This window comes from Phascolarctos cinereus, unplaced genomic scaffold (genome assembly GCF_003287225.1).
Source record: "Phascolarctos cinereus isolate Bilbo 61053 unplaced genomic scaffold, phaCin_HiC Scaffold_4;HRSCAF=312, whole genome shotgun sequence".
NCBI classification, from domain to species: Eukaryota; Metazoa; Chordata; class Mammalia; order Diprotodontia; family Phascolarctidae; genus Phascolarctos; species Phascolarctos cinereus.
In genome coordinates this window covers 612,285,528-612,429,706 of record NW_027555847.1, presented here as the reverse complement: position 1 = coordinate 612,429,706, position 144,179 = coordinate 612,285,528, and the positions used below count along the sequence as shown (strand labels likewise).

General features: G+C 34.9%; 1 pseudogene; it reads left to right on the top strand.

Annotated features, from left to right (window-relative positions):
• Nucleotides 1-80,818: 80,818 nt before the first annotated feature.
• On the top strand, nucleotides 80,819-81,812 carry LOC110193554 (galactoside alpha-(1,2)-fucosyltransferase 2-like; annotated as a pseudogene).
• The last annotated feature ends 62,367 nt before the right edge of the window (nucleotides 81,813-144,179 follow it).

Sequence of the window (144,179 nt, the reverse complement as noted above, 5' to 3'; positions counted from 1 at the left end):
TTCCTTTATAATACTATGACCTTGACACAGTTTTATTGGGCTGATCAGGTTTCATGAATGGAAATTGGTTACAATCCCTCAAATGATTTTATTTCTTTGTTTTTGATCAGCACTCTGGAATAAAGTGTGCTATTGGTCATATGATAAAACACTTCAAAGTTTCCCTAAAGGCAAAATTAATAGCATGTCACATCTGCCCTCAATAATGGGAAACGGTTGTGGGAATGTGTGTGGTACCCCACATGCCACAACTGGAGGCTGTCTTTTTGAGAATCAGTGCCTGACAGAAACAAGGACATCAAAAGAATTACACAAAGCAAGCTGTGGGTTTTTGGTTGGGTTCTGACGTTACATCTGTCTGTTACTCTTTAGCTTTAATAATATATTAAGCAACATAGAAAAAGAAAAGCAATCTATGAGACCACTCACATTTATCATATCATCTAGTCATTCTTTTAGTCAATCATTTTCTAACTAAAAAGCATTGTATGTTGTATTGTTTTTGTATATATTTGTGAAATATGTACTGTGAAACATTGTATATGTTTTGTGGAATATATATGTATATATACATATTACATATATACACACACACATATAGTACATATATAGGCATATTTATGTTTGTATATATTTATATATATTCATATAGTATAAGTATGTGTACTGTATGCTATGCATTTACATTAAAGACTGAGCTTCTCTAGCTTGCCCAGGATGCAATACAAGGGGGCTACTAATGGTCATGGACCTACTCTGACTGGCACATGAGCTTTGATCTGCTCCATTTCTGATGTGGGCTAATTTGACCCTCCTTAGGAAACTTTGTGGCTTCCTGCTCCCAATCTCATCATATTAAGGGCAAATTCAATTGGAACAACTGATCAATTTAGTTCACTGTAATTCTGAACTCTGGAGCTCAGGAGATCCATCTGAGTCAGTCTCCCTGATAGCTGGGATTAGAAGCACACTATAATGCCAGAATTTTTCTTAAAGTATCTCTCTTTTCTTTCTTTCTTTCTTTCTTTCTTTCTTTCTTTCTTTCTTTCTTTCTTTCTTTCTTTCTTTCTTTCTTTCTTTCTTTCTTTCTTTCTTTCTTTCTCTCTCTCTCTCTCTCTCTCTTTCTTTCTTTCTCTCTTTCTCTCTCTCTTTCTTCCTTTCTTTCTTTCTTTTTTTCTTTTTCTCTTTCTTTTTCTTTCTTTCTTTTTCTTTCTACCATGTTATTTCTCTATGTCTATGTCTAAGTCTGTACCTATATTTATCTAGATATGTACATGTCTCTGTATACCTATATATCAACATGTATATAGAGATAAATATATACACTCAATATTTCATAATTGACATGGCTTTTTAAGTAGATGAATAATTAGCTATTCCTGAATGAAACTGGATTATGGAGCTGTTTTCTATTAAGGTTTTCTCATATATTAGGAATTTCTTTCATCTTTACATCCTATCCAGTCAATCACTGAAGCCATCTTATGTCTCTGTACTATGGTCTTCCTACTTGGATGAGGATCAAACACATTAAATATGATACTTGTACCTCCATACCTAGCTCTTCCTGAATCCATGCTCTAGTCCTTTTGGAAGCTAAACCACTAATCTCTGAAGATCCTTTCTTAGTGCTCAACTCCATTGATTGGTTACTGAGCATTTGCAAACTAGATCACTTAGAATTCTCTACTTGCTGGCCCAATCTCCTGTGAGGGCAGATTGTCTTTTATCTCTTTTTGTATATCCCTTGCTTAACACATAGTAAGCATTTAATAAATGTTGGTTGATTGATTGACAGCAAGTGATTTCTCAGCTTCACATCCCTCTACACCATTCACTGAAGCCCTCATGTTGTGTGGCCTGTTGGAGTCACCACAATTTTTTGCCATTCAACACCCCCACTTTCTCCTTAAAATAAAACCCCATTCCCTCATCACTTTTCTCAGTTTTTAGCATAGCTCTCTATTATTTGCTTTCTTATACCTTAAGAATGTTAGCTCCTTGATAACAGACTGACTCTTAAAAAATTCTGTGCACTCCCAAGGCATAGAATACTTTATGCCACATAATAAATTCTTAATAATTATCTTTTTTCATTTAAACTAGAAAATAACTTCTCCGATTTTGAAATATATACTTTTGATACCTGAAAGTACTTAAAAGATTGAAAGGATTTGTGGTTTGTTCTACTTATTTGGGAGACGCTTACTTTGAAAAACTGATACTCCTACTATCTATCTATCTGTCTATGTATGTATGTATGTATGTATGTATGTATGTATGTATGTATAATCTTTTTCTCTGTGCTATCTCTCCTCCTTTGAATTGCACTTATGGTTCCACTGGTGTAGGGAACTTCCAAAGAGAACATTAATATGTATAATGTATAATCTTTAAGATTACTTAAAGCAGTAAGAGGTTGAGTGAGTTGCCCAGGGTCACAGTCAGTGTGTGTCAGAGGTAAGGTTTGAACCCAATATTCCTGCTCCAAATATGGTTATTTATGTAACATACCACTCTGATGCTCTCCTTTCTATTATACTAGACTTATAAAAAGTGTGATTAACATGTGGGAAGTGGGATGTGTAAGTGGACAAATAGCAGATTTCAAGAAGGCTTGGGCTTGAATCCTTTCTTTGCTATTCTGGAGAAGTATGAGCATTGGCAAGCATTTTAACTCTTTGTGCCTGAGCCTCCTTGTTTAAAAAAAATGAAGAGTCATTCTAAATCAATGGTATTAAACTCAAATAGATACAGGGGTCACTAAACCATATATAAGGATACCTGTGACCTTATATTGACTTAGAAAATAATGTATTAACATTTTCTATGTTGTATTTTATCTAATTTAATTCAAGTGTTTTCAAATAACATTTTGATCTGGGTCAGTCTTCACTCAGGAATGTTACAGGCAGTGTGTTTGATACCTCTGTCCTTGATGATCTCTAAGGTTCATTCTAACTCTACAGCTTCTCATGCTATGAGTAGCAGGGATTATAGTAGTGGATTATTCTTATTATAAGCTAAGCTATGATGTATGAACTAAATTTCTATCCCAGTAACTTTAAGAAAATAGTGCTATTGAATTTAGTCACACATTTCTAATAAGTTCAAGGTTACCACCAACATTTATTTTCAAGCTTTGCTTCTGTACAGGCTTGACATCTGAAAAAAAATAAAGTTTTATATAAATTGCAATTTGTAATTTAAATACCCCCTTCTTCATAAGTAAGAGGCAGCAGTTGGAGATTAAAATACATACTCTGATATGTGCAGACTTTTTCAAAGCAAGGGGAAAACAACTCATAAATTCATATAGGGTTAACTTATGAAGCAGAAAAATTGACTTACCAGTAGTCCTATCTCACGAGATGTTTAGAAGTCAAAGTCAAGTCTTTATTTTGCTGACCCTTAAGAGCCAAGATCAGTTTTGCTAATGAAAGAGAAACCTTTGCAAAATTTCTGGGATAGATCTGAAAATCTTTACCAACAAAAACAACAGATTCTATGTCCTTGTCATTCTCAAAGGAGTTTAGTTTATTAGTTGACATACAAATGCCGGCAGCAAAATTCACCTTACTCCAGTGGCAAGGACCTTTAGAAATGTTGTGAATATTATTCATGATATTTCTTGAGATCTCACAATTTTTAAAGAACTTAATATGACACCCAAACCCATTCTTTTTTATAGGAGCTTATGGTAACATGATATATGTTTATACATACAGAAAAATGCACAGAAGTTGTTCTTTTCTTGTAGTTAGTAAGGCCCATCTCTATTAGTGTAGTTCTGGAAATGAGTCTGCTATTAGCCCTACTAGGACAGTAAGAAAAAGCAAAGAGAAGCTTCTTCCCCTCTCCTTTAAGAATAATAGAACTCTCCTATAACCTTTTGAGATGGCTCACTCAAACATATACAACTCTACCTAAGTTTTCCTGGATGAAAGAAGTTCCTGGCACAGGATTAAATGCTTAATAAATTTTTGTTAACTGACTAAAGGCTGTATAAAATCTGTTCAAAAAGATGGAATAGATTATTTTTTATAAATTAAGCTGAATAAATTAATGTATTATTGAAGAAAAAAGTATTAAATAGTGTTTACCATGTGTGCAACACCACGGCAAGCATTGGGGATATAAACCCATGCAAGCAACACAGTGCTTGACTTGATGGAGCTTATATTCTAATACGGGGGAGACCACATCAAAAAAGTGAGTTAGAGGGACTTGATATGCACATGCAGTGGCATAGTTTGTAAATGGCCACAAAATAAAGTAAGGTTATATTTCAAGGAAGCATTAAAAAAATTCACCAGTCTGATGGGGAAGGTGACATAAGTGTAAGTGGTATGGTTTGAAAATAGCCAGGAAGCAACATGGATGTCTGGTTTGGGGCAAGACAAGGTTAAGCTTGCCCTATCAGAGTCCAGAAATTTTCTATTTTATGATATCTTTGTCTCATACAACTCTACACCTGAATGTTCAGAATTTCTATTGGAAGGTATGTCAGGGATCATGTAATCCTACTGGTGTCTGAAGAAGAATCTCCTTTACATTGAATTCCAAACCTCCACTAAAATAAATGTTTAATCAAAGACGCATTGCTTTTTTATGATTGGATTCATATAAAATCTAATTTTGACCCTCACCCCAATGATAAATAAGGCATCTGAGAAACTGACATGAATTGTCCAATTCCCATAGTTGGTCAGTAGCAGAGTTAGTGATTAAACCCAGATATTATAACTTCTAATCAAGTTCCCTTACTTTTACATTAATTTAGTCTTGTTTTCTTTTTTCTCATCTGTAATCTATCTAGTTACATTTTCTTTTTCTTTTGTTATTACATCAGAATTACAAGGAACTATGATTAATTCAATGTGGATACTTTTACTATGAAGAAAAAATTGGAAACCCTCTACATTTTAACAGAATATCTTATTGGATTTATATGGCATTAACAATCCATAACTCTCTGAACTTTTTGCTGCTTGAGAGAAACTTTAAGATCTTGACTTCTGTTAGTATATTTTTTAAGAACTCAGGGACATCTTCAAATCACAATGAGCACATAGTTTGAAGCAAAAAAAATAGTGAATGAATTATTTATTATTGATGTAATGAGTCTTACCATCATGAGGCACAATCCTGGTATAATTTGGGAATTTAAAGGTGACTTTCTATGTGAGAGAAATTTAAGGATGCTTCAATTATACTTAGCATTGAGAACATCTAAAGGAGAGTAATTAGAATAGTAAAAGGCTAAAATACACTCTTCATGAAGACTAGTTGAAATAACTTGGAATGTTCAGCCAAGAAAAGAGAGAATTTGAGAAAGGGATCTGATAGTTATCTCTAAGTATCTCAGGCACAGTCATATGGAAGAGGGGTTAGATGTGTTTTGATTGACCTCAGGTGTTGAACTAAGAATAGTGTGGATTAGCTGCAAAGAGTCAAATCTTGGAATGATGGAACAAGTTTTTTTTTTAATAATTAGATCTATTCTAAAGTGGAATTAGTTTGCTCAGAATGTAATGATTCCTCCACTTTATAGACTTCTTCAATCAAATTCTGGATCACCACTTATTATAAATGCTACAAAAATAAACTTTTTCAGGTATGAGTTGAACTATATAGCAATTAAATTCCCTTCTGGCTCTGAGTTTCTCTGATTTATTTTTAAAATTAACATCAATAGTAGCTCCTTGAAGTATTCTATGATGTTTTATTTTTTCACAAAACACTATGTTAAGCACTATGTTAGTAATTGCTATCTATTCTCAAACTGCAAGATCATGTCCCTCCTAGAAAGTATTAAAAATTGGTTTTTAACACTGCTCTACTCTTTAAGTAGCCAGATATAGTGAAAAGTTCTTTTAAAATATTGAAAATTGGTTTCAATGTGAAAACAAGGAAAAGTTTCAGAAGAGCAAGAGGGGAATCCCTACCCATATTAGGGAATTGGAGGGTGGAAAAATGTAACATAGAAGAGAAAGAAAAAACAATCAAGGTTCAGTGCTAAGATATAAAATTTCTCCCATAGAGCTCTAGATTGAAAGCACTGATGATGTAGATCCACCAATCTACAGGAAAACAATGAAAACATACAGGAAGAGAGAGAACAACAGTAACAAAAAAAAAAAGGAGTAGTGATGGTTGGCAACATCTCACTGAGGCAACTATCTTTTCAATGGACATTAGCCATTCAGAAGTCTATTGTCTTCCACAAGCACTTATTTAAGATGTAGTGCAGAACTTCTGGATATTTTCAAACATGATAAAGAATAGCTAGAGTAATTTATAGCCTTGGAGTTAGGAAGATAGGAGCTCATATCTTCCCTCAAATACTTCTTAGCTGTGAGACCCTGGATAAGTCATTTTTTAGATGCTTTCTGCCTCAGTTTTCTCATCTATAAAATGGGGGTGATAAATGCACTTACATTGCAGGGTTGTTGTGAGGAACAAATTAAAAAATATATGTAAAGTTCCCAACACAATTTAAAATACCATAAAAATGATACCTATTACTACCGATATCACCACCACCTTCTTTTGATTCATGTGGATTCAAACATTAATAGGATAGAGAAAACATTGGTAAGAGTTATGAAATCCTTTGCAAGCAACTGAAGACCTTAGGGGCACAAGTAATATTTCCATTGCTTATGTCAATCAAAGGCAAGGGCTTCAAGAAGAGAATTACTTGAAAAGTGAAAAATAAGCCAGAAAAATGATGGTGTATTGGAACAGAATTTGTATTTCTCAGCCATAGCCTAAATTACATCAATGATGACTTCTTGTTCAGGAATGGAATTAATCTAACCTTAATAGGAAAAAAAAAAGTACTTTCACAATATTTTTCAATTCTAGTATAAAATCTTTTAGACTGAAAAGAAAGAGGGATGGGAAAATATAGTCTGTGTGTGTGTGTGTGTGTTGTGTGTGTGTGTGTGTTATGTGTGTGTGTGTTGACTATATATCACATTAGATACCAATAAAGGAAGGAGCAATAAGAAAGAAATAATAGTGTATTCTTTATAATTTGTAGGATACAAATTCCAAAAAAAAATTATAAAACATATGACTGTTAATATTTATAAAAGAAGATGAAAAATATGGTAAAAAGATGATTTAGACATCCCATTACAGAGAGGGAGATTTGACCTCAAAGTCAACACTGAGTCTATGTGGCATGGGAGCATGACTGGAGAATTATCAGCCTAAAGATCTTAATTGAAAACATGGGAGGGTATGACATTACCAAGGGAAATAGTATAGAAGCAGAAAAGAAGAGGTCCCAATACAACACATTGGATGAAACCCATACTTAAAAGTGTCATAAAATCCAAGGAACAAAGTATAAAATCATAATGGAGAGCATTGAGCGAAGATCAATTGAAGAAGAACATAAATGATATTGCCTTTAGAATATATTACAGAGCACCATGCAAGAAAGAGGAAATTGATGAAGCATTCAGTAAATATATCACAAGATTAGCACAGAGGAGTGATAAAATAATCATAAAGAACTTCAATTTTTTTCATGTATGTTATAATTCTCTCTCTTTAGACTTAATCAGCTATTAATTTCTTGATTTGCTCAATTATATTTTCATTCTTTGTAAGGTGAAAAGAAAAAGAAGTTGAAATTATAGCATTTTTTAAAAAATTTTGTTTTTGGGAAGCTAACATGGTTAAATGACTTGTTCAGGGTCAACACAGCTAGTAAGTGTCTGAAATCAGACTTTGAACTCAGGTCCTCTTGACTGCAGGGGCAATACTCTATTCAGTTCCCCTAAAATTACAGTCTTATTAATATGATTCATACCAGCAAGGAAGACGTGGTCACTAGTATTGACACAATAGGAATATTGGGTAGAATTGACTACCTAAAATATTCTGGAAAAATCAAGAGAGAGAAAATTACAGTCTTAAATAAATCCTAGATTTTAGGAATATGAATTTCAAAAGGTTCAGAGAAAGTAGAGGTAGTATCTCATGGACTAAAATTCTATAAAGTCAACCCAGAAGTAAAGAGAATTAAAATCTAAAGCAAAACAGAAATTTTGATGAAGAAAAGAGGAAATTTTTTGAAAGAGATAGATGTTGAACAACCAATTCAGATCCTTAAAAAATACATTTGCCAAATAGGATGCATGAGCAAATATGGAAAATGAATACAAAAGTCTGACCCAGATCTATAAGATTAGTGTCAAGATCATTATCGTAAAGAATGAAAAAGAAAGAAAAGTACAGGTACCCCCCCAAAAAAAAAACAGAAAAAAACTCCTGATTGGAAAAAGGGGGTATATCAAAGAAGAAATGGCACTACTACTTGGGGGAGGATGAAATAATGATAATTGATTATTAAGACAATCAATGTTTTTGTTTTTATTGTGTTCTGACAGAAATACACAGGCTAATAGTTATTTAATATCCAAGTCAATTAAAATAAAACACCTAATTGCCCTTAATCACTTCATGTTACCAGATCCCGAAAAATTATGTGCTCAGGTACTGAAAGAACTGGATGAGCCATTAACAGTAATTACTGAGAGATCATTGAGAATTGCAGAAATACTACAAACCTAGAAAAGGGTAAATGCCATGATTTTTTTTAAAAGGAGACAAAATAATTTTCAAACCCTAGGGCAGGGGTGAAGAATCTGTGGCCTTGAGTCCACATGTGGCCCTCTAGGTCCTTAAGTGGCACCTTTTGAATGATTCCACACTTCATAGAGCAAAATCCCTTAATAAAAGGATTTGTTCTTTAAAACTTGAACTCAGTCAAAAGGCTGCACCCAAGGACCTAGAAGGCCTCAAGCTGTCGCCATATGTGGCCACAGTCTCCTCACCCCTGCCCTAGGGCATTAGCCTGATTTTACTTCCTCAAAAATTCTAGAATATATTATTAAGGGGATGATTACTGAATGTCTTCAAAAGGAAGTGGTGCTCACAAATGATTAGCAATGGCTTCATCAAGACTATATCAGGTCAAATTTTAGCTTTTTGTACATTTTTGTCAGTTTCTTATGATAGCCTAATGAACAAGAAGGAGTGATGTACTGGAAATCACACAGAGTTGGATTCAGAATGGTTTGTTTGGATGACTAGACTTACAATGTAATCATTAATGAATCAATATAGATGAAGATCTCTATTTATGTGTGTCAAGCATCTCTCCTTATAACTGTTGATCAACATTTTTTTCTCAAAGACTTTGATGAAAGCTTAGATTATATATTTATTAGATTTCCAGATACCATGAATTAGAGAGATTTAACATGAAGATCCTCACATGCTAATGATGCAAAAAATCAAATCAGGTGAAATTAAGTAGGGATAAATGCAAACATAGGTCCAGCAATACAATTCATAAATACAAAATTTTGGAAGCATGTCTAAAGAATAGCAGTTTATGCCAAAAAAGAAAATTCAAGATATTTTAGTCTGCCCCAAGGTCAATTTGAATTAATAGAATAGAAATTTGAGACTTACTGGGTGTGTGAGCCTGGTAAAGACATTTAACCTTTCTGTGTCTCAGGCAACTATGTATGATCTATTATGAAGCCATTACTGGGTAGCAATGTTTATTGTTTAAAGGGATTCCTACACTTAGGGCTCTCTACTAAGACCACAGATTCCTCACTTTTTCATGTTTGGGAAAAATACAATTATTCTTGCATTAAAAATAAAAGTGTCAAAAATGACATGGGTATTTCACATGTACCTTTCCCTGGTCAGACCACAGACAGGTCATTGTTTTCACTCTGGGCACCATAACTTAGGCAGGAGTGGAGATTGTCCCATGGAGAAGTTTAATTACTAGCACGTTCATCCCAATATTCCTTGGAGATTCTGAGGTTAGCCTAAAGAAGAAATGACACAGGGAGGACATGACAGTCTATTTCAAAGATTTGACAGTTTCCTGTGAACAAGAGAGTGGACTTTTTTTTTTTTAGAGCCAGAAGACAGAGGAAGGAGTAAGAGAAGAAGTTGGAGAGAAGCAGGCTTATAATTCACATATGGAAAAATTTCCTAAAATTTTAGGTGACCCAAAGTAAAGTGAATGGGTTGTCTTGAGAAGTAGTGGCTTCATCCAAAGGCTGGGTGCCCACTCATTGGGGATACTATAATTTTTTTTAAGGAACAGAATTCAATAGAAGACATCTGAGTTGGTTTCCAATTATATGATTTTGACATAAAAATAATTACTGGGGCACTGTCCCTTTTATTTGAATGAACACAACAGACTTCTTTTTTGTTATGATCTCTTGAGCTTCTAGTCAGTCAATATTCCCCTCAATGCAAATGATTCTCAGATGCTCACGTCAAGCCTTCATCTCTCTCCTGACACTTGATTGTTAAATGCTATGGAGATGCAGGTCTTTGTCTGATTTTCTAATAGTGATATGTTACTTTGAGTTATTCATACTCAAATACTCAAAAAGGTACAGAGTAAAAAAAATCATGCTAAATTTTGTTCCTGTAATGGAAATGGTGCACAACACAGATTTTTTTTTCATATCCACACATCCATTGGCATTGTATAGCTAATAGGCAATATGGTATTAGTAAAAAACTAAACTGTCTAAACAAGAATATTAGCCATTTAGAATTTTAATAATAATCAGAATAAGTAGCTAAAGATAAACATTCTGCAAGGAAAAGGAGATATAATCTTTATCAGAATGAATAGCTGAGCATGTGGAGTAGAAATGTAGAAGACAAGAAATGTAATAACCCAGGATCAACCAGGTGATCTAAGGAATGCTGTTTTGATTCTGGGCCCAATAGTTTCCTTATTAGTAAAATGAAAGGGCTAGATTGACTGATCTAAGGCTTAACAGGTACCTCCCACTTTATGTCGATTTGCTCCATAAATCTGTCATATTGTACTAAACCAGGAAAGGCTAGGGAGTGCACTTTGCAAAGGAGAATTAGGATTAATATCCTATGGAAGAATACTGTAAAAACAATGCACAAGAGGCTTGGTCATGGTTGCACAGCTGAGAGGAGCTCTAGAGCTTGTGGTTTTAGGGGACTTGGGGACCTTTCTAGTAAAGATCAGCTTGTAGACCAGAAGAGCAGTGAGTACACCTCTCGCTGGATCATAACATTTTGGGAATACAGAAAACTTGCAGAGACTAAGAACTAGCTCTGAAAACAGCATGACAACAAAGCCTGAAGCTTGGGACAGTGCCTCACCACTACCAGGTGAGCAGAGCCCATCTTTAACATAAAGTTCAAAGTAAAAAAAAATAAGCTGGAAAAATGGGCAAACAAAAAATAAAGAACTTGACCATAAAAAGCTACTATGGTGAAAGGGAAGTGCAAGTCACAAACTCAGAAGAAAATAACATTGAAAATAGCTACAAGCAAAGCCTAAAAGAAAAATGCTAATTCAAGCCAATTCCAATAAAAGTTCCTGGAATAGTGAAAGAAAGAGAGAAGAGTGGTAGAAGAAAAAATAGGAAATGAAATGATAGTGATGCAAAAAACATAAAAATAGAATCAATGAATTGATAAAAGAAACATGCAAGTATTAGAAAATAGCACTTTTTTTATAAAATAGAATTTTGTTTTCCCCAGTTACATCAATAAAATTTTTAGCATTTGTTTTTACAAGATTTTGAGTTCCAAATCTCTCTCTCTCTCTCTCTCTCTCTCTCTCTCTCTCTCTCTCTCCCTCCCTCTCTCTCTTCTCTCTCTCTCCTCTCTCTTCTCTCTCTTCTCTCTCTGCCTCTCTCTCTCTCTCTCTCTCTCTCTCTCTCTCTCTCTCTGTCTCTCTCTCTCTCTCTCTCTTTCCCTCTCCTCTCTCCCCTCCTCCCCTCTCTCTCTCTCCCTCTCTCCCTCTCTCTCTCTCTCTCTCTCTCCCTCCTCTCTTCTCTCCTCTCTTCTCTTCTCTCTCTCTCTCTCTCTCTCTCTCTCCCTCCCTCTCTCTCTCTCTCTCCTCCCTCCCTCTCTCTCTTCTCTCTCTCTCTCTCTTCTCTCTCTCTCTCTCTCTCCCTCCTCTCCTCTCTCTTCTCTCTCTCTCTCTCTCTCTCTCTTCTCTCTCTCCTCTCCTTCTCTCTCTCTCCTCTCTCTCTCTCTCTCTCTCTCTTCTCTCTCTCTCTCTCTCTCTCTCTCTCTCCCTCCCTCTCTCTCTCTCTCTTCTCTCTCTCCTCTCTCTCTCTCTCTCTCTTCTTCTTCTCTCTCTCTCCCTCCCTCTCTCTCTCTCCTCTCTCCCTCCCTCTCTCTCTCTCTCTCCTCTCTCTCTCTCTCTCCTCTCTCTCTCTCTTCTTCTCTCTCCCTCCCTCTCTCTCTCTCTCTCTCTCTCTCTCTTCTCTCCTCTCTCTCTCTTCTCTCTCTCTCTCTCTCCCTCCCTCTCTCTCTCTCTCTCTCTCTCTCTCTCTCTCTCCCTCTCTCTCTCCCCTCTTCCTAGAATGGTAGGCAATTTGATATAGTTTATACATGTTCTATTATGTAAAAAGATTTCCATTTTTGTCATGGTTGTGAAAGGAGAAACACACCAAAAGAAAAAAAAATGAGAAAAAAAGTAAGTGAAAAAAAACCATGCTTTGATCTGCTTTCAGAGGCCATTACTCCTTTATTTCAATAGCTTTGTACTCGTCATTGTGTTGCTGAGATGAGCTGAGTCATTCATGCTAGATCATCACACATTATTGCTGATATTGTGTACAATTTTTTCCTGGTTCTACTCATCCCGTTTTTCATCAGTTAGTACAAGTCTTTCCAGGATTTTTCTGAAATCAACCTGTTCATCATTTCTTATTGCATAATAATATCCCATTACATTTATATAACACAGCTTGTTCAGCCATTTCCCAATTGTTAGTCATGCCTTTAATTCCCAATATTTTGCCACCACAAAAAGGGCTGCTATAAATATTTTTGCACACGTTGGTCCTTTCTCCCTTTTTGTGATCTCTTTGGAATACAGACCTCGAAGTAGTATTGTTGGGTCAAATGTTACACACATTGTTATAGCCCTTTGGGCATAGTTCCAAATTGCTCTACAGAAGGGTTGGATCAGTTCACAACTTCATCAACAGTGCATTAGTCCCAATTTTCCCACATCTCCTCCAGCATTTATCATTTATTTTGTCTCTTATTAGCCAATCTGATAGGTGTGATGTGGTACCTCAGAGTTGTTTTAATTTACACTTCTCTAATCAAAAGTGATTTAGAGCATTTCTTCATATACCTATAGGTAGTTTTGATTTTTTTTTCATCTGAAAACTGCCTGTTCATATCCTTTAAGCATTTGCCAATTGGGGAATGGCTTGTAGAAAACACTTTAAAAAAAGACTTGGCCTAATGGTAAAAGGGGAACAAAAACTCACTGAAAAAAAGAATTCCTTAAAAAAGCAGAATAGCCCAAATGAAAAGAGGGACAAAACACACTGAAGAAAATACTTCCTTAAAAAATTAGGATTGGGAAAGTGGAAGTTAATGACACCCTTATACATCAAGAAACAATAAAACAAAGTAAATAGAATGGAAAAAGAAGAAAATGAGAAATTTTTTGTCAGAAGAAAAAAATCAATTAACCTGGAAAAATAAGATTATGGAGAGACAATTTAAGTATTAGACTATTTGAAAGCCACAATCAAAGAAAGACCCTAGACATCATATTTCCAGAAATTATAAAGGAAGAATGACCTGATACTTAGATGAAAGTAAAACAGAAATTTAAAGACTCTACCAATCACTTTCTCTTTTGAGACCCTAAAACAAAAACTCCTAAGAATAATATAGCCAAATTCCAGACCTCTCAAGTCAAGGACAAAATATTGCAAGCAGCCAGAAACAAACAGTTCCAATATCGTGGAGTCATAACCAGGATTATACAAGATTTAGCAACTACGACATTAAAGAAGCAGAACACTTGGGATATAATATTCCCCAAAGTAAAGGAGCTAGTTTTATAACCAAGAACAACTTATCCAGCAAAATTGATATAATCCTTCAGGGGAGAAAATAGAAATTTAATTTAAGTAGAAGACTTTTGAGAATTCATGATGAAAAGACCAGAGCTAAATAGTTTTCTGTGTGTTTGATAAATTAAGTCTTTGTCAGAGAAACTCACTGTAATTTTTTTTCACAGTAATGATTACCAATTATGTATTTCCCTTCATCCTGTTTTCCTCAGGATTATCCTACTCCCTCTCTCCTTTTACCCTATCCATTCTCAAAAGTATTTTGCTTCTGATTTTTACTTCCCCCAAACTGCCCTCCCTTCGATCAGCTTCCCGCTACCCTCTCTCATCCCCTTCCCTTCCAACTTTCCTGTATGTTAAGATAGGTTTCTACACTTAACTGTGTCTATTATTCCTTCTTTGAGACAATTCTGCTGAGACTAAGGTTCATGTGCTCCCCTCTCCACTTCTGCTATTTCCCCCTCCACTATAAAATCTCTTCAGCCCTCTTTTATATCAAATAATTTATTCCATCTGCCTCTCCTTTTCCTCTTCTTCCAGTGTATTCTTCTTTCTCATCCCTTAATTTAATTTATTTTTTTGATAATCATGCCATCACATTCAAATCATGCCTCTGCTTTCTATCTATGTATACTCTTTCGAACTGCCCTAATAATGAGAATGTTTTTAGGAGTTAAAAATACCATTTTCTCATGCAGGAGTATAAACAGTTTAACCTTATTGAATCCTTTATGATTTCTCTTTCCTGTTTATTTATTTTTGCATTTTCTATTTGAAAGTTAAATTTTCTATTCAGCTCTGGTTTTTTCATCAGGAAGACTTGAAAGTCCTCTGTTTCACTGAATATCCTTTTTTTTTTTTTAAATCCCCTAAGGATTATACCCCATTTTGCTGGGTAAGTAATTCTTGGTTGTAATCCTAGCTCGTTTACCCTCTGGAACAACATATTTCAAGTCCTCTGATCTTTTAATGTAGAAGCTGCTCAATCTTGTGTTATATTGACAGTAGCTTCACAATACTTGATTGGTGTCTTTTTGGCTGCTTGCAGTATTTTCTCCTTGATCTGGATGGTCTGAAATTTTGGCTATAATATTCTTGGGATTTTTCATTTTGGGATCTCTTTCAGGAGATGATTGGTGGATTCTTTCAATTTCAATTTTACCCTCTGGTTCTAGAATATTGGGATAGTTGTATTTAATAATTTCTTGAAAGATGAGGTCTAAGGTCTTTTTTTGATAATGGTTTTCAGGTAGTCCAATAATTCTTAAATTATGTCTCATAGATCTATTTTCCAGATCAGTTGTTTTTCCAACGAGATTATTTCACATTTTCTCTATTTTTTCATTCTTATGATTTTGTTCCATTGTTTCTTGATGTCTCATAAAGTCACTAGCTTCCACTTGCCCAATTCTAACTTTCTAGGAATTATTTTTTTCAATGAGCTTTTGTACCTCCTTTTCCACTCAGCCAATTTAGTTTTTAAGGAATTCTTCTCTTGTTTGGATTTTTGTGCCCCTGCTCCTTTGACCATTTTGCTTATTCTGTTTTTTAAGGTGTTGTTTTCTTCAGTATTTTTTGTGCCTTTTTTTTTTTACCAAGCTACTGACTTGTTTTTCATGATTTTCTTACATCACTCTCATTTCTCTTCCCAGGTTTTCTTCTACCTCTCTTATGTGATTTTTAAAATCCTTTTTGAGCTTTTCCTTGGCGTGAGACTAATTCATATTTTTCTTTGAGACTTTGGATATAGGACTTTGTTGTCTTCTTCTGAGTGTGTGTTTCTATCTTCCTTGTCATCATAATAACTTTCTATGATCAGAATTTTTTTCTGTTGTTTGCTCATTTTCCAACCTATTTCTTGACTTTTAAATCTATGCTACAGTGTGGCTCTGCTACCAGAGTGGAGGGGGCACTGCCCCAAGGCTCTATTCTTTTGTGCAGCTGTTTTCACAGGTGATTCTGGCTACCTGTATGTTTCTGGTCGTTGCAAGGTGGTATGATCTAGGCTGTACTGTGCACTGCTTTGTGAGTGACCACAAGTACTCTTTTCAAGCCTAGATCTGTGACCAGGGTTCCTGTTCCCCTGTCGCCAGAAACTCTGATGCTTCTCCTCAAACTAGGATTGAGACCCAACTAAGGACTAAGACTCTGGTGTGGTGCCTATACTTGGATCTAGGTCAGGAATGTGACCTAGATCCAAGTATAGGCAACACAACAGAGTCCTGCCCTTGGTGCTAGCAAAGAGACCCCTGTGAATCTCTTTCTGATCTATTGTTTGATCCCCTTACCATCTGTAGCTTGAGAAATCTGGAAACTATAAGTGCTGTCACTGATTCAGTCACCCTGAGGCCTGCTCTTCATTTGCTGGCTTGGTCTGTGCTGGAATGCATGCTTCTCCCACCCTGTTGCAATAGACCTTTCCTGCCAAACTTCCAACTTGTCTGGGGCTGGAAAATTGTTTCATTCCATCTTTTTGTGGGTTCTGCCACTCTAGAATTTGTTTAGAATTATTATTTAAAGGTATTTGGAGAGGTTTGGGGGAGAGCTCAGGTGAATTCCTGCCTTTACTCTACCATCTTGGTTCTGCCTCCCTTCCTTCCTTTCATTCTTTCTTTTTCTTTTTGCTATATTGCTAATATGGAAATGTTTGGCATGATTTCACACATATAATTTATATGATATTGCTTGACTTGTCAGTGTATGAGGGAGGTGTAGGAGAGAGAAAGATTTAGGAACTCATAAAAAGAAAAAAATGTTAAAATAAATAACAATTTTATTATAAAAAAATAAACTGTACTTCAGTTTGGGTAATGGCTGTACTACTATCTAGCCAAGTGACCTTGGGGAATTGACTAAACCTTTGTGAGTCTCGGATTCCTTATCTGTCAATGAGTGTGTATGTGTGTATAATACCTATTTATGTATACATGCACATGTGTATATATGTGTATACACTTTATATAAGTGACTGAAAGTATACAACAGAATATATAAACAATCATAGACAAATATAGATATAAGAAGATAGTCCATATATATGTGTATACACACATGTATGTCTACATATATACATATATATCATATATCATACATTTCTATAGGTATTGTATTACCTATATCCTTGACTATTGCAAAGAGTCCTTTACAAACTCAGATATTTGTGAGCACTGTTATATCATTGAATTTGAGTCTTTCCAGAAAAAAAAAACTATTCCTTATGTCAACCCATTCTAATGTCCCTTCTTATTCTGGAAGATCATTACAATGTCAACTTGAGAGGGAAGAAACTTCATTTTTGTGACTGTCACCTCATTTAAAAGCAAAGAAGGTGGCATCCTAATGAACTGTGCCTTTTCCCACAGTAACAGAGTATGTGCATTTTCAAAGTTTTTTTTTCCTTATGAAGAACAACAAAAAAAAAGAACGACTTTGATCAATTTCTCATGAGATGCTACAATATAGCATCATCTTGGAACTTCATTCATTAAAAGATTTGTTTTTTCAGAACAGTTAAATGCTTAGGGAGTCTGCTGAAACTTTTGCTTGAAAAATGTTGGAGTTATACAAGCTCTGACCTTAGAACCAGCACACACAGACACACACACACACACACACACACACAGGCACACACACACACACACACACATATGCTCCAGAGAGATTTGTGATTAGTGAATATATTTATATTAAAAAAAAGACCTGTTTTGCAAGTATATGGAAAATGTCTACCATTTGAGCTACCATCCAGTTTTTAATGAATGCCTCCTGTTTTTTTTTTTCTCCTATATACTGGCAATCCCAGATTCTGAGATGGTGGATGTGAGCTGGTGGAAGATGAGGGTGATGAAAGTCAGGGGTCATAGCACTTAGACTCCTCAACCTTACTTCTCTTGGAGCTGACTGCTTAAGTTACTTAAAACCATTTCCTTCTCCTCTCAGTGCTACCATCAAAATACTACAGAAAATTCCTTAAAACATAAGTGTAAATGAGATTATGATTGGCCAACTGAGCAGGTTGTTCCGTGGAGTATTATTATTTTCTTTAAGGCTTTTATTTTCTATTCATTTTTTAGCTCTGTATATTTGTCATTTCCCCACTAGCCACGGTTAATATGTGATGTTAGAAATATGACTGAATCAATGATATAAGTAAAGATATAGCAGGCTTTTACATTGATAAGTGAACTATAAGGTATTTATTAGAGAAAAGAGTCAGAATCATTGGGAATCCTAAAGATAGTACAAGAGAATCTTTGGACATTATTAGCATGCCATCAAGAGGCTACTAGAAGAGCTCAAAGAACTGCCTTCTGAGTGTCTATTCTTAGGTCTGAATGTTATTTAAATGCAATTGAGCAACTCCTCCTCCTTAGGTCTGTTTCTCTAATAATTCTTTCTTTTATAACCCAGTAGTAAAAGTGCCTTGGTTAAAACTCATTGTCTATGAAGGTGACTGTGCAGCTATCTCTCTTTTTACCAACCTCACACACCCCACTATACAAATAAAGCCTTCCAAAAAAATCTTAGTATATTTTAAGTTATTAAATGTATATACTGATATGTATCAATATCCAAATCTTATCTACATTTCTCTCTTTGTCACTTGTGTTTAATGCAGTCATTTAAACCCCCTCCTTGCTTCCAAATTGTATCTTCCCTTATCTCATATTTCTCTTCAGAGAACTCTGTCCTACTAGAAGAAGATAAACTGTTTCCATTCACAAGAAGTATTCCTGGGAATTGATTGGAGGTTGGTGAGATGATAACCATAGCCTGTGTAAAATATTCCCTGAATCATTTTATCTTTACTTAGAACTTGGTCATTGAGAAATATATGCAGAAGATGATGAATAAGTCTGTCTGACTTGAAATAGTCTATTTTTGTGTTTTGAAACATAAATATCATTTTCTCCTTGGCAGTTTTTCTATCTCTGGCTGTTGATACATGGAAAGTGAGGTGGAGAACTGGAGCCAAGAATCTGCATGATTCAGCCCCAAACCACCATACTTTTTGAATGATATGATAATGGAAACAAAAGGATGTTATTTTACTGAGTTGGTGCGTACTGGGGCTTTGAAAGAGAAGCAAAGGGAAAGACTGGGGTTGTCCACAGCAAAGCAAGTCAATTTTCCTTCCTGGCCATAGCACATGTCAATCTAAAAGAAAGTTAAAAAAAAATAGACAAGTATCTGCAAAATATAAACAAAAACAAATTAAAAAAAAGTCTTCTCCTGCTGAAATATCCTAAGAAGACTGAAGGCTTAGGTCTCTCTTTTGTCTTCTCTTGGAAAAGTAACAGCAGGAAGAACTAGTATTTTAAACATCATATTCATCACAGGGTGACTCAAGACAAGAAGACAGATTATTGATGTCTCATTTACCTTCAAATATCTTATGTTTAGAATCAAAGTTTTAATAGAAAGAAAATGCAAATGAATAAGACCTGGCTATCTGGGACTAGAAATTTTGTTCTTATCAAAATTGCTAGGAGTCTAACGACTGAATTTTTAAACTTGATTTTTTTTCTTCAATGCCTTCACTTTTTTCCTAACATTTGCCTATTCTATATCAGTTCCCTTTCTCAATGCTTCATCCTCTCTCTCCTCCTCTCACTATTTTGGTTCTTGTAATACTCCCTAGTTTTGTCTTTTATCCCTTTGCACTGGGGAGGGTATTAAATACATAGTTAGAAAATATGATAAGACATCTAGTTGCCTTCAATGCACTAATAAAATTTGAGGACAGATTATAAAAAGGAGAGAACATGAGCTTTTAAAAAGGAAGAGGATGATCATTACAGGTGAGCATGGGTTACTAAAGGCAAATAATATACTCCTACTGACAGGATCACAGTTCTATCAAGAGAATATATTTTGGGGGCAAAGTCAAGATGGAAGAAGAGAGGAAGCATTCAGATGACTTCTCCCAACATTTCTCCCTAAGCAACTTAAAAATAATGCCTTAAATTTAATTCTGGATTGGCAAAGCCAACAAAAAGTCAAAGTGAGATATTCTTCCAACCAAAGACAATTTAGGTGGTCCAAATGAGAGATCTATGATGCTAGGATAGAAGGTGGCCTACAGCCCATGTAGATGCAATAACAGAGATAGAACTAGGTGGTGGCAACAGAAGCTGTAGCAGCTTTGGGGATTCTCAAGCCAAAGATGGTAAGACATCTGATCAGAATGAGATTTCAGTGTATCCCTGTGCTGCACTGGACACAGAGCTAGGATCTATTTGTCAGCTCCATTGCTTTTACCACCCACTTCTGTGTTACAGTTCAAAAGGGAGCAAGGGTCCTGAGGAGCAGTATACCTTCTGGTAGCAAGGAAGCTAGTGAACTGAGAAGTAGTAGTGATTGCAACCCCAACAGATTAAGTGCTCTTCCCGAGTAAAGACTAGATCATAGACTAGGAGACCAATGATCACACATCTCTCCAGATTACACTCCTTGTAAATGCTCAGAACTAGCTTTGGAAATAGCAGCATGAAAATGTCTAAACATTGGGATAGGGTTCCTCCCCCATATTGTGAACAGAGCTCAACTTTAACAGAAATTCAAAGCAAAAAAAAATGGCTAGAAAAATGAGCAAAGTGATCATAAAAATCTATTATGGTGACAAGGAAGATAAAACCAAATTCAAAAGAAGACAAATCAAAACAGCAATAAGCAAAGCCTCAAAGAAAATTGTGAATTGACACAGGCCCTATAAAAATTCCTAGAAGAGATAAAAATTATTTTCAAATGAATGGAGAGGGAAAATTAGGTAAAGAAATGAACATAAGGGAAGGAAATTATGAAAAGACAATTAACAACTTGCTAAAAGAGGCACAAAAATAATAAAGAAAAAGTTAGCTTAAAAAACAGAATTGGCCAAATAGAAAATGAGTCACGGAACTTCACTGGAGAAAGTAACTCATTAAAAATCAGACTAGGCCAAGTGGAAAAGGAGGCACAAAAATTAACTAATGAAAATAACTCCTGAAAAAGGAGAATATGCCAAATTGGAAAGGTGGTTCAAAAGCTTACTGAAGAAAATAATTCCTTAAAAATTAGAATTGAAAAATTGGATGGTAATGATTTCATGAGACATCAAGAAACAAACAAAAAAAATCAATAGAATGAAAAATAGAAGAAATTGTGAAATACATCATTGGAAAAGCAACTGATCTAGAAAAGACATCCAGGAAAGATAATTTAAGAAGTAATTGGACTACCTGAAAGCTATGATCAAAGAAACAGCCTATAAATCATATTTCAAGAAATTATCAGGGGAAAATGGCCTGGTATCCCAGAACCAGAAGGTAACATAGAAATTGAAAGAATCTACACTCACCATCTTAAATTAAGTTAAAACTCCCAGGAATATTAGATCCCAATTCTAGGGTTCCCAGGTCAAAGAGAAAATATTTCAAGTATCCAGAGAAATAAATCAAATATCATGGACCCACAATTAAGACTGCATAGGATTTTTCAGCTACTGAGTTAAAGGACAAAAGAGCTCAAAATATGATATTCTGGAATCAGAAGAGCTAGGCTTATAATCAAGGCTAACCTACCCAGAAAAACTGAGCATAATTCTTCCAGTGAAGATATGGATAGTCAATAACATAGAAGGCTTTCAAGGATTCCTAATGAAAACACCTGCACTGGTCTTTTATACACATTTTATGTAGAACAGAAATTTTAAATAGAATAAATTTTGAATTTCAAATACAAACAAAAGAAACATAAAAAAAGAAATATGAAAAAGAAATCAAAAAGAACTCATTACAGTTATACTGTCTACATTTCTATATAGGAAAATGATACATATAATTTTTAAGAATTTTATCATTAATAGAGCAGTTAGAAACATTTTAAGTAGACAGATGTTATAAAAGTGAGTCAATAATGTTGGGATGATGTAAAAAAAAATGGGTGAAAAAGAAATATGACCTGGGAGAAGGGCAAAGGAAGATAAAGAAATGGGAAAATTTTCTCCCTTAAAAGAGGCATGCAAGGAAGGGCTTTTAAAGTGAGGGGGGAAATATAATGAAGAGCAAGAAACACTTGAGACTTATTCTCATCGAAATTGTTCAAGGAAGGGGGGGAATATGCATATATGTGTGTGTGTACATATATATGTGTGAATGTGTGTATATATATATATGTGTGTGTGTGTGTATACATATATATGTCTGTTTTTATATGTACATACACATATGTAATATATGCATACGCACACATGCACACTCAATTTGATATAGAAATTTAGCTTGCCCAACAGGGAATTAGACTGGTAACAGGATAAGATAAATGAAAAATTATAGGGAAACTGGATAAAGGAAAGCAGTGATGAGAAGTAAAACAGAATTTGTAGGGCCAGGAGAGAGAAGAGAGAGAGAGACAGAGAAAGAGAAGGATAAACAGAAGAAAATAGGATGGAGAGAAATTGACAATTGGTAATCATAACAGTGAAGATGAATGGGATGATCTCACCTATAAAACAGAAGCAAATAGCAGAATGGATTAGAAACCAGAATCCAACAATATGCTGTTTAAAAGAAACACACTTAAAATAGACAGACATACACAGAGTTAAAATAAAAGGCCAGAGTAGAATCTCTTAAGCTTTGGAAGAAATAAAAAAAGTCAGGGGTTGCAATTATAATCTCAAACAAAATAAAAGTAAAAAATAGACCTAACTAAAAGAGAAAAGCAGGGAAACCACATAGTCTAAAAGGCACTATAAACAATGAAGTTATATCAATGCTAAATATATACACACCAAATGACATACCATCAAAATTCTTAAAGGAAAAGTTAAATGAGTTATAAAAGAAAATAGACAGTAAAACTAACAGGGGCAACCTCAACTTTACCCTCTCAGTGCTAGAAAAATCTGAACATAAAACAAATAAAAGAAGTCAAGGAGATGGATAGAATTTTAGAAAAGTTAGATATGATAGACCTCAGAAGAAAACTGAATGGAAATAAAAAAGGAAAATTCCTTTTTCTCAGCTGTACATGGCACCTTCAGAAAAACCTGACCATGTATTGGGGCATAAGAAGTTTACAACCAAATGCAGAAAACCAAGAATATTAAATGCATCCTTTTCACACCATAATGCAATAAAAATTGCATTCAATAAAGGACCGTGGAAGTGTAAATTAAATTAATTAGAAACAAAATAATCTAATCCTAAAGAATGAGATCAGAAAACAAATCATGGAAATAATCAGTGATTTCATTGAAGTGAATGACAACAATACAAATAAAGTAAATAGACAACATACCAAAATCTGTGGGAGCAGCCAAAGCAGTACTTAGTGGAAAACTTATAGCTATAAGTGAGTATATCAATAAAAGAGAAAAAAAAAGTACATCAATTAATTGGCATTTAACCAAGTATCAAGTTAAAAAAAAAACTAGAAAAGAACAAATTAAAAATCTGAAACTAAACACCAAAATTGGAACCCTAAAAATCGATCTGCTAGAGTTCATTCACTTATTCAATATCCTATCAATCAAATTACCAAATAATTATTTTATTGAACTAGAATTTGTCAATTTGAGAAAATTATCATAGCTGTCTTTTTTTTTGCATTTAGTTGCTTTACTTATTTTTTGAAATATCAATATAAACTGAATTTAAGATTTATCTTAAAATTCCTAAAACATAAAACACAATGTGCTTAAATGTGATATGGTGATATGGCTAAAACAGTTACCGTAAAGAGAGGGATTCTAGTGGGCTGTGAGTTTCATATGAATTAATAGTATGATTTGGAAGCCAGAAGACCTAATTTGCTGTTCACATATAAATAAATCTGTACTCATCTAAGTGAAAGCCCCATTATGTTCTGTCCTTGTGATGTTGTATATGGGATATTTTGTCTGACTTTTAAGGCAACGTTTTATATGATGCAGTGAAATCTAGAATTATCCAAAGGCAAACCAATAATAATAATGGTAATAACAATAGCTAGCATTTATATCATGCTTTAAGGTTTGCATAACACTTTAAATTTTTTTTTCTTATTTTATCTTTTTAACAACTTAGGAGGTAGGTGCTACTATTATCCTTATTTTACAGATGAGGAACCTGAGGCAGACAACTTAGGTAATTGTCCAGGGTCACCCAGGTAGAAAGTGTCTGAGACTGGATTTGAATTCACTTTTTTCTGACTCCAGACTCAACTCACTGTCCACTGTATCACTTAGTTGCCTCAGGACGATATATCGTGCTATATTTGGATAAGTTCATGGCAATGGGTATAGTTAGTCTGGAGAAGAGAAGACAGTGGGGACATGGTACTTATCTTCAAGTATTTGAAGAGGTTGTCATATATATGAGGTATAAGACTTATGTGATTAGTCCAAGATGCGAGAATTAGGAATTTACTGGTAGATTTGGGCTCATCATAAAAGAGAAAAAAACTCTTCCCTTTCCAGTAGCCAAGATGACAGAGTGAAAAGGTAATCGCTCTCACTCTCCCCTATCAACCTCTGAAAACCTAGAAAATATCACCCCAGAAAAAAAACCCTGGAACACCTGAACTAGAAGAAAGACGAGGAGCAGCAGTGCAGCAGCCCAGCAAACAGGTCTCCCAGGGCCTCAGCAAAAATAAGGGAGGCAGAACTACAAGGGGCCCCAGGCAGACAAGTACTCTGAGACATTCATCTGAAAGGAGGTGAAGAAAACAATCTAAAGGCTTCCTAAAGTCCCGGTCTTGCTGATTCCAACCCAACACCAGGTGAGCTGTAGGAGCCCTGAAGCCTCCAATTGTGAAGAAATCCTGAAGCCCAGGTGGTAGAGCAGGCAAACACCAACACCTGGACCTCCGAGTGCCTCAGTGAGGGGGAACGGTGGAAACCAGCTCAGAAAACCACCAGGAGCCTCTGCACTCCACCACAAAGGAATCTCCCCAGTGCATTAGCAGAAATGAGGGAGACAACACAGCAAGGGGCCCCAGGCAGATAAACACCCTGCAGCACCCATCTAAAAGGAGCTGAAGAAAGCTAAAGGAAAGGAAAAGCAGGCAACCTAGAATTGCCTGAAAGTTCCAGCCTTGCTGATTCCAGCCCAACACAAGGTAAGCTGCCAGAAACCTACAGCCTCCAATTCCCAGCATAAGAGGCCCCAGCACACAAAGCCAGTGACCAAGACCTAGGCTCCCAACACAAGAAGCTTGGGTCAGTACCCTCTGTTCCCCAGCAGGAGAGCTCAATCTCTTTAAAGGCCAGGGAATAAAGAAACACCATGAGTAAAAAGAAACGTACCATAGATTCATATTATGAGAAGAGTGAAGATCAAGACAGAAATTCTGAAGAGGACAACATTGTCAACAAACCCACATCTGCAACAACAAAAGGGAATATGAACTGGTCTGAAGCCCAAAAAGCCTTCTTAGAAGAGCTCAAGAAGGATTTTAATAGTCAAATGAGAGAGGTAAAAGAGTCCTTCAAAAATACAATTGGCCAATTGGAAAAAAAATACACTGAAGAAAACAAGTCCCTAAAAAACACAATTGGCCAATTGAAGAAGGAAGGACAAAAACTAACAGAAGAGTATACTGAAGGAAACAAGTCCCTAAAAAACACAATTGGCCAGTTGAAGAAGGAAGTACAAAAACTAACAGAAGAAAACAATCTGTTAAAAACTAGAATTGGACAAATGGAAACTAATGTCTCTATGAGAGAGCAAGAATCAGTCAAACAGAAAAAAAAAATGAAAAAATAGATGAAAATGTAAAATACCTCATCAGTAAAACAACCGACCTGGAAAATCGACTCAGGAGAGACAATTTAAAAATTATTGGACTACCTGAAAATCATGATGAAAAAAAGAGCCTGGACAGTATCTTTCAGGAAATCATAAAGGAAAACTGCCCAGAAGTCCTAGAACCAGAAGGGAAAATAACCATAGAAAGAATCCACCATCACCACCTGAAAGAGATCCCAAATTGACAACGCCAAGAAATATAATAGCAAAATTCCAAAATTACCAGATGAAAGAGAAGGTGCTGCAAGCAGCCAGAAAGAAACAATTTAAATATCATGGAACCACAGTCAGGATTACACAGGACCTTGCAGCTTCTACATTAAAAGACCACAGGGCATGGAACATGATATTCCGTAAGGCAAAGGAGCTTGGAATGCAGCCAAGGATCAATTACCCAGCAAAAATGAGCATCATTTTTCAAGGGAGGAGGTGGATATTCAATGAAATAGGAGACTTCCAAACTTTCCTGATAAAAAGACCAGAGCTCAACAAAAAATTTGATCTTCAAGTACAGGACTCAAGAAGGACTTAAAAAGGTAAATGGGACAGAAGGATACAATATGTTGTTAATAAGGGGGGGGCTGTTTAAACCCCTACAAGGGAATATGAGACTTGCAACCCTTGAGAACTGTATTGTTATTACACCTTGTTAAAGGAGTATACATAAAGAGGGTGGATATTAGTTGACTTTGATGTAATGATAAAAAAAAATCTAATCAAGTGGGTTAAATGGATCCAAATAAGTGGATCAATCTGATCTTAGAAAATGTATGGAGAAAGGAGGAGGCAGACAAGGGTAAATTACATTAAAAAAGACACAAAATCCTATTACAGCAGAGGGAAGGGGGGAGCATTGTTTGAACCTTACTCTCATCAGATTTGGCTCAAGAAGGGCATAATATAATCAGTTAGGTATAGAAATCTAACTTGCCCTATAGGCAGTAGGAGGGAAAAGGGGAAAGAAAAGGGAGGGGGAAAGAAAAGGAGGGGGAAAGAAGGAGGGAAGCAGCAGTAAGACTAAAGGGGAAGAAAAGGGAAAGGGATAATAAAAGGGGAAGGGACTGAAGGAGGGGTGGTCAAAAGCAAAACACTAGTGAAGGCGGGAAAGGAAAAAGGAGAAAGAAAAGCATAAATAGGGGGAAAAGGATGGAGAAAAAGACACAGATAGTAATCATAACTGTGAATGTGAATGGGATGAACTCTCCCATAAAAGAAATGGATTGCAGAATGGATTAAAAACCATAATCCTACAATATGTTGTTTACAGGAAACACATTTGAAAAAGAGTGACACATACAGGGTAAAGGTAAAAGGCTGGAGCAGAATATATTATGCATCAGCTGAAGTGAAAAAAGCAGGGGTAGCAATCCTGATCTCAGACAAAGCAAAAGCAAAAATAGATCTAATCAAAAGAGATAAGGAAGGAAACTACATCCTGCTAAAAGGCACCATAGACAATGAAGTAATATCATTACTAAACATATATGCACCAAATGGTATAGCATCCAAATTCTTACAGGAGAAGTTCAGGGAGTTACAGGAAGAAATAGACAGCAAAACTATACTAGTGGGGGACCTGAACCTCCCCCTCTCAGCACTAGATAAGTCTAACCACAAAATAAACAAGAAAGAAGTTAAGGAGGTGAATAGAACATTAGAAAAGTTAGGTATGATAGACCTCTGGAGAAAACTGAATGGGGATAGAAAGGAATATACTTTTTTCTCAGTACATGGCACATACACAAAAATTGACCATGTACTAGGGCATAAAAACCTCACAATCCAATGCAGAAAGGCAGAAATATTAAATGCATCCTTTTCAGATCATGATGCAATAAAAATTATATGTAATAAAGGGCCATGAAAGATGACTAAAAAATAATTGGAAACTAAATAATCTAATCCTAAAAAATGATTGGGTCAAACAACAAATCATAGAAACAATCAATAATTTCATTCAAGAGAATGACAATAATGAGACAACATACCAAAACCTATGGGATGCAGCGAAAGCAGTTCTTAGGGGAAGTTTTATATCTCTAAATGCTTACATAAATAAAATAGAAAAAGAGGAGATTAATGAATTGGGCATACAACTAAAAAAACTAGAAAAAGAACAAATTAAAAATCCTCAACTAAACACCAAATTAGAAATATTGAAAACCAAAGGAAAAATTAATAAAATTGAAATTAAGAAAACTATTGAAAATAAATAAAACTAAGAGCTGGTTTTATGAAAAAACAATAAAATAGATAAGCCTTTGGTTAATTTAATTAAAAAAAGAAAGAAGAAAACCAAATTACTAGTATCAAGAATGAAAATGAAGCTACCACCAAGGAAGAGGAAATTAAAACAATAATTAGGAATTATTTTGCCCAACTATATGCCAACAAATTTGACAATCTTAGTGAAATGGATACATATTTACAAAAATATAAATTGCCCAGATTAAGAAGAGGAAGTAAAATACTTAAATAACCCCATCTCAGAAAAAGAAATTGAACAAGCCATTGATGAACTCCCTAGGAAAAAATCTCCAGGGCCAGATGGATTTACATGCGAATTCTATCAAACATTTAAAGAACAATTAATTCCAATACTATATAGACTATTTGGGAAAATAGGTGAAGAAGGAGTCTTACCAAATTCTTTTTATGATACAAATATGGTGTTGATACCTAAACCAGGAAGAGTCAAAATAGAGAAAGAAAATTATAGACCAATTTCTCTAATGAATATAGATGCAAAAATTTTAAACAAAATACTAGCAAGTAGATTGCAGCAACTTATCACAAGAATAATACACTATGACCAGGTAGGATTTATACCAGGAATGCAGGGTTGGTTCAATATTAGGAAAACTATCAGCATCATTGAGCATATCAACAACAAAACCAACAGAAACCACATGATCATCTCAATAGATGCAGAAAAAGCTTTTGATAAAATACAACACCCATTCCTATTAAAAACACTAGAAAGCATAGGTATAAATGGAGTCTTCCTTAAAATAATAAATAGCATATATCTAAAACCTTCAGCAAGCATTATATGTAATGGGGACAGGCTAGAAGCATTTCCAATAAGATGGGGTGAAACAAGGATGTCCATTATCACCACTGTTATTCAATATTGTACTGGAAACCTTAGCTTTAGCAATAAGAGAAGAAAAAGAAATTGAAGGCATTAGAATAGGCAAAGAAGAAACAAAGCTATCACTCTTTGCAGATGACATGATGATATACTTAGAGAATCCTAGAGAATCAAGTAAAAAACTACTTGAAATAATAAACAACTTTAGCAAAGTTGCAGGCTATAAAATAAACCCACATAAATCATCAGCATTTCTATATATTACCAACAAAGCCCAACAGCAAGAGATAGAAAGAGAAATCCCATTTAAACTTACTGTAGACATTATAAAATATTTAGGAGTCTACCTCCGAAACAAACCCAGGAACTCTATGAACACAATTACAAAACACTTTTCACACAAATAAAATCAGATCTAAATAATTGGAAAAACATCAGTTGCTCATGGGTAGGCCGAGCTAATATAATAAAAATGACAATCCTACCTAAGCTAATTTACTTATTCAGTGCCATACCAATCAAACTACCAAAAAATTATTTTATAGAGTTAGAAAAAATAATAACAAGATTCATTTGGAAAAACAAAAGGTCCAGAATATCAAAGGAACTAATGAAAAGAAATGCAGGGGAAGGTGGCCTAGCAATTCCAGATCTTAAATTGTATTATAAAGCAGCAATCATCAAAACTGCTTGGTACTGGCTAAGAAATAGGGAGGTGGATCAGTGGAATAGGTTAAATATGCAAGACACAGTAGTCAATGACTATAGTAATCTATTATTTGATAAACCCAAAGACCCCAGCTTCTGGGATAAGAACCCACTCTTTGAAAAAAACTGCTGGGAAAACTGGAAAAGAGTATGGCAGAAACTAGGCATAGACCCAAATCTCACACCATATACCAAAATAAAGTCAAAATGGGTTCATGACTTAGATATAAAGGCTGATACCATAAGTAAACTGGGAGAACAAGGAATAGTTTACCTATCAGATCTATGGAGAACAGAAGAATTCATGACCAAACAGGAGATAGAGAACATTATGAAAAGCAAAATGGATAATTTTGATTACATTAAATTGAAAAGTTTTTGCACAAACAAAGCCAATGCAACTAAGATTAGAAGGAAGGTAGAAAATTGGGAAAGAATTTTTACAACCAGTCTCTCTGATAAAGGCCTCATTTCTAAAATATATAGAGAATTAAGACAAATTTATAAGAACACAAGCCATTCCCCAATTGATAAATGGTCAAAGGATATGAACAGACAGTTCTCAGATGAAGAAATTAAAGCCATCTATAGTCATATGAAAAAATGCTCTAAATGTTATTGATTAGAGAAATGCAAATCAAAACAACTCTGAGGTACCACATCACACCTATCAGATTGGCCAACATGACAAAACAGGAAAATGATAAATGTTGGAGAAGATGTGGGAAAATTGGAACACTAATACATTGTTGGTGGAGTTGTGAAATGATCCAACCATTTTGGAGAACAATTTGGAACTATGCCCAAAGGGCTACAAAAATGTGCATACCCTTTGATCCAGCAATAGCACTTCTAGGGCTATATCCCAAAGAGATCAAACAAATGGGAAAAGGACCCACATGTACAAAAATATTCATAGCAACTCTTTTTGTGGTGGCAAAGAATTGGAAATTGAGAGGATGCCCATCAATTGGGGAATGGCTGAGGAAGTTGTGGTATACCAATGTAATGGAATATTATTGTGCTATAAGAAATGGTTAACAGGCTGACTTCAGAAAAACCTGGAAAGACTTATATGGTCTGATGCTGAGTGAAGTGAGCAGAACCAAGAGGACTTTGTACACAATAACAGCCGTTATGCAATGACTAAGATTGTTAAACTGAACCCTTCTCAGCTTTACGAGGATCTAGCACACCTCAAGATGGAAAATGCTGTCCACATCCAAAGGAAGAACTATGGAAGTCGAATTGCTACCACTTATTTTTACCTTCTGTTGAGTTTTGTTTCCTCTTTATGATTGTTCCTCCTATTGGTTTTAATTTTTACTTACAACTTCACTAATGTGAAAATATGTTTAATGGGTATGTAAATGTAAAGCCTATATCAGATTGTGTGCCATCTTGGGGAGGGTGGGGGGGAGGAAGGGGGAGAAAAATTTTCAACCCAAAATCATATGGAAGTGATTGTTGATAAATCAAAATAAACTAATAAAAAATAAAAAAGCAATTTCTAATCATTAAAACTGTAATAAAATGTTATGATTAAGCTCAGTGGACATGTATGATTAGTGGGTGAATGGTCACTAATCAGGAGTATTGCATTTAAGATTTGTGGTTTATGGACAGAGTTCTAATTTTATGCTCTTAAATATCCTCTGAAACTAGTTATATAGTAGAGGTGCACAACTTGTTAACAGTAAGGAAGTGCAAACAAATAAACTCATGAGTTCGGTGAGCAGAACGGTGAAGTTCAATAAATTATAATGGAACATTAAACTTTATAGCAATGAATCCCCATGAATCCAAGAGTGTTAGAATAGGCCTTGACCAAATCTAGCCCTACCTGAATTATTCAGTCTCTTCCCAGAGGCTATCTCCAGAATAGTCTTGCATCTGCTTATCCTTTTCTTGCTTCCTTGTGGAAAAAAAGCAAAAATCAGTACTCAGAATCATATTAAAATTCCGTACCTTTCGAACAAGTGACAGAGTTCCCCTTGTTCTATTCTCTAAACACCTCTCTGAACATAGGGGAGGAAGATAAAGATGTTTTGTTTGCTGTTTCATTCCCTAAGGCATAATAATAGATGCTAGGTTATAAAAGGCAGTAATGTAGAATCATTCATCATTTAATATAACATAGAAAATTCAAAGGCTGGGAGAAAACAGAAATGTAAAATAATATTCAATGTCAAAATATTCAACTTCAGAATATCAGGCAGTCTGGTTACAGGGTAGTCAACTGATACCAAAATCCCAAGCTTCTTTGGAACACCAAAGGTGCTGATTTTCTGCTTTCTCTGAAGCTGAATGTTTCCATAGAAATAGCTCATGTTTTCTTCCTATGCTTGAGTTTTAGGAGACCTAGTACAATACACTAGTCAACAGTCTAAGTAGGAAAAAAAATGACCTTTCAATATAATGAGCAGGGACATTTTTGCCTTTTTAGCAGATATATTAAAAATAGTGCACTTAAGCATATTGTGTTTTATATTTTAGGAACTTTAAGGTACATCTTAAACTCAGTTTAAATTGATACTTGAAAATATGTATAATCAACTACATGCAAAAAAGACAACAACACTAATTTTCTCTTCGACTAAATTGAGAAGCAAATTCTCTAGTATTACTGGTGTTGTCTCTCTAAAGACAATGGGAAAGTATTGGTGCCAGTCACACTATACCTTCTATTGATATATTAACCTTTTGCTTTATCAAAACCACTGGAGTAGTTGTAACACTCAAAGAGGGTAGTGGATGTGAAGAATTTTGCAAACTTCAAAAGACTATATAAATGTCAGTTAAGAACAGGATTATTTGGAAGCTTAGAATAGCAGAAGTTTAAAAAAGATAAAAATGTCATTCCAAAAAAGTTATGCAAAAATATTTTTATTTTATCTTAATAGGATTAAGCACATGGAGTTGATTACTCAGGATTTCTAAGACAAGAGAATAATTTTATCTTATAGATTACAGCTCATGAGAATCTCATGGTAAGGGAAGTAATACAGGTCTGTTCAAAAACAAAATCAAATCTAAAACAAAAGAGATTTATGAGTTTGGAACCAACATTTAGTAACACATTATAATGCTTACATTACCTACAAAAATATACTACTTTTAGTAAAACTGTAGATATCACAATTCAAATAAATAACACAAAAATAATTTTTTGTATTACTTGCAAGTAAAATACATTAGAAAAACTCTGCAAAATTATTGCCCAAAACAAGGGAAGATAGCAATTATCTGATGGATCTCCCAAATTGGGGAATCCAATTTTTAAAAAAAGTCCATGCAAAGAATTTTTTCAGTAAGTCTACACCAACATGATGTAATCAATGCTTATCTCAGACAAGGCACCATGGACCATATTCATAAGCTCTGGGCTCATATTCTCAACCCTCTACAGGAATATTTGGTCTTCACACAAAAGTTACATTATTCCTTCAGGGTTGCAGAAAAACCTGCTAATCAGCCACAGAGACGATTGCATGCTATTATTGCTCCTTCAGTGCCATCTTATATGTTCTCTCAATAACCATCTCCGTGCTCAGAACACCAATATCAGATAATCAGCTGATTACTACATCCACTAGCATTTTGAAAAGTTGGTATCATTTTAATATAATTAGTAATTATTTTGAGCAAAGCCTAAATCTGGCCAACTCCAGCAGGTTCAAGGTTTAGTTTTGTACTATTAAAACAAGTATTTGTGAACCATACAAACTAATTATAACTAAGCTAGTAATTAAAATTTTAAATCAGGTAAAAAGGACATAAAACATAACACAACTTTTTTTTTTTGTAGTATGCAACAGATGAAAGCACTCCATAGACATTCTGGATTCAGAAAAATATTTCTACCAACTTTCTTACTGGCAGGCCAAAGCTTTTACAACTCAAAGCACCAGTGGTGCAAAATAACTAGAGGCAGAAGTCAGTCCAGAGGATACACCTGAGGAGCCAGAGAAAGAGCTCATCACAATTCCATTTAACAGTAATCAGCTTCATAAAGAGATATTTACAGAGAAGAAATAACAAGAATCAAATTATCAACAAGTCCCAAATTGGTAGCCTATTCTCTTCTACCTCCTTGGTCTCTGGAAAGAGTGGATTCAAACGCTTCATAAATATTTGTTGCATTGGCTACCAGTACTACCTGAAATTTTCAAAATACTTTTAGCTTTAAAAAGTCTTATTCCGTGAAATAATCTCCTTTGGTCCTTGTGAGGTAGGTTTGGCAGATTTTGTAATCACAGTTTAAAGGAGAGGAAACTGAAACATACAAAAATTAGGTTTCTTTTTTTCCTTCCATGGACATATGCTTTGAAAGAGTTAGACGTAGGATATGAATTTAAATCTCCTGATTACTAGACAAATTCCCATTTCATTACACTGTCATAACTCATCTTTTTGTAATGTTTAATGTTAGCAAAGCACATTCATTCCAAAAATCCTTCCAGTTGGTATATGCAAGCATTGTGTTCTATTCTCACTGAGACTCAGAGATTTTAAACACATCCCATTATCATGTAGGTAGAAAGTGCCTTGGATTACATTAAAACTACAGTCTCCTGGTTCTTGGACTATGTTTCTACAACAAACAAGGTTTTTCTTTTTCTTTTTTTTTTTATTAGAGATGCCATCTACTTTAATTAATATAATTTTTTAGGTTATGAATGTATAATCATATTAAACATATTTTCACATTAGTCATATTGTAAAAGAAGAATCAGAACAAAAGGGAAAAACCATGTGAAGGATAAAACAAAAAAAAAAGATGAAAATAGTATGCATTCATCTGCATTCTGACTCCATAGTTCTTTCTCTGGATGTGAATAGCATTTTTCCATCAACAGTGTTGTGGAATTGTCTTGAATCATTGTATTGCTGAGAAGAGCTAAGTCTATCACAGTGGATCATCACAAAATGTTGCTGTTGCTGTGTACAGTGTTCTCCAGCTTCTGCTCACTTCACTCAGCATCAGTTCATATAAGTCTTTCCAGGTTTTGTAAAATGTGCCTGCTCATTATTTCTTATAGCACATTAGTATTCAATTACATTCATATTCCACAACTTGTTCAGTCATTCCCCAATTGATGGACATCCCTTCAATTTAGGATTCCTTGCTACGGGAAAAAGAAGGGCTATAAATCTTTTTGTATATGTACATCTTTTTCCTTTTTTATGATCTCTTTGGGATGCAGAGCAAGTAGTGGTATTGCTGGATCAAAGGGTATAGTTCCAAATTGTTCTCCAGAATGCTTGTATCAGTTCACAACTCCACCAAAATGCATTAGTTTTCCAATTTCCACATATCTTCTCCAACATTTATCATTTTACTTTTCTGCCATATTAGCCAATCTAATGGGTATGAGGTGGTACTTCAGAGTTGTTTTAATTTGCCTTTCTCTAATAAATAGTAATTTAGAGAATTTTTTCCCCATATGTCTGTGGATAGTTTTAATTTCTTCATCTGAAAAATGCTTGTTCATATCCTTTGGCCATTTACCAATTGGGGAATGACTTGTATTTTTTGTGAATTTTCCTCAGTTCTCTGTATATTTGAGAAATGAAGCTTTATCAGAAACACTGGCTGTATTTCTCAGCTTTCTGCTTTCCTTCTAATCTTGGTTGCATTGGCTTTGCTTGTGCAACCCTTTTTAATTTAATGTAATTAAAATTATTCATTTTGCATTCCATAATGTTCTATATCTCTTGTTTGGTCATAAATTCTTCCCTTCTGCATAGATATAATAGTTAAACTATCCCTTGCTCTCCTATTGTGCTTATGGTATCACCCTTTATGTCTAAATCTTGTACACATTTTGACTTTATCTTGGTATAGGGTGTGAGATGGTGGTCTATGCCTAGTTTCTGCCATACTATTTTCCAGTTCTTCCAGCACTTTTTGTCACTGGGAGTTCTTATCCCAGAAACTGGTGTCTTTGGGTTTATCAAACAATAGGTTAATATAGTTATTTACTTCAATGATTTGTGCACCTAATCTTGATGATAACTGCTTTATAATACATTTTTAGATCTGGTACAGCTAGGCCATCCACCTTTGCATTTTTTTTCACTAATTTCCTTGACATTATTGACCTTTAGTTCTTCCAGATGAATTTTTTAATTATTTTTTTATAGCTCAATAAAATAATTTTTTGGTAGTTTGATTAGTATGGTACTGAATAAGTTAATTAATTTAAGCAAAATTGTCACTTTTATTATATTAGCTCAGCCTTCCAATGAGCAATTGATGTTTTTCTAATTGTATGGATCTAACTTTATTTGTGTGAAAAGTATTTTGTAATTGTGTTCATACAGTTCCTGGGTTTGTCTTGGCAGGTAGACTCCCAAATATTTTATATTGTCTTTTAGTTTTCAATGGAATTTCTTTTTCATTGTCTTGCTGTTGAGCTTTGTTTTTTAACATATAGAAATGTCAGTAGTTTATGTGTTGATTTTGTATCCTGCAACTTTGCTAAAGTTGTTCATTGTTTCAAGTACTTTTTCAGTTGATTCTCTAGGGTTCTCTAAGTTTATCATCATATTATCTGCAAAGAGTGATAGTTTTGTTTCCTTATTGCCTAGTCTAATTCCTTCATTTTCTTATTCTTCTCTTATTGATAAAGCTAACATTTCTAGTATAATCTTGAATAAAAGTGGTGATAATGGGCATCCTTGTTTCATCCCTGATCTTACTGGAAATACTTCTAACAACCCTATTACATATAATGCTTGCTGTTGGTTTTAAATAGATACCGCTCTATATTTCAAAGAAAACTCCATTCACTCCTGTGCTTTCTGGTGTTTTTAATAGGAAATGGGTGCTATATTTTGTCAAAAGCTTTTTCTGCATCTCTTGTGATTTTTGTTAGTTTAGTTGCTGATATGGTCAATTATGCTAATAGTTTTCTTTAATATTGCTGCATTCTTTAATAATATTGCATTCCTGGTATAAATCTAACCCATTCATAGTGTATTATCTTGGTGATAAATTGCTGTAATTTCTTTGCTAATATTTCATTTAAAATTTTTGCAACAGCATTTATTAGGGAAATTCATCTATAATGCTATTTCTCTGTTTTGGCTCATCTTGCTTTAGGTAGCAGCACCATATCTGTGTTATAAAAGGAATTTCATAGGACTCTTGACTATTTTTGAAAATTGTTTGTGTAGTGTTGGAATTAATTGTTCTTTAAATGTTGGTAGAATTCACTTGCAAATCCATCTGGCCCTAGAGATTATTTCTTAGGGAATTTACTGATGATTTCTTCAATTTATTTTTCTAAAGTGGGTTAAGTATTTTATTTCTCCTGTTAATCTAAGCAATTTATAATTTTGTAAATATTCATCCATTTCATTTAGATTGTCAGATTTATTGGCATAATGTTAGGCAAAATAACTCCTAAATATTGATTTAATTTCCTTTCCATTGGTGGTGAATTCACCCCTTTTTGTTTTGGATACTGGTAAATTGGTTTTCTTTTTTTAAAAATAAAATTAACCATTTTTTTCCATAAAACCAACTCTTAGTTTTATTTATTAGTTCAATAGTTTTCTTATTTTTAGTTTTGTTAATATCTCCTTTGATTTGTAGTATTTATAATTTGGTACTTAATTGAGGATTTTTAATTTGTTACTTTTCCAGCTTTTTAGTTGGCAGGCCCAATTCATTGTTCTTTTCTTTCTGCATTTTATTCATGTAAGCCTTTAAAGATATAAAATTCTCCCTAATTACTGCCTTGGCTACATCCTATAAATTTTGTTATGTTGTCTCAATATTGTCATTCTGTTTGATGAAATTATTGTTTCTATTATTTGTTGTTTGGTCCACTCATTATTTAGAATTAGATTTTTTTTTTTAGTTTCCTATTCTTTTTCAGCCTTTTCTTTCCATGGCCCTTTATTAAACACAATTTGTATTACATCATGATCTCGAAAAGAAGCATTTAGTATTTCTGCCTTTCAGCATTTGAATGTGAGTTTTTTTGGCTTAATAGATGGCCAATTTTTGTGTAAGTGCCATGTGCCTCTGAGAAAAAAGCATATTCCTTTCTATCTCCATTCCATTTTATCCATTGGTTTATCATATCTAACTTTTCTAATATTCTATTCACCTCCTTAACTTCTTTCTTGTTTATTTTGTGGTTCTTGTTCTCTCTTGTTCTGAGAGGGAGAGTTTGAGTTCCTCCACTAGCATAGTTTTGCTATCTATTTATTACTATAACTCACTTAACATCTCCTGTAAGAATTTTGATGCTATACCACTTGGTGCATATATACTTAGTGCAGATATCACAACAAGGAGATTATGACATGACTTGAAGTTGATTTTGATTTGAGGGAGGGAGAGCTATGAAGCAGTCTGAGTAGTCTGAGCTGCCTGAATGGAGACACAGCCAGCCAATTCCAGTTGGACAACTCAGCTCCTCATCTCCTCTCCACTCTTCCCCTCTACTCTCCTTTCCTCTCCCCTCCTTCCCTGAGAGTATTTTGCTTAAAGGGAGGTAAATTTTGATGGCCAAAAGCCATGTAGTTAACTGGGTGTTTTCTGCCTAGATTTTTTTTCTCAAAGACCATACCTTAAACCCAATTCACTCTGGATCTCATGGATTGGACAACAATAGGTCCCTACCCAAGCACCACTTAATGGTTATATTTTTGGGTCCCTCTGGCTCAGAGTGAATGTAAATAGCAACTGTTTCTCTTTTGACCAGCAACTCTGAGGGTTTTCCCCTCCTAGTTCGAATTTTTTTAAAATTATTATTGTTCTTAAAGGGGCCATCAGATGATTGTGCACTCAGTGCAGCTTCTGAAGCTGAGATGCACAAAGTATGGATCGATTCTCTTTTGCTTGTGCTAACTTTAGCTTAATAATTAGAATCAAGAAAACACAGGTGCTCCATCAGCCACTACCACACAATCTACATGTGGAACCATCAATTACAGCAAATGGGAAGGTTTTGAATGTTGTGAAGGTACCAAGTACCAGGTACCAAGTACACTTGGTAGTGTACTTTCCAGGGATGTACACATTGATAATAAGACTGATGCATGCATTGCACAGCTATCTATGTTTGACAGGATCCAAAGGAAAGTTTAGGAGAGAACAGGTATTAGGCTGACTACCAAACTAAAGGTCTACAGAGTCATTGTGCTGACCTCATTGTTGCATGCTTGTGAAACCTGTTCAGTATGCTAGAGACAGGGCAGGAAACTGAATTGCTTCCATTTGAATTGTCTTAGGAAGATTCTGAAGATCATCTGGCAGGATAAGATACCAGACACTGAGGTCTTTTCTCAAACTAAACTGCCAAGTATTCAAACTCTGCTTCAAAGAGCAGGACTCCAATGGGCTGGCCACACTGTTTGAATGCAAACAGTTGAATGCTTGCCAAAAGACTACTTTATGGAGAACATACCCAAGGCAAGCATTCACATGATGGTCAGAAGAAGTAAAACGAGGACACTCTCAAGGTCTCTCTTAAGATCTATAGAATTGATTTTCTGCATGGGAGACACTGGCACAGGACTGCCCAAGTTAGAGTGAGTACTGTGCTCTGTGTGCAAAGCAGAATTGAAATATCTGACCTTCTACTGTAATAGGCATTTTGTATGTCTTCATGTGATGTAATTAACCCTATTCTGCCTCCCCCTTTCCTCTTCTCCCAATACAATCCTTTTTTTACCTCTTAATTTTCTTATATCATCAAGTCAAATAATTTTTTATATCATCACGTCAAAATCAATTTATGCCCTTGTCTATGTATATGTATACCTCTTCTAAATTGCCCTAATAGAGAAACAATTCTCAAATGTTACAAGTATCATCTTCCCATGTAGGGATGTAAATAGTTTAACCTTGTTGAATAACATGTGAAAGAGAGAGAGAGAGAGAGAGAGAGAGAGAGAGAGAGAGAGAGAGAGAGAGAGAGAGGATGTGTGTGTGTGTGTGTGTGTGTGTGTGTGTGTGTGTGTGTGTGTGTGTGTATGTGTGTGTGTTTCTTTTCCTGTTTACCTTTTCATGCTTCTCTTGAGTCTGGTATTTAAAGATCAAATTTTCCGTTCAGTCCTGGTCTTTTCATCAGTAAAGTTTGAAAGCCTCCTATTTCATTGAATATTCATCTTTCCCCTGAAAGATTATGCTCAATTTTGCTCCATCGTTGATTCTTGGCTGTCATCCAAGTTCCTCTGCCTTCCAGAATATCATATTTCAAGCCCTCTGATCCTTTAATGTGGAAGCAGCTAAATCCTGTGTAGGGAGGAGTTCTTGATATTTGAATTGTTTCTTTCTGACTGTTTGCAGTATTTTCTCCTTGACCTGACAATTTTGGAATTTGGCTACCATATTCCTTGTAATTTTTGTTTTGAAATCTCCTCCAGGAGGTGATGGGTAGATTCTTTCAATGACTATTTTATCTTCTGATTCTAGGATTTGAGGGCAGTTTTCCTTGATAATTTCTTAAAAGCACCATTCAGGCTTTTTTTTTAATCATGGTTTTCAGGTAGTGCAATAATTCTTAAATTATTTCTCCTGCATCTGTTTTCTAGATCAGTTGTTTTTCCAATGAGTTATTTTCTATTTTTTTTTCTATTTTTTTTTCATTCTTTTGAATTTGTTAGACTGATTCTTGATGTTGTATAGAGTCACTAGCTTCCACTTGACCAATTCTGATTTTTAAGGAATTATTCTTTTCAGTAAGCTTTTCTGCTTCATTTCCCATTTGGCCAATTCTACTTTTTAAGGAATTGTTTTATTCAGTGGATATTTTTTCCCTTATTTGGCCAATTGTCTATTTTAAGGAGTGGTTTTCTTTAGTCAATTTTTGTTCTGCCTCCTCCATGCTGTTGACTCTCTCTTGTATACCTCTCATTTCTTTTCCCACTTTTTTTCTTCTACCTCTCTTATTTGATTTTTAAAATCATTTTTGAGCTATTCCAACAAGATTCTTTTGGGCTTCAGACCAATTAATATTCCACTTTACGATTTTGTATTTTGATACTATCATCTTGCTGACTTGTCACTATAGCAGCTTCCCTGTCACTATAGCATCTTTCTATGGTTAGGACTCTTTTTTGTTTTTTGATTGTTTTTAAAAGCTGAGTTCTGCTCTTGGGATACAGGGGACATTGTCCCAAACTTCTTGCACTGGAGACAAGGGGCATGGTCCCTGGCTTTCTGTGCTGGGGCCTTTGGGTCTGGTGGTTTGCTTAGTACACTGGGGTGGCCTGGCCTAGTCATGCTTGTTGTGCTCTGGGTTCTAGGGCTGGTACTTTGCCTGCTGCACTGGGACTGTATGGCCTCAAAGTTGGCCTGCTGTGCAACTGGCCTTCTGATTCAGAAACATGGGGCCACCTTTTCTGCTCTGGGCTGCAGCTAAGAGCCTCCCACTTGCTTGCCTGGACACTGCCTGTGCTGGACTCTGCTCCTCTTTGACCCAAGTGAGACAGACATTTACTAAAGTCTTTCTAAGTTCTGTTGGCTGGAAAATTGATTTGCTTTGTGTTCTCATGGATTCCATCACTCTAGAATTCTTTTAGAGGTTTGATTTAATGTTGTTTCTAAGGGAAACTGGGGAGAGCTCAAGTAAATTACTGGCTTCTCTCTACTATCTTGGTTCTACCCAAGAAGGTTTTTCTATTCCTCCTAGCTGCTAGTGTGCACACACTCCTAACTACTTTGTATTTGTTTTGTATATGTTATCTATATACTTACATAATATATGACCATGTTGCCCCTCATTAGAATGTAAGCTCTTTGTAAGTAGGGACTGGTTCACTTTTGTATGAATCCTCTTTGATTAGCCAACTGCCTAGAACACAGTAGGCACTAAATAGATTCTTGTTGATTAATAGAATGAATGCCCTACAAGGCTGCTAAGGTAAATAGAAATGACTTTCTCATTTTTCAAAACAGCATAGTTACATGTAAGTCACTTTTTTTACTCTTGTAGAGCCTATATACTAGTTCTTTGTAAAGTGATGATCTTGACAATAACTTTAGGATACAACTCTTCAGGATTGTTTTAATTGTGGCACATTTAACTGAATAATTCTCTCTCAGGGTTATTTTGTAGACAATAGATTTTCATTTAAACTGACTATATTTAATAATTATAATCTCTTTCATGCCATGTGAGTACAAATGAATTTCCTTTATTACTATAGTCAGGTTGGCATTTATTTGTAAAATACTAGAAATATCTTCCAGTGATAGCAAAGACTTAAAATTTAGGTTTAGATGGCATGGAGAAAATGACAGCTTTCTCAGATATAGCTGAAATGATAGGTTTGGCCATCACTTTTTTTTCCCTTTGGTGAGCAGCTAGCTTTATCATGGGCACAGCACTGCATTGTGAGTTCAGCCTTGTGGCTGCCTGCTGTGACTGCTTCCCCTAGACATGCTTCAAGGCTCAGCCTCTGGAATAGGTACTCACTCAGCTCAGACTGTGGGTCCACCTGCACACAGTGCAGGGTGATCAGATGGTCACCCAGGTGCTTCCACAACTTCTCTTCCTAGCCCAGGTAATGGCTCTCCAGGAAGTCACAAATATGGATCCCCTTGGCTGAGCCCAGGATGTGCAGCTTCAGGTGCACCCTTTTCAGGTTCTTCTCCATGTTCAGGCAGCCTCCATGGCATCCAAGCTGTGGCTCCACGCAATGCATCACATCACAAATATGTCAAATTAGGGTCAGTTGAATTGTGCATGTAAAACATAAATTTGTATTTTCATACAAAATAATATATAATATCATATGAAAATGCATCTTATGAATATACATCTTAAGTGTATCACATCTGCACAGCCTGGAGGAAGTCACGGACTCTATTCTTTTTCTGGAGCAGCATCAGGCACTTGGTGCCCTCATGTTTGTCGTTTGCCAGCACACACAAGAAACTTGACACCCTAGGCAGGATGACTTCATCCAGGTCAAAACAGAAACCCTGGGACAGATAGGAATTAGGAGACCTGCAGCTTGAGTTTGGCCAAGCAGGGTTGACATCTGCCTTGGAGAAGTTTTGGTGGATCTAGGAGGTGGAGCTCAAGGTGCCAAAGACTAAGGGAGGGGGCAGCTGGTCCTGGAGGTGACAGCCAGATAGTCTTGGGCTGGCTGATGGTCTCAGAAGGGGGGAGAGTGACTGGCTGGTCCAGGAGGCCAGGGGCCAGTTCTCCCAAGGGCGGCAGACTACAGGAAGGTAAAGGTCAAAAGAGAGGGAAGCTGGGGAATGCCAGATCCATTCAGTCCAAATACTGTAGAAGCAAGAACCAGAGATAGGTGACTTGGTGTGGCCATCATTTCTGGTATGGGTTCCAGTGGAGATCCATAGATCAACCTTTGAGTAGTGGTTTTGAGATGTGTGGATCTGAGATCCTGAATTCTACTTCAAGAGAGGAATATGCTCTTGAATCTCTGGATTTCAACACTATGCCCCAATCTTGTCTCATGATAGAAGATTCTTCTGTCCTGTAACCATCTCTTCCCATTAAAGATGAGTTTCTCCAGGAAAGTGATTTTGAAGAAGTGCCAAGGCCAGTCATACTTCTGTCCTCTTCAGTCTCCACTCTTATCTCTCAGCACTTTACCACCATACCACATGGTATTTTTTGTCTCTTCCACCAATTTTATCTTTATCTTCTAAAATTATTACTGAGGTGCTGAAATTTTCATTAGTAACAATACTTTCTGGGAACAAAAAAAATCATGGGAAGATAATCCGAATATCTTTTGTGAAATGTTTAGCATACTTTACTAAGTTTGAACTCAGGGTTTCTCATTACTCTACCAATTAAGTCACATACTAAACACATCCTTAAACTAGTCATTTCACCCTGCACATTCTCCGTTGCCCCAGCACTAAAATTCAGTGTAGATTTATTTAATGTATAATGTGTATAAATTATCTGGCTAGGGTCAATGTCATTTGCTCATTCAAGAAACTTCATAGAAGAATTTGTGGAGGGGAATAAAATTTGAGAAGATTGGGTAAGTAGGAAGGAGGAAGGTTGTGTGTGGATCAAAAAGTCAAACAATGGCTTTTATTCCTAGTATTAATATAGAGCTACTAAATTTTTTTGAGTAAAGGATTTGGCATGGTCAGACTAATGCTTGAAGAAATTAATTTTGGCAGCTGGGTGGATGATATCTTGGAGTGAGGAGAGACTTGATATAGGAAAATCAAGCATAAGCCCAATAGCCCTAGCATAAAATTATCAGGAGGTAGCATTTTGTTTTTATATTCTCATTGCTTCAAACATATCAAGTGTTTAAATAAATATGTCAAATTAGGGTCAGTTGAATTGTGCATAGAAAACATAAATTTGTATTTTCATGCAAAATAATATATAATATCATAAGAAAATGCATCTTATGAATATACATCTTAAATGTATCACATCACAATTAAAATCAGAGGAAAATGAGAAGAGGGGCTTTACCCAGTTATGGGCAGGAGGAATTCTTAAGTAGACTAAGGATAAAGGTGATTATAAAAGATAAATGGACAATTTCAATTAAATAAAATTCAGAAGTTTTTACATAAACAAAATCACTACATTTGAATAAGAAGGAAAAATAATTGATACAGAAATACATTTTCATAGCCAAAATCTCTGGTAAGGTACTGATATCTAAAACATGTAGGAATTGATTCAAGTATCACAAAAGCAAGGTGGTCAGTAGATATAAATGGCATTTTTCTAAAGAACAAATATCTACCCTATCTAGTTTGAAAATCTATATTTCAAGTGTACTTCTATTCATGAAAGTGATATTTCCTCTCTGCCCAGGTTTCTACAATGAAATCCAGCTCAGGGAATTTTTTTTTAAGCCATATTAGTGTATGTTGTAAAACAAAGTTATTTACATTTTAATTCCCATCAATTTGTTTTTGACAAAGCTTATGTTAATTGTATTGGCTAATTTTCTTGACTGGCTTGAATTTTATCTAATGGTTTTGGTTACTGGAAAATAAAAAAAAAAGGTTGAATTGGTCATTTAATGGTAGGGATTGCTCTGTTTTCAGAATTAATTACTTACCTCAATCAGAATGTGGAAACCAATTTATTTTTTATTTGAATTCAATTTACTCAGGGCTTTGAATTTGGTCTTGGGCGTGGGTTGGTTAAGGAAGGTAGTCCAGGGTTTCTGAGTAGCAAATCCCAAACTTTGACTTCTCTGGCTGAATCTAAGATATTAGAAAACATTTTATACTTCTTTCATCTTCAGCATGGAGAATTGGCTGTATAAAGTTGTCATGTGAATCATGGTAAATTCATTTTAGAAGATAAGGAACAAGCCAGTTCTCCTCATCAAGTCTATTTTACTTCCTTCGCTGTTTATGCTAAGCATAGCATTGAAGCCCACACATAACCCGGAGAATCCTTATCCCACATTCAACAATTACAAATGAGTCAAAACAAGCTATATATATCTCCCTTACAGAGTTCTAGGAATACTCCTGAGTAGTCACTATTGATTCTCTAATGCCATTGGTTTGAACCCTCGCCCCCCCCATCAGTCTCCCTCATTCCAAACCTGAGAATTAATTTATAAATTGGTGTTTAGTAAGGTTGTACAGTAAAAACAAGTGGTATAAAATAATTCTCTCTTTATAGTCTAACACACTCTCTTACAAGTACATTCAGGGTTGAAAAGAGAGTGGACTCAAGGTAAAAGAATTCATGTGGCAAAGGAGAAATTCGTAGCCCTGGATGTGGAAAGTCCTTTTCTCCCATTCATGGAGAGAGTGGGGGAAGATTTCCAGAATTTCCTCTTAAGCTTAATGAATCCACATCTAGTGTGTTCCTGGTTCCCGGTTCAGACACTGCCAACACCTACTGCCACTATAGGTGTTTTTGTGTGTGTGTATGAGGTGAGGTGGAGAAGGGGAATCTAGAAAATTGATAAGAAAAATTAAAGTACAACATACTCTTGACCCACTGAAACTCATAAGGTCCAACTGCAGCCAAAATCAGGGCTAGCCTAATTTAGGAGCTAAGGCCTCTCCTTCATGCCGTTTTTCCTTAACAGTGTGACGGCACCCTTTCTCTATCCCAGATTGCCATTTTCCCCCCATGGACCTCCTGGATTCTAGCTAATAATGATTTCATAGAGGACGCAGTGGAAGCCATTTGGAACTGACTTCCTGCCTGTCATCATTTGACTTCCTCACTATGACTGAAATCACTTTAGTCATATTACTGAGTTATATTATTTATGACTGAGATCAAGTAATCTCATCATCTTAATAATTATTTTAAATGATCTTAGATGAATTGTTGAGGGAATATCAGTTAAGACCACCCTAACACTATCATGGCTCACCTCTTGATATTATAGCCTGGGAATATAAGGATTATTAACAATACCTGTGCAAGAGTTTTGTGTTAGTGAAGTGACTAGATTAGGGAAGCCTATGTCAATAGACTTCATGTCCTTAATGTTCTTCCGAACTAGAAAGGTTTTTTAAATGGTTGTTCATTACTGAACTGTTTCTGATGTTCTAGGACTGGCCTAGCTAAGAAAATAATAAGGTTTTCCCCCGAAGGGTGAGAGGCAAATGATTAAATTTTTTTGTCATGGCCATGCCTATATTATACAAAAAATTAGAAATGATTCACTAGTCCTATGTGATTCTCTTCTGTTTCTACAGTGATGGTTATGTATAACTGGGGAGGGAAGGAGGAAGAGTATGGGAATGATAGGAATCACATTTTAAAGCTATTCATATATGTTATTTTTGAAAACAAATCTATCAATAACTTTTTTACCTCTTCTAACTTTTCCCCTTTATCACTCCTTTTCCTCTTCTAGAAAGCCATCATACTAAACAAATACAACTTTAAAGGGAAAAAAAAAAGGGAGATAGAAGAGAAAAACTATCAGCAAAATCAGTCAATACATTGAAAAGTTTAAAAATATATTCATCATTCCACACCTTTGCATCTCCTGTCTCTGGAAAGGAGTAGGGAGAAATGTTTTCTCTTATTTCTTCCTTAATGCCATGCTTATTCTCTGTAATTTTTGAACATTCACTTTGGATTATTTTGGGGTTGGTGTTCTTTCCATTTATATTGTTTTAGTCATTGTGTATACTGTTTTCTTGGCTCTACTAACATCACTCTGCATCAGTTAATGTAAAATTTTTATATGCTTCTCTGAATTCATCTTTTGTTTATTCAAGAAATATTTATTAAGCATCTACTGTGCGCTAAGCACTGTGCTACACTCTGGAGATTTACAAAGAAACAAAAATAATCCCTGCCATCAAGGAACTCATATTCTAATGGGGACGACAGCATGCAAACAAATATATAGAAAGCAAGTACATACATGATAAAAAGGAAGTAATTTAAAGGAGGAAAGCACAGAAATTAGGGAAAGCTTTCTGTAAAAGGTGAGATTTTAGTTGGGACTTAAAGGAAGTCATGGAAGTCAGTAGTCTGAGTGCAGGAGGGAGGACATTCCAGGCATGGGGGAAATCCATAGAAAATGCCCATAGCAGAAGTATAGTATCTTGTTCAGGGAACAGCTAGCAGGCCAGTGTCACTGGACAAAAGACTATGGGCCAGAAAGTAAGATGTAAGAATACTGGAAAGATAGAAGGGGTTAGGTTATGAAAGGCTTTGAATACTAAAGGGAGCATTTTGTATTTGTTCCTTGAGATGATAGGAAGCCCCTGGAATTTACTGAGGGTGACATGACCAGCACTGCATTTAGGAAAATCACTTTAGTGGTTGAGTGAAGAATGGATTGGAGTAGGAAGAAACTCGAGGTACAAAGGATGGAAAAGAACTACAATGATAGCAGGGGTGGGGGGAGGAAGTAATTTTTATCTTTTTCTTTCAAAATAGGGGATACATGGGCATGTTTATATGCAATATTCTTTGTTTCTAACTGAAAATTAATATTTCCTTATATTCAAGTATGACAATTGTTTTTGTCATTCTTCAGTTGAAGTATATCTACTTTGTTTTTGGTTCTCACATACAATGTGCTGCTATCAATATTTTGATATAAATATACATGTGGCTTTTTTTTTATCAAGTGTCCTCATTGGCGTATGTGTGCCTAGTAACATAATTGCTTCATCAAAGGATATAGATATTTTAGTAACTTTCTTCGAATAATTCCAAATTGCTTTCTAAATTGGTTGCACTGAATCACAGTTCCACTAGCAATGCACTAGTGTGCTTATCCTACACACAGTAATTTTAATAATTTCTAATATTAGATATTCCTCCAGTGGTCAGTTTGTTGATGAACTAATGGAGGAATGTTCACCACACTCATATTTACATTTAAAATATAATTGAAATCAGAACACAGAAAGAAATTGTACTTAAGTGGAAGGGTCAATCCACACAAGTTCTCCCCTGAAAATCTCCCCTGGGCAAAAATACTTGCATTATTCTACCAAAATCACTAAAATATTAATTTTATGGAACATTTTGGTTACTTTGTTTTGCAATAGTCAGGATAAACATAAGCAAAGAGATCATCATAAAAATAATTAGAGCATATGCAGGAAAATTAGTTGCTGAATATGAAATTCAGAAGTAAAATGATCTTTAAGATCATGTCAATATATGCCTTAAAACTTGGTGAAGTAGATAGAAATATGGAAACAAAGAAAATGGCAAATATTATTTTGAAAATTAGACACTAGAAATTAGTATAACCTAACTGGGCTGTAACAGCCCAGTGATAATTACATACAGAGGCTATATCATAAGTCTACTTTTCCTTCTAGGTCAATCCTACAACATATTACATTTGTTCAATCACCAAACTGTAGTGATTCATTCTCTTATCTCATAAAAATGCATACTCACCAAAATGGTTGGATCATTTCACAACTCCAACAATGTGTTAGTATTCTAATTTACCCACATCTTCTTCAACATTTATCATTTTCCTGTTTTGCCCTTATCAGAGAGACTGGTTGTAAAAATTCTTTCCCAATTTTCTACTTTCCTCATAATCTTGGTTGAATTGGCTTTACTTGTGCAAAATCTTTTCAGTTTAATGTAAGCAAAATTATCCATTTTGCATTTCATAATGTTCTCTATCTGCTGTTTGGTCATGAATTCTTCTGTTCTCCATAAATCTGATAGGTGAACTATTCCTTGCTCTCCCAGTTTACTTATAGTATCAGCCTTTGTATCTAAATCATGAACCCATTTTGACATTATTGTGGTATATGGTGTGGGATTTTGGAGAGCAATTTGGGGCTATGCCCAAAGGGCTATAAAAATGCTTACCCTTTGACCCAGCAATAGCACTTCTAGGGCAGTATCCCAAAGAAATCATAAAAATGGGAAAATGACCCACATGTACAAAAATATTTATAGCAGGGGCAGCTAGGTGGCATAGTTGATAGAGCACTTACCCTGAAGTCAGGAGGACTTGAGTTCAAATCTGGCCTCAGACCAAACATTTGACACTTACTAGCTTCATGACCCTGGGTAAGTCACTTAACCCCAATCACCTAATATACATACATACATGCATACATACATACATATACACACATATATATATATATACATGTATGTATGTGTGTGTGTGTGTGTATATATATATATATATATATATATATATATATATATATATGCTCTTTTTGTGGTAGTAAAGAATTGGAAATTGAGGAAATGTCCATCAATTGCGGAATGGCTGAACAAATTGTGGTATATGAGTGTAATGGAATACTATTGTGCTATAAGATATGATGAGCAGGCAGACTTCAGAAAAACCTGGAAAGAATTGTATGGACTGATGCTGAGTGAAGTGAGCAGAACCAGGAGAAAGCTGTACCCAGTAAGAGCCATGTTGTGTGATGACTAACATTAATAGACTTAGCCCTTCTCAGCAATGCAAGGATCTAAGACATCTCCAAAGTTTTCATGATGGAAAATGCTATCCACATCCAAAGAAAAGAACTATGGAGTTTGAATGCAGATCGATGCATACTATTTGCTATTTTTTCTTCTGTTTTGTTTTGTTTCCTCTTTCTTATGGTTCTTCCTATTGGTTCTAATTCTTCCTTAAAACATCACTAATGTGAAAATATGTTTAATAGGGATGTATATGTGTAGCCTATATCAGATTGTCCACCATCTTGGAGAGGGAGATGAGGATGGAGGGAGAGAAAAATTAAAAACTCAAAAGATCATGGAAGTGATTGTTGATAAGTTAAAATAAATTAATAAAAAAAGAATGCATACTCACAATACACTCTTTTAGCCAGATTGCCATATCACTTTGTGAACATATAGAAAGAGAATTATTGTTCACCTAGAGTCACCATGACTTTATCAACAGGTCATGACTTAAAGAAAGAAGGTATTAATATGTAATTCAGGCTATCTCCTTACATATAGCACAGAAGTGATATTATGTGTCTTGAAGAGGGGTAGAATAGACATCTCTAGTCTTTTTCTCCCCTCCCTTCTCCAAGAAAGACTTTACTTCCTACCAAGAGGGGAAGCAGGAAATTGGGGCCAGAAGCTGGCCCACTCTGCTCTCCTCAGAAAGAGAGGGGTACCAGTCTAAATTTATATCCATCTGCTCTTTTAAATAAGTCTAGAGATTGTGGTCTTCAGTTTCAAACTAAACTTTTAATCACTGTTTGTTAATAAGACAAAAACAGCTTTCTATCCTAAGCCTCATTCCCTTCCCCCCAAATACAAATTCCTCAATGAACACACATAGAGAGTAGCAAAGAAATTCATTTGTCCCGGTCAATCACAATGTATTTAGTTACTACTATGTGCCAGGCATGATGCTAGGTTATTTAGTCCAAAAATAAAATAGTCTCTTCTCTCAAAGTTCATTCACTTTGTAGGGGGTAATAATATATACATCCATCAATATGTGGAGAATAAAAGAAAAATAAATAAAAAATCATTCGAGATGGAGATCAGTTTGTACAGAAGGTAGTACTTGAGAGGAGTCTTGCCTCAATTGTATTTAAATTTTAGAATGGATATTCTTTAATAATATGTGATTAAAGTTCTCTTTGAACTCAATAAATGCTAATTGGTTAAAATCAACTGAAAAAAAATCTAGGATTACTTAGCTCAGATAAACCATAAATTATGTTTGATAAGCAGCTTCAAGTATTTAAATGACTTTCATATGTAAAAGTGATTATAATTTTTCTACTTGTCTTCAGAAGGTGGAGTTTTCTTATATGTGCAAGTTGCAGAGAGGCAGTTTTCAAATTTGGCATAGTTAAATTCATCCTATATTTTTTCAGGGAATTCAGAAAATTATATTTTTAAAATCAGAATTTATAAGTAGCTTATTTAGAGATATCACAATTTTGATATGATTTTATCTTCATCCCTAGTATTTAAAACAGTAGCTAGAACACAACAAATGTTTGATAAATGCTTATTAATTGATTCTTCTCATTGCTTCCCTCCAAATAAAAATGGTATTCATATGACAGGTTTTGCCACATGTGCCACTCCTGTCCATTAGATTATAGAAATAAAATGCTTTGTGATTTTTGAGACTTCTGCTTAGGGAATATGTGTGAATAACAGTTCTATGTCACTCACAGGGAAGATGGAAAGCCATTCATATCAGAGATTTTGCAAATTAGTTTCTTTTGATATGGAGATATACTAATTAATTTTCTTGAGTCCAACATCTGCAATAAGAATTGATCTATGAAATGAGACGTGACAGACTACTTAATGCTGAATTAGGATGGAATGAGATGTTTGGTAGAAAATCAAATTTCTAAATTGACAAGACCTTGAGAAAACCTAATTTTATTCCTCTGCTCATCTTTTAATTTTATTTTTAGCTGGGTCAACATCTTTCCCCAGCATGGACAAAATGCCTAATAGGGATTAAACATCAATATAATTATTCTTTTTTCTTAATCTCTCTCATCTCTTCCTCCCCTCTCCTCCTGCCTGGCCCACCTTTTCAACACTAAGGGAAGTGCCACTGCACCAAATATATTGTGATTTCAGTGGACTTGCTAGTTCCTCCACTGATGGAAATCATAAGCCCTCTGTCTTAGTAGACAGAACAGAAGCCTGGAGCTGGAAGGCAGCTTCAGAAGTCATCTAATCCAACACATGACCGACGGAGAATCCCATCTACATCCCTGATTGAAATTCTCCAGGGAAGAGGAACACACAACCTCCTGAGGCAGCCCAATTAATTTTGGATGGCTCTAATTCATGATGAAGTTTTGCTTTCCTTCAACCTTTCAAGGAACTGAAATTTCATCCTTAAGGCTATTTCCTCCACTAAATGTCTCTCGTTGATTTAGTAAATGGTTTGACACAGTTGCTGGGGGAAAACCATTCATCATCCTGGAACCACTCAAGTGATAAACCTCTCCAAATTTAGCTAGGCCTATTCTCAGATAATAAATAGTTGGTCTCTCACCAAGCTTTTAATTGAAGCCATTTAATTTTGATGCAGGACCAGCCAATACGTACTTTACTGGCACACCTCTGAGAACACACAGTAGGGCTTGAACCCAGAAAAATCTAAAACTGTTATTGATTTTGTATCCACTATGCCACAATGCTTCTGATAGCTTAAAATTCATCAAAAAAACTCAATTCAATGGAAAATTATGTCATTGCTTCCTAATGTAAGGCATAGTGCTAGGTTTGGTGAATGCAAGGGGAAAAAATGAACTATTTGCTGCCTTCAAAAAGGCTATATTCTCCTTGGGGAATATCCTATGTACACAAATGAAAACTTAACATGTCATAGTGGAGAGATCACTGGGTATTGTGTAAGGAGGCCTGTGTTGTGATAATGACGCTGATGGCTTTTATGACCTTGGAAAACTCACTAGATTTCTCTGGGCCTTGGCTTCCTCAATTATAAAATGAGGAGGCTGTATTAAAGAACCTTTGAGGTTCCTTTCATTTTTAGATCCACAGTTGCCTGCATACCATGAAAAGATGATACAATGGGGCTTTTTATTGAATTTAATTTGTCTTTCTGCAATTTTCTCCTATAGTTCCTAATTGTGCCAATTTGTTAGGAAACCACTTGACAGGTATGTTACAGTTGAAATAACTTTTGTATATGAGTTGGTTAAATGACCACTGAGATCTCTTACAAATTTAAAATTCTAGAATGTTTTTTAGAATGTTTTATAATATATACAATGTTTTTTTGATTCTTTGCCCCTTTTTTGGGACAAAGGATAAGTCTAGTCCCACAACCCCACTACAAATGATTCACTGTTTGAAAACTGCTATTGTATTCCTTTTCTATGTCTTCTTCTCCAGGCTAAATAGACACAATTCTTTCAAGCAACCCTTATATAGAATTATGCATAGAACTCTTATATCTTAGTCTCCCTTTCTAGGTAAGATATGTCTTTCCTAAAGTCTGGTGTATAGAACTGAACAGAATCCTCCACATGTGGTCAGATCAAAGCAATATACAATCAAACTTTTACATCCATTGTTCTTGAAACTATGGCTTTATATGTAGCTTATGCTTCTTTGATGTCATGTTATATTATTGAATAATATCTAAATACAGTTCATTAAAATACATAGTTCCTTTAGGCTGTTGAATCGTTGTCACCCAGAATCACAAACTTGTAGTCACTTTCAACTCCACCAAAAGTCAGTCAGTTGCCAAATTTTGCTGATTCCTGTTCCGTATCTTTTCTATCACTTCCCTTCTCTCCACTCACACTGCCATAGTTTTCAAAATGATGACAGCACTATACACCATAGTAACAATTATACATGAAAACATAAATGTTTCTCCCAACTTATTTTTGTGCAAAATCATGGCAGCACCAATATAATGAATCATGAAAGAAGCATGGAAAACATATCATAGCCATAAAAAAACCTCCACATAGGGACAATTTTCATGAAATGAGCTGTCATTTTCTGTTCCCCTAAAATTGAGCTTTCCATGGCTCCATAAAAGGATTCACAACTTTGAGCCATTTTTGTGAGCTTCTTTTCTGCCTTGCATCTAGCTTCTTTGCTTTTATTGCCACATGAACCTTGCTTTGATCTGACTTTGTATTGTTGCTTTCTGACTAAAATTGTCTTATTTCTCCAGAATCATTCTTTCTTTTGGCCCCTTTTAATTGCCCCTAATGATTTGCACAAATCCAGGCAACTACGTGGCAGTAGACAAAGCTCTGGACCTGGAGTAAGGAAAAATAAAAGTTCAGATCCAGCCTTATACAATTGGTAACTGTGTGGCCCTGGGCAAGTTATTTAAACTCTGTATGCCTCAGTTTCCTCAATTGTAATGGGAATAATAATGCCTTTCTTCCTGGTTTGTTGTGAGGATCAAATGATATAATATTTGAAAAGTGCTTAGTATAATGAATGATACATAGTAGGCATTTAATTGATTGTTAAAGTCCCCAGACCCCTTTCCTTCATCCCTAGATCATGATCTGGGATTACAAAAGTCTTTTGGAAAACAGCTTGGAATCTGAAAGGTAAGTTAAAAATGTTCTGAGCCCTGAAATAGCAGAAACATAACTCAGATGATAAATCAAGGAACTAATCCTCAGGTCCTCCATAAAATTCTTATTGCTTATTTAATGCACAATTCTTCATGAATTTAGCAAATTAAAAATAACTGTTTAACCTATATATGAACTTAAGCCTACTTAGAAACTGACCATAGTGATGGTTTGATTTGACTAAATCAAATCAATTTTGTTTAAAAAAATATATTAGTGGGTAGTGTTATTACCTTATCCTTATTAGAAGAGAAAGTGATCTGAAAAAGAAAAAAAGTAAATTTTAAATACAACTGGATTCTTGTGATGCTATAGTGATAGAAGGGCTACATTAAAATTTAAAGGAAAATTATTTCTTCTGCCTGACAGATATTAGCACCCATTCTTGTGGCCTAGTCTGCAAAGACAAACTCACAACAGATCAGTAATATGTATTTACTCTACTCTCAATTCTGTGAAGGTGAAGAAGTAAAGACAAAAGATAACACCAACACAGCATCATGGATTTAATGATAGAAGGGATCTTTGAGGTCACTGAATTCAACCTGCTCATTTTATTGATGAGGAAAGAGGCTCAGAGAAATAAATGTCTTATTTAAGGTTGCCTAGATTGTAAGTGTCAGATCTGGGATTACGTTTTAAACCGAGAGGCTCAGCACTGATGGTACCCTAAAACAACTCAGGTATCTATAAAAAATCACCAGGTCTTACAAAATTCTAGACCCATTTTCCCAACTCCCCTTCAGATTCCTCAGCTAATAGAACATAAGTAGAAATCTCACAACTGCCTCAAACTCTGAAAAACACAAATGGCTTATTGGAGATTTTGGACAGATGGCTCGACCACATACAATGAATCCACAGTTGGGGCAGCTAGGTGGTGCAGTGGATAGAGCACTGGCCCTGGATTCAGGAGGACCCGAGTTCAAATCCGGCCTCAGACATATAACACTTACTAGCTGTGTGACCCTGGGCAAGTCACTTAACCCCACTGTCTAACCAAAAAAAAAAAGTCAATGAATCCACAATCCTACCACACAGAAATACATTACAGTTCCAGTTGAATCCTTTCATCAATGGACAACATAAAATAATTTAAGATACCACTTTGAAGGTATAGACACACGTAGCCACACCCAACAAGGACAAGACCATTCTTAGCAGGCATTTGAGGACACTCTAGTAATGATGGTTGTTCTTCCATTAGTAATTAATGTTAAGAAGTACAGAGTGGAAAAGCTTAGGATGATAACAAGTGCTTGCATCCTATCGTACTAACATTTCACCTTGGTAAGAATATAGAACATTTCCAATAGTTTTCTCATCTTGAATGATTTAAGCTCTCCCCTTTTCCCCTGAGATGTGTCTGCGTGTACCCACACACACACACATGAGCATGCACACACATCTGGGTCCTTAAATCAAGACTAAGCCTTGATACAGTCAATTGAACTTGGCATTTGCTGTCCCCCAGGGCAATCTAACACTAATTAAAGCATTAGGCTGCAGCATCACATTTCCTTATTGTCCTTATGGATTTTGTGCTAGTTTGTTATAATCTCCAAACTCAAATCTTAGGCCTCAGGTGAGACCTGGATGTATATTATTTTAGGACTCCACTTTTTGAGGACACTCACACTAAATACAATGTCAAAAAGTCAATAGGACTTTTTATCTTCATAAAATATTAATATGGAGAACAGTCTCTTTTTAGACTCGAGCCTTTCAAAAGTCTACTAGAATCCATATTAAACAGATATCATAACAGATTTCATAATTAATAATACATTACACATTACTGTAGTACTATAGTGTAGTCCCAGAATGTAGTCTTCTTAATCATTTCATTCCTTTGGAAATCTAGACAAGCAGACTCACTTGAATATGGCCCAGACAATTTTGAGCATGAAGATAGGAGTGAAATCTAAATCACAAGAACCAGTATGACAAAATAATGGAGAGAAAATGGATATTTGAATGTGAATGTTAAATTTATAATCTTGTGAAATCAAAATCAGGTAATATCATTGATCCAACACTCTGACTGTATTCATAGTAAGTCATTTACAACAAGATGCAAAAACTGAGTTTTTCATTTGGATGCTTCACATTATCTGTGCATCAGGTAATGCATATAAAACACCTGAAGGGTTGTCTTGTTACTTTATTTCATCAGCATTTGGTATTCCAGTGTTATGAACTGATAATATAAAATCTTGAAAATGAGACAATGGAAAGTTGTATGAATACAGGTTAACTGTCTTGTAAAGATGATACAGAAATTCTAACTTGATCATTTAGTCTATGTTTTAAATTAATCTCATTTCTACTTCCTAATTATATTTGTTTAGTTTTGAAGATTAAAAATGAACAGATTTGTATGATTATAGGAAATTACATATATACAAAAATAAGTAATTACCCATTCTTTATTATGTTGACTCCAACCTTAAAGAAGCCCATTATTTTTATATTTTAAGCCATATAGGACACAGAATTTCAAATGTCTATTTAGGAATAACATCTTAGCCATGCATTCCTTTTACATCTAAATCTCTTACTTTTACTGATTAGAAATGATAAAAATGCCATCTGTGACCATAAAGTATCCAGTGTTTTGTCTTGCTATTCACAGTAATTAGCATTCATTACTGTATTACTCTGGCAATATTATTTGTTCTCAAAAAAATCATCAGTATCGGGTAGTGGTTATCAAATTTTATACATATTAGGGGATCTCTTTATTATATCTAGGTACATGCCCTAGGAAAATTGTAAACTCTATGGTTCATGTAGAATTTATGTGTAATGTATGTATATAGTATTCTATTTAAGAGGTATTAAAAAGAATTTCTTGTCAAGGTGACTGACAGAATGGAGGCAGACCACATAGTTCCTAGCAAAATCTGAAATGTGCACAATACTGAATAATTATCAAGAAATCCAATGATTAACTAGAGAAACTCTCTTCCATCCCAGTACTGTAGAATAAATCAGCCAGAAGTTCATAGGTTATAGGAAAGTGTGTAGTTTTTTTACTCCCTAATAATAGAGTAGGTGAGCAAGTTCAGTTCATCAGAATGAGAAATGATGAGTCAGGAACATGTTAAACTTTCAAGGATCTCTATCCAGAAACAAGAACAGTGGAATACTCTCCCAAAACTTTATGTGGTGATCAGAAAACCCCAGAAAAGGATTTTTCCAGACATGGTCACCCCAGGAACATGAGTTGCTAGGTAACAAATTGAGATGCCGAAGATCTAGCACTTTGGAATAGAAAGTTCCTAGGGGAAATCAGTAGAGCAAGCTAGGGTACCCAATACAAGACAGAGCTGAGTTGGCCACTCCACCAAAAATGCAGCAAGGGAAGGAGCCTGTCATTGGCACAAAGTGACTATGAAAGAACTAAGGAAATTATTATAACAGTTGGTAGTTGGATGTGAGTGAACCACATTGATTCCATTTTGTAATTCAGATCTCAAGCTAGCTCAGTTCCCTTTCTATTTAATTATAGGTCTAGTCCAATTTCTATCCTGTGAGATAACTTTATTCAATTGTAGGAATTGTCAGAAAACTTTATTTAATTATTTTACCCTAACCCTGTGTGGCTGGGAAGCTGGATCACCTCTACCTGCCACTTAGAGGCCCTTATATTAAGGATGTATATTGTGCTTACCAGAAATCCAATTAGATCTGAAGATTGGTGCAGGGTATTTTCTCACAATTATATGTCTCAAACAACCCAAATACAAAAACCAGTAGAGAGAATAATGCCTTAAAAAGCAGAATTTCCCAAATGGAAAAAGAGGCACAAGAATTCACTGAAGAAAAAAAAAACTCCTTAAAAAGTAGAATTTTAATTTAAAAATTAAACCTTAGCAAATGGAAGCTGATGAATTTATGAGAAATCAAGAAACAATAAAACAAAATGAAAAGAATGGAAAAAAGTAGAGCACAATGTGAAATGCCTCACTAGAAAAACAGCTGACCTGGTAAATAGATTCAGAAGAGATAATTTAAGAATTATTGGACTACCTGAAAGCCATGATCAAAAAAAGAGCCTGGATAGCATCTTTCAAGAAATTGTCAAGGAAAATTACCCTGACATCCTAGAACCAGAAAGTGAAATAGAAATTGAAAGAATCCACCTATCACCTCCTGAAAGAGATCCCAAAATGAAAACACCAAGGGATATTGTAGCCCAATTCTGGAATTATCAGGTCAAGAAGAAAATACTTCAAACAACTAGAAAGAAACAATTCAAATATCAAACAGCCACAGCCAGGATTACACAGGATTTAGCAGCTTCTACACTAAATGATGGAGGGTTTGGAATATGATATGCCAGAAGGCAAAGGAGATTGGATTACAACCAAGAATTAACTACCCAGAAAAATTGAGCATAATCTTTCAGGGGAAAAGATGGATATTCAATGAAATGGGGGCTTTCAAACTTTCCTGATGAAAAGACCAGAGCTGAATAAAAATTTTGATCTTTAAATACAAGACTTAACAGAAGCATAAAGAAGTAAACAGAAAGGAGGTAAAGGGAAAGATGATATTTTTAACTCTTGAGAATTATATCTTTATTAGAGCAGTTAGAAGGGGTATACACAAGAAGGTGAGGGTATAAGTTGACTGTATGTCATGATATAAAAAAAATTAAGAGGTGGAAAAAGAATTGCACTAGGAGAAGAGAAAAGGGGAAGGCAGAAGTGGCACAAAAGACCTATCACAGTATAGGTAAGTATACTAAGTATAGGGTAAGAAAGGAAGGGTGAGCACTGTTTGAACCTTACTCTTATCAGATTTGACTCAAAGAGCAAATAATATATGCACTCAATTGAAATATATCTTACCCTATATGGAAGTAGGAGGGAAAGATGAAAGAAAAGGTAAGGACTGATAGAAGGGAGGACAGAAGGGAGTGAAGAAGTAAGAGGAGGAAGAGAATAGAAAAGGGGAGGGGCTCACTGAAGGGAGGGACAATTGATAGAGCAATGGTTAGAAGCAAAACACTAGTGAGGAGGGGCAGGGTGAAAGGGCAGAGAAAAGTATAAATGGAGGAAAATAGGATGGAGGGAAATACACAGTAATCATAAATGTGAATGTGCATTGCATGAACTCTCCAATAAAACAGAAGAGGATATCAGAGGGGATTAAAATCCAGAATTCTACAATATGTGATTTACAAGAAACACATTTAAAGCAGAGAGATACAAAAAGAGAAAAGGTAAAAGACTGGAACAGAATATATTATGCTTTATCCAAAATTAAAAAAAAAAGCAGGGATAGCAATCCTGATCTCAGACAAAGCAAAAACAAAAATAGATATTAGAAGAGATAAGGAAACTAGATCTTGCTAAAAGGTACCATAGACAACGAAATTCTATCAATATAAAACATATATGCACCAAGTGGTATAGCATCCAAATTCTCAGAGAAGAGGTTAAGGGAGTTACAGAAGAAATAGACAGCAAAACAATACTAGTGGGAGATCTCATCCTCCCCCTCTCAGGACTAGATAAATCTAACCACAAAGTAAATAAGAAAGAAGTTAAGGAGGTGAATAGAATTTTAGAAAAGTTAGATATGATAAACATCTGGAGAAAACTCAATGGGGGTGGAAAGGAATATGGCACCTACACAAAAATTGACCATGTATTAGAGCATAAAAGCCTCACAATCAAGTGACTGCCCAAAAATAATTTATAGAAGACTTTTAAAAGACTTACAAACCAAATGAGAGAGATTGAGGGAAAAAATTAAAAAAAAGAACATTCCAAGAAAAACAAGATTATGAAAAGAAAGTCATCCAATTAGAAAAGGAAATTCAGAATCTTAATGAAGAAAACAGTTCTTTGAAAATTAGAATAGGATAAGGGGAAGCCAATGAAGTTATAAGAGACCAAGAAATAATAAAACAAAATATAAAGAATGAAACAATAGAAGAGAATGTGAAACATCTTTTAAGAAAAACAACTGATCTGGAGAATATATCAAGAAGAGTAGAACATAAGAATAGTCAGACTGCCTGAAAGCTGTAATAACAAAAAAGATCTTGAAACAATAATACAATAAATAATTAAAGAAAATTGGGAAAGCAGAAAAAAAGACCCCAAAACCAAAAAACAAACCACTGATCACCATCTGAAAGAGATCCTATAAAGAAAACCTACAGGAATGCCATAGTGAAATTCTGAAACCCTCAGCTCAAGGAGAAAGTTTTTTAATCAAAAAGAAAAAAAAATTTACATACGGTTTTGCCACAATTAGAATCACACAAGACCTAACAGCAACAACACTAAAATACAGCAAGTCTTAGAACACTATATATCAAAGAGCAAAAGAACTGGGGTTGTGGCCAAAAATATCATACCTAGCAAAGTTAAGGATAATACTGAATTAAAAAAAGACATTTAATGAATTGCCACACTTTCAGGATTTTGTTAAAAAAAAAAACAAACCCGAACTTAACAGAAGATCTGACATATATAATTCAAGAGAAATATAAAGTCCATATCAAATACTAATTACAAAGGACTCATTAAAGACAGACTGGTAACTTTTTTATATAAGGAAATGTGAAACGTATGTCTAAGATTGTCATTAGTAACTGTGTAGTTCAAAAGAAGATTTGGATAGACCTGAGGATGACACGATTCTAAAAAGTAAAACCATTTAGCAAAAAGTAAAATAATAATTATCTCATATAAATGAGGTGCAAGAAGAAGAACTGACACAGAGGAATTAGATGGGGAAGGCTGGCTGGTAGTTCTGGAACACTACTTTCATAAGGAATGGGTTTAAGAGGGAATAATACATATATAGAAGGGAATAAAAGTCTTTTAAATCAAGAAAAAAATAAAAGGTTAAGGAGATAAGGAGGTGGAGAGAATAAGGGAGGAATTTTTAGAGGGGAGGGTGAGGGAAGAAGATGAGAGGGGTACAGATGGGTGTTTAGAGTAATGGGAATGGGAGGATAAGGGAGGGATCCTTGCAGGGTGGTGTACATTAAGTAATAGGAAGGTAAGGTTGCAGGTATAAATAAAGTACAGGAGTCAGAAGGTATGGGAAATAAGACATATGCACAAACATACAATAGAGATCCGGAGTAGAATTCATTAGGGAAAAAAAGCAAGGGTAGTAATCATGATCTCAAACAAAGTTAAAGCTAAAATAGTTAATTAAAAGAGAAAATTAGGGAAACTACACTATATGTCAGCCATATTAATCAATATTGTTTCATAATATTTAAAATAACTATACAATATAAGTCTGGAACATTGCTATGGTTTAGGAAGTAATGATTTGAAGGACTTAGAAAATATAGAAAAACTCAGACTTATGAAAGAGGTAGTTATCCATGGTCAGAGAAATATTAGACAAATGAGTATAATATGGTCTTACATAGATACATATGAATGTCTTTGTCTATATATGAGTATGATTATAGATAAGATATCTAAGTATATGTATATGTAGGTAAATATATGTGTATGTTTATATGCATGTATATATTTGTGTGTATATGCATATGTGTATGTGTGTATGAGTAAATGCACGTGTATATATTCATACATGCATGTGTGTAAATATACACAAATACATGCTTATACATGCATGTACACACATCTATATACAGTCATATACATATGCATGTGTGCATACATACATACATATATGGCATGTGTATGTATATATACATATATAGCATTCCAAAAGACTCATGACATAAAATACTATCCATACCCAGAGACAGAACTATGGAGTTAGAATGCAGATCAAAGCATTCTCATGGTTTTTCCATTTTGTTCCTATTCTTCTTTCAGAACATTACTAATGTGGAAAAAATGTTTAACATGATTTTATATGTATAAGCTGTATCAGATTGCTTGCTATCTTGGGGAGAGGAAGAGGAGGGAGAAAAATTTGGAAATCAAAATCTTACCAAAATGAATGTTGAAAACTATCTTTACATGCAATTGGAAAAAATAAATACACTTAAATGCAAAAAAAAAAAAAAGGAATTTAGACCTTCAGCCAAGGATACCTTTGGCCGCAAAACTGAGCTTAAACCTGCTAAGGGATAAAAATGAATAAATTTTAGTAATATATTATTTTCAAAGACATCTGATGAAAAAAGTGAGTAGGACCTTAAAAATTTAAACCAAGGGTCAAACAAAACCTTGAAATTTAAGGGTTATTTTAAGCTCTGAAAAAATTTGTATGGTTTCAATAAGAAAAGAATGAATAAATGTCCTTTCAAAACCATTTAGATGAAGTACTTGGGGGTTTAATTTAAAAAAATATTCTTTTTACATGGGGATGAATTGTTTCTCTTCTGAGGTTTTTAAGTAAGAAATAAGGTATTACTTGCTATTTCATGTAATTGAGTTAAGTGAAAAGAAGAGCATACAAACATGGTGAAAGGATTAAGGGAAGTGGGGATCAGAAGAACTTCCCTCTGATCTGAAACATGTAAAGAAAACAGGAAAGGGAGAGGAAGAGATCAAGGAAGGAAGGAAAGACTTGTGTTAACTACCATATATGTGTCAGGGGCAGAACTAAGTGATTTAGAAATATCATCTCATCTGATCCTTACAGCAGTCCTGGGAGATAGGTGCTATTATCCTCAACTGATGCTGAAGTAATTTCCCCTGGTTAAACAGGTAGTAATTATGAGGCTGTATTTGAGCCAAGTCTTCTTGACTCCAGTTCCAGAAATCTACCCACTGCTATACCAAGCTGCTGTGTTGACATGGCCTACAAAAACCATGTGTCTCAACATAAAAACAAGCAGGGTTGGGGACAGGATCAAAATGCAGGATAATGTTGAGTATGGAATACTCACAACCAAAGAAAAGTTCCTGATCCAGAAGACAGGAATAAAGAAAAGGAGGTGGGTAAGAAAAGGAATAGAATTAGCAGAGGATTTTCATTGATTGGGGGAGTGGCTAAAGAAATTGTGGTACATGGATAAGAGAGTATCACTGGTGCGTAATAAAAGATAAAAGACACAATTTCAGAGAATTATGGGTACTAGAAACAACAACTTTGAAAGCATTAAAAACTCTGATCAATATTATAACCAATGGTGTTTTCATATGGCCTATGATAAAACAAATTATCCATCTCCTGACAGAATGATAATGAAGTAAAGGTGAAGAAAGAGACATGTTTTGTACATCTATAGTATGTGGATTCATTTTGCATAACAACATGACTGCTTATTTGTTACAAGGTTTTTTTTTTCTTTCAGTTTTTAATGGGAAGAGAGGGCTAAGGAAAGACAGGGAGTTACCAATAATAATGCTCCTCCTAAAAAAAAAAAGCCATAAAAGACTGGCGTAGGACATGTGGGATTAGGGGCAGAATTAAGAGAGATACTCAAATAATGTTGATTCTTCAAATAATTGAACAAATAATAAAGAAAATTTTGTTATCAGTAGTGACTCCTGTCTGAATAGACAAAAACAAAGATTCATCAATATAAAAAGAGTCATACTTGAGGCAACTGCTGTACTTAAGTCCAGAAGAGGGAAGTGATAAAGAAAAACACCTGGTGTCATTTACTGGGATAATGTCCAATAGCAGGAAAAGCCATGAAAGAGAACAGTGCCTGGAACTTTCTGATGAGAGGGAAAGAGGGAGATCCAGCATTTCAAGGCCTGAGAATACTTGCTGAGAGAATCAGAAAACTTACAGAGAGAGAGAATTTTGAATGTCAGAAAAGTGACTTGGAAATTTTGCCTATATATTTGAAAATAACTGATTACTAATTAATAGATTAGAATTTTATTTTCACTTTTCTTGTAATAACACATTATCTTTTTAAATCGTTAAATTCAGGGCTGCAAAATCACAGATTTTTGAGAGTTAGAAAAGACTTCAGCATCTATCAAGGACAACTCACATACACCTGAGTCTCCATGATGACATAACAGGTAAGTATTAGTCTGTGCTTCAAGACTTTATGGAAGGGGGAAATGTCAGTATTTTTTAAAAGCCTGTTTTACTTTCAGATAGCTCTAGCTGTTAATAAACATCAAGGTTAAATTGGTTTCTTTGCAACTTCAACCCATTGACCCTGGTTCTGCCTTCTGGGGTCAGGTAGAACAACTCTAATGCCTGCTTCACAAGATAGCCCTTCAAATACTTAAAGATAGCCATCTTTCTCCAAGTTAAACATTCATAGAATCTCAAACTGCTTTTCATATTCCATGCCTTCTAGGTCCTTTACTGTCTATGTCATTCTTTTTGGATGCGCTGCAGGACACTGTAGCTCACTTGGACACTCAGAACAGATCATTCCAAGACATTCTGTGAATAGAATACAGTAGATGTATCACCTTTCTGTGTCTTGATGCTTTGTTTATGTTAATGCAGCATAAGACGACATTATTTTTGTCATCTTTTGTTGAAGTTTCTAAATTGGACTCAGATAGACATCTACCATGCTGTAGGTAAGCATTACCTCTTAGAAAATGGATATAATGAAAGTAATAGACAATTGTCACAACCTCTCAACCAATTTAGGCAACTGGGCTGGGGAGTAAATTACATGGTTTCATATATGACATCATAAGTATTGTGGCCATTTGTGAGGCATATTGAGGTATAAATGTCCTAAAAAACAAGGTAACTATTTGATAAGTTGGAATGATTGTATGACTACCTCTAGGTTCATCCAGTGACCCCAAAGTATTATTAGAGAAAGCAGATGGTGAGACTAACATAGAATTTGAATATTAGTGCCTCATAAACCATAGAAGTAAAAAAGCAGAAAGAATTAAATAAAAGGGAATAATGAATAAGTGAACTGGTCAGTTAAGGATCAAGACTGTAGTGAAATAAAAATGAAGGTTAAGTAGGGGCAATAAAATGGGAAACCAAGGAGGGACAGAAAAACTGAAGGATGAGATTAAAATGAAAGAAAGGTTATGGGGAATAAAGCAGCTGGAAGGAATTGGATCTTATCATAGAACTGCTTTCCAGAATTCAGATTCATATAGGTAGAACAGGGCTATGTGATGATGAAAAAGAGTGGACATGGAAGTAATTGGAATTGATGAGGTACATAAATTAAGAGGCCAGAGTGTTTGACAGGATACTGATATGAATATGATGAACTTCAATATAATGAATATTGGATTCATTAAGTAGGGAACATGGGTTAGGGTTGAAGTAGCCTATGAAGAAGCTAACGCATTTCTTAAGAAAACACGGGAAGAGATCCAGAGCTCAAGATAATACAACAAGGATTTGTTTGGGATGATATAGATTAAAGGTGATAGCAGAAGTAACATCAGGAATTAACATTATGAAACAATGAGTTTATTGTGTTTCTGGATTGCTACTTCAGAGAGAATGAGAAAAGGAAAAAGCAAAATTGAATGTAAGAGATAAGATACCATGCATATAATATAGAGTACCGTAAGGTTCAGAAGATATCAAGAAAATCTGATTTCAACTCCATCATGACAAAGCAATTAACCTCTGTATGCCTTAGTTTTCTCAACTGTAAAAAGGGGATAATAATAGAGCCTACCTTGCAAAATTGTGTAAAAATAAATAAAATACAATATAAAAATTGTATATATAAATTATATATAGAGAGAGATATATAGATATATAATACAATATAATAAACAGTTATTATGTGACTACTATGTGCCAGGCACTATGCTAAGCACAGGGGATGCAAAGAAGAAAAAGAAAGGCAACTCCTGCCATCGAGGGTTTATAATCTAATACGGAAAGACAGCATATAAAAAGAAGCTAAAAAGCAAGGGATAAGATGAATGTACCTGGTATGGGGGCCTGTAGATGCAGTTAAAACCAATTTGTGCAGCTGATGGGAAAGGAACAGTTGGCTTCGTTTTTGAGTCCTCTTTAACTGGGGGCTTTTGGAGGAATGTTTTTTTCTTTTTTTCTTTTTCTTTTTTTTTTCTTTTTCCTCCAGCTCCAATCAGAGGAACAGAAACTACTGAGAGTCTTGATGAAGTCTGAGTACCAAAATTGATTAATTCTCCACTGTGATGAAATTTGCATTGGTGGAGACAAGCAGAGGAGAAATGTTGAGGGTAGAGTAAAACCAAGCTGTGCTGTGCGGCTGGTAAGAAATTAAGATAAAATGAAATAATATTTCTAAAGCACTTAGTACAGACACTGGCACATAGTAGGTACTATATAATTGTTTATTTCCCTTCTCCCCTCTCCTGGAAAGAATATGACAGTTTAATGATATAATAGAGACTACAGAAGAGAGTAAAGAGAAGGATAGAGTGAGCTAGACAGGTATCAAGGGTGGAGAAATTTCAAGGAAAAGGATTGTTTTCTCAATGTATGATGATTTTGAATTATATGGATTAGGGGAGTAGGTGGGAAAAATCTGCTAGCTATAGGAGCCAGGACTCAGTGGTTGATTAGTTATTCCTTTGGTCAGATCAGGAGGCAGTGGTGTTCAGGGTAATGGTGGCCAAAAAAGTCATGTAATGAAAGAAAACTCTGGACCCAGGAAACACTTGGACATTTCATCTTCCCTCTATCCCCAACACCTTTTCTTCCATAATCCTAGGTGAGGGCTAAGGGTTGTTAAGGTTGGGTCAGTGATAATCATAGTACTCCTTCTTTCCTAATCAGTGCTGGCTCACACTTATCTGGTCTGTCATTGATGAGGGAAGACTCAAGGCACTATTTCCTTAGACCAGAATAACAGCCCTCATTATTTCTACTCCTCTTCATCCTCCTTGTCCTGGTCCTTTTCTCCTCTTCCTCCTTCTTTTTGACATGGTTACTAAATTTGCAGATTGGAGGAGTACTGCAAAGTATATAGCTGAACTAGACAGTAGGTAAGGATTTGAAATATTTTCTCATATTAGCAGAAATTTGCTTTTCATGAGCTAGTGAAACTGAGATCACAAACAAGATACTCACATTCTAAAGGGGGAGACCACATGTAAATAACTAAGTTCATTCAAAGTAATCCTTGAGATGGAAGGATATCTCAATGGGGAATGGCATCAGCAGTTGGGAAGCCAGGAAAGACCTACTGCTGAAGTTGGAATTAAGCTGTTTTGAAATTATGTATTTAAACTAAAAGTGGAGGTAAGGAGAGGTAGCATTCCAAGCATCAGGAGTAGCCAGTGTGATCTTGGAGATTTGACACAGAATTTGACCCAGTTCAGGAAGTCCTGATTTATAACCTAGTCCCTTGTGACCTTAGGCAAATTGCTTCAATCTCCCTGTGCCCCAGTTTCCAGATCTGTAGAATAAAGATGAAAGGAAAGAAGAAAAAGAAAGGGAAGGGAGGAGAAGAGAAAGAAAAGGAAGTTTGTATCTCCCTTGAGATACCTGTTTACCTGGGATAAATTTAATAGAGACAAAAATTTGCTTCTGGCTCCTTATTGAAACTAACTGTATCTGAGGATATTTTTCCTCAAGACTTGCTCATGTGATCAGAAGAAATTCTAGTATTCTTAGCATGTCCTGCAGTTCAGCAAACCCAGCACTTCTATACGATTCCAGAACATAGTGATTTGATGAATAAAATCTCTCTCAGGCTTCTAGAGGATTAGAAAAGCCATATAGGACTGGGTAGATAACTTTATTTCTTTCAGTGTTTTTATATAAAATGTATGTCACCATTTTGTGTAACAGCACAGACCTAGAACCTAAGTATCTTAATTTTAAGTCATAGAATAAAGCTTGTATATAAACTGAGAGAAGGAAAATGCAAATAGAAAATCTATACAGTATTTATGAATCAGCCACAAACATGTTTTCACAAACACAAGCGATCCTTCAACATAGTTTACAAAATAATACTTCAAGTTCATTAAGCTCTGCAGGATTAACATTTTAATTGACATAAAGCACTATATCACCCAGTGATATTTTTGGCATTGATTGTACTTTTGTTGATGTGTTCTTTGCCAATGTCCAAAATGCCTCAGGGATTAGCTGCTCACTAGCTTCTTATAATAAATCAGCTAATAAAAGGGTTACAAAATTTTCAAGATACATAAAATGTGAAATGCCCTCATCTCAGAAGGAATATGCTGAATACAGTACTGTCTTCATTTGTGGTTGTGTTACCATGTTATTATTCAAAAATTACCCGTCTACTACTGATCCATAATACCGAATACTTTACTCACAACATTCTGAGTTATGCAGAGTTTGCCCCTAAAGGCAATTCATATAAACAGGAACCATCTCAGACTGGGATAGTTGACCCTTTGATGTCCAGAGGTTCATGTTCATACAGGAAATTTTAATGATAAAAGTTATAAGGCTTTAAGAAAAAAAAGCCAGTAGCCAAATGAACACTGAAGAACTCATTTCATTATGTCCTAGGGTCACAGGTGTTAACATAGCCATTTAGATCAAAACATTGTATGATAGCTGATGGATGGAGAGCTACTGTACTCCATTAAAAATGCTGCAGGAAATAAGGATTAATTATGGATGATCCCCAATCTACCACAGAGCTTGTTCAACTTATTAATACAAATGAATAGAGCATTGTGCACCTAAGATCTTTCCTAATTTTTAAAGAATGAATTTCCTTTCTGCGTATAAAATTTTGCCCCTTAAAACTGTGAACACACTTTTTGTGATTGGCAATTAAGACCACAGTTGGATGAAGGCACTCACCCTTAATGACTTAGATTGAAGAATATAAATTGCTTGGTTCAAGGAAACAAGAGCATGAATGCTTTAGGCACTTGGGCAAAAGAACTGGTGACTCAAAATGTTCTAGTTGTATAAATAATGGACATCAAGTCACCAAGGTGTCTAGTGGTTTGACTGTGGTTCACATATTTTAGTCATATTCTTTTTTACTTTGAACTTCAGAAGTACCTTTCATATTTTTATACATGTATATTCACATTTAACATCACAATAAATCTGAAAGGAGGGCAGCATATATGGAGTCAGATAATGAACCCAGACCCTTCCTATCTGCATATATGATTCTGGGCAAGTAAATTAACAGCTCTTAATTTCCTCTTCTGTAAAATGGTCAACATTTATTATTACTCTGTTACATAATAGTAGAGAGCAGGAAAAAAGGTCATGAGTAATAGTTATAGAGAACCAGATTTGGGATCAATAAAACAAAGGCCATCGCAGCCTATCTCAGGTAGAATGAATAATACTTTGGGAAATTTTGAACTTATTATCATATGTTCTGAAAATATGTATAAACCCTCTTCCTTCCGTTGGTAAAGAAATATTTATTTTTCTCAAATTGCCTTGGAGTGATGATTTCTATTAATATTATACAGGTCTTTGTTTGGATATATTCTACTTTCTTAGTCATTCTTTTTACTGTTCCAAAAGTTCATGTTAAGATTGGTTTTGAAAAAGTCTTAATTCTTTAAAACATATTTTCATGGAAATGTGATTTAAGGATTGCCAGTAATCCTCTTGACATATAGAGCTAAGGATTTCTCTGTTGTTCTTGGTATGATTATGTTTATATTGCTAGCCCTAAACACTAACAAAATATACAAAAAAATCACTTGGAAATTGACATGGGATCTCTATAGCCTTCTTAGATACTACTGAGCTTGTTTTGACTTGAGCCTGTGTTCTAATCCTTGTAACCCCACAAAAGCATGGAAGTGATGGAGATGAATTGAACTGGAGAAGGACCACTAATCCTTCACTACTTCTGGACATTTTGTGGAACTGTCTCTTTAAACCTTTCTAATGAATGCTTTTATACATTTAACTAGACCTTTGGTGAGTTTAAGTGGATTTTCAACATTGGGAATCAATTCATTAAAGCAACATGTTTTCAGTTTTTTGAATCTTTAAATTTATTTCCTGAAAACTTTACAAGAAATTATCTTGGTGCTCAATTTACTACTGGCTCCTAGTTCAATTCAATGAACTTTTACTGGTTCAAGTAAAACAGTATTTGTTGAGCCATATCCTGGAGAAACATGTGAAATCTTAATTAATTAAATCTTAATTAAGAAAATAACTGAGAAGAGAAGAAACAAAAATAGCAAAAAGACTTTAGCACATATAAAAGCACATCTTCATATGTCTCTCATTCTAGGTATTCTCACTACCCCTTTCTCCCCCTGCCACCACACAGACTTTTCTGCCTCTAAGTCAGAGGACGTGATTCCTCATTCTCTAAATGTCTTCCTCTTTACTCCTTCAATTTTTTTTAAACTAATGCTCCTGAATAGCCATCACTTTAATATTTCTGTGGATTATCAATACTGTGAGATGAAGCATGGTGTGGTAAGAGAACTAGATTTGGTGTCTTAGGAAGTATTTTTGAAGGGCTGTCCTGTGTAAGATAAAACTTGTTCTACTTATATCCAAAGGACTGATAGAGGAACAGTGAATAGAAGTTAGAGAGAGGAAGATTTTTGCTTGACTTAAAGAAAACATTTTTCAACAATTAAAATCTGTCTCAAAATATAAGAGACTGCCTAGGAATGTAGCTGGTTCTCTGTTACAATAGTATGAACAAAAGTCTACTTCTCAGGGATTATACAGAAGAGGTGCTGACTTAGATAAGTATCAAAATTAATTCATGGTGATTAAGTCCTGTTTCTGCATGAAAATGGGCAATTCACTATAGTCTCATTGAGCCTGTTCTTAAGTTTTTACAGACAAAAATCACCTATTACAATAATATTTGTGTTATAATTTTGAAAATTGTATTTTTAATTCATGGAATAAAACAAGCATTTTCATAACATAGTACTATTGGAAAAGATGATTGCACATAAAACTGCAAATCTACTAAGCACAACTTGCTATTCCTTTCAAATACACAATATTGTCATGTACATTTATTTTTTCATCCCTCCCCCTCCACCTTAGAGATGGCTACCATTAGACATAATACATACATATATATATATATATATATATATATATACATATATATATATATAGAGAGAGAGAGAGAGAGAGAGAGAGAGACAGTGTGTGTGTGTGTGTGTGTTTGCGTGTGTGCGCGTATGTACTTGTGCATGCACATAAAATTATTCTATACATCTATTTAGCAGTTCTTTGTCTGGATGCAGATAACATCTTTCTTGATATGTCTTTATAATTAATTTGGGTATTTATACTATTCAAAAGAATATATTCACTCAAAGTCATTCTTAAAACAATATTAATATTACTGTATACAATGTATTTTTTGGTTCTACTCATTTTGCTCTTCATCATTCCATGCAAGTCCTTCCATATTTTTCAAAAATCATTGAGCTCATCATTTCTTACAGCACAGTAGTATTCCGCCACAATCATATACCACAACTTGTACAGCCAATATTTGTGTTATTTTATACTGCTGTTGAAAAAATCCCTTAAATCAGTTTTTTATCTGTAAAAAATGATTAGATGAATTCTACTATTTTGAGATCATGTGAGTCAAGTTTCTCACAGGCAAAAATAAGTCTTTAGACTACATTCAATTGAATAAAGAACTCATTTATTAGTATGTGAAACACTATAAAAAGTTACGGATATAAAGATACTATGGTGATGTTCCTGCTCTGAAAAGCTTATAAACTTTTAGCTATGTTGTAGGTCTGAGTGAGATCTGTAGCTTTTGATCTCTTGTTTTGTCTAATATTCTAACTTTCTTGGACCTGTTGTATTTATTGCTTTAAAAATAATGTTGATAGCATTTGCTTTTATAGCAACTTCATTTCTCAACACAACCTTCTCCATGTCCCAGACAGAGATCATATGCTCAAACAGAGTATAGAACAATAATGGTGGGGGGAAGCAGTTCAGCAAAACCAACCGATATAAGCTGACAATATATGCAGCTTCCATACCAGTATCCCCGACTGTGACCAAGAAGAGAGGGGGAGTAAATTCTCAAAACTGTTTCAGAGTCTAATTGGTTTTTATAAATACATAGCATTTGTTGTTTTCATTTAATTTGTTGTGGTCACTGCATATATTGTTATACTTACTTTGTTTGCTTTCCTTAGGATCAGTTCAAATAAGTTTCACCATGCTTCTTTATATTCTTCATACTCCACATCTTATGGTAACTACATATATACACACATACACACACACACACACACACACACACACACACACACACACACACATATATATATACAAATATATATATACACACACACATATATATATACATATATATACAAAGATATATATATACACACTCATGTGTGTGTATATATATATGTGTGTGTACACACACACACACCACACACACACACACACACACACTCACGCACATCTATCTTTTACAAGTCCCCTGGAAGGATAAAATCAAACGAGCAATCATAAATATGTATATCAAACAAACATAGGTACTTGTTTGATTTTATCCTCCCAGGGGACTAGTAAAAGAAGAGAATATTGAAGAGAGGTATATTTTGCCTTGGTATAAGGAAAACCTTTCTAATGAATAGAGCTTCTTAATGAATACTGTGGGATGACTCATTTTACTCAGTAATTAAGTTCCTATTGTGAGATATGTTCAAATAAAGACATTTGTCAGAGAAGTTCTATGGGGGCTCCTGAGCAGGAAAAATTTGGATGCGATGACTTCCAAACTTCTTTCCAAGTTGGAAACTCTATGATTCTAAATGTTAACTTCCTGTTTACCTGCTTAAAAGTCAGCAGTTGATCCTTAAATAATCTAGCATTGTCCAGGACATGGAAGTCTAAAACTTGGAGGGGAACTTAGCTTGAATAGCTTCCAAGAAAAAAGAAGTGTTTATCATATTTCATTTTACTCCAGTCAGACCACATCTAAAGTATTGTGGTCAATTCTTGGTGTCACATTTTAGAAAACAGGTTGAACTAAGTTGCACAGAGTCCAGAAAAGAGTAGCTCAAATGGTGACGGATATAAGTTCATACCAGATAAAGATTCTTTGAAGGAGATAGAGAAGTTTTACTCAGGCTAGAGACAATTCAGATGTGGGAGTGGGAGGTTAAGATGACTATAGTCTAGTATATGAAAGACTGGAATGTGGAAGAGAGATTACATAAGTCATCTTTGTCCTACAGATGACATAACTAGGAACAATGGATTAAAGTTATAAAGAAGCAAATTTCAGTCTGATATTAGGGAAAAACTTCCTTATTATTATAGCCATCCAAAAAGTGAAAGGCTTTCCTCAGAAACTAGTGGGTTGCCCCTTATCGTCAGTCTTCAAACTAAGGCTATATGACCACTTCTGGGTACATTGCCACAGGAATGCTTTTTCATATAGAGATTATAGTAGGTGGCTACTGAGGCCTCCACTAACTCTAAAATTCCATGGTTCTATGGTCATTAGTAACACCATAGAACCATTATGGAGGGTGCCCAATAATGAGCTCCTATCAATACTAATTCCCTTTGCACAGTAGCCATGATGTGGGTTTTCTAGTGAACCATATTATGTCAAGTCCATGATAACAAAGAACTTTCCTGTGTAAGTCTTTCACAAATTTGAACAGCATAAAACTAGTCCAACTATTAAATTTTTATAATCTTCACTAAACTCTGATTCCAAAATGTATAATAACAACATCAATAATGATATTATTAATAATTTGTTAGTATGATGGACATGACAATTTTATACTTTTCTTGATGTAAAAATTCCTTCTTTCTCCCCCAATTAATCTCTTGGAGAACATATAGAAAGTTTTGTTATTCATTAAGTTAAATTGCATGAATACTTTGGCAATTCTGATCAGGACATGAGATGTCACTGTACAGTAATAAGTTCTTTCTAAAGTTTAATTTAATTTTATTTTCAATCCCATATTCTGTTTCTCTACCTCCCACTCACTTATTGAGAAGGCAAGACATACAAAAACTATTGCAAATACAAAGTCATTCAAAACACATTTTATGAATTAGTCATGTTTCTCAAAAAAAAAATAGTCTGTCAGTTCTCTATGTGGTAGTGGATATAAATTTCCATCACGAATTGTTTGAAACTGTAGTGGTTCACTGCATTGATCAGCATTACTAAGTCTGTATATACCCTTTGACCTAGCAATACTTCTATTACTTCTATACCCTCAAAGAGATCACAGGAAAAGGATTTATTTGTACAAAAATTCTTATAGCATCTTCTTTTGGGGTAGCAAATAATTGGAAACTGGTTACCCATTAGTTGGGGATTCAATTGACAAATGGCAGAATAAGCTATGATATCTTAATGGTATGGAATACTACTGTGGTATAAGAAATGATAAAGGACATGGTTTCAGAGAGACCTGGAAACTGATGCAAAGTGAAGTGAACAGAACCAGGATAGTTACTTTCAATCACTCTAACAGAACTTAACCATACAAATTAGTGGTTGGCTTTGCAGAAGCCATGGTCTTCATAGTCATTCAAATTATGTTGTAATTGATAACCACACATTTTTGGAGCCCTCCTTTGGTTATTATCTTTATAACTATAGCATCTTTTTTTTTTTTTTAATGTCTGCACTGGTGACAAATTACTGTCCTTTGAGTGTGCATTCCATTTTTTGGTGATATTTGAAGCCATTCTGGATCAGCTCTGGTGAGTAAAATGGGTGATAAATCTGTTTTTGGTAAAAGATGAGCTGTGATTAAAAAGCAATGTGTCTGCATTTCTAGTGCAACCTGTAATGGGACTTTAAAGGCCATTCCCTTTAGAGACACACATCATACATTTCTATTCTACATGACTAAAACAACTTTGAATTATGTAGAGCAATTTTCTGCTCCTCTGAATATTCTGCTCTTGATGAGTGGAATTGGAAGCAATTTTCAGTGAACACGACTTTTTCACCTTAAGGAATTTTAGAGGAAATTGTCTTTCTTGGGTTCCATCCAATGTCATTAAGGGAATGAAATATAATGTGTGTAGGAGAACATCTCTGTCTCCACTTATTATTTTGTGTTTCCTGAAGCTTTGACATTGATCAAAAGTATTTATGATCTATTGGCAAAAAACATTTTGCTGAGAATTTTTGCCTAAGATTTTAATATGAATAAATACATTATGAACTCTTAAACATCTGTAGAATGCTTTACATAATTTATTTGTTCTTTATACCAATCCTGCCAGGTAATGCTATTATTTTCTCCATTATATGCATGAGGAAACTGAGGCTGTGAGAAGTTGGGAGGCTTGTCGAGGTCATACACAGTCAGTAAATGTATAACGGAGGATTTGAACTCAGGTCTTCCCTTCTACAATTCCAGCACTATATCTACCTAGCTACTTAGAGAAAATGCTACATGGAGCATTTTTGCACATAAGTAACTCTCCATCAGAATGGAGCACACTTTATATCTCCAAATAGAGTCATTTGAAATTTTGAACTTTATCTCCAAAGTTATTTTTAAACTATTTTTACTTACTGGATGTAGAATTTTTAATGCTAATTTTTAGCCTCACATGTAATTTACCATCAAATTTGGACTTTTAAATCAAAGAAGACCCAGTTCTCTAGGCCTAGGGTTGCAATAGCATTTTATCTCTGCAAAGTCCTCTACTGCCTCCTTGTGGCATGGAGGGTGATTAAAGATTCTTAAATGCTTATGCCAGAAGAGGATATGATTTACCAAGGTAGAAAGTCTTTGAGAGTGGATCTGGCAATGGGCACAATGTGATAAATTTTGAGTTCAAATCAATCTTGCAGACAATTTACCAAGTTATAGAAGGGCTAGGTTATAAATTGGTGATAGAGTACACACACTAATGAAATAATAGGAAATAAAAATATTTAATAAATATAACCAAAAATGAGTGAATACATAAAAATCAGAGCTAAGATTCAAGAAGAATTTTCTAGGTCTCTTCTAATTTTAAAATTAAACATTTCTATGAAATCAGATCCTTAGTGTCTATTCACCCAATGCATAATATTGTCTTGGTATACAATTGTCTACAAAGGAAGATATTTATTATTGAGGCTTATAATTAATATAACTAAGAGAGTTCTCTTCTGTAGCCTTGGTCATGCTAGAGTTTGAACCTGCTAATTGTTTGTTTCTGTACATTGCGTACCAATCTTTTTCATTCATCAGTCTTTCTGTCCTCTATTTATATCTGTCAGACTGTCTTTGTTTCTCTATGTGTTTCTATGTCTCTGTCTCTTCATCACAGAGAAAGTTAGAATTAAGAGGTATTAGGGAAGGCTTCCAGTAAGAGGAGGGATTTTAGTTGGTACTTAAATAAAGGTAGGGAGAGTGGAGAAGGAAAAAATATACCAGGCATGGATGATAACAAGACCATATGTGTTTTTTGGAAATGTATTGAGAATCTGCCATCTTTTCTTATTATTGAAGTTTGGAATAAATTGTATTTTAAATATTTGATAGAATTTGCATATGAATCCAGATGATCCTGGTTTTCCCTTTGGGGAGTTCATTTATGACTTTTTCAATTTCTTTATTGTGATATTAGGTTATTTAGTCTCTTTCTACTTTTGTTAGCCAAGGTATTTTTTGCTTTTTGTAAGCATTAACCTATTTCCCCTTAATTGTAATTTTTTTATAGAATATAATTGGGCAATAGTTTCTAATTATTTCCTTTGTTTCCTTCCTAATTGTAATTTTCCTTTTTTTTTCACTTCTCATGGGAACAGTTTAGTTTTCCTCTATCTGTAGAAATAGGTGACAAACTATCTACTTAAAAATCATGAAAGTTTTTTTTAATCAGCTAATAAATTTTAATTTTAATAATCTTTTTCACAAGTTCTACTTTATTATTTCTTTTTCTATTTCAAAATTTCATATCCAATTCATTGGTTTGTTCTTTTTCTCTTTGGTTAGTTTAAGAAAACATAGAGATATTTAAATATCATGTGTCTATATATATGTCCTAAGCACTATTTTATCTGCAACCTATAAATTTGGCTATATTGTCTAATTATTGTTATTTTCTTTGATGACATTTTCAATTATTTTTTCTGCTCCTATCTTGAATATTTGCCAACTTATAGCCCTTTCAAGTTTAAGGTATTTTTATATCATGATGTCCATGTGTGTAAGTATATATGGCTGCGTGTAATTGTATTTAATCTTCCTTTATTTGTTCCCTATACTCCTTCCTCCATGGCTATATGTTTTTAGTCATATGTACCTATATTATGCAATAGTGATTTATCTTGACCTTTCCTCCTCAGTAGAGCCTTCTTTACTCTGTATTGTTTCTTTTCTCTTAAGAACATTAGAACAGGACAAAACTATGAGATTAATAATCCCTACTTTGACCTATTTGGATAAGATCTAGAGTAATGGGTATAGCTCTGGAGAATACCTTTTAGGAAATATGTTACTAAGTTGGATTGCATTAAAAAGATGATAACTGGGATAATACAGGAATTAAAATTCATTCCACAGAAAGAATGACTAAAGTATGTGCGACTAGATGCCTTGGGAAGATGATGCATGACAGGTATGTTGGCCAAAAATGACCTTTTCAAGAGTTGCCATGTTGAAAAGAGAAGTTATTTGCACTGTTTTTTCAAAGAGTGCATAAGTAGGATCAATGGGTAGAAATTACAGTGAGACAAATTTTTCCTGAATATTAGATTAATAATTGTAGAGCTGTAATGGAATCAATTATTTTGGGAAGTAATGAATTCCCTGATAGTATTATAGACAAAATTGTTATTTAAGGAAGGAATTGCTATATAACCTCTCAGGTCCCTTCCAATTTCAAGAGTCAATGATTCTGTTATTCCATGACTTTGGCTATTTTTATCACCAATATTAAAGATACTTGACTCATAAAATTCTGTCTTCATGCCCAAAATCTGAAGTACAAGATAGAAAAGCTTTGGATGTTTCACTCTTATCTTGAGGGAGAAGTTTTACCAATTACTAATTGTGTTAATACTATCTTTGGAATAGCTAAAAGCTAGACTTAGAAGACGGTGACTCTTTCTGGTCTCACAAATGGCACACCTTAAATTGAGGCAAGAGGAATAGAATTTATATGAAATTACATTGACAGATGATAGCTACAAGAAATTAAATGCTTTGCTTTGAAAGTTTGTATAATTTCAAGGCAAAAAACCTTTTATCTTTCCCTCAACTGTAGCTAAAGAGTTTTATATCAAACTCACAAAGAATAAGAGTAAGAAAGCATGATTAAACCATTGTTACAAAGAATAGTTTACGGAGACTTGTTAATGAGAAAATGGAAGGCAGAAGACAAAAGTACTATAATCTTGTGAATGAAGACTCTTGTAATAGAAATAGTGAAACATACCAAAGTGTAGCCAAAGTAAGAAAGACACTGTTTAGGCGTTTGAACATGAAGTAGAAAAAAGACAGAAATAAAATAAGAGGAAAGAATAAATATCGAAATCATCTACTTATAACAGAAATGTGTTTTTTTAAATTTGTTTGATGGAACACATAAACACATATGCATATGTATGTATGTATGTGTCTTTAATACATATATATATGTATATACATATATATATATATATATATATATCACATTTTTAAAATAATAAAAAGATCTATGAGAATTCTGACTCTTTTAATCAGCCTAAAGCTGTCTATTTAAAAATAATGTTTGGAAATAGGGGAAGAGGTAAGAATTTCCTTCAGGTATCAGTCAAGTGTCAGTCACATAATTGGTAAGATGGTAGAAAAAACTGTTTTCAATACAATTCTTCTAGCCCTAAAATTTCAGAACAAGGGGAGAGGGAAATTGAGGGAAATCAGAATTTAAAATGATATCAACAAATGAAGAAAATGGCAAACTCCAATAAACAATATAAAATAGTTCTTAAAAACAAAAAAAATACACACTAGATATATTTATATGTACATTGTATATATTACACATAATAAATATAAAAACATAAACATGTGCATATGTTTATATTTGTATAGCAGCTAGATGGTGCCATGGATAGAGTGCCAGACCTAGAGTCAGGGTGATATGAGTTCAATTCTGGGTTCACTCACTTACTATCTTTGTGACACTTGACAAATCACTTAACCACTAATTGGCCTTAGTTCATCATCTATAAAAATGGGGACACCTGGAGAAGGAAATGGCAAGCCACTCCAATATCATTGCCATGAAAACCTCATGAAAATCCATGAGGTATGGAAGAATCAGACACAAGAGAACAACAACAAACATGTATATGAGATATATTTATATTAAAAAAATCTAAAAATGTAAAATTCCTTCTTAGGAACATTCAAAAGTTTTTTTTTCAAGCTTTAGCTAGCTGGCATAGCCCCAATCACCTCATATAAATAACTCAGTGTTCATTCTCCAAAAGAAGTAGAACATAGTGATCTTGCACAGCCCAAGAGATAGGAAAAAACATTGACAATTTTAAAAGGTTGTTCATCAAACTTTGGATCAAACAAATGGACTTTGGAAAAAGGGAACCAGAAACTTAGTTGTTGTTGTTGTTCTCCCAGTGGAATTTATGCTGTGCAGGAAGTCACATTGAGTACTCAAAATAAACAAGTAGGAAAAAAATGATGATGAAACTCTTATAGGTTTGTGCAGAAGAAAATGTATACCAAGGCAAAGGACAATAAAGAATCCAAGTAATGAGAAAGAAATCAGCGAAAAGCTGCTGAAATACAAGAAGGAAATGGAAAGAGAAAAATTCTAAAAGCTTCATAAAAACATGTTTCCTAAGGTCATCTAAATTCAAAGTGCAACTCATAAAGTGGAAGGAACAAGTAAGTTATTAAGAATTTTAAAGTCACAACAAAATCAATTTCTTTGGAGAAAATTGAATAAAAATATCCAATGAGAAAGTAAGATAATAAATTGTATGGATTGATCAAAGAGCACTGAATAACAGAAAGAAAAGAAATATTTCATAATGGTTCAAAAAAGTCAGTTACAATGATGATTTCTAGCAAGTATGGGTTGAACTGGATATTCAATGACATACCTTTCATCTCTTAAATTCTCTTATTCTATAATGAAACTTTTAAAAGATGGTATTAAAATAGAAAGTAAGTTGGTGATGAGAGTTCTCAAAGAAGAAACATGTAAAACAAAAATAAAACAGATTAGGAAACCTAGATGTTATGAAAATTAAAAAAAAATATCCAAAGCAATAGTGCCTCTGAAAAGAAAATGACAATTTTGGAAGTCAGAATAAAGAAAAAGAAGAAAATCTGGTAGAAGAGAAGCAAAAGACAATGGTTTTGAAAGAACACAGAAATAAAAATGACAATGAGAAATGTGGAGAGATAATCATGTAAATAGGTATATCAAAAACTGATGATTAAAAGCATTAAAATAATAATGAAATGAATAATATGAGAAATGTACAGAATGTTTTTTTCCTTAAAAATGACAAAATAATGAATGATTGAATCCACAGATCATTGACAGAGAAAAAGTCCAAAGCATGCAAAAGTTAAATTTGCAATTTCAATTCAAATAACATTTTTATAATCATCTGGAAGAAAGCCTTCTTATATTAAGGTAAGTAATTTTAAATATATTTGAAGAACTTTGCATCCAAGAGAAATCAGAATAGAATGTATAACATGATAGTAAAAAAGAAGTTTGAGTTGTACTTCAATTTTACCAAAAGAGAGAGAGAGAGAGAGAGAGAGAGAGAGAGAGAGAGAGGAGGGGAGGGGCAGAGACAAGGGGGTAAGGGGAGGGGAGGGAAGACTCCCAGCACACCCACCCTCTGGGAGGAAGTAGCTGCTGCTCTCCTGGAGGCCAAACTGCCAGTCTGCAGGGTGCCACCTCCTCCAGGAAGCTTTCTTTGGTGTGCACTTCATTTTTGTCTCTGGATCCCCAGCTCCAGTTGCACAGCATTGAGGACATGCCGGGCACCTGGGATTCCTCTTTCCCCATCTTCCACTTTCTGTTCTTCCTCTTCATGGCTTCCACCATCTTCTACCTGGAATGGTGGAATTTGTGGAAGCTTCTAGACCTTCCAGCCCCTAGAGTCCAGCGGCCTCCCAGCAGTTAGACAGTGAACACCAAAGGCCACTTAGGGAACCAGAAGGGCCATTATGTCACTCTCTGTGCCCTGACTAAGTTGAATGGGAAACAGGCTGTTATCTCACCCAAGATGCGTAAAGCCCTGAGCCGCCTCTTCTGCATCATGCTGCCTGCCCTCACAGACAGAGCAGTCCTGCAGACCCCCTGGCTCAGCTACTGGCTGGAAGACAGGATGAAGGATGAGTACCACCACATCCCTTGGAACTATATCATCCTCAAGGGCTTCCCCTGCTCCTGCACTTTCTACCACCACCTATGGGATGAAATCCTCCGGGAGTTCTCTCTGCAAGCCAAGGTCCAGGAAGAGGCCCAGGTCTACTTACTCCATGTGCACAAGGGCCGAGGCCACAACCTTACTTTTGTTGGGGTCCACATGGGCCAGAGGACCTATGTCCACATCATGCCTTAGAGGTGGAAGGATGTGGTGGCTGACAGGGGCTACTTGGAGCAGGCATTGGACTGGTTCCAGGTGCTACACCAATGTTGTCTTTGTGGTGACCAGTGACGGGATGGCCTGGTGCCAGAGAAAAATCGACACATCAAAGGGGGATGTGGTGTTTGCGAAGGGATGGATAAGGTGGTCTGCTGTGAAAGACTTCACCTTGCTGACTCAGTGCAACCACACAGTCATGATCATTGGCACTTTTGTCTTCTGAGCTGCCTACATGGCTGGAGGAAACACCGTCTACTTGGCCAACTACAACCTACCCAACTCCACGTTCTTGGACATCTTCAAAACTGAGGCTGCCTTCTTACCAGAATGGGTGGGGATCCCTGCTGACCTGTAGCCTCTGCTTAGGGACCAACCTTAGCCCTCCCACAGCCCAGACCTTAGTCTGGATCACGGCACTAGCAGTGGACCAAGAAGAGAATATAGGATCAATTCTCTTCTCTGGCTCCACCCTCTGGACAGTTACTCATTGCTGTCACCTGTCTCTCTTCAGTTTTCTCTAAAAAATCTTGGGTGGGCTCATGTTCACTGAACTCCCATTGTGGCTCTCCTTTCCCCAAGGAGGCTCAGCTCCCACAGGTTTGAGACTTCTCTGGGGCTTCTCCCAGCATTGGGCATTTGATTGAATAAAGGTTTGTATAATTAAAAAAGAGGTATTGATAATCCTAAGATTTCTTGTTTCTCTGGGTATTTGTTCCCATGTACATATATATATGCATACACATGGAGATTTAGGGCCCATCTGAAAAAAATATAAGTAGCATGTATTTGAGATTGGACTACACAATGAATGGGAAAATATTAATCTGAGGAAGAGGAAAATAGTAGGTTTACAGAGACTATTCTCCTTAGTTCTGTTAAATCTGATTTTTTGTTATTGATCATTTTTTTCAGTCATATCCGATTCTTTGGGACTCCATTTTGGAGTTTTCTTGACAAAGATATTGGAGTTGTTTAACATTTCCTTCAATTCATTTTACAGATGAGAAAACTGAGGCAAACAAAGTTAAATGACTTGCACAGCCCCTCACAGTTAGTAAGTTTCTGAGGACAGGTTTGAATCCAGGAAACAGAGTCTTCCTGAATCCAGGCCTGATGAGTCTGATAAACTAATTGTAATCCACATTTTCTGCTTTCCCTCTCACACTAACGGTAATAGGAAATGTATTCTTATGTCATAATAGAAGATAAGATAAAAACTTTTTACTTCTTGTTAATTCCTAAAAGAACATGACTTATGTATTTACTTAAGGTATATCCATTCATGGAATATACTCATTCTCCCTCTCTGTGTTTCACTATCCTTTTAATACTTCAAGGCTGAACCCATGTGTTATATCTCCATTAAGTCTTCCCTGGTCCAGTACTTGCTGTCTACATCCTGTTTGCCTTGTACTATGCTTGTTTAAATCATATAACCTCCCACTCACCCCCTACTAAAATATAAGCAGCTCAAAGAAAGACTTTTTATTGTTTTTTTGTTTTCATATCAGCAATGCAAAGGCCATTTCCTTGTATTTTGGGCTTTAAACAAGTTTATCTGATTGCATTAAGCTAGCTTATAAAGAGACATTGGGATGACAAACATAAATAAATGAAGCTGTAAATACTATGGAAGTATCTTTTGATAAAGAGAGTTGATCATTACATACGCTAGCAAATTCTGAATAGGGTATGGTACTGAAGCTCAGTTCCTCAACATGTTTGTCTTTTATTTTGAATCTGAAAAGAATAATATCAAAATACGGCAAGTGCTCTTACCTCAAAGTCTTGGTTCACTAAAACATCTACATATCTTAAAATATAATGGACTGTTTCAAAGTTTCCATTTCCTTTTTTAATCAAAATCTTCTTATCTTGTGAAATAATTGGCCAGGAAACATTGAAGGACCACAGATTTAATGCAGAAAGCTGTTTGAACTGTTTCAGAATTTAGCCAAGGAATTTAAATCTCATCCAAACCCCCCCCCCACACACACACCTTCACACCCACCAAAACCAACAGTTTGATTTTTCACCAGTTGGCAAATTCAGGAGTGCTTTACTGATAGTTAACCATGAATATGGTCAGCTTGTTATTTCTCATGTGATAGTGCACTGTGTGTACAATGAAGGGTACAATAAATGAAGAAAATCATAAGTTAATAATGAAACTCTTTTTATACTCTCTCATTTGCTATTTGACAAAATGTGTAAAGAAAGTATTCTTGTTAATGATTTGCATTTTATGTATTATGATTATGAATTTCTCTGAAGAACAATATCTGCTAAACATTGTTTGGTCTAAAGTTCATCATTTGCTTGTTTTATGAGGATATAAGATGGGAATGGCAGACACACCTGGTCTTTTGGGGAGGTAAGTAATTGATAATTCACTGCTGCAAAGATTTTGTAAAGTATCATATTATCCTTTTACCTCTTTCCCATCAGGTGCTAAAAAATGCATGATGTTGCAAAAGCAAGATATAAATTCCCTGCAGTCTGCCTAATTTGAAATTAATTTCTCAGCTGCCAGATCATATTTTGAAGAGACTCAGTGAACTAGGGAAATTACCTATATTTTAAATATTACAAAAGATGAAAATAAATCACTTGACCTAATGAAACATTGCTCAAGAAAGGAGGATAGAAATTAAAGGGTGCTGTTGCTGACAGTTAGTCTTCTCATGTTGCTTCCTTTTCCTTTCCATATTTCCCCCCTTCCTTATTGTCCTGTTTCTCTTTCCTAACTTACCCTGTGCCTAACACCCTGGAGGCCAGTTCCCTATTAGGTGAGAGTGAATATATGTGTGTTGAATTAATTTCTCTGCAGCTGTTGTGTTTGTTTGTTTAATATAGCCCAGAGGAAAGATTTGTTTATATTCATAAAATCCGCAATTTGCTTCATGTTTTGAAGTCATCTCTACAGGCAGATTCACTACCTTGTAAATTTACAGTCATTAGTAAAGATATGACCAAGGCTCCCATATTTCCATTTCTATAACTTTTAATAGTTGATAAAGTATTTCCTCTCTTTTTCAGAGGATATGACAAGAAAAAGAATCAATGAATACTAAAATGTTTTTAACTCATAGGAAGGGAATCCTACATGGAAGTAAAGTATTATAATTATTAATAAGTAACTAAGTTATATGTAATTAAAGTATTAAATGCATTCTTATCACCTAATGGATCTATGTTCTATTTGTACAAAGTTTGTCCACTAGTGTAGATCACAGCCCGCTCGTGTCTTCCCATTTGAAGGTATTATGTTTCTATATCTTTCCATAATTTCTTCTAACATCCTTGGGACTTTCCTTTAAGTCTTTAAATATTCACAATCATAGCATAATATAGTTCAAATGCAACTCAGGAGCCATTCAGTGTAAACTATGCCTGAGTAAGAATCCCTCAAGAAATTTTCCAGCCAGTGGCCATCTAGCCATCGCTTGAGCCATGGCATTTGTAATCACTTGATTGTGTTACACAATCAACTCACCTCCCTTTCAGGTTAGACATTTCTTGAATGAAAGCCTTTATACCATTCATTATGTTGTCATCATTGTTAATATAGTGCCATATCCTTATACCCAGCATGTGCTTTTCTGTTTTCCTTTGATTCATTTACAATTCTTGAGACTTAAGAGGTTGTTATTCAGTAAATCACAGTCATATATAACATCACTGGAAATATGTTTATATTAAAAAATGTTTATGTGTGGTAAAGGAGTATCTTATTTTATTAATAATAACATTAATAATAATCTAATTGAAAGTACTACATAATTTCTCAAATTCAATTTATCCTGTTCTCTTCTTCCTATTCAATTATGGAATGATCTCACTGTTTATCTTTAGTACCCATCCAAGAGATACATAATGGTGTCCTAATTCAATGTACTAACCAATTCTATTGCTTATCATGCTCAGAAAATTGGCAGTTTTTATTCATTTCAGGTTTAGGGTTTCTTTTTCCTCTCACACTTTGAGGCAAACCTCTTTTAACTACTCATGGATATTACTGAAATTAATTTGAAGTATTCTAAGGTTTGATTCATTAGGTACAATATCATATGCAAAAAGAAGGAACTACATAATGTTAGCATCTAAAAGGAAGCCTCTTCAATTAAGACTTTTAGGACATCTTTTATTATTAGAGTGAAAATCCATAGTGTTTATTTCTCCCTTTATTATGCCTTGCTTAATACTGGTAATCATATCATTTAACAATGATATTTCTGTTTAAGTATTTATAAGTGTCTTACATGAAGGAACTAATCAAATTTGGTGCATTAGGATTGGAATTTGAACATAATGGGAAAATTTTTGATCATTGAAAAAATTTTCAAAAATAAAATTTACTCAGAGCATTGAAATCATATCCAGTAAGGATAGAAAATTAATTTAGTTGCAGACAGTTTTTCTATCTCTGGACTGGTCATGTTGGTGCACTGCTCGTAAGCCTGAGTGAAGAGCTCCTTATTCTTTGTGGTTTGGATTATTTTTGCTTAGGCAATCATGACTTTAACTATACTGACTATGTCAGTAATTGCAACCTTACTCCCCTGGTCCATTGAAATCCCAGGGATGGCTTCAACATGTTAAGATAAAAGCAAAAAAATAATACTTCCTTTTGTTTTTGGTTGTTTTTGTATATATTAATTCTATAACAGAGAATTACACAATTTACATTTGAGACAGACCTTGATTCTCATAGTACAACGATACCAGTAATAACACCTTCTCCATGATAGATGACTAGTTGGCATAGTAAATAGATGACTAGAAATGGAATCAGGAAAACCTGAGTTCAAATCTAGCCTTATTAGGTTTGTGATTATGGTGAAAGCCACTTAACATATGCCTGCCTCAGCTTCCTCATCTATAAAAATGAAAATAATAATAGAACCTACCTCCCAGGGTTCTTATGAATATAAAAGAGATAATAGTTGGGAAATTATTTATAAACCATATAATACTATATAAATTTTATTATTTTATTAATACTGATATTATCATTGTTAAAATAGTTATTATTTATGGAATAAGGGGGACATCTAGCTGTTGCTTGCAGAGCCCACTACTTTTTAAGATAGCACATGCCAATTTTTGATCACTGTAATTATTAGAAAGTTTTCCTTAGTCTTTCTCTATGCAAATTCCATGCATTGGTTATTGTTCCAGCTTTAGGAGCAAAGAAAAATAAATCATTTTTATTTTTCCTTAGACCAGTTCTTCAAATATTAGAAGGCTGCTACCATATCCTCTCTCTGTTTTCTCATCATGTTAGATACTTACTGTTCTTTTAATTAATTATTATGTGCCTTGACCTCAGGGGCATTCACCATTTTGGTTTTCTTCCTCTGGATACTCTTCAGAGTACAAGAGCTGTTCCAAAACTATGGTGCTTAGAACTGAGCACAATGCTCCAGATGTAATCTTAGCAGGGGAGAGTACAGGGAGACTATCAACTATGAGAAGGGTCTATGATTTAGTGAACCAGTAGTTAAATAAATGTTATTAGATAACCTAAAAATTATTTTTCTTAACATGAACACTAGTTTTTCCATTAATCTTCCCCTCATATTACAGAAGACAAAGGAGATCGTATAGTTTTTAGGTTTTTTGTGTTATTTTAAAAATTATTTTCCACAACCAATGTATCACTGGAGTAAGAAGTCAAGTGCTAGGCTTGGAGTCAGGAAGACTGGGTTTAAATTCTGTCTCAGACATTAGGTATATGACCTGCGGAAAGTCAGTTTTCTCATCTGTAAAATTAGGGGATTGGACTTCTTGACTCCTAAGATCCATTCTGGCTGTAAATTTATGATATATGTCTTATGAAACAACCGACTAATTGTCAGTCTGTACATACTTTACTAATCTAGTCCTTGGATATTCGATACATTCTATTTCACAGGACTGGAGTGAAAGCCTCCCCTTTTTGGTTGATGTTGCCAGAACTTGTACTTTGCTGGATCAGCTTTTAAGAATACAATAGGGTCACATTTCTTTCATAATGAGGCCTCTTTTTGTGAAGGAGTCATTTAGTATCCTCAGGAGAGTATCAGAAAACTCAAATGAAACATTAATGGCAGTCATAAAAATAGCATATTGACAATAATAAAGCATCTGATATGCTCTACTCCATTGACTTTTACTTGCTATTTCAGGACCTCCATCAACATTCTGAGATCCTAGTTCCTCAGTCTTGAGGAAGATTTCTGTTAACTGAATCCCCTCAATCCACTTCCTATTATGTGGGTCACCTAATACAGAAGTTCGTTAGGCACAGAAGTGTTACACTTCCATATTAAGGGTTATAAACTAGACCATTTATTTGAAAAGTTTATACACTGGATGTAACATAACCCCCCTGAAACTTTAAAAAGCAAAACATTTAGGACACAATGTCCTTTCAAGCCCCAGGAAGCTCACTTTGAATGTCGGTGTAGCAGGATGAGTTTTTCATGCATACCTAAGCTCTGTGATGTCATTGTCCCTGAGTTTCAAATTGAAAAACTTATCTGAAAACTAGGGCTAGTTTGGTATATACATATATATATATACACAAAAATACACACACACATATATAAGTGTGTGTATATATGTGTATCTATATGTACATTTATATATGCATATGTGTATATATATTATATATATTCTCCCTCTTTTACATATATTATAGTGGTAAGTAGAAATGCACTTGTATTGTCCTACAAAAGGATGGTATCATCAGAAAAGCATGGTGTGGTCAGAAGGACACCTGTACTAGAATCAGAGGACTAGATTCAAATCATACCTCCGAAATTTGGTTCGCTTAAGACATTAGGCAAGTCACTTAAACATTCTGGATCATTTGTAAAATGAGGACTCAGTGTCAGGTGAAATTACCTCTTCCTCGGAATCTACAATTTAATGATCTGATGTCAGCCATTTAAATATATTAGTACCTAGATTCAGGTGGTGCATCTAGGATGCAAAAAGCAGGGATGGTGCTGCCAATAAAGAAAAACACGAAATCCTCAGCTGTAATTTTTCCCCAATAAGGCAGACAATATCTCATGACGATTTCATAGAATCCTATAAAAGTGTTTTCTTTCTTTATTTCCTGTATTCCACTTTGAAAATATGACTTAAAAACAGTCATATCTAAAATCTAGGAAATTGTATTTGGCCTTTTACCTAAAGAAAATCATGTTCCTACAGAAAAAAAAAAACGCAATAAAACCTCAGAGGATTTAATGAGATCACTAAAGTAAATTCTCTAGTTTGACAACCTAGGGGAAAGGTATTCTTTCCCCTGAGAAAGTTAAAGTTTTGCTCATTATCAGGAAAGGTTTTCACCTTGATGATGGTTGTTTAGACTGTGGAATAAATTACCTTTCACATTTGAACATAAAGAAAGTAAAAACTATAGGGCAAGGAAATAGATCAATGCAATTATTCAAAGCTCGCTTTCTCTTTTCCTGAATGTGGCATCCTGAGTAAGGTACACAGTACAGGTCAAGAATTCTCAGTAGTTCCCCAGCATCCGCAGAAGTCCTTGAGACAGTTATTTAGAATCAAACATATGCTGGTAATGGTATTCAGAAAACAAAGTAACCTTAAGAAATGCAGGATATTACAGTTAGCTATGTTAAAATTTGACTAACTTGGACACCAGTGAAATAATTTGTTAACTTGCACAGTACAAATCCTCGGAAAGAATTTTTATCTGCATGGTTGGAGTAGAATTGAAAGTAGTGACTGAATTCTGTCACATTGATAGCAGTATCTCTAAGTCTTGCATGGGTTCAAAAAGAGGTAGGAAAGGACAAAGACAGCAAGCTGTGTGATGCTGGGTAACTCAGTTCATGTCTTTATAACTCTATTTCCTCATCTATAAAATGAGAATGTTGGACTAAAATTATTTTTAAACTTAAATACTAAAACTTAAATATACAATAAAAGAAAAAGAAACATTATGAAATTAAATACAAAATAAGAAAAGAAAAAAAGCATTACCACGTACACAGCAGAATGCAAGAGAGGATTAAAAATATACAGCAATAAATTTCCATTTTAACAAAGCCTGTATAATAAATATTATGCATTGTGTTCAGAGCTGTTCATGTTTTCTTTGCTTCTTTTGCTCTCTGTTGCTCATTTTTTGCTTTGTCCTCCCCCCTCCCCCCCCAAGAAGGCTACAATTAAGCATGGAACATGGATACACACAAATATACATATACACATATATACATATAAATATACACTATATATATACATATATATATATATGTATATATATATATGTATACATAGTATACTTACATACATATACTTAGATATCTATAATTATATTTTTATACAGAAAAATACATTTATATTCATTTATGAAAGACAGTACTATACTTATTTGTCCCATTTCTCTGAGGGTGGATAACCTCTTCCTTCATAAGTCTGAGTCTTTTCATATTTTCTAAGTCCACCAACTCATCATTTCCTATAACACAGTAATATTCCAACCTGATACTGTCTAGTTATTTTAAATAGGCTGAAATAATATTGGATAATATGGCTGACATAGTATAGTTTCCCTGTTTTTCTCTTTTGATTAAATCTGTTAACAGTAACTTTATCTGAGATCATGATTACTACCCCTGCTTTTTTTCCCTAATAAATTCTGCTCCTGAACTCTATTTTGTTTGTGTGCATCATTTATTTCCTATCCCATCTTACTTCTCTGCTTTTACCCACTACCTTGCTGCACTCCTATTACTTAACCAACCCTTCTCCAAGGATTCCTCCCTTATCCTCCCATTCCCATTAATCTAATCACCCTTTTATCCTCCACTTTATCCTATTCTCTCACCCTCCCCTCTAAAAATCTCTTCCTTATCCTCTGCTCCTCCCTATCCCCTTAGCCTTTTATTTCTTTCTGAATTTAGAAGGCTTTTATAACCTTCTAGATGTGTATATATTGCCCCTCTTAAACTCTTGTCCAATGAAAGTAGGGTACAGAACTACCAGCCCTCCTTCCCCATGTAATTCCTCTGTGTCAGTTTTTCCTCTCACACCTCATTTGTATAAGATAATTACTCTTTTTATTTTTTACTAAATGGCTTTACTTTTCAGAATCATATCATACTGAAGTCTACCCCAATATTTCTTTTAAACTACCCAATTATTAATAACAACCTTAGACCCATGTTTTACATTCCTTCATAAAAAAATAAACATTCCATCCTTATTAAGTCCTTCACAATTAGTCTTTGATGTGAACTTTACATTTCTCTCAGATCTTTTATGTCAAATCTTCTATTAAGTTCAGGTATTTTTTTTAAATGGTGAAAGTCTGTCAATTCATTAAATGTCCTTTTTTTGCTTTCAAACAGGATTATACTTAATTTTGTTGGGTATAATATTTTCTGCCTAAATTTTAGTTCTTTTCCTATTCTTTATATGTTGCTCCAAGAGCATTTAGTATTGCCACTGGTAGGTCTTGTGTGATTCTAATTGTGGCACCACCATACTTAACTTTTTATTTCTTCTTGAATATAATATTTTCTCTTTGGGCTGGGGACTTCAGAATTTGACTATGATATTCATATAGATTTTCCTCATAGGTTCTCTTTCAAGTGGTGACTAATGGGTTTTCTTCTATCTCTACTTTCCTCTTTGTTCTAATGCTTCAGGACAATTTTCTTTATTTCCTATATTACTATACCATGATTCTTTTTTTTGATCATAGCTTTCAGATACTCTGATTATTGTTATGTTTTCTCTTCTTAATCTATTCTCCAGATCAATTTTTTCTTCATAAAATATTTCACATTCTCTTCTAAGTTTTCATTCTTTATATTTTATTTTATTACTTTATTTTATTACTTCTTATATTTATTATTTCACTGCCTTCCCCCTTGCCCGATTCTAATATTCAAGAAGTAATTTTCTTCCTTAAGATTCTGAATTGGGGCATCCAGGTGGCATAGTAGATAGAGTACTGGCCTTGAATTCAGAAGGACCTGAGTTCAAATCCGGATTCAGACACATAACACTTACTAGCTGTGTGGCCCTGGGCAACTCACTTAACCCCATTGTCTAACCAAAAGAAAAAAAAAAGATTCTGAATCTTCTTTTCTAATTGGTTGACTTTCTTTTTATAATCTTCTTTTTCTTCAATTGTTCTTTTACTTTAAAAAATTTCCTCAATCTCTCTCATTTGATTTTTAAAGTCTTTTTAAAGTTCTGTGGATTCTTTTTAGGTAGGTGACCATTTGATGTTACTCCTTTGTGATGATATGAATCTTATGGTACAAACATTGTCTTATTTATGCATATGTCTTGTTTTTTTTCTTCAAGAATATAAGCTTCTTGAAGACAGAATTCACCTTCATTCTTATTACTTTTCCTACAGTATCTAGTGGCATGCATGGTAGCCTAAAGCTGGGGTTGGATAACTATTTGTTAAATAAAACTGTAATGTTCCACCTATGTCAGAATGAGATATTTTTAATCATTTATATGTATTGTACTTTAAAGTACAATTAGGGCATAAGATTTATTGAATTTAGACCAGCATTCCATAGGGACTTTAAAAAAGACATTTTGTATTGTTAGTTCCTAATAAATGTGCCATCACATCACTTCCTCAGAATATGCACAGATGCAATATGCATTAGTATCTTTTGGTTAAAAAATCCAGGATAAAGAAAAATGTCCATTTGTTCACCTAGCTGTTTGTGAATTTGAAATAACTTTGAAATATCAGTTTAGCTTAAATTTTGGTTAAATTTTATTGGTAACAACTTGGTCTGGATAAAAACAACTAAAATGATCACTATTTTACATGAAATTAAAATCAGGAGAAATCAGTATTCATAAAAATTACTGGATCATGACTCATTTTTATAAGTTTATGGTGTATTGTCAATTCTATGTATCTACCCTTCAATCAAAGGGAAACCTCTTCAAATTAAGAAAAAAAGGGGGAAATTACAAAAGATGTTATAAAGTATCTTCTAAAAATCTCATGATAACATTTATCATTTAAAATTCATAGGTCAGAATTAGCAGCCAGTGTTCTAGCATGTTGAAATACTTGCACTGAACTCCTTAATAATTTCTTAACTGCCAAATGGCTGTGTTGGGGTTAAAGGTTGAATTACACAGAAGATATGAGTGAACTCCAAATTCAAAGGCAATTTTTCAAGCTGGTGAATTCTGATGAGTAATTTATTCAGTCTAGTACAACTTTCCATTTTTCTTTCCCATTTTGCAAACTGAACGTTCAAATTCATAAGCACATTTTTTAGTGATTTCCCAAAAAGGTCATCTCAATTTTGACGTAGAAAATGGACATTTTTATCATATTATGTTTCCATGGTGAAGTCAGAAAGAGGACCCTGAGATTTTTAATTTAGCAGAATGTTTTCTGAATTATTTAAATTTAAACAATATTTAGAAGGCATGCATGAAGATTTCAGTATGTATTTGACATCAAACTGGAAAGAAAATCACAAAAAATCCATATGCCCAGGTAATTTAACTTAGGAGACAGATGTTAGGCAAAGTGTTACACAAAAAGTCGCATAAACTTCATGTGCAAGATTCATTCATTGGATTAAGGAATTATAGCATGACAAATTTTGAGGACTGATGAATTTTCTGATAATGTGTTCATCCGTGGGAGAGGCATTTTGACATAATGGCTAGAGGGCCAAACTTGGAATCTGAAAACTTAGCTAATGTGCCACCTCTGACAGAATAAGGAGGAGAAAGATTAGGTAGGTAGGTAGGTAGGGAGGAGAGTGTGTGAGTGAAGTTAGTAAGGCTGGGACCCCTCCTCCAATCTAGGCATGCAGTCACCCACCAATTAGGTGGGATGGTGAATGGAAGAAGAGTCCCTGTACTTTGTATAAGTTCAGTAGTGATAGACCGTAATGACTTGTTCATGGGCAAACAATTGGCAAATTCAAGAGGCAGAATTCACATATACATTGAAAGGAACATTAGAGGAAATTTTACCAACTACCTATATGATCTTAACCACTCTGGTGTTTCCTTATCTGTAAAATGAGATGGTTGAAGCAGATGACTTTTACCTCTGGCCATTTCCAGTTCTAAATCTATGAACCTCAGAATTATATTAATCTAAGAATAGCCCTACTCCAAGTCCAACTCTGTTTACATATTTCTTGTAACATCTTTCTTATAGGATGATTGAATACTTCATAATCATCTGAATTGGTATGCCTGAAATGAGCATCCTTATGCCATTTTGATTTGACATAAAAATCACGATCTCTTACAGGATTCTTGTGAAAAGAAAGTGAAATTCCCTGATCTTACTACATTTTATAAAGAATGAGGAAAATAAGTGGTCCCTTTGAAATACAATGAAACTTAGATTGTTACATTTATCATAAAGTGATTATGAAATGCAGTTTAACACCTGAAAGTAGCACTTCTAGTCTGCAATGTCATCACTTTTCCAGATGAGTGTAATATGAAATTGAAATGAAATTTGTCTTTGATTTTTTTCCAGTCACCAACCCCACACAACTGCTCATAAGAGGCAGACTAGAAATACTTTGTTAACATAAAGAGGAAAATCATTGAATTTTCATTTTTCTGCTTAAAGTTTGACAATTTGAAAATGATGAATATTTGATGAGTGAAAAAATTGCTACAATTTTAGTCAAAACTATGATTTGTGTATGCAAATACCAACCTTCCCTGTGGGATTGAGAATAGGACTCAGGAAATTAGTTTTAAACCCAGTTTTTCCATTATTGTAATATGTTACTCACCATCTGACTGAATATGTCCAAGACAATTAACCTGTTACTAAGCAAGTTATCACATTTTTTTGCAAAACTAATTTATTTTTCAGTTTGTTAACATTTATAAATTTGTTTGTATTAAGATTATACTCTAGTATAACTAAGATATTGAAATACAAATAATTTTCATGATGAATTCGGTATCCTGAACATGCTAATGCTTAGATTGTTACTATGGGGATCATTACAGCCATGGGCATATCAGTTTAGAGCAACTCAATTACTTAGAGTTTTGCAGATTGGTGATATAGACATGATAAAAGTAGGAATTTGAAAAAAAAAAAGGCTTAACTTGAGGTAGAGGGCATATTCCACTCCTGCTTTACAGAGTGACCCAGAGATTTTAGAGTGGTGGAAAAATTGGGACTTAAGTAATTATTGTGGGATTTCTTTTATAGAAACTTCTCCCTTGAAATTTATTTGAGGGAACAGGAAACTTGTAAGTGATTTATTTTGGAATTACAAAGATTTTCTAAATCTAAAGCATATAGAAGTTTGGGAGAAAACTAACTACCCTTAACCCACAAAGCTGTCTCTTCTTCTAGTTTTTTTTTTTAATTTTACTATGGCAGACACCACCATCTTCCCATTCATCATGGGAAAAACCTAAGTTGTCCTAAGTCAAAGCATACTTGACTCCTCACTTTTGATCCCCAAATTCAATCTGCTCCCACATCCTGGTAATTTTGCCTTCAAGATAGTCTTTGTATATGTCCCCCTTTTCTCCTCTGACACTGCCACCTGGTACAGGATCTCATTAACTCATACCTGGACTATTAACAAAATCCTTCTCATTGTCTCCCTACCTCAAGTTTTTTTCCCACTACATTACACCCTCTACTCAGGGCCCAAACTGATTTATTTTTGTTATAAACACTAAATAAGTATTTATTTTTTTAAATTTTGTTAATTTGTTTTGATTTATCAATAATCACTTCCATATGCTTTTGAGTTTAAAATTTTTCTCCACCTTCCTCCCTACCACCCTCCCCAAGACGGCACACAATCTCATATAGACTATACATTTACATTCCCATTAAACATATTTTCACACTAGTGATGTTGTAAGTAAAAATTAAAACCCATAGGAGGAACCATCAGAAAGAGGAAACAGAACTCAACAGAAGAGAAAAAAAAATGCAATTCAACTTCCATAATTCTTTCTTTGGATATGGATAACATTTTCCATCATGAGGCCTCTGGAGATGTCTTAGCTCCTTGTATTGCTAGGAACGGTTAAGTTCATCAATATATGTCATCACACAATGTGACTGTTATTGTGTACAGCATTCTCTTGGTTCTGCTCATTTCACTCAGCATCAGAACATATAAGTCTTTCCAGGTTTTTGAAATAAGCCTGTTCATCATTTCTTATAGCACAATAGTATTCCATTACATTCATATACGAAACTTGCTCAGCATTCCCCAATTGATGGGCATTCTCTCAATTTCAATTCTTTGCCACCACAAAAAGAGTTGCTATGAATATTTTTGTACATGAAGGTCCTTTTCCCATTTGTATGATCTTTTTGGCTATTGATTTTCTTAAAGGGCAGGTCTGACCATATCACCATCACTATTACCTACCACCCCCATTTAATAGACTCCAGTAACTCCTTATCATCTCCATCATCAAATATAAAATTTTATCTTTTTCTGTCAAAGCATTTCACAACTCGGACTCCTCCCATCTCACCAGTTTCCTCATCTCTTACTCCTCTTTTCCCTGTACTCCCGCATATATTCAGTGATCCTGTGACATTAACTTCTTTGATGTTGCTTGAACAGGGCACCTCCTGACTGTGGGGACTTTTGTTGATGTCCCCCATACCTGGAATTCTTTCCTTTCCTAACTCTGCCTTTGGGGTTCCTTTAACTACCAGATAAAATTCCAGCTTTTACCATTACAAGCAGCCATTCCCAATCCCCCTAATGTGAATGCCTTCCTTCTGTTGATTATCTCTAATTCTCTTTGTCTCTGTCTGTCTTGTTCTCTCTCTCTTTATCTTGGTCTCTCTATCAATATTTATGTAGATATAAATAGATATCTACATATCTTTCTGTCTACAGCTAGAGATATACAATATTCATGTGCATATTGTCTCCCTCATTTGAATGTGAGCACCTTGAGAGCAGGGATTGTCTTGCCCCTTTCCTTGTATCTGAGGCACTTAGCACAGTGCCTGGCATATAAAAGGTACTTAATAAATGCTCATTAACGGACAAGAATAGATAGTAGATAGATAGACAGATAGAAGATAGCTAGATGATAGATCTTTGTCTGTCTGTCTATCTAAATCCTCTTAAAAGAAGAAAGTAGGTTCAAAATACATGTTAAATACATGTAGAGTATTTGTATTCTGTATTTAAAAAATTGGCCTCTGAAGATAAAGATTGCTGAAGAAGAAAAAGCTGCTCATAATTAAGACTCAGGGTATTAACCTTTCTTTCCTTACAAAGAGAAATAAACTTAGTTGCATTATGTATTTTCCTTTATTTCCCCCAACACACACACACACACACACACACACCCCAAGGTCTAATACAACATATGAAAAGATCTGTCATCTTCACTGAAAGGTCTTTTGGCACCAAGTCAGAAAAGAGAAAACTGAGCTTAATTCAACCCTTAGAGGAAATAGATAGCCCCTCAGCTGAAGATGTGAAGATGACACATAAAATCAGAATCTGGATATTGCAGAAGGAAGCTAAACAACCACACTATCAGACAAGCAATATCTATCAATGACCATGAAACTAAGTAGGTTAGCATTTAGTAAAAACTATCCCAGAGGAGGAGAGGTGAGTTCTCTGTTCCCCAGAGTCAGGAGAGGGAAGAGCAGGCAGCTCAAGTTCTGTCTGCCCCATCCCCATTTCTCTCTCCTGACCTCACTTACCCCTCTCTCCTTCCCCTGATCTATCCCCAAGGATCCTGCATATGTGCGCATTGGAGTGTGTGAGGGAGAGGGGGAAAAATCAGCCCAAACAATTGACGCATTTAGAAAATGTATGTAATATGGAAGACCTATGGACCTCTCACCTCCATGGAAGGGGAGGAAAAAAAATCAGCATAACTCTGTAACATTCAGTGGACAAGATATTTGTGGTTGGAGACATGAAGAACATTTTGTTTACTACAGCCATGCTGTCTGTGGAAATGCATCCAGTCTCAACACTTAGAAGATGATACTTATAGAATGATTAACAGTATCTGATAACATTTCAGTTACCTTAAAACTGGTTTCTCTAAAGGCAAATCTTGCTTGAGAAAACTCAGACCTCTCATCTTGATCTTCTTTTCAATATTAACACTTTGCTGGCATTGTCATATGATATTGAGATATGAACTGAAATTGCTCAGAAGAAGTAAAATGTATATCACAGACAAGCCAATAGACAGGCACTTGATAGGTTTTAATCTGTAATCAGTGTTGAACTTTAAGAATAAGAGGAAGGGAAAATAATCAAGATGTTATATACAGTAAAATACAATGAACTGGTCATATTGCAAAAATGAGATGAGACCTAGACAACCAATGTTCTACTGGTGCCCTCACAATGTTAGAAGAAAAAAAGGAACACCTCCAACACATTAGCTAGTCTCTTTGGAAAACTAATTTCAGTGCATAAGAAAGAGTAACACAAGACAAGCAGCTATATATGGGTTATAATCTGCACCTAAATTAATAAGGTCACCAAACTGTTTGAATATTTGAGTACTGGTATCTTTTCACATTGCCTTGGAAGATTCTTTAACATTTTTCACTTTCTTCAAGCCCTTTCCTCCAACCCTCTACTCTTTGTTTTCTGAATATGAACTTGCTTTACTGATAACATCTAACTTAAGTGATTTAAACTACTCAAACTCCTGTATGAAGCTTGTTGGTTTCCTCACACATTATGTACAACTATGAGTGAAGAGATGGCATGCTTTCTGACCAGTGCTAAAACCTATATCCATGCCCTTGACCTCATCTTCACCTCTCCCAGGAAACTGAACTGGAAAGACCCTCTTCTGAGCATCCTAACTATCTCTCCCTACACTGGCTGCTTTCCTACCCTACAAAAAATCTTTTGACATCCCAATTTTTGTTAATGGCATTTCCATTGACTTAGTCACTTATGCTTGAAATCAGAGTCATTATTTACTACTTTTCCCTTAGCCACATCCCTCAGCCATTAATGAACATCTCCTGTCAATTTTACACGTGTCAATCAACAGATATATTCAATTGTCTATGATGTTCCAGGTACTATGCTAGTCACAACATATTTAAATCTAAAAATGAGAAAATATATGAGGGAATTCTTGCCCTTAAGGAGCCTTATATGTGACTTATACAATCATCCTAACCCTAGGATTCTCCAGTGCCCTTAATGTACTTGGTCTTCAGGCAATGAGGGGCAAAACAAACACTCTTACATATAGAAAGCAGATCTAACAAAGGCAATAGATGCACACACAGTATAAACTGATTGTCTAAGGACTGACTGTAGGCACCTAATTTTAAGACTCATATAGTTAGATAGTGAGTTTATGGATCAGTATGAAATGAGTAGGGATTTAAGTTACTATTACTATAGGTCTCATTTATTCAGGTCTATTTTATCAATGCAGACCTTTGTATTGGGGAGCTGAACTTGATCAGAAAATCACTGGCAAAAAAAGAACACAGAAAGGAAAAAAAGAGTTCACCACTGGATGGGTGTGATAAGAAGTATGCTGGATAAGGAATATGAAATGTTTTAGGGCTCCTCATTAAACAAGATTTCAATGCCTTAAAGTGAATGTTTATAACAAAGATTAATTAGACATTCATAGAAGAACAAAGCACGTCAGAGCACTGGGGAAGGGTCCTGGATTCTTCATAGACTGAGGAAAGAAATGTTTGCATGGGAATTTCAGGGATCAGGGTAAAAGTCAATCTTTTCAACATTGAAATATCAGTAGTGACTGTTTAGGAGACTCTGAAAGGCACTAGTCTGTGGGAGGCACCTTAGACTATCTGCCTGAAAAACTAGGGTTTAGCTTGAGGCATGCCCTGGTTTTACTAGTTAGTGGGCTGTACCCCAAATTGTGAGAAAAAGTCATACCAGCCATTAATATCCTAAGATATCCTATCTCTTTTCTCCACAAGGATTATGACTTGGGGATAGAGAGGGAAAAATGGGAAGAATTAATAGTGCTTCCCTCCTCTCTCCCTGTACCACTGATGGGCATTGTTTCCTTGTGCTAAGAAAGATTTATAGAGCTATTAAGTCCACTCATGTTTTGTAGCTAAGATTTTGGCTCTACCTGTAAGTGACTATCAAAACAGTGGCTATAATAATGGTTATGATAACAGTTATCATAACATAAACTAACAGTGGCCCAGCTGGTTTAAAATATTCATAAAAATCTGTTCTGTTAATCAACTCAGAATTCTGGGAAATTATCAGAATAATTAGGTTACCTTAACTATACCAGGTACCAGTTATATAAAATGTAGAGTCCCTGACTTTGATATAATGAATTGATGCCAATTATATTATTTTTATTACCTCCTACAATGATTGAGCTCCTCTGAGCAGATGGTAAAGTACCTGTTGGGGGAACAGTTTTGACAATTCACTTGAATTTGAAATGGGGGCTGAACTTTAACTGGTCAAAGAAAGGGCTCACAGACTGGTTAGACAAAAAAGAAATAGATCTGCCTATCCAAATATTTACTTGCTTACTTATGCATGTTTCTTCTGAATGACTAGCTAATGAATTAATGAATTAGCTCCGCTTATTATAGCACTAATCAGATCTAAAGGGAGGAATACTTGTATATCATTATTCCCCAGCAATTGCTATCTCGTGTTGGTTATGAAGAGACCATAAAAGAAACATCAAAAAGTTTTATCAGTTAGTATTTTTTGGCATTTATTTTACTTGTAAGGGGGCATTGAAATTGATTACTTTGCTTCTAATACAAAGTAAATACGTATCTCTCAAAATCAACTTATTATATTTATTTAATTATTATTATTACTTTTGTTTTTGCTCAAAATTTGAAATTTCTTAAGTGGGCAGAACTATCATTTGGGAATTTGAAAAGTCACATTTTTGTAAATTAATGACAGTGAAAAAAGTACTGACACTCAAGATGCATAATTCCATTCTACTGGAACTTCCTTTTTAACTACATCTCATGTCTTTCACAACTTATAGGATGGACTTGTGTTCACTGCAACATTCTGCCTTTCTGGATTTTACATACCTTTTGAAAAACTGCAATGGTGATTTATGAAATACTTTGCAATTATTTTCTAATATAACTAAATGTCCTTGAATTTCAAGTATGAACAATGAACTAGTTTCTTTCTTTGTTTCTTTCTTTGTTTCTTTGTTTCTTCCTTTCTTTCTTTATTCATTTATCTATCTATTTATTATTTATTTATTTATTATATGAGAAGAAAATTGCTCTATGTCATCCATACTGAGTGGTATGCACTTAGATTTATTATGTGCAATATTAAGTTTTAGCAACTTATGAAGTGGGAAATCAATGCAAGCCTAACACTCAGGATTCCTTCACATTTTCAGTTTAAGTCATGGAATAATATTCCATAGACCTTTTCTATTACCAGAATCATGCATTTCTATTATGGCGTATATCTGCCTATTTGAAGGATTTATAATGTATCATACACAGTGTCACTAATATTAAAGCAAAATCAGGAGTTATGCATTCAATAAGCTCATATATTTTTTCTTTTGAAGGCCCTTGGTCTCGTGTTCAATATATACTTTAGTAATTCATTGTTTCATTCCTTTATTTCTAGTAATATTATTCCTGAAAAGATAATGTCCATTTTCCTCACTAGGTCTAGTTCTCAAGCAAATTTATGTTGCTTTTTATAATAACCTGGTACTTCTTTTATAAAAAAAAAAAAAAAAAACTTTTTTCTTTTTTTATAACAGCCTGGTACTTTTGAGGTACTAAGAATGGTTTTATCTCTGCTAAGTGGTTCTGGAGAAGACTTCTTAACATAATTATTAACTATTACTGACAAATCAGGTATTCTGACCTCCGCTCTTAAAATGTCAATAAGCTCTGTGAAAGTAAACAACCAAGCAAAACCTGTTGCTCCACTTGGTCTAAAACAAATACCTACAGAAAATTCAGGCCCTACAGGTCCTTTCATACGATTATATTATTAAAGAAAGCAGTGGTATTAGACTTTACCTTTTAAATTAAGATTTAGAAATTGGAAGAAAATGGGGAGAAAATGGATTGTGCTAAAGGAATATTTTCTAATCTGAAACTGTGAATTGATTTCTGATTCATTTTCTCTCTTGTCATTTGTGTTCCTCTTTTTAATCTTTGGATCTGGACAGAACAAGTTCTGACTTCCTCACAATATTGGAGAATAACCAGAAATATGCTTTTCATACCCAGTTAAAAGTTCTGTCAACCAAAATATAGCAGAATAGATTTCAGGAGTTGGTACTTGTAGTAGCATTCATCCAAAAGTTTCATAAGACTTGTCAAACTTAGCCTCGTTATTCCTCAGAATACCCTGGTGAAGGTGGTATTGGAGTACTTTAATATTACAATAATACCTATCAGTAGTATTTCTACCAGTAGTAAAAATATAGTAATATTTTTGCACTTTTTCAGAATGTAATTTCCAATTAAGAGAGATAATTAATCATTCTTCATATAATATTGTTTCAGAATAAATAATATGATTAATAAGAGAGATAGAAAATGAATATATCCTTACAAATACTGAACAATGTCTCCTTCTGGATATTGTGATTTTTTTTCAATATCCAGTGAATACAATTAATATCTCCCATTGCTAGGAATCCCCCCCAACAAAAAGAAGTTACCAAATATTTTTATGCTAGAATCATGTCTTTTTGCATTTATTAAGCACCAGAGTCTTAAAAGATTTCAGTTAAGCTCAAATATGATAGACAGGAAACTCTCCCTATCACTGTCTACTGTAGATAATAGTTTGCTATTGAAGACATATCTTGGTGTCCATGAAAGGAAGTCTAGTTCCTAAGTTACTAAAATAGAATACTTTATTTGGTCATTGATTGTATAAGTTAGTTCCACAGCACAGAATTCTAATACTGTTAAACACTCTTAACTTGAAAAAAAAACTCAGGAAAAGGATGAGAATCTTCAGTAAATTATCTATCATGCTAGTCTGTCCTCTGGATGCATTTGAGTGGTATGGTGGATAGACGATATGCTTGGAGTCAGGAAGATGTAAGTTGAAACAGACTTAGATACTAGCTGCGTGACCTCAAGAAAATCACTTTACCTCTCTCATGGCATATACACAGCACCTTGCAAGCCTCAAAGCACCACAGAAATGAGAATTATAATTATTTGACTCAGAACTTTCCAGTTAACTTCGTTTTTCATCTTGTACTCTGCTTGGTGTTGACCCTGGGCACATCATACATGAGCACTGAGGACCCTCTGATACACATTTCTCCCCAACCCATTCTTCCTTTTAGCCTATTTTTGTGTATTATCTTCCCACATTGGGAAGGGAGTTCCTAAGAGCAGGGATTGCTTTTTTTCTTATTTTTACCCCCAACTCTTAGCACAATTCATAGCATACAGGAGAAATTAAATAAATATTTACTGACTATTGACCAGGTATAACTCATAAACTTCCGGGGTTTCCCATATTTTGTTTATCTTTCAGGAAGTCTTGCACAAAAAGACAACATCGTCAGTATTCATAACATTAATAGATAAGTACCAAATCATCTCTGGTTTCACCAGGATCTACCAGTGTGGGATTCCTCTACACAAATGCATAGCCCCGGGCAGTTATATGAGGCCCTTGGAGGTTAAGTGTCTAATTTATGGACACATAGCCTTTGTCTGAAGAATTTGAATCTAGAATTTCCTGAATACAAGTCTAATATTCTGTCTACTCTCTGACTCTGGTAGCATTTCATTGCATAAAGTATGGTCAGCCTTAGAGTTCAGAAAAATCTGAGTTCAAGTCCAGTTTCTGATCAAATACTAACTCTGTGGGCATGGAAATGTTCCCTAAACTCTCAGTTCCTCAGGCACCTCTCTATATTACAAATTAAAGAATAATTAATAATCTATAAAAATGGGGGAGTTTATCAAACCAATGAAATCACATCTGTACCTAATAATAATAACAATATGGCATTATAATTATTAATATTACATATTTTATATATATAGCTATGCATGTGTGTACTTATACATGTGTGTATATATATATATGTACGTATACACATGTATATATATATATATATGTGTGTACACATACACACAATTTTGTGGTTTGCAAAGTATTTTATCTGCACTGCTTCATTTGATATTAATAAAATAAAAATGTGAAATACATGCTAGTCCTCATTACCTCATGCCTGGACTATTGTAAAAGCATTCTGGTTGGCATCCCTCTTTCCAGTCTTTACTTCATCTCACTCTCACTTAGCTGCCAAAGTGTTGTATTTCACCACATAATAATCATAGATTTTATGCCAATTTTTTTTTTTGCAAAAAAGTGGGGGTATGACCGTTATGTGAAGCTTTTTAAAAATTGTGCCAGTATTACTTAAAAATCATTTCTTACTAAACTGAGTGTGGTGCAAGATTAGATGCACAGAATACTCATAAATATCTGTTAAAATTGGGAAGATGCAAGTCTTGCCATATCATGTGGCAGCTTCACTGGCTGGCCTGCTCTCCTTGTGCCTATGGCTCTTTATGGGGTTGAGTGACAGTACTGTTAGTTCTGCAGTGCGTAAACAGACCACACAAGTTGGCTTTGGGGAAATATACTGACAATGCATGAGGCTGAGAATTCTAGGCTCACAGCTCGCAATTCATGAGAGAAAATGTATATCCAGATGCCACTGGTGAATACATTGCTGTTCCATTTACCTCTTGGTAAACATAAGGTTTGGGGGAGGTGGCAGAAGGAAGAGAATTATGCCATGTGACTATTACACGATGAGAGGTTATAAACCGATTTCTGGACTAAAAAAAACCCCAACAACAAAAACGGCAGTATGATTATGTGATAGCAAAGATTATGTGATGAAATACAGTAATCTTCCTAAAATATAGGCATGAAAACATAACCCCTCTACCTCCCTCAATAAATTACACTGGTTCTTCATTGCCTCCTGAATCAAATACGTTATTTTCTGTTTGGCACTAAAAGTCTTTCAAACTTGATCCCTTTCTATCTACAAAATCTTCCTATACTTCAATCCCTTCCACAAACTCTACCCAAATCAGTGCCTTTCCATTTGCTGTCTCTCCATGACTGTAATTCTCCTCACCTATACCCCATGGCTTCCCTTGAATTCCTTCAAAACTAACTTCAAATCCAACCTTCTGCAAGAAGCCTTAATTTTTTCACGCTCAATCCTCTTTGACACAACCTTGCATTTATGATGCAAATATCTCATATGTATATCTTCAAATTTGTTTACACTATTAGGCTATAAGTTCCATGAAGAAAGGGACTTTACTTTTGTCTCTCTTTATGTCCCCAACCTCAGCACAGTTCCTGGTACATGGTAAGCCCTGAATAATGCTTGTTGACTGACATGAATTGGCTGACATCTAAAACATGAATTATCTTTCATTTTTACTTCACAGACAGTTGGTAAAGACAGTACAATTTTCTGCAAGATAATTGTGCTCTTTTGGGATCAAGGTAACACTTTATCATTTTGCTCAAGATGTAAAAACATTCATTTTCTGTCTTTAATTGATGCCTTTGCATATAAAGAATTCATTACCATGTTTTACAGATATAAGAAATAATGTTTAACATTTTTTTTTACCAGACGTATTCATATTAAATTTTATTTGTGCAAGAAACAGAAAGTTATGTGATTCAGATATGCAGTAAAGATCTAGGCAAAATAAATTATAAATGAAATAAACTACAGCTGATGCTTTGGATTTTAGTTATTTTCACTAAAAAATACTGAATTTAAAAATTATGAGGATGCTAAAATATGTGCTAAGCTGATCTCATCAAAGAAATCATCAGTTATATTGCTTCAGGTAAATTATCAGGAAATAATAGACTTATGTGCTCCTCTATGGGGCTTCAGTGACATCCTACAGGTTTTCCAAAGCTGTTAAGCCTAAACAGACTTTTAAAGTGGGTCTTCCTTAAATATTTTTACATGGATATAGGACAAAAGAGATTCAATTTGCATAGGGCTAGCGAGTCCTTTTGATTATCTAGTCTAACTTTTAAATTTTTCTGTAATGGACATACAAGAAAAATGTCAGAAATATAATAAACATAAATAATAAACACTATGAAGTGTTTCTGTGCATTCTGCCCCAAGCAGGGTCTTGTTGATTTAGATACATAGAATGGCTGAGGGTTGTATGAACAGATTGAGGGCAATACCCAGTCCTTTTGATGTTTTTGATAGATAAGCATATGTGATTCTGAAAGAGTTTTGCAGGCCAAATTGAAATGAGAGAACCTGCCTGCGTCTCAGTTTTTGTGAGGGGAAATCATCTTGAAATTAATACATTTTCTATCTTTTTGATTTCCTAACACTTTAAATGTTTTAAGGAAAATTAGAAAAAATTAATGAATTTGATAAATTAAGTTATATTTTGTCAATATCATTTCAAGTCAGTGTACTACCAAAAAAGTCCACCTTCATTGTTGTGTCATTCTCAACTTCTTCATTATAATAATAGATCAAATGACCTATTAACAAGCATGTATTCACTGTCTACTATGCAATAGGTATATTCCTTAGTGTTGGGGATACAAATAAAAAGCAGGTAACTCCTTACTTTCATGGGGTTTATAATAACATTTCGCTTCATTTTCAGTTAGGGAACATAAAAAAATGTATTTCAATTAATCCTCTGTCCCTGGCCCCCCCACGGATTTCCTGTTTAACAAAAAGCTACTATCTGTCCCTTACTTGCTGTAATTGCAAGATAAATGTTCAAGTACAGATCTTGCTTAGTTTCCAAAAGAACTATTGTGATTCTTTCTTTGAAAATTTCTCACCTCAAATCTTTTCTTCTTTCTCATTGTTTCACTACAATGTTTAATGATTATTTGCTTCTGGGTTATTTAGTAATCCTGCTTTGGCTATGGCATGACTAAACTTCTCGATCTCTGCTTCATGTTCTTGTGTGCGGCTGTCCTTTAAAAAAATAAAAAAAAATCTGTGGTTTACTTCTCTTCCTTTCTTTTCTTTTTCATATTAACTTCTTGGCCTGACTCTTTTTTCATGACTACTATTATTCCTCATATACACTTTCCTTAATTCACTCAAACCCATAAGTCCACTAAGCATCATCTTTTCTAAAATGTCAATGATTAACAAGATTCTCCTGACTGCGCAAATCCTAATAAATATTAATTATTTCCTTCCCTTCCCTTTCCCCTTTTTTCCTCTATGTTTATAACAGAGTTTTTTAACCTGAGGTCCGTAGACCCCTTAGGGATTTATGGATATGTATTAGGGCATCTGTGAACTTGGTTGAGGAAAAATTACATCCTTAATTTTAATAATTTCTAACAGAAATTTAGCATTTCCTTGTTATGAATAAACTTTATGAACATTATTTTGAGACCAGAGGTTTTATCAGACTACCAAAAAGGTGCATGACACACAAAGATATTAAGAACCTTTGCTTTAGAGGATGAGTTGTTTTGACTATAATTCAACTGACTCAGCCTTTAGTCAGAGCTACCATGTGAACTTTGTTAATCAATAAAGACACAAAAACAACAAAATAAAATCCCCTGCTCTAAAGGAGCTTATTGTCTACTAAAAAGAAACAACATGTCAAAGTACAGAAAAGTATGCAAGAGGATGGGGAAATGAAAATGTGTATCAGGAAAGGTGTTACTTCGGTTATTGCTGTAAGGTAAATATTGGAGGAATGTTGATAGTTCAAGAAGTTTAGGCAGATTCTTTCAGCCATGGAAGACAGGTATTGACTGACTAATACATTCTGTTTTGATGCAGGGACCACATAGGGATACACAAATCCCTCTAACCACTACCATGTGATGTGACCTTTGTGGGGTGTTGGATCATCTCATAGAGTGCAACTGACGTAACATATAACTTTCTGCTCTTTTTCTATTTCTTAACTGGAAGTGTTTTAACATCATTCATCTGAAACCGAAGATGGCCAATGTATTTGACCAGAAATAGGTTGTCTTTTGGGGAAGCAATGTAGCACAGTGGATTGAACACTAGACCTTGAACCAGGAAGGTCTGAGTTCAAACCTGGGCAAGTTACTTAACTCTATTTTACTCAGTTTCCTCATCTGTAAAATGAGCTGGAGAAGGAAATGTCAAACCAATCCAGTATTTTTGCTATGAAACTCTCAAACGGGGTCAAGAAAAATCAACATGACTTAACAATAGCAAGTTGTCTTTTATTATTGTCTTCCTTCCTTCCTTTCTTACTTCTTTCCTTCTTCCTTCCTTCCCTCCCTCCCTTCTTTCTCTCTGTCTCTTTCTTTCTCTCTTTCTTTGTTTCTTTCTTTGTGTCTTTCTTTCTTGTTATAGACATTTGTGTTTATATTCTTTATATTCTCTGGGGAACCTTATTCCATTCTCAGTGACAAGTCAATTTTCCAGAAGAACAGATGACTATAGACTTAGGAGAACCAATGAGATTTTCAAAATAAATAAATAAATAACTTTGCAAACCTTAAAATGGCATGGTAAGGGTAGATATAATATAAATTCTAGCTATTATTATTGGATGCCCTTATCCCAACTCCCATTTTCACAGATAAGTAGGTCCCACAACAAAACCAATTATAGTTTCTGTGGTCCTTATCCTACTCTCACTGCCAAAATGGATCCCAGGATAACAGACAATTTGTATCTTCCTATTAGGAATGTAAGAATACTGGTAGGGATAGTTTTTTTCTTTTCTTTTGCTTTGTTTTTACTGTTGATGTCTAATTCCATAATATTTTTCTCTACAAATTAACCACTAGCTTTAGTTAGTATCTTTCTCATATCAATTTAATTTCTTTAACATTTTAATTTTTAAAAATTTGGTAAGTATTGTTTTCTTCCCTTCTAGTTCTGTCTCCTACTGAAAAGAAAAGAACAAAGAAAACCTTTGGACAATTGCACATAGTCAATTGAAAAGCATCTCATATTGGCCATGTCAAGCAACGTGTCTCTCATTGTGCATATTTAATCAATAACCTTTCTGTCAGCAGGTAGATAGAATTCTTCTTTATTGGTCTGTTAGAATCATAGTTGGTTATTGCATTGATCAGACTCCTTAAGTGTTTCAAAGCTGTTTGTCTTTACAATGCTATTATGGCATAAATTTGTCTCTCTTGATAAATGCTTATTGATTAGTCAATTGATAGAATTATTAAGAATCTAAGGTTACTGTCTTCAAATGCCTAACAAAGGAGATGGTTAATTTTTAGAGGCATAAAGGCTAATACTCATAGATGAAAAGGAAAAGAGATAAAATGATTTTTATAAAAAGATTATATTAGAATATGTTTTATCATCTTTGAACCTTAATACCTGCAATATGACTTTACAATAGCATTGAATTTAATATTTGCACATATTTCTGTAAACATAATTCAGGCATTGTTCCAGGATTAGAAATGTTTCAATATAGATCTTGTTTAAAATATACATTTGTATTTCATCATAAATTTATGTTCCAGTCATCATTCAGGGAGTATAGAGCATGTTTGATAAAATTGTTGCTTCATGGTATTGTTTATCATAATTTTCTATCTCTTCCTCCAATTTTTTATTGGTAATTATCAGCCACACATAAATTCTTATATCTCTAGAAATGAAGTATTATGTTAGTAGGAGATTTGAAGAAAATAAGTCTAGAATATTAGTAATGATATAATAATCAAATAAGCATAAACAGTAATTGATTTTCTGCCTATTATATTCCAGGCACTTACTAGGTCTTGAAGGTGTAAAGTTAAACCACCCTCAAAAGTTTATAGGGAGAGGGAGTACATACTAAGGGAGAGGGGATATGCACTGTCTATTACCTTTCATATAAAACATATTGAGTCTGAGTTAAAAGACAATATCTAAAATCAAACATCCACAGTGTATAGCTCAAACTTCATTATAATATTCAAATTACTAAGAAGTTTTGTACTGAAATTTTGTTGTACTGATTTTTTTCTTAAAAGAACTTGTTATTGAATCTGAAAGAGTGTCTCTTACTTTCTCCCTTCCCTCCCCTAATCTGTCCTCTTCCCTCTCCTTCTATTTTTCCTTTTCTGCTTTCTTCTTCTTCTTCTTCTTCTTCTTCTTCTTCTTCTTCTTCTTCTTCTTCTTCTTCTTCTTCTTCTTCCTCTTCTTCTTCTTCTTCTTCTTCTTTGTCTTCTTCTTCTTCTTCTTCTCCTTCTTCTCTTTTACTTTTTTCTCTATTTCCATCTCCTCCTGTTCCTCACTCTTCATCTTTGTTTCTATATGCCCTGAAAGAAATATTTGTTTTGTTTGTATTTAATGAAAAAAAATCTAATCTCATTGTTTTGTTTGTATTTAATGAAAAAAAATCTAATCTCAGGGTCAAAGGATGCTTCATAATAGGCTTAAAGAAAATATTATTTGTATCTCTCCCTATACTCATTTGTGCTTATGTGTGTGTGTATACATGTACATGCAAACATACATTGCATTGCACATTACTTTTAGCACATTGTAGACACAAATAAATTATATACACCTTCTGACATTGGTTATTGTAGGGTTTTTTCTATAATACTGGGGTGTAATGGAATACTCTCTAATTACATATCTTATTATTTGATACTGATTCGAGTTTTACACTTTAATTAATTAGACTTCAAAAGGATGTTCCAACTAAAATGTAGAATAAGCATCTGTTTTCTCTTGGGCTCCTACCCAATGTTTGGGGCAATAGTAGTTCCTAAGATGCATATACTCCTCCAAAGGAGGAATTATTTCTCCATTTTCATTGCCATCTAGCATCTACATAGCTGAAGCTTTATAAATCTTAACCTCTAATTTTAACTGTTAATTTACGATAGGTCAGAATAGGCATCCTTCCCTTCACTCTTGAAATGTTGGGAAAACCAATGTAACAGTGAGCATCAGTTATCAGAATATGTGGATAACTACATGACGAACAAATATTTTGGTAGCAAACCTTCCAGAAGCACAACTGAATGCAATAGCTTGAAAGAAACATGTCAGTAATGTTTCCTACGTTGGCTTATTCCTTGTCAAAACATTTCTTTGTCATTTCACAGACAAGGCTGATGTGTTCTGTGAGTGGGCATAATAAGAGACAGTGCCCCTGTAAAATATAAGTATTTTGACATTTTAGTCTTCATTTTTGTGGAGCTTTTTAGTTAAACTTTTTTTATTGGAGTCATGCTGCTTCCAATAAAATGCAAAACTTGGCAAAAGCAACATGGAGCATCTTGTCTGGCAATAGAATGTGTAATCATTAGTTTCTTGTAACCCATTTTAAAGTGCAAATGAAAAAGAAGCTACATGTTGATAATAAATTATGCATGTAATGCTCAGACCCTAAGGCTAGCAAGTCACAAGAGATGCCACTTTTCAATAATGTTGCAACTAGAGTGAATAAATGAAAAAAAAATATTGCAGTTAGTCAATCAGTCATGTTTCTACACAGCTCAGTTAATGATGGGAAGAACACGGTAATCTGAAAAGCTGATTTTTAGTGTTGACTATGTCATTTAATGCCTGTTTGACTTTTCTAAGTCACTTCAGTTGTCTGGGATGTACTTAGAGATATAATAGCAGTTTTCTTACTTTGTACCAAATAAGCTACTGATGGAAAATAAAATAAAATTTGTACATAAGGGATAAGAAAGTTATGTGAGTTTTTTTTAATAGGCTTAAATTAAAACACATCTCATCCAGACTCAGGACCACAATCAGTTCCTGAGTAATATAATTGTTTGAATGGCCCCCAAAGTCCAGTTTCTACAAGACCAAGTAATCCATTTTCACTACCTAAAAGAGATAATTTAGCTTCTGCATAAAGGCTTCTAATGAAGTAGAAATAACTTAATCCTGAAGTAGCCCATTTCACTTTAGGATAGTTCTTATTAATGAGTCAGTATTAATAAATATATTTAGTACCACTGATTAACACAAAATCTATTAGACACACTGCAAAGCACATGCCATTCCATATGGGAACCTTGAGTTTTCAAATCAGGTTCCACATTTGGTAGTGAAATCTTCTCTTAGAAGATATGCCAAGAAATTTAAACTGCTTTAGGCATGCAAACAGGCAAAGTATGTAGTGGAATGAATGAATGAATGAAGAGGCATTTATTAAATATTTACTATGTGATAAGATCTGGTGAAACAATGCAACAAGTAAAGCTGTCTCTGACCTCAAATATCTTTAATTCTAATATGGGAAAATGGTACATATAAGGGAGCAATACCTGCTATGAATGTAGTATCATGGATTGTGAGTATGCAGGGCATGGTGAAGTGAGTCTTGGGGCATGTAAGATAAAGTTAAAATTTACTATCAGAGACTAATTTCTTGGGGGCAGGAGTTCAATTTCTGGTAAGAGTAATTTCATAAGGAGGGCTTGCATCCTTGCTCTGCCATGTCCTAAAAATGTTGTGTTGGGTGATTCATTTTTGTGTGTGTTTATACTTGCTTGCTTTCTTTTTTTTTTTTTTACTAGAACATTTTTATTTAAAAAAATTATTTACTTTTAGTTTTCAACATTCACTTCCACAAGATTTTGAGTTCCAAATTTTCTCCACATCCCATCCCTCCCTCCACCCCAAGATGGCATGCATTTAGTATACCCCTTCCCCTAGTCTGCCCTCTCTTCTATCTCCCCCCCCTTTCTTTTATTCCCTTCCCCTTCTATTTTCCTTTAGGATAGATTTCTATATCCCATTTCCTTTATTTCTTATTTCACATTTGTATGTGAAAATAATTTTTTAACATGTGTTTTTAAAACTTTGGATTCCAAATTTTCTCCCTTCCTCCCTCCCCACCCAGCCTCATTGAAAAGGCAAACAACTTGATACAGATTATACATGTGTACTCAGGTAAAACACTTCCATAGTAGTCATGTTGTGAAAAACTAAGTATATTTCCCTTCATCCACCCCTCTCATTTATTCTATTCTTTCTTTTTACCCTGACCCTCCTCAGAAGTGTCTGCTTCTGATCACCCCCTTTCCCAATCTGCCCTCCCCTCTATCATCTCCCTGTTCTCTTGTCCTCTTCTCCATCGCCCAATTTTCATGTAGGGTAAGATATATTTCCATACCCAATTGAGTGTGTATGTTATTCCCTCCTTAAGCCAAATCCTATGAGAATAAGATTTACTCATTCCCTCTCACCTTCCCCTGTTTACCCTCCATTGTAAAAGCTTTTTCTTGTCTGTTTTGTGTGAGATAATTTACCCCATTCTACTTCTCCCTTTCTCCTTCTACCAGTATAATCCTCTCTCATTCCTTAATTTTATTCTCCAGGTATCACCCCTTCATCTTCAATTCACCCTGTGCCCTCTATTTTTCTATCTATCTATCTACATACATATAATTTTTTTTCCCTCAACTACCCTAATATTGACAAAGGTTTCATGAGTTACAAACATCATCTTTCCATGCAGGAATGTAAAGAGTTCAACCCTAATAAGTCTCTTATGATTTCCCTTTCCTGTTTATGTCTTCATGTTTCACTTCAGTCTTGTATTGAAACTCAAATTTTCTATTCAGCTCTGGTCTTTTCACCAAGAATGCTTGAAAGTCCCCTATTTCGCTGAATGTCCATTTTTTCCCATTGAAAAATTATACTCAGTTTTGCTGGGTAGGTGATTCTTGATTGTAATCCTATCTTCTTTGCTCTCTGGAATATTATATTCCATGCCCTGTGGTCCCTTAATGTAGAAGCTGCTAAATCTTGTGTTATCCTGACTGTTTTTCCGTAATACTAGAATTGTTTCTTTCTGGCCCCTTGTAACATCTTCTCTTTGACCTGGGAACTCTGAAATTTGGCTACAATATTCCTAGGAGTTTTCCTTTAGGGATCTCTTTCAGGCGGTGATTGATGGATTCTCTCCATTTCTATTTTGCCCCCTGATTCTAAAATATCAGAGCAGTTTTCCTTGATAATTTCTTTTTTTCTTTCTTTCTTTTTTTTTAGGCAATTGGGGTTAAGTGACTTGCCTAGGGTCATACAGCTAGTAAGTGTGTCAAGTGTTTGGTATGAGCCCGGATTTCAACTCAGGTACTCCTGACTTCAGGGCTGGTACTCTATCCACTGCACCACCTAGCTGCCCCAAAGATTTAACAACTCTGATTAATACAATGATCTGAGACAGTTCCAAAGTACTCTTTTTTTGTTTGTTTGTTTGTTTGTTTGTTTGTTTTTGGGTAGGCAATGGGGTTAAGTGACTTGCCCAGGGTCACACAGCTAGTAAGTGTTATTGTGTCTGAGGCTGGATTTGAACTCAGGTCCTCCTGAGTCCAAGGCTGGTGCTCTATCCACTGCACCACCTAGCTGCCCAATAATTTCTTGAAAGATGATGTCTAGCCTTTTTTTTTTTTGATAATGGCTTTCAGATATTCCAATGATTTTTAAATTCTCTCTCCTGGCTTTATTTTCCAAGTGAGTTGTTTTTCCAATAAGATATTTCACATTGTTTTCATTCTTTTGTATTTGTTTTACAGTGTCTTGATTTCTCATAAAGTCACTACCTTCCAATTGCTCCATTCTAATTTTTAAGGAAGTATTACCTTCAGTAAGCTTTTGGACTTCCTTTTCCATTTGGCCAATTTTGCTTTTTAAGGCATTTTTCTCCTCATTGGCTTTTTGGACCTCTTTTGTCATTTGGATTAGGTTATTTTTTAATGCATTATTTTCTTCAGCATTTTTTTGGTCTCCTTTAGCAAGCTGTTGATTGTTTTTCATGATTTTCTTGCATCACTCTCATTTCTCTTCCCAGTTTTTCCTCTACTTCTCTTACTTTTTTCTCAAACTGTTTTTTGAGCTCTTCCATAGCCTAGGACTGATTCATATTTTTCTTGGAGGCTTTGGTTGTAGGAGCTTGACTTTCTTGTATTCTTCTGGTTGCATGTTTTGATATTCTTTGTTACCAAAGAAAGATTCTATGGTCTGACATTTTTCTGCTTTTGTTTGTTCATGATTCCAGCCAATTACTTGAATTTTAAACTCTTTGTTAAAGTAGCTGTCTGCTTGTAGTGTGGAGAATGTTCTGTCTCAAGCTTCACGGATTTGTGCAACTGTTTTCAGAGATACTTCAATGGACCTGTAAATTTTCAGTTCTTCCAAGGTGGTATGATAAGGGACAAGGTGTTTACTCCTTTCCTGGCCTGTGCTCTTGTCTGCAAGTGACCATAAGCACTCTTTTCTGTCTTGGAGCTGTGAGGAGGATTTTATCTGTACCACCACTACAAGCTCCACCAAGGCAGCACTCCTCCTTGCCCTAGGACCGCCACGCAGAACTATGGCCCAGATCCAAGTATGAGCAAAGCAAGAGCATCCTGCACCAGCAGAGAGATCCCTGTAATCCTCTTCTGTTCAGCCACTCAATTCCCCCTCAGTCTGTTGGACAGAAGCTCCAGAAGCAGTTGTCATCGCTATGCCAGGGACTGGGGCTGGGACACAGCTTCTCTCACTGCAAGTCTCAGACTTTTCCCACTGACCTTGTAATCTGTCTTTGGCATTTGTGGGTTGAGAAGTCTAGAAACCACCACAGATGCCCATGATACAATCCTCTGAGGCCTGCTCCAGGTTCGCTGAGGCCTGCCTTGCCTGCGCACCCATGCCTAACATGCTCCTCTACCTGCCCGGTGCAATATACCTTTCTGATCAACCATCCAGGCTGTCTCGGGCTGTAAATTTGTTTTGCTCTGTCTTTTTGTGGCTTCTGCTGCTTTAGAATTTCTTTAGAGCCATGTTTATAGGTATTTGGAGGGGTTTAGGGGAAAGCGCAAGCAAGTAACTGCTTTTACTCAGATATCTTGGCTCCGCCCCCTATACGTGTCTTCTTATCTATCAACAAGAATTTGGGCTAAAATGATTTTAGATTGCTTTACAGGTTTAATTTTAAGTGGTCATATACATCTTAAATATATAAACATTGAGTTCAGTGAGTATGATGAAGAGCTAACAAATATTGTGAACATGCTAAATTTAAGTGAATACATGATTATGGAAAAATAAAAAAAAATATCTAAGCACAATCTATTTCTTGGCTCAGCTGAAATTACCCCTTTCGGCTGAGGTTAATTGTTATTTAGCTCAGTTACACCTCGTGTAACTTTCTTTTACTCATATCAAGAGCTTCCCAGGTTTGAAAAATAGCCTTTCTACAGATCCGTGAACTTTAGAACATGCAGTATTACATAGTGAATAGGGCACTGAAATTGCTGTGACCAAGACAAAATTTCTACTTTCACATGGCCAGCAATTGCCAGAGGAAGGAACTCATGTTAAAAACTAAACAAATATATGGAAGATATCATAGGAATCAAGGTTATGAAACTATAGAATATGTAAATGAAAGAGACTACTATTTAGGCTTTACCCTTCCTTCCTTTATTTCTTTCTTCCTTCCTATTCTTCTTCAGTTGTTATTCTCTAATTACATGATGAAGTTATCCAAGTTATATGTAGAATGCTCTCAGAGGCAACTGTAAAATCTATAGCTATATTTGACTCAACTGATGCCCAGAGCTTTTGGCAGTTGTTTGCTTACTGATTGGCAACTTGTCTCTTCAATGAGAGGTTACTAATACATAAGCTCTAGCACTCTAATGGTTAACTATTAATCAGTAGTTCTAAGTGTGTTTTCATTAACGTCATTCTGGAACAAAAAAAAAATGCATAAGTTCTTTATGTCCTTTATCATTCCCTACCAGTATCTTAAAAGAGAAGAAATTAGTACCTTTTTCCTACCTTCTTTATAATACTTTTCATATCCAATGAATGATAATCAGGGCAATTGTTTGAAATGTGGGTTGTCTTGTGTTCCTCCCAGTATCTCCCTATGATTCCCCTCTATTCATAATCTGACATTCTTTTCCCTAGGAAATGGTAAAGTTAATTGCTAACCTTTGCTTCTCTTAAAACAGAACAGTAGTGAAATGGATTTTTGTCCTGAAAATATTTCATCTATTTTTCATAACATTAAAAAATCTAATGCATTTTAAACAATTAAATAGTATGATTTTTTTCCATATTCAAGGCATTTAGTCCAACTTTTAAAATTATCATTGCATTTTGAATGTTCTACTAAGTAACAGAAACACTTTATAAACTTGTAGAATAGTTCATTCATTCCATCATCATCCCAGGGAAAAGACACACACACTCGCACACACACATACACGCATATATGCTTAAAAATGTACATAAGACAAAGAAGTGCATAATGTATCCATGCAAATTTTGAGATGTTTCATATATCACATGCATTGAATATGTTATGCAATGATGTATTATGCTGGCTTTGTTAAGACACAGGGACAGAGATTAGACTTGAAATTTACTTCATATAGAGTACTCCCAGATGAAGAAACTCCTTCTACCAATGCAGCTCATCATCTTTCCAAAACATTGTCTTGGAATAATACACTTAAAACTTAAGTGACTTATCCATGTTTATAGTCAGTATGTGTCAGACATACAAACATATATGTTCAAATGTGTGTGTGTATGTATATATGTGTGTGCATGTGTGTATTTTGGGCAACATATGCATACATATTAAAAGTACATAGATATACAATAGGGTATATGTATACACACAAATATATATGTATACATGTAAGGCACATAGTAGTTGTTTAATAAAAACTTATTCTTTGATGAAATTGATGAGGATAAGAGTCTCTTCGTCAGGAATTGGCTAGTGTATGCATGCATATGTGTGTGTATATGTACGTAAAGAAACACACACACATACATATACATATATACGTATATATACATATGTACACATATGTATACACATGCACACACACACGTATATATATATATATAGAGATGAGAGAGAGAGAGAGAGAGAGAGAGAAATTTATATCGATTGATTGATCTATCTATCGTGTTCCTCCCTCTGGTTTCCCTTGCCCTATACAATTTAGTGTGAATTGGTGAGAGTTTAGCTGAAATAGGGACAAGAAATTAGGAAGATCCAGAAGGTACATCAAGATGCCATGCTTCTGCTGAATGTCAAAAAGGAGAGACACCAAAAGAAGCAATGTTAGCAATATTTTTTCCCAGACCTGGCGGTTCTGTAGTGGATGAGCTGAGGGTTAAAGTAATCAGAAATCTCTTTTAATCTCCCTGTCGTTGACTGGGGACATGTCTAAAAATCTTGGGTTCTAGTTCCCACTGAATTTTGAGTTTCACAGCTGTATTGCATGAGTCCCAGGTGAAAGCTTCCTGTAGTATTTCTACCTCTGATTTTGGTTTTGGGTCCTGGTAGAAGTAATTGATCCTATGGAAACATCATTGTGTATAATATGCTTACAGTGTAAAGGCTACTGTTTATACAGGGAAATTGTGTATGACCCAGACATCCTGGATACAGAGCAAGTTTATGTTTGATGGCAGAATTTCCAGGGTACTGTTTTATTATACATTGTTTCCAAATTAGCATGTATGTTTTCATCAACATCATAATTATTAGAAGTAGTTCTATGCTGAAAGAAAAAAATACAATTGCATTCAACATGGTTGTCTGCTTCTGTGTGCAGCTGAATCTTAGGGCAGGGTCATATCATTAGCACTAAATGAAATACAATAAAATCAAGATGGAAGGTGAAGCTTTCAGCAGTTGGTGGGAATTTAGAGTGAATATCTGATTGTGGTCATCCACAAATCCATATACTACTTGACAACAAATCAGTATTGTCCCATCAAGAAGCACAGAACTGAAGGATAAGTGGCTGCAGTATCCCAGACAGAGCTTCACAATTAGCCCTTTCAACCTTTCCTGTATAACCACAGAAGTATGGACCAGGATGACGAACTTTCTTAGTAAACAGACATGTGAGTGCTTCTCAAGGTCACTTGGTGGTTAAGTTGATATTGAGCAGACATTCTTTTCCTACTGAGGGAAGAAAGGAATAGGCCAGCTCTTTATGAGTTTTAACAATGGATTAAAAAAGGCTGGGGCAGGCAGTTTCCATTTCTTTTTCTTCTAACAATGATTATTTACTTTTGCTATTTTTTAAAAAAAGTTTCAATTGTTTATATCCTTTTTGATTTATGTGAAAAGTGTTTTGTAATTGTGTTCATATAATCCCTGGATTTGTCTTTGCAGGTAGACTTATAAGAATTTTATATTGTTTTTGTTTTTTTTTTAATTCAATTTTTCTATCACTTGCTGTTTGGTTTTGTTGATAGTATATATAAATGATGATGATTTGGTGGGGGAGTTATTTGATATCCTACAAATTTGCTGATAATTGTCTTAACTAGTTTTTTTAGTTGATTCTCTAGGGTTCTCTAAGTATACCATCATATCATTTGCAAAGGGCAATGGCTTTGCTTCCTCATTGCCTATTTTTATTCTTTTAACTTATTTTTCTTCTCTTATTGCTATGGATAGCATTTTTAGTACAATAGTAAATGATAGTGGTGATAATCAGCATCTTTGTTTCAGTTTTGATATTATTGGAAAGGCTTCAAGTTTATACTTATTATATATCATGATTGCTCTTTGTTTTAGATAAATAGTACTTGTCATTTTAAAAAAGGTTCCATTGATTCCTATGCTTTCTAGTGATTTTTAGTAGGAATAGGTGTTGCATTTTGTCAGAGTTTTTCTGCTTCTATTGATATAGTCATATGATTTTCATTGTTATCATTATTGATATAGTCAATGATGCTGATAGTTGTACTAAGATTGAACCATCCATGCGTTCCTGGTATAAATCCCACTAATTTCAGACCACAATATTTTGATATGTTGCTATAATATGATTGCTAATATTTTATTAACTTTTTTTTGCATCAATATTCTTTAAGGAAATTGTTCTATAGTTTTCTTTCTCTATCTTTGTTCTTCCTGTTTTAGGTATCAAAACCATTTTGTTGTGTTGTTGACTCATCTTTCAGGCATGTCCAACTATTCCTGATGATCCATTTGGGGTTTTCTTTGCAGAGATACAGAAGTTGTTTGCTATTTTCTTCTCCAGCTCGTTTTTACAGATAAGGAGCTGAGACAAATAGGGTTAAGTGACTTGCCCATGATCATATAGCTAGTAAGTGTCCGAGGTTGTTTTTGAACTCAGGAAGAGAAGTTTTCTTGACTCCAGGTCCAGATATTTGTGCCATAAATGGAATTTGATAGTATCTCTTCTCAAGTCTTCTTGATCTATATCTTTCAACTAGTAGGACCCAGATGACTCCAGAGGAGAAAGTGAGGCTGGTGACTTTGCACAGCCCTCCCTCTTAATCCAATTCACTTGCAAGTCATGGCATCATCTTTATAATGTCATGGTCCTCTTTGAGAACAAAGTACAAGCAACAACTCTTTCAAATAGTTCATATAGTATTGGACTTAATTGTTCATTACATGTTTGGCAAAATTCACTTGGAAATGCATTTGGTCAAGTAATAGGCTGGTAAAATGAGCAGACAACAGAAAAAATCTGACCATGGAAAGTCATTATGGTGACGAGGAAGATCAAAACACACACTCAGAAGAAGATAAAGTCAAAGTTCCTACATCCAAGGCTCCCAAGAAAAAAAATGAAATGATCTCATACCATGGAAGAGCTCAAAAAGGATTCTGAAAATCAAGTAAGAGAGGTTGAGGAAAAACTGGGAAAAAAAATGACAGTTATGCAAGAAAATCATGAAACAAAAAGTCCACAACTTAGTAAAGGAAGACTAAAAAATATTGAAGGAAATAACACCTTAAAAAAAGAGTAGGACAAATACTAAAAGAGGTACAAAAATCCTTTGAGGAGAAGAATGCTTAAAAAGCAGAATTGGCCAAATGGAAAAAGAGGCATGGAAATTCACTGAAAAAAAAAGAAAAACACTCCCTGAAAAGTAGAATTGGCCAAATGGAAAAGAAGGTACAAAAACTCACTGAAGAAACTAGTTCCAATACGATTTTGCTTACCATGCCTATCTTAATTCATAAAAAATACAGTTGTTGTCCAATGCTGTCAGTTTCTTGGTCCACCACTGACCTTTCAATTCCTGAATTTGTCATCTGAGTTTAGTGTCAGTGGAAACTGTAGGGTTTAGTGTTATTGTGAAGAATATATAATTATTAAGGAAAAATTGCCATTTAAGGAAGCCAGGGATTTCATAGCAAAACTGAATTTCACAGTTGGAAGTAACTAACCTCAGTGGGCATCTAGTCAAACCTGAAATATGAATTCTCTCAACATTAATAATAATAATTATAGTTAGCATTTATCTAGTACTTTAAAGTTTGCAAAATGATTAACAAATATTGGGCAATTTTATCTTCACAATCACCCTGTGAGGTAAGTGCTATTTTCCCCATTTCATACATAAAGAAACTGAGGCAGACAGAAGTTTGGTATTTCTGATGTCACAATTAGTAAATGTCTAAGACCAGATTGGAACTAAGGTCTTCTTGACTTCAGGTCCAGCACTCTATTGTCATCATTACCACCAACAATGCTATTTACTTCATTTTATAAGATTTATAAAATGCCTTATATGAAGTGTCCTATTTGATCCTTGCAACAAGCCTAAAGAAAGCAATGTACATATTATTTCCCTCATTTCATATACTGAAACTAGTGGCAAAATCAGTATTTGAAATCTTCCAAAAGTAGACACTTTGCCGTCATTTTAGAAACTATCAAGAGAAGGTACCCATGATCACACAAGGAAGATGTTTCTAGTTTTGAAGAGTTCTCAAAGAAAGCTTTTCCTTTCATGTAATTTAAGTTTGTCTCTGAATCTTCCTCCTATTGCTTCTAATAGGGGAAAAGCAAAAAAAAAGAGTTGCATCCCTCTTAAAAATTATAATTCTTACAAAACTTGAATGTAAAGTCATTCTATGCTGCAGAGAATATGGAAGCATAGATAGTCAACCTCATAGCCAAGAAGACCTGCATTTGAGTACCACCTTCAACACATACTGTCTATGACTCTTTTGAAGTTACTTAAACATTCAATGGTTTAAAAAATTCATAAAGACTATAACCAAAAAAAAAAATCACGAGTTCCCTAATCTGGGAATTCCTTCCATTAAGGAAACCATAAGTTCAGGTCCCATCCCTTTCTTCTTTTTCTTCACCCCTAAACTCTAATGCCATCTGTTCTCCAACCTACATATCTTCAATTCCTTTCACTGACTTCATATTACATGAACTCAAGGTCTTGGATCATACTTATTACCCTCTTCTTGATACTGTTGATCTTATTAGTGTTCTTCCTCTAAAGTTCAGCCTACAGCTGAGCATAATATTTTAGATATAGTAGTAGTCTAGATTTTCTAGAGGCTTCTGGTGGCACAGTGGAGACAGTCCTGGGTCTGAAGTCAGGAAGACCTAAATTCAAACCCAGCCTTAGATACTTATTAGCTATATGATTCTTGGTAAGTCACAAAGCCTCTCAATTTTCTCATTCTCCCTTTACTCGTAATTGGGCATAATAATAGCACCTGTCTCCCAGGGTTGTCTTAGGGTATCAAATGAAATAGTATCTGTATAGCACTTAGCACATGACTTGCATATAGAAGGCACTGTATAAATGCTTATTCCCTTCCCTACCCTTATATTTGAAAGAATTAAAAAGCAACAAAAGTATGCAAGTACTGTGGTCTGAGTACTGTGTTTTAGCATTGGGGATAAAATTCAAATGTAAGCAATTGCCTACCTTGAAGGATCTTATTTTCTAATGGGTAAGATAAAATACATAGGGCAATAACAACCAGGAAGGGTATTTGGTTTGTTAAGTCACAGGGATAGTGAATGTAGTCATAAGGAAGCTGATTAGCATGCCCTTTCTAATTGCAAGAGATATATTGAGTTGATTTTTGTTCCAGGGCTGGAATGGGGGGGGCACTTCAGGAAAGAGAAATTGGTGCAGCAGCTAGTCAGGTGGCAAGATGGTGGCTGGCAAGAAAGGTGAAGAATGGTTGATACCTGCTAGATATTTAGCACAGATAATTGGGATAAAATAGGCCCCAGAGAAAGATCTATAGAGTAGAGAGTGTTATGCACTCTAGAGAGGGGTATCTAGTCCATCAATGGTCAAGAATCTGCCATTTGCTGTCTAAGAGCTTATATTCTACTACATGAAATGTGAAATGAAAAGAGAATTAAACTTGGATTCAGGAGACAATACAGAGCACATCCCAACTCTCATACTTAGTAGATGTGTTGAGAGCAAATCATTCTTTAAAGTTGTTTATTCACTTTTAATATGTGGTTTACAAATCAACTTTATAAATAGAATAGTAGTGAAGCTTTACTAGGAAGCATTATTTTCCCCATAATCATAAAAAAAGATCTTGAACTGCAAGATTAACACGAATTAATAGTTTCATGTGTCAGTACATAAAAATAATGTAAATTTTGAATTTCAGTAAGAGTTCAGTGTTCCCTCTGATGCATGGTGATCTCATTTTTTTTTATCATCTCTACCATCATTCTTGCTGCTTATGAGCTTTTATATTTGTCATTGTCATCTCTGCACTAATACTTTATCTTCTTTTGTTTCCTTTCCCTATTGCTTCTCCTAGATTTTTCAGCTTTCACGTTCAATAACTTACTGCCATTACCAAACATTAAGCCAACTTCTGCCTTACAGAAGATGAGCAACACAATGACAATAGTTCACATACAAACTTCACATGATAAGAAAGCCTTAGTCACATATTCACAACATGGAATGGGATCTCGGAGGTCTTCTTATCCAGTCCTCACCTAACCATTTCACATGACCCTTGCTCAGGCTTTGCTTCTTCTCTGCCATAATTATGAGAGATTTATTTTTTACGCCTGCATTTGTTCCCCTTTGAGATTTTGAAATTTGCCAGAAATATTACCTCTGGATACTTGAAGGATCATTTTATAATTTTGCTATTGAAACTTTTTTGTTGCTGTTAAATAATGTTTGCATCAACAATTTCAGAATTAAAGGAATCCCACATCATCAGTGATTTCTTTGCGAAGTTACTAAGGCAGGCTTGGAATCTTGAAGTCAGTGCTGAATCTCTCTTTTTTTTCTTTGGCTAGGCAATGGGGTTAAGTGACTTGCCCAGGGTTACGCAGCTAGTAAGTGTTATGTGTCAGAGGCTGGATTTGAACTCAGGTCCTCCTGAATCCAGGGCTGGCACTCTATCCCCTGAGCCACCTAACTGCCCCTTCAATGTTGAATCTTTAAAAATGCAAGCTAGTTTATAAGTCTTTGTGCAGACCAAATCCCACCTACTAACCTTTTGTGATAGGCCTCTCCAGAAGTTTAAAGAGACAGTAAACACTTTTTCTTGAATGAAATACTTGCATATGTACACCAGTTGACCAGATTTAACTTACTGAGTATAATTTTGAAATTTAAAAGCATCTTATGACAACTTTATACTTAACAATGTGCTGATTAGCTAGTTTTTATAATAATGGCCCTTTTGATAGTGACAGCCTTATCTTGCCCTTTAATTTTAAAATTAATGAAGTAATCATTTATCGTCATCTCTTCCACTGTTATGCCCAATTACTTTAGTGCTGAATGGTAGTTTGCATTTTTGCTGCTCCATTAGTCCCACTGCTTGCTCTTTCTGGACTTCCCTGCTCAACTGAGAGATAATTAAATAGTGCCTTTTACCTTCTATATAACCTTGAAAGATGAATTTTCTTTTCTCATTACTTACACCTGATGGATAAATGACAATTTCCTACAAACTGTGGTTGCCCATTGCTATTTAGGAAATGTTAGTGAAAAGAGAACATGTTAAACTTGCAGTTCTCATTACAACATTGAGTGTTTGACTTTGTGATGGATTGATTTATTCAATGAAGAACTCTTACTCTACCATATCACTAAGTAGATACCACACAAGTCTGATACAGAGAAATAAATAATCTAATCTTCTCTCTCTCTCTCTCTCTCTCTCTCTCTCTCTCTCTCTCTCTCTCTCTCTCTCTCTCTCTCTCTCTCTCTCTCTCTTTCTCTCTCTCTCTGTCTGTCTGTCTATATCCATATTTATCTATTAATCATTTTGGTAGGGAGAAGCAAAGCAGCATTGTAGATAGCCATATTCAGACCTGCTTCAGAAACATTCTGTCTGTGTGACCCTGGACCAGTTACTTAACTTTATAATGCTCTAGGCCACTCCAAAAGATAATAAGTTTCAAAGAAATTAGTGATATGCATTGGTAAGAGTTCTCTATGCCAGGGAATATACACATTTAGCTCCTTTCCCTATGGCTGGGAGAAATTCTAAATTGATCATTGCTTTTTTTTAATACCTCCCAAGCTAAGGAATCTTTACCTTTTCTTATTATGCTGAGATACAGCTTTGAAGAGTGTGGATCATTGCATTTAAATTTTCCAAATGTTTCAATTTTTTCCCCCATAAGATTAGAGATGTAGAACTACAAAGCACTTTAGAGGTCTAGTCTAACTCTCTTTTGTTGCAAATAAGGAAACTGATACCAAAGGGATTAAAAAACTTGCTCAAGATCACACAAATAGGAAATAGAGGAGTTAGGATTTGAACCCAATGTCTACAACTTTAAAATAGCAGTCTTTACACTGTACTACATTGACTTTTAAGAACACTGGATTGTGTATTACACTATTAATTTTTAATACTTTTTCATTTTTTAATCCAGTCTTGTGATTCCAGTAGCACATGAAGTGCAAATCAGTAATTCATCTATAGTTTATAGTATAAGACAGTTGCCCATTTCACTGAGTGACTTGCCAATGGTCACAAAAACAATGTGTATCAGAGGCAAGGCTTGAACTCAGCTGCTTCTGAATAAAATGCTATTTCTCTCTTCACTTCACTACGAAACAGTGTATTTCACTGATTTTATTTGCTTAAAGGAAAAAAACCAAAAATATTCACAAAACTTTCTTCATTGTTTGTAGCTCACCAGACTTTGAAAACAAAACATGCTCATTAATCAAATGGGTTACACCTCATAATGACTGAGGCTAGGCTAAACAAAATTTTCTAATCAAAATTGAAGATAGCTTTTATAAAGTGCTTTTGCACTTGTGCTTAATATATTTTTAATGTCAGCAAATGCTATTAAATTGATGCCTTGTAGTCATGTTGCTGTTCCTGTGGAAACTGTACTGAAATTTTTTTATTAAACCCTCTTTACATTTGGGGCCAAAATAAATGAGATTTATATAGTGAATTTCAATTTGATTCACGGAACATTTGTACTCACCATAGAAGAGACATAGACAATGACAATATAGATAAAAATAACTGATTCTCTAATGGTTTTGAGTATATAGTGTAATGGAGAGAAATATGGCTGTTCACAGCATATTTTATTATGGTGTGCACTCTGGGAATTTTCTTTTTTAGGTAGCATAATGGAGAGGGCACTGAAATTGCCATCAGAAAACCTGAGTTCAAATCCTACCTTTAACATATACTCACTGTGTCGCCATGGGAACAATCAATAAATTGCACAATGTTACTAATCTCATTTATAAATTGGAGGACACAAAAGCACCTAACTCCCAGGGTTTTTGTAAGGAACAAATGATAAAATATTCATAAAAAGGGGATAACAATAGCACTTAGCTGCTAAGTATTATAGGCATCAAATTAGATAATAGTTATAAAATGCTTGGCATTGTGCCTGGCACATAGTAAGCACTATATACTTTACACCTCTTATTATTAACCTTACAAAAATGAAAACAAGTGCTATACATACAAATGAAACACATAATACAAAAAAAACCCCAAAAAACAAAAAACAAACAAGTCATCAAGAGCTTAGGCATCTTTCATACACCTTCGACCATGCCTACGAGGCGATAGCTAAAATGCATATATAAAATAAGTAAGATTATTACATGAACAAAAGAGAAGCCTAGGTACAATTCTGTAAGAAATACGATCATTTGAATGGAGTAAAGTTTCTCAACAGTCTCAGATGAACAGAAATTACATTCAATGCAAAGGAAGAATCATACATTACTATGTGTGGGGCCAGACACGGAATGTAGGGTTTCCTTAACAGTTGGATATCTACTTTAACAGAAATGTAGGGTGCAGGAAGGTAAGGAGAATAAAATTAGTCAAGTTTATTTATATGTTATTGTATAAGCAATGTGGAATCACTGCCTCTATGTGCTTTTATAGGAAAATCACTAGTTATATGAAGGATGAATTGGAAAGGAGAAAGACTGGAAGGAGAGACACCAACAAGGAACATAAGACAATAATCTAAGTGAGAGATTATGAAAGAAACTATAGTTTCTTGGACAGAAACACATTTTTAAAGATGTAAATATACATACATACATACATACATACATACATACATACATACATACATATTTTTGGTGAGGCAATTGGGGTTGGGCAACTTGCTCTGGGTCACACAGCTAGCAAGTGTCAAGTGTTTGGTCTGAGCCCGGATTTGAACTCAGGTCCTCCTGACTTCAGGGCCAGTGCTGTATCCACTGTGCCACCTAGCTGTCCCTAAAGATGTAAATATTGAAAAAAAGTGCACTAAAGAAGGACTGCACATTGACAGCAAATAGACACTTTGCCAAGATATATGACCACTCCATTGAGGAAACAGAACACTAAGAACTCAGATCTGACCTCAAACATCTATCTATAAGCTGTGTGACTCTGGACAAGTTTGTTAACCCCTCTCAGCTTCAGTTTTCTCAATTGCAAAATGGGGATAATAATAACATCTACTTCCCAGGTTGTGGTGAAAATAGTGATATATAATAGTGTTCCATAAGTCTTAGTGCAGTTCTAAGCATTAGTAGCTTAAAACTGCACTACAATTTTTGTAACATCTTATATCATAAGCTGCTTTAAAAACTTTAAAACACTATGTAAATTATAGCTAATGTTGTAATTATTAAATAGGAGTCAAACACAAAGTAAACAACAGAGTATGAGTATGAATTGTCCCCACTCTTCTGGCATTTGATTATACAGATCTGTCCATGAATATAAAATATGTCTGGGAAATACGGCTTTATGTTTAGACATGGATATAGAAAGTTCATCAGCTTAAAATATAAAATAAATATGGTTTAAAAAATTAAAATTTGGTCTAAATAGGACATCATATAACCTTTATTGAATATTGAAACAAAAATAGAGATTTTATTGCCAAATAACTTTCATTGTTTTTGATAGATGAGAATAGGAGATGTGTCTTGGAATTGAAAGTGAATTTTTAAAAAATTTATTGTATTCATTTATTTTGATTTATCAACAATCATTTCCTTATTCTTTTGAGTTTAAAATTTTTCTCCGGCTTCCTCCCCACCACCCTCCCCAAGACAGCACACAATCTGATATAGGCTATACATTTACATTCCTATTAAACATATTTTTACACTAGTGAAGTCGTAAGTAAAAATTAAAACCAAGGGGAGGAACCATCAGAAAGAGGCAACAAAACTCAACAGAAGAGAAAAAAAAATTCAATTCAACTTCCAGAATTCTTTCTTTGGATATGGATAGCATTTTCTATCCCGAGGCCTCTGGAGATGTTTTAGATCCCTGTATTGCTGGGAAGGTTTAAGTTTATCAATATTAGTCATCACACAACGTGACTGTTATTATGTACAACGTTCTCTTGGTTCTGCTTACATCATTCAGCATCAGACCATACAAGTTTTTCCAGGTTTTTCTGAAGTCAGCTTGTTCATCATTTCTTATAGCACAATAGTATTCCATTACATTCATATACCACAACTTGCTCAGCCATTCCCCGATTGATGGGCATCCTCTCAATTTCCAGTTCTTTGCCACCACAAAAAGGGCTGCTATGAATATTTTTGGACATGTGGGTCCTTTCCCTATTTGTATGATCTCTTTAGGATATAGCCCTAGAAGCGTTATTGCTGGGTCAAAGGGTATGAACATTTTTGTAGCCCTTTGGGCATAGTTCCAAATTGTTCTCTCAAATGGTTGCATCTTTTCACAACTCCACCAAAAATGCATTAGTGTTCCTATTTTCCCACATCTCCTCCAACATTTATCATTTTTCTGTTTTGTCATGTTGGCCAATCTGATAAGTGTGATTTGATTTGCATTTCTCTAATCAATAATGATTTAGAGCTTTTTTTCATTTTGAGAACTGTCCATTCATATCCTTTGACCATTTATCAATTAGGGAATGGTTTGTACTCTTATAAATTTGATTTAATTCACTATATATTTCAGAAATGAGGCCTTTATCAAAGGGACTGCTGGTAAAAATACTTTCCCAATTATCTACCTTCCTTCTAATCTTAGTTGCATTGGTTTTGTGCAAAAACTTTTCAATTTAATGTAATCCAAATTATCTATTTCACTTTTTGTAATGTTCTCTATCAGTTGTTTGGTCATGAATTCTTCTGTTCTCCATAGATCCAATAGATAAACTATTCCTTGCTCTCCCAGTTTGCTTATAGTATCAGCATTTATATCTAAATCATAAATGTGTGGTATATGGTGTGAGATTTGGGTCTATGCCTAGTTTCTGCCATACTTTTTTACAGTTTTCCTAGCAGTTTTTTTTCAAAGAGTGGGTTCTTATCCCAGAAGCTGGGGTCTTTGGGTTTATCAAATAATAGATTACTATAGTCATTGACTACTGTGTCTTACATATTTAACCTGTTCCACTGATCCACGAGTCTATTTCTTAGCCAGTACCAAGCAGTTTTGATGATTGCTGCTTTATAATACAATTTAAGATCTAGAATTGCTAGACCATCTTCCCCTGCATTTCTTTTCATTAGGTCCATTGATATTCTGGATCTTTTGTTCTTCCAAATGAACCTTCTTATTATTTTTTCTAACTCTATAAAGTAAATTTTTGGTAGTTGATTGTTATGGCACTGAATAAGTAAATTAGCTTAGGTAGAATTGTCATTTTTACTTTATTAGCTCAGCCTAACCATGAGCAACTGATGTTTTTCCAATTATTTAGATCTGATTTTATTTGTGTGAAAAGTGTTTTGTAATTGTGTTCATAGAGTTCCTGGATTTCTTTAGTTAGAGAGGTAGACTCCTAAGTATTTTATAATGTCTGCAGTAATTTTAAATGTAATTTCTCTATCTCTTGCTGTTGGGCTTTGTTGGTAATATGTAGAAATGAAGATGATTTATGTGAGTTTCTTTTAAAGGCTACAACTTTTACAAATAAAATTGATAATAAATAGGAACTAACAAAAATTCACAAAGAAGCAGTAATTCTGCCTTTGTCATCCAAGCAAATATGTGCAATGCATTGTACTAATGATAGCAAGAAATAAAAATATAAAATAGCACGGTCTCTGACTTCAAGGAGTTTACGGTCTCATACATTAATCATGCCAACTAACCTCATTTCCTCCTGAAAATGTGCTAGCTGGTAGATCAATGTGGTGTTCACATAAGTCTGATAAGCCACAACAGTGTAGAATAATTGAATAAATTTAAAAGAAACCATTTACTTAGAATGCTATTAAGAAAATGTATACTTTGGACAAATAGTTCAACTAGGTGACCTCTCAGGAAGAGACTCTAAATCTTAGAATCTACATCCATATGGAATGGAACATAATAGAGATTGATTCAAGACACTGCAAATAAGTTTAAAAAAAATAACTGCACAAACTTAGGATGAAGATGACAACTGAAAAACAAACTCGAAATAATTAGATATTTTAGTAAAGATTTTAAAGATGAATTTAGTGAGTTGTTATATTAAAAATAGCCAATGTGATTTTAAACTATAATGATCAATACATAGTGCTGAGAAACTGAAAGACAAATTCAGCAGGGGTTAGGCTATGGCATATGCAAGGAAGAAAGATCTGATGTACAGTCTTGCAGATGTACTCTATGACTTTTGATGTGTTTTGTCTGACAACACATGAGATACAACCTGATACAATCATTTGTACACAATTTGGAATCATTACCAGATTATGCATAGAATCATGAATTTTGGCTCACATCAGCAAATGAGTCATGCAAAATATGACAAAGAGGGATTATAATCTGGTTTGTAGAAGGAATTCCCAGAGCAAAAAAAAAAAAAAAAAGAAAAACAAAACAGAAAACTATAAAATGTTTTAATTTTTAAAATACTAAATATTATGAGGAAATATAGATTGGATTTCAAACAACAAAATACAATGTAATGCTATTCACTATGGCAATAATGATCTCTTATGTTTACATAGCACAATTTGATCATCTATTCCACAAGAATTCTTTTTCAAAAATTTTATTAATTTATTTTGATTTATCAACAATCACTTCCATATTCTTTTGAATTGAAAAGTTTTCTCCCACTTCCTCTGCCCCACCCTCCCCAAGAGAGGGCACAACCTGATATAGGCTTTACATTTACATTCCTATAAAACATATTTTCACATTAGTGAAGTTGTAAGTAAATATTAAAACCCATAGGAGGAAGCATCAGAAAGATGAAACAAAACTCAACAGAAGGCAAAAATAAGGGACAGCGATTCAACTTCCATAATTCTTTCTTTGGATGTGGACAGCATTTTCTATCATGAGGCCTCTGGCGATGTCTTAAATGCTTGTAATGCTGAGAAGGGTTCAGTTTAACAATATTAGTCATCGCATAATGTGGCTGTTATTGTGTAGAAAGTCCTTTTTGTTCTGCTTACTCACTCAGTATCAGATCATATAAGTCTTTCCAGGTTTTTCTGAAGTCACTCTGTTCATCATTTCTTAAAGCACAATAATATTCCATTACATTCATATACCACAATTTGCTCAACCATTCCTCAATTGATGGGCAACCTCTCAATTTCCAATTCTTTGGCACCACAAAAAGAACTGCTATGAATACTTTTGCACATGTTGGTCCTTTTCCCATTTGTTTGATCTCTTTGGGATATAGCCATAGAAATGCTATTCCTGGATGAAAGGGTATGCACATTTTTTGTAGCCCTTTGGGCACAGTTCCAAATTGTTATCCAAAATGGTTGGATCATTTCACAACTCCACCAACAATGTATTAGTGTTCCAATTTTCCCACATCTTCTCCAACATTTATCATTTTCCTGTTTTGTCATGTTGGCTAATCTGATAGGTGTGATGTGGTACCTCAATTTGCATTTCTCTAGTCAATAACAATTTGGAGCATTTTTTCATATGACTATAGAAGGCTTTAATTTCTTCATCTGAGAATCGTCTGTTCATATGCTTTGACCATTTATCAATTGGTGAATGGCTTGTATTCTTATAAATTTGTCTTAATTCTCTATATATTTTAGAAAGGAGGCCTTTATCAGAGAGACTGGTTGTAAAAATTCTTTCCTAATTTTCTACCTTCCTTCTAATCTTTGTGCATTGGCTTTGTGTGTGCAAAAACTTTTCAATTTAATATAATCAAAATTATCCATTTTGCTTTTCATAATATTCTCTATCTCCTGTTTGGTCATGAATTCTTCTGTTCTCCACAAATCTGATAGGTAAACTATTCCTTGTTCTCCCAGTTTACTTATGGTACCAGCCTTTATATGTAAGTCATGAACCCATTTTGACTTTATTTTGGTATATGATGTGAGATTTGTGTCTATGTCAAGTTTCTGCCATACTCTTTTCCAGCTTTCCCAGAAGTGTTTTTCAAAGAGTGGGTTCTTATCCAAGAAGCTGGGGTCTTTGGGTTTATCAAATAATAGATTACTATGGTCATTGACTACTTTATCTTGCATATTTAACCTACTCTGCTGATCCACCACTCTATTTCTTAGCTGGTATAAAGCAGTTTTGATAATTGCTGCTTTATAATACAATTTAAGATCTGGAATTGCTAGGCCACCTTCCCCTTCATTTGTTTTCATTAGTTCCTTTGATATTCTGGATGTTTGGTTTTCTGAATGAATCTTGTTATTATTTTTTCTAACTCTATAAAATAATTTTCTGGTAGTTTGATAGGTATGGCACTGAATAAGTAAATTAGCTTAGGTAGGATTGTCATTTTTATTATATTAGCTCTGCCCACCCATGAGCAACTGATGTTTTTACAATTATTTAGATCTGTTTTTATTTGTGTGAAAAGTGTTTTGTAATTGTGTTCATAGAGTTCTTGGGTTTCTTTCAAGACTCCTAAATATTTTATAATGTCTACAGTAAGTTTAAATGGGATTTCTCTTTCTATCTCTTGCTGTTGGGCTTAGTTGATAATATATAGAAATGCTGATGATTTATGTGGGTTTATTTTATAGCCTGCAACTTTGCTAAAGTTGTTTATTTTTCAAGTAGTTTTTTACTTGATTCTCTAGGATTCTCTAAGTATATCATCATGTTATCTGCAAAGAGTGATAGCTTTGTTTCTTCTTTGCCTATTCTAATGCCTTCAATTTCTTTTTCTTCTCTTATTGCTAAAACTAACGTTTCCAGTACAATGTTGAATAACAGTGGTGATAATGGACATCCTTGTTTCACCCCGATCTTATTGGAAATGCTTCTAGCCTGTCCCCATTACATATAATGCTTGCTGAAGGTTTAGATAAATACTATTTATTATTTTAAGGAAGACTCCATTTATACCTATGCTTTCTAGTGTTTTTAATAGGAATGGGTGTTGTATTTTATCAAAAGCTTTTTCTGCATCTATTGAGATGATCATGTGGTTTCTGTTGGTTTTGGTGTTGATATGCTCAATTATGCTGATAGTTTTCCTAATATTGAACCAACCCTGCATTCCTGGTATAAATCCTACCTGGTCATAGTGTATTATTCTTGTGATAAGTTGCTGCAATCTACTTGCTAGTATTTTGTTTAAAATTTTTGCATCTATATTCATTAGAGAAATTGGTCTATAATTTTCTTTCTCTATTTTGACTCTTCCTGGTTTAGGTATCAACACCATATTTGTATCATAAAAAGAATTTGGTAAGACTCCTTCTTCACCTATTTTCCCAAATAGTCTATATAGTATTGGAATTAATTGTTCTTTAAATGTTTGATAGAATTGCATGTAAATCCATCTGGCCCTGGAGATTTTTTCCTAGGGAGTTCATCAATGGCTTGTTCAATTTCTTTTTCTGAGATGGGGTTATTTAAGTATTTTACTTCCTCTTCAGTTAATCTGGGCAATTTATATTTTTGTAAATATGTATCCATTTCACTAAGATTGTCAAATTTGTTGGCATATAGTTGGGCAAAATAATTCTTAATTATTTTTTTAATTCCTCTTCTTGGTGGTAGCTTCACCCTTTTCATTCTTGATACTAGTAATTTGGTTTTCTTCTTTCTTTTTTTAAAATTAAAATTAACCAAAGGTTTATCTATTTTTTTTTTTTCATAAAACCAGCTCTTAGTTTTATTTATTAGTTCAATAGTTTTCTTAATTTCAATTTTATTAATTTTTCCTTTGGTTTTCAATATTTCTAATTTAGTGTTTATTTGAGGATTTTTAAGTTGTTCTTTTTCTCATATTTTTAGTTGTGTACCCAATTCATTAATCTCTTTTTTAATTTTACTTATGTAAGCATTTAGAGATATAAAACTTTCCCTAAGAACTGCTTTCGCTGCATCCCATAAGTTTTGCTATGTTGTCTCATTATTGTCATTGTCTTGAATGCAAATATTGATTGTTTTTGTGATTTGTTGTCTGACCCAATCATTTTTTAAGATTAGATTATTTAGTTTCCAATTACTTTTTAGTCTATCTTTCCATGGCCCTTTATTACATGTAATTTTCATTGCATCATGATCTGAAAAGGATGCATTTAGTATTTCTGCCTTTCTTCACTGGACTGTGAGGTTTTTTATGACCTAGTACTTTATTTTTTTGTGTATGTGCCATGTACTACCAAAAAAAAGTACATTCCTTTCTATTCCCATTCAGTTTTCTCCAGAGGTCTATCATACCTAACTTTTCTGATGTTCTATTCACCTCTTTAACTTCTTTCTTTTTTATTTTGTGGTTAGATTTTCTAGTGCAGAGAGAGGGAGGTTCAGGTCCCCCACTAGTATAGTTTTGCTGTCAATTTCTTCCTGTAACTCCCTGAACTCCAGCCTTTTACCTTTACCCTATATGTGTCACTCTTTTTCAGATGTGTTTCCTGTAAACAACATATTGTAGGGTTATGGTTGTTAATCCATTCTGCAATCTGTTTCCATTTTTAGGGAGAGTTCACCCCATTCTCATTCACAGTTATGATTACTATCTGTGTCATTTTCTCCATCCTTGTCCCCCCCATTTATGCTTTTCTTTCTCCTTTTTCCTTTCCCTCCTTCACTAGTGTTTTGCTTTTGACCACTGCCTATTTCAGTCCCTCCTCCCTTTTATTATCCCTTTCCCTTTTCTTCCCCTTTATTCTCACTGCTTCTTCCCCCCCTCTTTCCCTCCCTCCCTTTTCTTTCCCCCCTCCCTTTTGTTTTCCCTTTTCCCTCCTACTGCCTACAGGGCAAATTAGATTTCCATACCTACCTCATTACATTATGCCCTTCTTGAGCCAAATCTGATGACAGTAAGGTTCAAACAATGCTCACCCCTCCTCCCTTCTTTCCTTCTGCTGTAATTGGATTTTATGTCTTTTCCTGTAATGTAATTTACTCTTGTCTGCCTCTTCCTTTCTCTGTGTGGTTTCTAAGATAAGATCAATGCACTTATTTGGATCCATTCAACCCACTTGATTAGATTTTTTTTTATCCTTACATCCAATTCAACTAATGTCCACCCTCTTTATGTATACTCATTTAACATGGTGTAATAACAGTACAATTCTCAAGGGTTGCAAGTGTCATATTCCCTTGTAGGGGTTTAAACAGCCCCCAACCACTTATTAACAACATATTGTATCTTTCTGTCCCATTTACCTTTTTGTGTCTTTCTTGAGTCCTGTACTTGAAGACCAAAATTTTTTTTTTGAGCTCTGGTCTTTTTTTCAGGAAAGTTTGAAAGTGTCCTATTTCGTTGAATATCCATCTCCTCCATTGAAAAATGATACTCATTTTTGCTGGGTAGTTGATCCTTGGCTGCATTCCAAGTTCCTTTGCCTTATGGGATATCATGTTCCACACCCTGCGGTCTTTTGATGTAGAAGCTGAAAGGTCTTGTATAATCCTGAGTGTGGTTGCATGATATTTGAATTGTTTCTTTCTGGCTGCTTGCAGCACCTTCTTTTTCATCTGGTAATTTTGGAATTTTGCTATTATATTCCTTGGCATTGTCAATTTGGGATCTCTTTCAGGTGGTGAGTGATGTATTCTTTCTATGGTTATTTTACCTTCTGATTCTAGGAGGTCTGGGCTGTTTTCCTTTATGATTTCCTGAAAGATACTATCCAGGCTCTTTTTTTCATCAAGATTTTCAGGAAATCCAATAACTTTTAAATTGTCTGTCCTGAATTGATTTTCCAGGTCAGTTGTTTTACCGTTGAGGCATTTTACATTTTCATCAGTCTTTTCATTTTTTTGTTTCTATTTGACTGATTCTTGCTCTCTCATAGAGACATTAGTTTCCATTTGTCCAATTCTAGTTTTTAACAGATGTTTTCTTCTGTTAATTTTTGTCCTTCCTTCTTCAATTGGCCAATTGTGTTTTTTAGGGACTTGTTTTCTTCAGTGTATTTTTTTTCCCAATTAGCCAATTGTATTTTTGAAGGAGTCTTCTACTTCTCTCATTTGACTATTAAAATCCTTCTTGAGCTCTTCTAAGGAGGCTTTTTGGGCACCAGACCAGCTCACATTCCCTTTTGTTGTTGCAGATGTGGGTTTGTTGACAGTCTTGTCTTCTGCAGAATTTCTGTCTTAATCTTCACTCTCCTCATAATATGAATCTATGGTACGTTTGTTTTTACTCATGGTGTTTCTTTATTCCCTGGCCCTTAAAGAGATTGAGCTCTCCTGCTGGGGAACAGAGGGTACTGACCCAAGCTTCTTGTTTTGATCCTAGGTCACTGGCTTTGTGTGCAAGGGCTTGTTATGTTGGCAATTGGAGGCTGTAGGTTTCTGGCAGCTTACCTCGTGTTGGGCTGTAATCAGCAAGGCTGGGACTTTCAGGCAATTCTAGGTTGCCTGCTTTTCCTTTCCTTCAGCTTTCTTTGGCTCCAGGGTGTTTATCTATCTGGGGTCCCTTGTAATGCTGCCTCCCTTGTTTTTGCTAATGTACTGGGGGGTTCCTTTTGCAGTAGAGTGCCCATGAACATGGTGGTTTTCTGAGAGGGCCTCCCCTGTTTCCTTCTCCATTGCTAAGGCATCTGGAGGTCCAGGTGTTGGTGCTTGCCTGCTCTACCACCTCGGCTTCAGGATCTCTTCCTTGGGTTCTGACAGCTTACCTCGTACTGGGCTGGAATCAGCAAGGCTGGGGCTTTATAAAGACTTTGGTTTGATTTCTTCAGCTCCTGTCAGATGAATGCTGCAGTGTGCTTATCCGCCTGGGGCCTCCTGCAGTGCTGCTTCCCCTATTTTTATTGAGGCACTGGGAGACCTATTTGCTGGGTTGCCATGCAGCTGCTCCCCATCTTTCTTCCAGTTCATGTGTTCCAGGGTTCTTTTTCTGGTGTGATATTTTCTGAGTTTCCAGAGGTTGATAGGGGAGAGTGAGAGCTACTACCTTTTCACTCTACCATCTTGGCTCCTGGAAGCAGAGCTTCCCGCTTCCAATAATTCTTTATAATTTTCTCCACAGCATTATTACTACTGCAAATAATACTGTTATATATATTTATGTAGCTACAAACCATTTCTTTCTATGACTGATTTCTCTGGGGTATAAAACTGATGGAGGAGATTACTGGGTCAACAGAGATGAACAATTTAATGACTTTTTTCATATTTGAACTAATTTTCAAACACAATTGGGAAAAATTTTTATCTTTTAAGCATTGAATGTAGGTACCATAACCCACTGAATTTCTGTTGTTCTTTTTGTAGTCTTTGCCATTTTAAAATTTTATTTTATTTCTAATTAACAATTACTTCTTTTGGAAAAAAAATATGACTATTCATAGTCACTACAAATCCAAAGAGGAATACAGACATACATGCATATATACGTGCACACATAGATATATGTATATATTGTACACAGGTATGTTTATATGTGTATATATACTTTTTAGAGATATTTAATTTTCCCCAATCTGCATATTTTCTTATTATTTCAGCTTGAGTGATATTGCATGTTTAAAAATATTTAATAAAATTATATTTTCTTTATATAATATTTTTTAAAAATTCTCTGTCCATAATTCATTATGCATTCTTCCCCTACTTATTTTTGAGAGAAATATATCCTATTTTCCTCTAACTTTCAGAGTATGTATTTTTAAGATTTGGGTATTCTGTACATGTGACATTTATTTTTGTATATTTTCTAAGTTGTTGGTCTAAATTTATGATACATCAAAATAATATCTAGGTTCTCACTACAAAACAGCAAAATACAGGCCTAGGATTTATGAGGCTCAAAATACATTTACTAGGAAAGCTTCCAATGTTAACTACATTACAAATTAGGTTAGCATTTGCTTTTAGATTTGGGCTTGTAGATAAGTGATTTATTGGGGAATCACTTAAATTAAATTAAAAGGAGGAAATTGAGTGGATTATGACAAGAAGTGTTTAATTGTGAGAACTGAGTGAACATAACTCAACTGAGTGAACATAATATTTCAATTCTCAATTTTGAAGCAGGCTCAGTTCTATTCAATTGTGAATCTAGTCAAATTTCTGTCCTGTGAAAAAATTTTATTCAATTATGAGAATTGAGAGAAAATCTTATTGCATTGTTTGAACCTAGCCCTGCATGACTGGGAAACTGGCTCACCTCTCCCTTCTCATTAGAGACCTTAAACTAAGAACATAGGCTATGCTGACCAGAAGAAACTCAGCCAGATCCAATGAAAGGAGTTTTCTCACAACGGTACATCTTTAAAAAGTCCATGTATCTTATCTGAAAACTGACTTCATACTGATCAATCAGTTATCATTCCCACATTTCTTTGATGTTTACAGACACTTGAGAGGAGCAGGGCACTTCTTTTTCTGAATTCAAGAAATTGTACCTGTTTGCTTTTCCCCTCCTAACTTGGAAAATCCCTAATCTTTCATCCAATTAGAAATCAAATCACCTAATGAATTGTTTCCTTTTAATTAGTTGGTCTTATTTGATTAATTGTTTTTAGTGTATAAAAGTCTGTCTCCCTCTGTATTTGAGGTCCAGGCTTAAGCTGAGGTTGCCTGGTCTCAGTTTGTTAGGCAATTGGCATGTATTGTTTAGTAAATGAATATGCTTGGAACATCAAGCCTTTGTTCCCTCAGTCATTTTGTCTTTCCCTCAGCAGAGTTTTTGTCAAATTAAAAAAAAATTTACAATTTTTAAAATTAATTAATTTATTTTTAGTTTTCAACATTAACTTCCACAAGATTTTGAGTTCCAAATTTTCTCCCCATCTCGACCCTCCCCCTACCCCAAGATGGCATGTATTCTGAATACTCCTTCCCCTAATCTTCCGTCCCTTCTATCTCTCCTCCACTTCTTTTATGCCCTTCCCCTACTATTTTCCTGTACTGCAGGATAGATTTCCATACACCATTTCCTGTATATCTTATTTCCCGATTGCATATGAAAACACTTTTTTAACATTTGTTTTTAAACTTTGGGTTACAAATTTTCTTCCTTCTTCCCTCCCCCCCCCCCCTCATTGAAAAGGCGAGCAACTCTATACAGGTTATGCATTTGTAGTCATGCAAAACACTTCCATACCCTTCATGTTGTGAAAAATTAAGTATATTTCCCTTAATCCTGTCCTGACCCCCATTTATTCTATTATGTCTTTTGACCCTGTCCCTCCTTAGAAGAGTTTGCTACTGATTACCCCCTCCCCCAATCTGCCCTCCCCTCTATCTTTCCCCTGCTCTCTTATCCCCTTCTCCCCCTCCATTTTCCTATAGGGTAACATAGATTTCCATATCCAATGTTATTCCCTGCTTAAGCCAAAGCCTATGAGAATAAGGTTCACTCATTCCCTCTCATCTTCCCCCATTTTCCCTCCACTGTAAATGCCTTTTCTTGTCTGTTTAATGTGAGATAAGTTACAACATTCTACCTCCCCCTTTCTCCTTCTCCCAATATAATCCTCTCTCATACCTTTATTTTATTCTCCAGGTATCACCCCTTCATCTTCAACTCACCCTGTGCCATCTATCTATCTATCTATCTATCTATCTATCTATCTATCTATCTATCTATGTACATACATATAATTTTTCCCTCTAACTACCGTAATACTGACAAACATCTTGTGAGTTACAAATATCATCTTTCCATACAGGAATGTAAACAGTTCAACCTTATTAAGTTCCTTATGATTTTTCTTTCCTGTTTGACTTTTTGGACCTCTTTTGTTATTTAGGTTAGGCTATTTTTTAAGATGTTATTTTCTTCAGTATTTTTTTGGGTCTCCTTTAGCAAGCTGTTGACTAGTTTTTCATGATTTTCTTCCATCACTCTCATTTCTCTTCCCAGTTTTTCCTCTACTTCTTTTACTTCCTCTACTTCTCTTACTTGCTTTTTGAGCTCTTTCATGTCAAATTCATATTTTTTCTTGGAGGCTTTGGATGTAGGAGCTTTGACTTTGTTGTCTTCTTCTAGCTGCATGTTTTGATCTTCTTTGTTACCAAAGAAATATTCTATGGTCTCACTTTTTTGCAACTATGTTTGTTCATGATCCCAGCCAATTACTTGAGTTATAAACTCTTTGTTAATTTAGGGGTCTGTTTCCAGTGTAGAGAATGTACTGCCCCAAGCTTCAGTGGTTTTGTGCAGCTGTTTTCAAACTACTTTCAAACCACTACCCACCTGTTAATTTTCAGTTCTTCCATGGTGGTATGATACTCCTTTCCTGGCCTGTGTTCTGGTCTATGAGTGACCACAAGCACTCTTTTCTGCCTTAGGACTGTGAGGAGGATTTTCTCTATACCACCATGCCAGTACTCCTCCTTGTCCCAGGACCACCACTTAGAACTGTGACCTAGATCCAAGCACAGGTATAGCAAGAGCATCCTGCACCAGCAAAGAGATCCCTGAAATCCCCTTCTGATCAGCCACTGGATTCTCTCTCAGTCCGTGGGCTGGAAGCTCTAGAAGTAGCCGCTGCCTCAGTGGCCTCGTGTGGGGCTGGGGCTATGATCAAACTTCTCTTTCACATCAGTCACAGACTTTTCCTACTTTTCCCAAGTTGTCTTTGGTGTTCATGGGTTGAGAAGTCTGGAGAGCACCACAACTGCCATGATTCAGTCCTTTGAGGGCTGCTCCAGGTTCACGGAGGCCTGCTTTTCCTATGATCCCATGCCAAACTGCATTCTTTTCCTGCCCAGGGCAATATACCTTTCAGATCAACCATCCAGGTTGTCTTGGACTGGAAATTTGTTTCACTTCATCTTTTTGTGGGTTCTGCTGCTTTAGAATTTGTTTAGAGCCACTTTTACAGGTATTTGGAAGGGTTTGAGGGACAGCTAAAGCAAGTCACTGCTTTTACTCTGCCATCTTGGCTCTGCCCCTCCACCACAGTTTCTGGAAAGCCATGCTAGGTAGAGTCAGGACTTGGACCCCCAGCCAAGAGCCTTCCAGAAAAACTCCCTAGAGACCTCCAGTTCGTCTTTCACTGAGGGACTTTTTCTTGGAAGACTGCCTTTGGAAATAGGACTCTTGCTTTGATCTCTTTTTTATTCTGAACTTCAGTAAGGTTTATGGTTTTATTTTGTCTCTCAACAATATTATTTTTAATCATTTCTATAAGGCTATAATACTCGTCTTTTATTTGTGTTTTTTTTAAGGCAATTGGGATTAAGTGACTTTCCAGGATCACACAACTAGTAAGTGTCAAGTATTTGGTCTGAGGCCAGATTTGAACTCAGGTCCTCCTGACATCAGGGTCGGTGCTCCATCCACTGTGCCATCTAGGTGCCCCGATCCTAGTCTTTTTAAAAATAAATTGAACCATAAAAATTTCATTCTAGCTTCAACAGCCAACAAAATGCCACTGATGGGCAGGAGTTTAAGAACAGTTGAAGTAGGAAAGGAGACAAACTAGATGACATGTATGAAACCACCACTACCATGCCAGCCACCATATATCCTAATTTTCTGGTAGAGATAATTTAGAGCCCACTGAGCTCAAGTGCCATAGGTAAATAGTGCCCTCTTTGCCTAGCACATTTCAGGATCGTTGGCCATGCTATCAGTTTGGTTACCACAGCCAAAGAAGAAAAGTGCTTCTGAAGAATGGTCCTGCCATACTGTACATCATCAAAAGCATCCACCAAACGACTGAAACTCATATGCAACTAAGGCCAGGAGCTCAAAGAATAAGAGTGTCTTTCAAGCAATTAGCTTTGATTTCAGGGCTGACCTCCAGATCCACTATACAGGAAAACATCTCTTTCTGGAGATTTGACCTAGCAACTGCCTTTGGATATACAACACAGTAACAGCTAAAAAAAACCTAGAAAAGAAATTTATTGAGCCCAAATTCCAAGAAACTGGCAAATAGTGTAACATGAGAAACAAATACAATTTTACACATGGAAGTGGTGTTATAAGAGACAGATTACCATCAATTCTGCCTTGTATTCAAAGGATGACTGGGCCCTTCCATCTCACTTGCAATTGAAATCTACTATATGTCTTGTCTCCTCCAAAAAAATGTGAGAATTTTTAGAGGTGGAACTGTCTTGCTTTTCTATTTGCATCTTTAGAACTTTTCATAGTACTTTGTGTACAGTATTTAAATGATCATGGATTATTTTACTAATATTTTCATTATGTTGTAAGTTTCAAGTTTCTTACCACAACTTTTTTTCTGTTTTAAGGGCAAGTTTACTCACTGACATTTAAGGCTACAATCACTAATTTATATTTCCCTAGATAAAGTTTTATTATTTTACTAAAGGCAATCAGCCCTACATTCTTCAAAGTTATTTCTTTAAACACTTACATCAATGCCTATCCTCAGACAAAAATATTCTCCTCTATTCTGCTTATGCCCGTACCAGCTCTCTTGATTCTAGTCATTCTACTTTTATTGCTATTCCTTTTCCCTTTTTTTCTTTTTCTTTCTTTCTTTCTCTATTTTTCTCTCTGTCTCTTTCTGGCTCTCTCTCTCTCTCTCTCTCTCTCTCTCTCTCTCTCTCTCTCTTTATCTCTCTGTCACACACACACACACACACACACACACACAAACTTCATTAGTCCCTTCTAAAAAAGTGTAGTTCAGGCTCCTACTACTCTTTCCCAACTCTATTTTACTTCTTTAAAATGGCATTCATACTTGATATCTTGATTCCAAGAAATACTAGTTGTCTTTTCACTTTCCATATATGCTTTCTCCTCTATGAAATGTTTCTTCCTAAGGATTATCCTTTTCCTCTCCTCACCTTAGGTAAACATTGATTTATCATTTATCATTTTAATGATAAATTGACTAAAAGGTTCTATAAAACTTTTTACCTTTGGGTCTTGTTGTTGTTGAATATTCTTCCCTTTTGAAGACTTCTCTGCTTAATTTTACCTGATAATATTTTTGTGGTGCTGTGGAACTTTTTATGCCTTTCTTTCCTGTTTTTTTGGAGAATTTATTTTTTCTTGTGAGGACCTTTTTAAATGTTCCCTTCTTTTAATTATTTTATTTTCATTATTGTATTCCCAAGGTGTCATTTTCTTTCTTAAGATTCTGGGTCTCCTTTTCTAATTGGTTGACTTTCTTTTTATAATCTTATTATTTTTCTTTAATTGTTCTTATTATTAGGTTATTTTTAGTTTTTCCTCAATCACTCCCACTTGATTTTTAGTCTTTTTTAAAAAAAAGTTCTTCTACAAATTCTTTTTGGGCAAGTGACCATTTGACGTTACTCTTTTGGGTGGAATAGGGTTTCTTTGCTTCAATATTCTCCTCTGAAGATGAACCCCAGTCTTCTCTATTTCCATAAGTTTCTATGGTTGAATTCTTTCATTTTTTTTTATAGTAATAGCTTAATTTTTGTAATCAACTCTATTCCTGGAGTATGGGGGATGGTGCCTCTTGCCCCAAATCTTTGGTCCTCCCCTCTAGCCTGTAACCAAAGCCAAACCCCTAGTCTCCTGTAAGTGCCCACAGCAGCATCAGGGTCCATTCCTCCCCACTGCTTCTGCCCTCACTAGGCATGGGCTGGTTTCTTCTAGCCCCTGGCCAGCAGCACAGCTGGCTCTGGCATTCCTTATCAGCAGAGGTTCCCTCAGTCTTCCCAGGCTTAGAGGCCCAACTGCCCTCAGTACCCCAGGGATAAAAGTTCTAGTGGCTGGGGAGCATTTAGCCACCTTGCAAACCAGCTAACTTTGATGGTTTGCCACTTGTTCAGACTGCTTGCTGCTTGTTGTTAGCTAGGACCCTAGCCTGCCGGTGTTTGCTTTTCACAGTGACCAAACCTCATCCTGGGATTTTTCTTATGATCTTCTCTGGTTGTCCCAGGAGGATGCTTGTTGTGTCTCCATTGCCCTGAGGCACTATTTTATGTCTTTTGTGGGGGGAAACCTTGAGAGCTTGGAATTTTCTGACATAATCCACCATCTTGTCAGAATCCTCTGTAATTATTGTATTTAAAAAAAAAAACTTTTCAAACCCAGACCAGTTCATGACGGCCCAGATTCATTCTCCAAATCTGTCCCAGTAGCCTTGTTTTTAACCCTCCATGCCTCCACTCCTATGGCCTCTATGTCAAATTGATAAA